The sequence below is a fragment of the Triticum urartu genome, chromosome 3 (assembly GCF_003073215.2).
Source record: "Triticum urartu cultivar G1812 chromosome 3, Tu2.1, whole genome shotgun sequence".
NCBI classification, from domain to species: domain Eukaryota; kingdom Viridiplantae; phylum Streptophyta; class Magnoliopsida; order Poales; family Poaceae; genus Triticum; species Triticum urartu.
Window position 1 is genome coordinate 408652380 of NC_053024.1, and position 144179 is coordinate 408796558.

Below are 144179 nucleotides of genomic sequence, written 5' to 3' on the forward strand. Positions count from 1 at the left end.
CAATTTTGGAGCAAGAAGAACTCAAGGCCCAACTTCAACAAGAACATTTCAAGTGGCACAAAGGGCAAGCAACGAGTGAGGACTTGTTTCAATTGTGGCAATGTAAGTCACTTTGTTGCGGAGTGCCCTTATGAGAAGAGGGAAGACGATGGTGGCAAGCTCATCCGAAAGGACAAGGCCAAGTCATTCCCCAACAAGAGCAATTTCACCAAGAAGACTCCTCTCAAGGCATTGGTGGTACAAGAAGAGTACAATGAGGATGATGACGATGATGAAGATGGTGAGTCGGTTGCCATGGCCTCCGTTGCCATTTCGACAACTCCACGGGTGTCTCTCTTCGACTCACCCAATGAGAGCATCACCGCCAAGTGCCTCATGGCTAAAGCCACCAACAAGGTAACCCCCAACATCAAAACTACCATCATTAATCATCCCTCTTCGACGGATAGCATTGATGAACATGAGGGAAATAATGTGGAGGTGAATGAGTTTGAGGCCTTTATGGGTAAACTCAAGGGTAATTCCAAGAAGCACTTTGTTGCTCTCTTGGAACAACTTGGTGAAGCCAATGACATGATCGAGGCTCATGAAGATACCATCTCTAAGATGGAGGGGCATAGTCGTGACTATGCCGATGAGATTTCGGATATTTCCAATTCTCTTGAGGAAGAGCGTGGTCTTCGTTTGGCTCTTGAGGAGTCTCACAACAATGATCATGCTAAATTAAATAAAAGATCTTAATCATGTTCTTGTTGTTTCTCGTGTGCTAAACTCCGAGAAGGCAAAGCTTGGGGTTGATCTTGCTAGACTCAAAGAGGAGTTTGACATTCTCGACAAGGCTCACAAAGTCTTGAAGGGTGTTCATGCTACCCTCAAGGAGTCTCATGATCAACTCCAAGTGAAGCTAACCAAGGAGAAAGCCACTTTTCCTCGTATGATGTTAATGGATAATGCAAATTCTACTAACCCTTGTTGTGAGCATGTGCATATTATTGAGGAGAATGTTCAGTTGAAGGAGCAACTTGAGAAAGGCCTTGTGTCATGCATACAAGGTGAGAAGAACCTAAACGACCTTTTGAGAAATCAAAAGGGAGTTGTGGCCATGTAGTACCGCACCGCGTCAGATCCGAACCTACTTTTGAATCTGAGAAGACTGGCGAAAGCACGGCGGAACTACAGTTGATCAAATCTACCACGGGACAATATATCAAGTATAATTTCTACGCAACACTACTCTCCTACAACCTTCTCTGCAAAGACTTGGCCTAAAATCTCAAGAACACAAGCTTCTCCCCAAAAACCTAGAGACAAGAGAACCAACAAAAAAGAGAGGTATTTGGGGAAAAACCTTGGTCCATGGCAAGAGGAAGTGGTGGGGAACGATCACCTTAGCTATAAAAGGGGTGTCTTCTTCCGAACCATATCGGTCCTTTCACATGGCAATATAAGCATAACGTAGAAGTAACTCCCAAGGGTTTGATAATAAACAGGGCAATAGGTTCTACCTCATCATCTACTTCCCAGACCCACATGTTAAGAGATCCTACTCATGCAATGTGTGAGGGTTGAAACTAATGCATTAAAACTGGGTATGAAAGAGTATGATCAATGTGTTACTTGCCTTGCTGATGATCTGCAAATCCTAAAGACTCGTAGTAGCACGCTTCGCACTCCGGGAATTCTATCGCAATTAAACAATAGCATACATAAGCAATCAAGTAAACACACAAGGGGAAAACTTCGAATAAGAAGATCTAACCAGACAGTTCAACTAAAGAACTCCGGTTTGCAAAAAGAATCAAATCAAACGGAGCAACGAAACTCAAACTACGAAAGAAACAAGATCTGGTTACTAATCTGGACTAAAGTCAAAGTTTACAGTACCAAAATCTTGTTCAAGTTGGTTAAACAGAAAGAGGGCTTCGAGACGAAGATCTAGGCGCTTGTTTCACCCGATCTGGATAAACGAGCGAAAAGATAAACTAAAACGAAGATTAGGGTAGGAATCGCGATCGAAAATAATCGCGGAAAAAACCCTGGAAAATAAAATGAGACAAAAAGGCTAACGAACGAATGTTCGTTGTCTGCAACTAACTGACGAATAGCGTTTGTTAAAATGAACGTACGGACGAACGTCAGCTATATAACTAAACCGCGAAAAAAACCGAACGAACCGAAACTAAAAAAACAAATCTAGGGTTTCTAAAAAAACCGAACGAACCGAAACTAAAAAATGAATCTAGGGTTTCTAAAAAACCAAACGGTTAACCGAAAAGAGAAAAAAATGAACGGCAGCGGCGGCGGCGGCTACCTCCGGTGAGGCTCCGGCGGGGCGGCGCGGCGTCGAGGGGCTCCGGCGGCGGGGAGGGGCGACGGCGGCGGCGTCGGATGACGGCGATGCGGGACGGGAGGCGGCGGAGGCTTGCGGCGACGACCTGCGGGGCGGCGGCGGGGCGCGCAGGCGGCGGCGGCGCCGGGTGGTGGGTGGCGGCGGCGGGTACTTATAGGGGGGGGTCGGGGCGAGGCCGACTTGGGGAAGGGGCGGCATGGCGGCGTGGCGCAGGCGGACTCCGGCGAGTCCGTCTCGCGCACGGGGGGAGAGGCGGCGGCGCTAGGCGGGCCAGCCTGCTTGGCTGGGCTTCGGCCCAGTCGGGTGGGAAACTTTTTTTTAAACAGATTTCGCCGGAAAAATGCTAGAAAATAAAATAAAAATATAAAAATACCAAAACAAATTTTCACCGTCTAAATAGAATATTTAGAACAAAGTGAACATTTTCTTGGCCCTAAAATGCAATTTTGAAAAATGCAAATTTTTCTAATTCAAATAAAATAGCCACAAAAATCCAAATAAAATTACTTATTTGATTTTAATATTTTACATCTAATATTTCGTTTATTTTGAAGAAGTCATATTATCTCCTCTCATATATTTTAATTAGAATTTTTTTTTGAAGAGGAAAAGTAATTAAAACCAAATGATCCTATTTTCAAAATTTGAGAAAACTCAAATATGAAAATAACGAAATTCCCAACTCTCTCCGTGGGTCCTTGAGTTTCTTAGAATTTCGAGGATTCGCGAAACGAAATGCGGTAAAATATGATATGCATGAATGACCTATGTATAACATTCCAAATTGAAAATTTGGGATGTTACATCTGTCGTCGAGTATTACCCCACTGGCATCTCGAGATTATCACAGAACTGCATAACTTCTTACGAGTTCTTCATCAAGTACTATCTTCTCACCGATTCCAATTTTTCCTGGGTTCTGAGTAGTTAGTCACTCAAGTACACCGATAACTAAATCGCGTCTGTTATGCAATTCAACAATTCTTAGCAATCTTCTTTGCTTACGAGTTTGTACCCAATCACTTCATTCCTAGCCTGATTGACTATATAATTATTGTGCTAATTTTTAAGTGTTCTACCTGGTCCTTCTTCATGGAGCACAATTTTTGACGATGAGCTAACCTTACGTCGATCTTCCTTGTCATATCATTCCGCCTTGAACAACAATCTTGATTTCGAGTATGTGACCTATCCTTGGTTCCAATAACCTTTCGCTTCATCATTCCTTTGACTTGATGTCATCTTCGATCGATTGCATCTTCATGAAACCTCTCGAGAAATGAGTCATGATCATCATCAAAATTTTGACTCCTTCCTGGATATCAATCGTATTCATGATGAGAAATACCATCCTTGCCCCTCGACGAATTGTGTTATCATCGACAACATCCTTACCTTCCTTTCATCACAAACTTGTTCATGTTATGGATGCAACTTGCTATCCAGCTTGTATTATGTTCTACCTTGAAGTGTTACTGTCTCATATGTAAGGATGTTGGAGGATTGCTCCACCTTTTAAGAATTCTTGGAATAGTGACACTTCTCACCATCACCGTTCTTTCTTGGTTCTCGCGTTGATTCTAACCGGGATACCAACAAGTGAATGGTGCTGCTTGGATTCTGTACTTCTAGCAACCCTATTGCTTTGAAGTTAATGGTCAATAGTTCATTCTTACACTATTGGTTATTGAATCACCATTCTAACCTTGATCATGCAAATTAAGCTCATATTTCGGGTGCACCTTTCAACCAATGTTTAATTGTGTATGTTTTCCTCGAGCATACATCATTATACCATTTGAACTGACAAGTATTACCCTCTTGTTCAGATAATTGTGGTAATCCATCTTTTTGGAAATCTCAATGAATTGTCGTTGAGTTCATCAGCCACCTCCTCCTCCTCTCCTTGGCTTAATGATGAACTCTTGTTTTGGAACTCGCTTCCATAGTTCATTTCCCGAGAACCTTGCAATGTCATCTCGTCAATTTATGTCGCACCTTTTTCTTCTTAGGCATCCTGGGCCTGAGGCACCCTGACACCAACCAGAACTGAATCTCGGTCAGATATGATGGTTGGAACATCTTTCCAAGAGTTATAACATTGGTCTTTATACGACCCGGTAAGGTGAAGTCATGCCTAACACACCTGACTGGAGGACCTATTATTATGGTTTCCTTTGTAGCAAGGTTAACCATTCTTCCATGAGGAAATTGTAAGACTTATTCTATAAGTTGTTCCTGATGAATCTTTTGTGTATCCAGAGTCCGACCTTTGATTGAAGACCATGTCAATGCTAGCTAGAAGCATGTCGGTGGTACTTTGATCTTCCATAAGAACAGTTGGAGCAATGCTAAATTTTCTTTATCAATTATCCAAACACCGTTGTATGGGTAATGACATGAAATTCCTCTCCCATTACCTAATTGGTTTTCTAATTTCAATCCGGTCATGGATATCATGCTCTGCTTGTCCTTGGGAAGGATATACCCCTGAAATATGTGATTAAACATATTTTCCTTTCCATCGTTCTGTTTAATCTGATGACCACATTTTCCTTCCCATTGGCTTGTTTAACCTTTCTTGTGATCTATATGATCTAAGCAGTAATAATTCACTGCTTATGTAGACACCTCGGTGTACAACTCCGTCAGTGAGACCCTGTTTCTACTGTTGATGACATTCTGGTAACCGCCGATGGACGAGAACTTTGCCTATTGGTCCGCTTCATTCAACGAGCAGGAAAATGGTTCTCTTCGTCCCTCGCCCTTGGTACCGATGTTGTTGCCGACATAACCGATGGACTATCCTCTAGCATGCCTTGCTTACATGACCGTGCAAGATGTGAGCCCCTTTCTACTTTTAACCCACATGGTGGGCCCATAACCCGCAGTTCCACATGATCGAAACATGACTCTCCTGTACACCCTGTTGCCAAAGTTATTCCTCGCGCTTGGACTCGTATGTAATTCACGAGCCCCCTACCTAGAGATCTATTCTAGTATCAAATGCATTATTATTCCCTATTGCTAAACCCCTGTTACACATTGTTTCAGGCATCGAATAGTTGCCTATCAGCTTGAAACTCCTTATTGTACCTTCTTACTCTGCTCTCGAAATTTTCTAAGTTTCAATTCGAGAGTTACTTTCCCTACCTTCTCTGGTGTTATCTACCAGGTGACCTTGTAGAGGCTAGTTCTATCGAAAATACACCTTATCCTTTTTGGTAAGTATGATGGAACTCCCAAAGAAAGGATGACGACTTCATCATGATGGCCTGAAACAAAGAAATGAAGACATGAACGTAATGGATCGACATCTTCGAAAAGAGCAACCAAGACCGAGGAGATTCGTTAGAATTTCGTAACCAGATCCTTCCCCTTTACTCCACCTCTTAAAATCTCAGGACGAGATTTCTTGTACTGGAAGAGTATTGTGACGCCCGGATAATTAAGCTACAGTGAACCTCTGCTAATGAAGCCATGCCACCTCGGTTACTGTTGATAAACTCGCGTCGATTCGAAACCGATTCAGATTCAATTTAAAAATCAAGTCAAACAATTAAAGTTTTCAAAAGTCAAAACCAAAATGTTCTTAATGTGTCAAATAAATCATGGGTAATATTGCTGGAGAAACCACATTTTTATGAAATATTTAAATGAACTAAAATGATTAAAATAGCAGCAAAAACAATTCATTAGTGCCTTTTATATTTTATAAATTACTAAACTATTTTATTTTGGAGCAAAACTTTTTGAGGCAATGTGTTAAATGATAATGTTAATTTAGGATTTTGTTTTGTATTCATGTTAAACTAAAGTAATTGAAAGTAAAATAAAAACAGAAAAGAAAAGAATAAAAAAACAAAATTCACAAAAGGATAAAAGAACACCCCCACAACTCGGTCCTAGGCCCAACAGGCTACCATGCCGGCCCAAGCCGCCCCTACTTACACCCCACCCGGTCCACACCGAAACCCTAGCCCACCCCCTCTCACCCATTTACCCCTCCCCCGATCCAGATCTGGATCGGGCGCTGCCCCGACGCGTCCCGAGCTCGGCGTCGTCGTTGTGCGCCACCGCCGCCGCCCGAAGGCTTCGCTGTCGTCGGACCTCCCCGCCTCGTCTGCCATGGCCTCGCCGAAGCTGCTCCGCCGTCATCCCCGTCCTTCCCCACGACCCCCGCTGCCCGTACCCCTACGCTCCCATGGTGAGGCCCCGACCTCTCCGCTCTCCCCCTGCCGGACGCCGTCCGCCGTGCCCGACCGCCATTGCACGGGCCACTGCCCCGCTCGTTAGTCTCGCCGCTGCACGCACGCGCTCACGGCAGCGGCCTCCTTCCCACACCGCGCCTGGACCGGCGCCCCGCTCGCGGCCCTGCTGCTTGCCCACACGCGCTGTCCTGACTCACCGACATTGTTGTCGCCTCATCCACCCGCGTGCCCGTGACCCCTCCCCCCCGCTCCGGCTCTGCCCCTCCCTGCCCCGCCATGGCCTGCGCCGCCGCGCACGTCGCCGCCCCGCTGTGTCAGCTCCGCCGTCCCCCTCCTGCTCGGCATGGCTGCGCACTGCCCGTGCCCGTCCCGCCGTCGCCTTCGCCCTGCTTCGCCTGCGCGACCCCGCCACCACCTCCACCGCTGCAGCTCGCACGCGCCGCCGCGCGCCTCCTTCGCCCGCCGGCCCCGCGTCGTTCTGTCACAGCCAGCACCCGCCGCTGCGGTCGCGCCCCTGGCCAGTATCCCCTTCCCGGGTGGACTCGGGCGCGCGCCCGCACGCCCGTAATCGCCTGCCCGCTCACCCGCTAAGGCCCCCTGGCCCTATGATAGGGGGCCCTACCCCCAGAACGTTTTTTAAAAAAGAATTAAAAATAAAAATAATAAAAATAGAAAATAAACATAAAATATTAATTAATTAATTAATTAATTAACTTAATTAATTCTGTTTAGTTTAACCTAATCACTAGTTAAACTAATTAAACATGTTTAGTTAGTCTTAGACAATGACAGTGCGACCCACGTGTCAGTTTGACCAGTCAAAGGTCAGAGTTGACCGATGACGTCATGATGACGTCATAATTGCATTTTCTAATTAATTTAATTATGTTAATTCTAAAAATGAATTAAATTTCTAAAAATTAATATAAAATAATCTGTAACTCGGATGAAAATACTTTGTACATGAAAGTTTCTTAAAACGACGAGACGAATCCGAATACGCAGTCCGTTTGTCAGCCACACATCCCTAGCATAGCGAACATGCAACTTTCCCCCTTCGGCCCGTCTGTCTGAAAACACGAAACACCGGGAATACTTTCCCGGATGTTTCCCCCCTTTGCCTGTATCACCTACTGCCGCATTAGGGCAACCTAGCACCGCTCATTATCATGTCATGCATCGTCATGCATATGTTTGCATTATATTTATTGTTTCTTCCCCCTCCCCTCATTAGACACCGAGACCGACGCCGCTGCTACCCAGTTCGACTACGGTGTTGACGACCCCTCCTCTGCCGAGCTTCCAGGCAAGCCCCCCCCCTTGATCAACCCGATATCGCCTATTCCTTCTATCTACTGCTTGCATTAGAGTAGTGTAGCATGTTACTGCTTTCGATTAATCCTATTATGTTGCATAGCCTGTCTTTGCTACTACTGTAGTTACCTTTACCTGCAATCCTAAATGCTTAGTATAGGATGGTAGTATTCCATCAGTGGCCCTACATTCTGGTCTGTCTGCCATGCTATACAACCGGGCCATGATCACTCAGGAGTTGATCACGAGTATATACTTATATACATAATATATGATACTTATGGTGACTAAAGTCGACTCGGCTCGTAGAGTACCCGCGAGTGATTCACGGATTGGGGGCTAAGGACATTTGTCCCGATGGCCCTATGAGTGGATCTTTGTGGTGGAGCGACATGGCAGGTTGAGACCACCTAGGATGAGAGGTGGGCCTGACCCTGGCCGGCGTCCGCGGTTACTTCAAAATAACACGCTTAACGAGATCTTGGTATTTGATGTGAGTCTGGCCACTGGCCTATACGCACTAAGCAACTACGCGGGAACAGTTATGGGCACTCGACGTCATGGTATCAGCCGAAGCTCTTTTGACATCAGCGACGGAGCGGCACACACCAGATTGTACCGTAAGCCTGTGCTTGTACTAAGGGGGCTAGGTCTGCTTCCGACCACCCTCGCAACGTGCATGAGTGCAATGGGCGATGGACCCAGACCCCTGCGCGCTTAGGATTTAGACCGGCGTGCTGACCTCTCTGTTGAGTCTAGGTGGGGTTGCGACGTGTTGATCTTCTGAGGCCGGGCATGACCCAGGAAAGTGTGTCCAGCCAGAGGGATCGAGCGTGTTGGGTAATATGGTGCACCCTTACAGGGAAGTTTATCTATTCGAATAGTCGTGTCCCTCCGTAAAAGGACGACCCGGAGTTGTACCTTGACCTTATGACAACTAGAACCAGATACTTAATAAAACACATCCTTTCAAGTGCCAGATACAACCCGATGATCGCTCTCTCATAGGGCGACGATGAGAGGATCGTCGGGTAGGATTATGCTATACGATGATACTTGGTAAACTTATCAGCTACTCTCTTCTATATGCTTCAAGATGGAGGCTGCCAGAAGCGTAGTCTTCGATGGGACTAGCTACCCCCTCCTATTCTGGCACTCTGCAGTTCAGTCCATAGATGCTACCCATTTCATTGATACCAATGCATATGTAGTGTAGATCCTTGCTTGCGAGTACTTAGGATGAGTACTCACGGTTGCTTTGCTACTTCTTTTTCCCCTTTTCCCAGTTATTGCGATCATATGATGGAGTCCAGGAGCCAGAGGATCCCGAGGATGTTTCTACATGGAGTTCGGCTTCAAGGAGTAGTTAGGAGGTCCCAGGCAGGAGGCCTTGCCTTTTCGATCGTTGCTACTTTTTGTGCTAGCCTTCTTAAGGCAAACTTGTTTAACTTATGTCTGTACTCAGATATTGTTGCTTCCGCTGACTCGTCTATGATCGAGCACTTGTAATCAAGCCCTCGAGGCGCCTCGCTTGTATTATGATGCTTGTATGACTTATTTATTTTTAGAGTTGTGTTGTGATATCTTCTCGTGAGTCTCTGATCTTGATCGTACACGTTTGCGTGTATGACTAGTGTACGATTGAATCGAGTGCCTCACACCAGACATGTCTGGCTTTGGCGCGGACTTGTCGGATCTGAGCTCCAGGCTTGATCCGGCAAGACATGGCCACCAATGATGGGCCATACTCATTGGATCGATCCGACTTGTCAGATCCGAGCTCTAGGCTTGGTCAGGCGAGCCATGGCCACCAATGATGGGCTATCGTCGTTGGATCGATCTGACTCGTCGGACCTGAGCTCCAGACGAGATTCAGAGAAAAAAATCACATGTGCTTTCACTCGCCTTTGGAGATCCAAGAGCTCTTGAACTATAGAAGGGGAAAGTTCCATGCTAGGGTTTTCATTGCTCTCGGCAATGCTCCCCCGTGGAGGTCGCATCTAAACTGCTCGCAATTGCCTCTACCTTTTAACTTCTTCTAGTTTGCGTCTTTTTGTGGAGTCACAAGCAGTCCACTCCTTGGTGGATCATTCTCAGTATCTTCAAATTAATCAATGATGTTGAAAGTACCTTTCTACACCCGAGCTCAAATGCTTCTGGTGTGAACATTAAAATCAAAAAAATAGAAAGGGAATAATTCAAAAAAAATATGAACTTTTTGTGACATACTTTAAGAGATGTTTGTTGTCCATGCAAAATTTTATTATGAAATCACATTGGTGGAAGTAGTGACAAAAAAACACAAATCAGAGCTTCAAAATGCGTTTGAAAGTAACATTTTTAGAGCATCAATTTTGTTTTTTTACCACTCCTTCCACTAATGTCATTTCGTGATGAAATTTTGCAGGCACAACAAGCATTTCTTAAACTATGCCCAAAAGATTTTCAGAGTTTTTTTTTAATTCTATTTTGTTTATTTTACTATTCAATGTCGCGTATTTCCCACTGGAGTTATAGCTCCACTGTTTTTTTGTGTGTGCGAGGGTATAGCTCCACTGAACTCATTAATGGCACTCTCTGCTACACTAGCTGCAGTTAAGGATCAAGAGTCATTTGTTGATCGCTCACCTAGAACAAGCTGATGCTGTACGTTGCGTTCATTAACAGCACCACCCTCAGGCCCAGTACCGATCCAGGTTCCTGTTCTGAGCATTGCGGCAACTATGCACATCTGTCATTCTAGCATCCTGACTCATCAGCTCACTAGCTGTCCCTACGCCAATAGTACTAACGTCTTCTTAATTTCTGACAGAGTGGCCGGAGAACCTGGACCATTGGTACCACAGAAACAGAACCGCTAATTAAGAGACGGTAGCAAGTTAGCAACCTGCAAACCGACTACAGTTTACATCTATCTACAGTAGAATGCAGAACAGCTCTCGGCTTTTGTGTGGTCCAGGACACGGCGGCCCACTGGCTCACCCGTGATGATGATGATGATGAGTTTGCCTGTGGCCGACAGGCGTCTCGTGGGCCGGTGGCGCCTGCAAGGGCCGAGTTTGAGATGGGTCCTAGGAGACAACGGCACAGTGTTTCAAGGGGTCCATGGAAACAGAGGCGAACAAGTGCAACTGCCGGCTCCGTTGATCTCACTTGCAGCGTGATTGGATTCGTGCGACTGTGCAACCATGCGCCTTTGTTTTCAGTATTTGCATACTACTCCCTCCGTCCTGTAATATAAGATCATTTTGCAAGCTGTTGTAGCTTAAAAACGATTTTATATTATGAGACTGAGGGAGTACATAATTGCCAATGAAATATAAATATTCTAAAACATTACAACATGATTTATTTGGCAATATTAATATAATTGTGTAAATAAATGTTTATCAAATTTTACCCATGATTTATCTATTTAAATAAATTTTAGAATTTTATTTTGCAATCACTTATTTGGTAAAAAAAATTATTGCCTAACCAAAGAAAACATACTCTTATTTGGTAATACACATACAAGCTACACCAACACCAGCACCGAACGAGCTTACCTGTCGAGCGAACCTACAACATAAAACCAACTACTCCCTTTGTTCCAAAATACTTGACTTTCATTTGTTCAAAAATGGATATACCTATATACTAAAACATGTCTAGATTTTGACAAATGAAAGATATGTATTGTGGAACGGAGGGAGTACATACCAACGTATCTGATATTTTGACAAATGGAAGACATGTATTGTGGAACGGAGGGAGTACGTACCAACGTATCTGATATGGCGTAATTTTCTTAGAAAATACCAGTGAGGCAGTAAGCTCATTTTGATGATGTCTTTGATCCATGGGACATGTCCGTAAGTGCCAACATGACATAAATTGTCAACACCGTTTGTGTTGACCGTTACGCTGGACGTGAGGTCTACCCTAGAATGTCCCACTCGACGCTCGACCAACGCTAGGCTACCTCCAAGCCGTAGACATGCTTGTCGTCTGCGGGTGCGCGCATTCCCCTCTCACACGAGGAGCACACTCCACCATTCATCCGTTTTCTTTGTCGTGCCGCTTCCTTTGTCTTCAACTCAGCAGACAAAATTCGACGAGCCTCTCTGCCCCCGTTTTTCTCTTATGTGATCTCTCTATCTCAACCTCCCTCCCCCCTCTATCTCTCTCAAGCATGCATCGCTCTAACTTAATTTTCCTGTCCAGGAACATCACATAACACAAGCACGTCGGCGGCCCCTATATGACCTCGCCTCCTATTGAAAATAGGGAGATTTACATTTCCCCCCTAATTTTGTGCCGACCTCATCTTTACTCTAAATAAAAACAGTGCTCAATTTTGCCCCTCTTCCGTTAAGTGTGCTTATAGAAATGCCCTTCCGTATATTTTCCGTCCAGTCAAAGGCCTTTGACTGTTAGATTTTTATACGGGCACTTAACGGTCAAAGGTCTTTGACTGGACGGAAAATATACGGAAGGGCATTTCTATAAGCGCACTTAACAGAAGAGGGGCAAAGTTGAGCACTGCTTTTATTTAGGGGTAAGGATGAGGTCGGGACAAAATTAGGGGGGGGGGAATGGAATTGGCCCTTGAAAATATGTCGTAGAGTCAACAATAAAGTTGTTATTATTTCTACACTAGAATTGCATTTGTTCTTGAATGTGAGATCCAGAGGAAAATCTAATTGCATGCGTAGAAATATAAATGCCAAACAAGACCCTAGTTAGGCCCTCTAGACTAGCTCTTATTGTTGATGATTCTATTTTACTGACCATGGACATAGTTAATGTAACGCGGATGTCGACAATAATGAGAGCACATTGTTAGGGTAACAATGGTGTTGGATAGAACCAAGTTATGAGATATTGTGGGATCACGTCGTCAATATATTATCAGTATTTCCTCATATGTTGTCGATATTTTCTCATGGATCAGATGGTTTCTTTGGGGTTGCCAAACCTTACTCTGTAAGTAGGTAATTATAAAGGTAACTGCCAGGAACACCGGAAGGTATGCCGTGGGTGCTAAATATGTTAAGACTGGAATTTGCCCCTCCAACGATTGAGAAATACACTCTGGGCCCACTTGGTATGACGGTGTTCAACATCGCCTGACGATGTACTATGACTAAGGAGTTGGTCATTGGGATACCGAATACAGAAATATGAAAAGAGTAGAAACCCGTTATGAGGATAACTAGGTATGATGATCAAGGAGTTGATCACATGGATACCTTCAAAATCTTGCCTCGGGTTGTGTAACATATCACAAGGCAAAGGGAAATTTATTTGATAATACAAATTATTGCTCGATAAATATCTTAGTTCTTTTATGGGAATTATTATGGGTGTCCCCACTAATAATTATTGACGGAGGATGTTTTGGACATGTCCACATAGTCTCGAACCTATAGGGTCACACGCTTAATGTATAACATGTAGGAGTACTATATGAGTTAATGAAGAATGAGAGATGAGGGTTTCGAAAGTGTTCCGAAATCTCAGAAGTGTTCCGGCATACCCCAAAGTGTCTCGGTGATGTCTGTAAGTGTTCCGGAAGGTAACATAATAATTATGGAAGGTGGCCGAAGTTTCTGGAAGGGTCCTTAAGGTTTTGAATACTTCTTAAATATTCTAGAATGTTTCGCTCTCTAGTTATAAAGGGGCATTAGCAGCGTGCCACCACACTGTTGTGACCAAGCTGATGAAAGCCGCATGTTATAAATCAGCAGAGGTTTTTTTGTGCTAGAGGCGGTTCGAAATTTGGAACCGCTTGTACTAGTTTTGAGGCAGTTGTAGTTTGTCATCACTTGTACTTTAGACTTACTTAAGGCAGTTTCATTTGTAGAACCGCCACCGTGCATCCATATCCTATGTATTGAATTATGCTCTATTCTTGTCCACATAGCCCCGCACTAGTTCTGGTGCATCCAAGCCTCTCCATCACCGACGTGCGACCCGTGCGGTTGCCATGGTCCATCGTTGTGCCTCACCATGGTGTGTTGCGGCCTTGTCATGCTATGGTGTCGCTCCTCGTGCCTAAAACTCGCTCTGAAGGACCAAGATTAGGCTTGGGGGAGAGGTTAACCACATGGGGAAGCAGAGGGGGGGGGGGAGAAAGCGCCTGGGGAAGTGGAGCATGCGCGAGGTTGAGGTTTTCTGTGCAACCGACGCCTTGCTTCCCCACTCCTCCCACAACCCGCACATCATTTCCCTCTCTTATCCTCCTATTTTCGACTCCTCTCTTCCCCCCTACATATCTCTCTCCCTCTCTCCCTCTCTCTCTCTCTTTCTCTCTCTTATTCGGAGTAGTTTGTGAGAGAGTTTTCGAGGTATGGTTCTTTGATATTTGATTGATCCTATCATTGTGCATTCATTTTTATTTATAATTGGTAATCAATTTCACCCTATGAATTATGTTTTTTTCCTTATTGTTTTTGTTTTCATTTGAAGTAAACTATGTCCATCAAATCTTTGTGATTCACATTCCCGAAAGCATGGAGCACAACAAGGCCCTCGCTTACACTGCAAAGGCAAGGCAATTCTGTTCATCTTCTGTGCTAGTGTGTACTATATAGGGTCTTTTTGATTCAGTGGAGAAGTAGAGTAAAACCATATTAGTAGGAAATTTTTGTGCTAGTTTATTCATCTTCTGTGCTAGTTGGACTGATGTAAGATCCATACATTAGTTCAACTATCATATGTCTATTGGTCTCGTACGTGTGCTTCCATTCTATATTCAATCTGCCGAGTTCTATTTGACGCTCTCTTCATATTTTGTGCTAGTTTGTACTATATATGTCATTTTTCATTCAGTGAAAAAGTAGAGGATAATCAAATTAGTAGGAATTTTTGTGTGCTAGTTTGTTCATCTTCTGTACTAGTTTGTACTAATGTAAGATTCATACATTAGTTCAAGTATCATCTGTCTTCTAGTCTTCTGCTTGTACTTGCATTTTTGTACTCAATGTGTTGTGTTCTATCTGATGCTCTCTTCATCTTTTGTGATAATTTATATATATATATATATATGTGTGTGTGTGTGTGTGTGTCTATCTCTCTCTCTATATATAATCTACTAGCACAAATGCCCGTGCGTTGCAACGAGTACACAATAAATAAACTTGTTCATAGAAATTTTAAATAAAAACTCAAACAACTTTGCAAGGAGCATAACATTATTAGAAGTACTGAAAAGTGCATTTTCTATGCCATGTTGAAAGATCAATCTCATAATTCACAAAGAAATATTTTCTAATGATTAATTCATAATGAAACGCATAAAAAATCTGTCAATTTTCTACATAAAACAAAAAGGCAGTATGGGTGCAAAGTTGCAGGTTGAGCATCACCAGCATATTCTGAAGTTGTTGCTAGAACATCATGTATCCGGATGTTGCTGAGGAAGAGTATCACTATGTCATCCATCATATTCCTTTGTTTATATGGGAACCAAGGATAAGAGCAGTAGTATGATGAGAGAGGGGAAAGAAAAGGCTTCCATGAAAACGTAATACAATTTACATTCACCAAAAAGCAACAGAATATCACTACATCAGATCATAGTATGTGCCAACACAGTCTTTACCTTCTTGGTGCATCTATTCTGCATTCTATGGATTTCAATTACAATTCATGATCCAAAACTTATGTTAGAAGATGTGCATTAGTTATTTCAGTTTATTGTAGCAAAAAACCAGCAGCTAAAGGCAAAAACAACGTCAAGCCAACATCTTTTTAATCAATAGAAACTTATGAGTGTTTGAACATGATGGAACTACTAAACCTTATAAGATAAGCTTCTAATTTTTTTATGTACGCTTAAGAGTGTAAGGTTAATCAAAACATATCAAATATGTTGATTGGAATAAAAGTATATTGTGAAGAATGAAAACACATCAGATATGTTAATTACTTTGTTAATGTTACCTTAATGATGAAGAGTCTCTATCACGATGGGAAAACCCACAAGCACAGAAATCACATCCATGCACTAAGTGACCACGGGATGACATGAATCATTCCATTTTTAGTGTATATATCAGGCTATATTTTTAGTGAAAATTGTATGTGCAAAGCACATTTGTTGGATAGGAAAGATGCTTGGCTGTTGCCGAAGCTGCTTCCATGATGCATTCTAGTCACCAACAAACAGTAGCCACAAATCCATTGCATTTTCCCATTGCATATGCATGCCTAATCACCAACAGCCAAAAACCCACCGACCTATGCATGCCTTGAAAGTCACAACCTAGGTTCAACCATAGATCCCCCCAGCTGTACGCATGAATGAACATCAAGATGAGAGGAAACTAACGCGTGCAAGTAGGGAAGCCAGTGTGGGTTTGCCTGATCAGGTGTTCTCTGACGTGGCCGCACCTCTCCTACGCTTTAGTCTTCCGACGGTGTGCACTCTTCATCATCTCTAGTGCGAGGGCCACCCATGCTCCTTGAGAGATATGGCCGGGAAAGCGGGGCTGGAGCGTCGGGCACCTTATGCCTCTTGAAGGAATCATAGTAGTTGCTAGATCGCGATTTTGGACGAAGGCTTGGCGCCGCCGCCGGCGCTCAAAGCGTAATCCCTCTCGCGTGCCGCGACCTCTCATTGGTGGGTTTCTTTTTGCTTCGTGTGAAGACTGCATGTAGTGGAGTTTGCGTCCCGGTCACTGTTGGTTTACATGTGTTGGCTGCTGGTTTTTGTGGGTAGGTGGGATGTAGCTGGCCCGCTCGTTCTGCATCGGTAGTTGTTGGAGCACACCATCGCAAGTATTCAAGGAGAACGTGAGACCGCAATAATGTGGTGGTGGGTCAGCAGACGCGTAACCTCACGGCGGTGGCAACGACGGCCATGGTGTCGTTGGTGTTATATCGATTGGCTACTAGAAGTCATCCTGTATTCCATATCATCCAACCTTTCGTTTGCCGGCTTCCATCCTTGTCTACTCCATCCATCCATGGGATCAAGAACAATGGTTGGCCACAGCAGTCGGATCGGCCCAGCTCGGGCCGTCCGCCTCGAGCGCCACCACCACGGAGCACATTGATCCCGAGCGAGCTCTGTGCCACACTTGCCATAGATGTTATGACGACCCCGTCAGAGGAGGAGGATCTTAAGGAAGAAGGGGCGGAGGAGCTGCCATCATATATATGGAGGAGGATTCATGAGTCGTGAAGAAGAGTCCCGACTCAGACTCTTTTTTTCCTTGGCTCGGCTGGGCCGTCCGGGCTGGCCCATAGGATGACACACCCAGCCGCGGACGAAGTGACCTACCGTCGGACAAATCATTCTTTTTTATGTACCAGATATATGTAGTATACGCAGGTAAAATAGTACCACCTCGGATGTAGAAAATAATATAGGTGAAAAAAACTGAAAGCATAAATTCACAGAAAGAAGCGTATTGTGACGGTGAACCCGACAAAGTCAATCTGTGCTATATATACAGCCGGTCTATTATAATAATATTAGCAGAATAACTATTCTGGCAAAACTTCCGCACTACACGCTCAACGCAAGTGCACATCATTGTTTGAACCAAGTGTGCTGCAGTACTCACGCGAGTGAACTTCCCGTCGCAAAAAAACTGCACGTCGTGTTTTTCCGATACTGTTTTCGCTCTAGTTTTTAACTGTTTATCGGAACGAGGCATATAATATACCGTTGGAAAGCTATGGATTAGGCGCAACTTCAACATGTTGAACACTTTTCGAGATTCCACACGGTTTAAGAGCAGTCTTGAAAATGATGCGTCCCATGATGAGTGGCAGCGAGCGTTTTTTCGCGATTTCTTTTAAACCGCTTGTCGGATTGAAGCAAATGATACACCCTTGGAAATATATCGTCGAGGCACATCTTTTTCATATCTATTATTTTCTCTAATTCGTTAGGGTTTAAGAGTAGTTTCAAATTTACTAAATCGCGGAATTCTGTTTTTCAATTTTTTTGAAATTTTTGGTACTGTTTTCGCTCCAGTTTTCTAATCGTTTGTCAAAACGAGACGTATGATACTCCGTTGGAAAGCTACAGACAAGGCGCAACTTTCATATGTTGAATATTTTTGAGATTCCTTATGGTTTTTAGTTAATTTTGAAAATCATGCAGCGCATGACGAGTGGCAGTGGCCATTTTTCGCGAAATTTTTACAAAACGCTGGTCGGAATGATTCAAACGGTACGCCGTTGGAAAGATATCGTCGAGGCGCAACTTTTTCATGTAGAACACTCTCTCTAATTCTTTACGGTTTAAGAGGAATTTCGAATTTACCGAAATGCGGATACTCTGTTTTTCGCAACACCCAAATCGACGTGGGTACTTCATCCGACTGAAAACCGCACTGCATCGGACGAAAAATCGCACTGCATTAGACAGGTAAGAGAACTGCATGGGTTCTTTTATTCAAACGCAATTTTTTCAAGGACGAGAAAGTAGAGTGCACTTCACATCGGGTGGAAATGAACCACAACACTATCAAGAAGTGAACCTCATTACTTTTTTCGCTTCCGTAACAATTTTTTTTGCACTTAGGGGATGAACAACATCATACGGCCTACCGCACTGCATCGGACGGGCAAGCGAGCTGCATAATTTGTTTTGTCGGACATTATTTTTCTCATATGAGTTTTTGTTGCTTTTTTTCAACATTTTTTATGAACGAGGATGAACCGCAGAGACGAGGGCAAGTGAACCGCGACATATATCAAAGTGAACCGCATTACTATCTTGTTGTTCGCTAAATTTTTCGCACTTTTATGTTGAGCGCAAGTGAACAGCATCACTTTTAAAAGTGAACCACATCCGAGGACCAAACGCACTGCAAGTGTTGATGTGTCGACTGAATTTTGAGACACACAAAATAATTCGCACTTCATACAGAGGGGTAATGAGCTGCTGCGAAAATGGAATGAACTAATTTTTTTCATACATACATCCTCTACATAACACAATTAGATCTCGAGCACCACGAGCAACTAACTGAACTGCACAAAACACAACAAAAGTACTGCATTGTTGCCCCCCAGCCAAACTGCACCACATGGCATTCCAAGTTTTTACAATGAAGTGCAGTTTTCAACATTATTTTTTGAGTAACAGGGCATCAGGCATTGAACCGAACACCACCACCTATCTTTAGGAAAATACAAAAACCAATGGGCCTCATTCATCCTATTCTGTTTTTCTAAGATTTGCAGTCCATGCAAAGACATTTTATCTAGCAAAAAATTAACTACAAAAAAACTACTGCACTGTTGTGCACAAACCGAGATGCACTAGAGTGCCACTAGGAACTGAAACGCACCATGCAGAGCACCTCCTCTCTCCCTCCGGCGATCTGCAAAGGGCAGTGTGGCCAACCACATAGAAAGCGGCTGCTGGCACATGCACCGCACCATACCGAGACGAGAGGCAAACTACAGACAAACAAAATCTGAAGAAAAAGAAGGTCCCGATCTGCAATAAAACGCAATCAGGTTTAGAGGCAGTAGAATCAAACTGCACGCACAGGGGTGCCGTATTGTACGCACGGGGGTGCCGTACTGCACGCACGGTCTAGGAGGGAGGGATTAGAAGGGAGGGGTGGCGCGGTGGCCGTGGATGTTGGCGGAGGTCGGAGAAGACTCCTCGTCACCGAGTGAGGAGGGGATGAGCGTGAGGGAGCGACTAATCTCCCAAATCCGTCGGTCTTGCACTGCGGTGAGCCTTGGCCGGTGACGAGGTAGTTGGGGAGGCCGCCGTCAAGCTCGTCGCTGGGTAGGGGAGACGAGGGGAGGGAGGGAAGGGAGGGCGTCGCCGGCCATAGTAGCGCGTGATCCGTCAATCCAGCGCAGCGCCGGCCGGTCAGGAGGGAAGGGAGGGCGTCGCCGGCCATCCAGCATAGCACCGGCCGATCGGGAGGGTGGCCGCCATGGGGGAAGGCTGGAGGGGGCTGCACCGACGGTGGATGCTGGGATGCTGCGAACGCTGATCTAGCGCCAGACAACTCGGGGGGTTGGTGATGCGGGACAACACTGTGGAAGATGGAGGTTCCTGGATCCGTCGACCACCGGGGCGCACTGGCGAGGGGAACCAGGAGGAGGGAGGCGGCGGGGCGGCGCGAGCCCGGTCCAACGGCGGGTCGGGGCGATGAGGCGTGGGGCGTGATGGGGCGGGGATCCGGCGGCGCGGGGTTGGAAGGGGTAGAAGGTCGGGGTGGTGGAGCCATGGCGCGGCGGGGCTCGCCGGGGTGGGCGCGGTGGAGGAAGGTGGGGGTGAGGCGGGGGAAAGATGGAAGAAGGTGAGGTGGTGCTCTGGCGGCGGCACCGGTAGAAGGTGGAGAGAGGTGGGGGCTTGGATCGGGGGAAGAGGGAGGTGGGTGTCGTGCGGGGCTGGGGGTGGGCTTTGTTGCAGTTTGGCTAGTGGTAGTGGGGTGGTTCGGTTCGCGCGGTAGTGGGGAAAGAGGTGTGTGCAGAATAAGAAACTGATGTGTAGAATAAGGGAGTGTTGTTAGAATAGACCCACCTCTCTCTTCCCCCGATCCAAACCCCCACCTCCCTCCACCTTCTACCGGTGCCACCGCCGCCCGAGCACCACCTCACCTTCTTCCACCTTTCCCCTGCCTCGCCCCCACCTTCATCCACCGCGCCCATATATATATATATAATGCGTTCCTACTACCGGGTGTAGCTACACCAATTTCTCATATACTACCATGTGGTAGTATATACTCTACTTTATTATTTTTAGTATATTCATATACTATATCTAAGATATTCTAAAGTGAATTATATTAAAAAATTGTAAGTGAACTCATAGTTTTATTGTATTTATGAAATACGTACATATTTGTACGTAGAATGAAGTATGCATAAAATATGCTACATACTACAAAAAGTAGTATATATACTACATAAACATTCTTATATACTACATACTACGCGTACATACTCTCCGATATGATGGATACTACCTAGAACGTACGAAACAAAAGTGGGAATAGCTACACCCATTTCTCATATACTACTATGTGGTAGTATATATACTAATTTATTATTTTTAGTATGTTCATGTACTATATCTAAGATACTCCTAAACGAGTTATGTGAAAAAATTGCATGTAAGCCCATGTTTTTATCATATTTGTGAAAATATGTACATATTTGTACGTAAAAAGAAATATGCTAAAGATATACTACATACTAAAAAAAAACAGCATATATACTACCTAAATATTCTTACATACTACATACTACGCATACATACACTGCGGTATGATAGATACTACCTAAAACGTACAAAATAAAAATAGGTGTAACTACACCCGGTAATAGGAAAAAATTATCCATACTATATATACGTAGGAGATGGCTTGGACGGTCGCGCCTATAAGGAGCCGCGGAGATGTTCCTGGATCTAGAAAACAGAAAACAAAGCAACCCGACCAGCCCATTATCACGTCCCGAACGGACGCATAATCTATCCCCGACCTTCCTGGTCGGCTCAAACCTCGATTCCCATCTCCCGAACCCCACCGCCGCCGACGGCCTCCTGCGACAAACCCACCACCGCCGCCGACGGCCTCCTGCGACAAACCCACCGCCGCCGCCGGCATCCTCCCACAGACTCGCCGCCTCCGGCGGCATCCTCCCACAGGCACGCCACACCCACCGACCTTCTCCTGCAGACACGCCACCGCAAGCCTCCTCCCGCAACCCCGCCAGCGGCCCCCTCCCAAATCCGGCTCGACTACCCACCGCAGACCGCACTTGTTCCATCCCGCGGCCACCCCCGGATCCTCACAATGCCGCTGGCCTACCGCGCCATTCCTGCGTGACGCCGCCGCCTCCTGGATCTCGAAGCTCCGTGACTCGGCCATTCCTACCATCTCTGCCTTCCTCCAGCTAGCTAGCCTCGCCGGCGCCGGCTGCAGCCCCGGCTCCCCACCACAGGAGCTCGCCAACAGACGCCGCGTTCCCCCACCGCCGCCAGCCGCCGGTGTGGTACCTCATCCCCGGTTCCTCCATTCTAGCCATGTGCGACCGTTCAACGAACTAGCCTGATGCCGTCCAACTCCTCTTTGGCGCAGCATTGGGAACGACAGCGTCCAAGCCATCTCCTCTGTTCAAGTTTGTTTGAATCCGAAACCGCCCTGGCAACCTCCATCACGGTGGCCTCATGCTCCATCCCTATGCCACGCTCGCAGTCCAATGTCTCCAGCTGCAGCCGTTCGTCACTGCCATGCAAGGTGAGCTGGATCCAAACACCCTGCTCATCCCCATCGCGGCCATGGCTCTCGTACAAGCTGCCGCTGTAGCTCAACCCACATGCGCTTGGGTTGATGTGTACGGACACCATGCCGACAGGTTGTCAGATCCCAGTAGGGATCGAACAGGGCAATTGCCAGAATCACTATGAATTACTCTCAGATAAAACTCCCGATAGTGGAGACCCGTCTATGATTGGGGATTTCTACTGTAGCTAGGAGGAACTAGGGTTTACAAGATTTGTTTTTACAAGGATGATATCCTCCCTTCGCGCAGGCAGGCGCTATAAGGAGCTAGGCACAACTGGAAAGCGAGGTAAGAAGGACATGGTAAAAAACAGGGGCGACAATGTAGCTGACAGAGTACAGTAATGTTCTGACGCCCTGTATCCACCGTCCATCCGCAGCGAGTTCGTCTTGTTCGTTGGATCCTCTTGACTGTGGCCCAACCGGTATTGCTACAGTAACTGAATATAAGCGTAGCTGCAGAATACCGAGCTAGGAGCTGACAATGCTTCCCCCCTGAAGAGCATACTTGTCCTCAAGTATGTTTGACTGGAAACCAGCTTCTGATGGTGCTCGCAAAGAAGTCGGGGAAGACCTGTTTCATGAAATTGGTGTCCTCCCAGGTAGCTTCCTCCGGTTTAAGATTTTGCCATTTGACGAGCCATTGGGTAACAAGAACGCCATTTCTGGGCAGAGAGTGTGTCTCCAGTACAGCGAGTGGTTCAGTTCTGATCTTGCCATCTGGGCCAACGAGTGGTTCAGCTCTGATCTTGCCATCTGGGCCAACGAGAGGTAGATCTGCACTTGGAACAGCATGTGTTCCCAGGTGCTTCTTTAGTTGGCTGGCGTGGAAAACTGGGTGAATTCCCACATTGTGAGGCAATTGTAGTTTGTATGCCACATGACCAATCTTCTGCAAAATTCTATAAGGGCCGTAGTATTTGGTGGTGGGCTTGATTGCTTGCTTAAGACCGGAAGCTGCCATCCTGTATGGTTGCATTCTCAGGTACACCATGTCGCCTACCTCAAACTGCCTCTCCAATCTTTTTTATCGGCATATTTCTTCATTCTTCCTTATGCTTGTGCAAGATTTTCCTTGAGTTTGGATAGCATGTCTTGCTTCTCAGCCAGGAAGTTTCTTGCATCAGTATCTTCTGGTCCAGACACTGCCACTTCACTGATCATGGGGGGAGGGTAACTGTAGAGAGCTTGGAATGGTGTGAATTTTGTGGCTGTGTGGTAGGTGGTGTTATACCACCACTCAGCTAGTGGTAGCAAGGCACACCACTTCTTCGGTTCTTGGAACACCATGCATCTGAAGTAGTTTTCCAGGCATTGGTTAACTCGTTCTGTTTGGCCATCACTTTGAGGATGGTAGGCAGTGCTTAGCCTCAGCTTTACTTTCATTGCTTTGAAGATCTCTTGCCACATGTTGCTGGTAAATATCCCGTCCCTGTCTGTGACAATGCTAATGGGTGGGCCATGTAGTTTGAAGACATTGTCAAGAAAAGCTTGTGCCACTGTACGGACTGTGTAGGGGTGGGGGAGAGGGATGAAGTGGGCATATTTGGTAAATCTATCGACTACCACCAATATGACCTCTTTTCCATTTGATTTGGGCAAACCTTCAATGAAATCCATTGTCAAATGTGTCCAGGCCATTTCTAGTAAGGGAAGGGGATCCAGGAGACCAGGGTATTGACAATGTTCAGCCTTGGCCCGTTGACAGACAACGCATTCAGAAATGAACTTTTCCACATCCTTCTTCATGCCAGGCTAGTAGAAGAGTCTTTTAATCCATTGGTAATTGGCGACAATTCCTGAGTGCCCTCCCACAGCCGAGGCATGGAGGGCTTCAATTAATTGGTGTTTCAAGTCAAGTTCATTTCCAATATATATCCTCCCTTTGTACCTCAAAATCCCTGCTTGTAAGGTGTAGTGTTTTTCTGCTTGAGGGTGGAGGAGGAGTTTCTGTAGGAGTTCTTGGTAGTGTGGGTCCTGAATGTAGCTTGCTTCCACGGACTCAATCCAGGTGGGGGTAATGAAGTGGTGGCCATGAGAACATCCGGTTTTCTGCCCAAAGCATCGGCAGCTCTGTTGTCCTTGCCCTGTTTGTACTCTATCTTGTAGTTGAATTCCAATAACTTGAGCAAGAGTTTGTGTTGGATACCTTCAGATACTCTTTGATTGGTGATGAACTTCAGGCTTTTCTGATCTGTTCTTATTAATAGCTCATTTCCCACAAGGTAATGTCCACTTTTTTAGTGCCTCTAAGATTGCAAGGGCTTCCTTTTCATAGGTTGAGAGGGCTGCAGACTTAGGGCCAATAGCTTTGCTGTGATAAGCAAGAGGCCTCCCTTGTTGCATCAGGACAGCTCCAAGTCCCGTGCCACTAGCATCTATTTCTAGGGTGAAGGGAATGCTGAAGTTGGGGAGGGCTAGAACAGGGGCAGTTGTCAGACTGATCTTTAATTTATTAAAAGCTGCAGTTTGCTCTTCAATCCAGTGAAAGGCTTCTTTCTTGAGCATGCCATGAAGAGGTCTGCAAATAATGCCATAAGATTGGACAAACCTCCTATAATAACCGGTAAACCCCAGGAAACTTCTTAATTGAGTAATGTTTTGTGGCATGGGCCAGTTGGCAACCGCTTCTATTTTCTGAGGATCGGTGGCAAGTCCTTTTCCAGAGATTATATGGCCCAAATATTCCACTTCTGGGGCAGCAAAAATGCACTTGTTGAGCTTGGCATAGAGTTTTTGCTCCCTGAGTGTTTGGAGGACAGTGTGTAAGTGTTCCAAGTGTTCACCCAAGCTTTTCCTGAAAATCAATATGTCATCGAAGAAGACTAAAATGAACTTCCTGAGATATTTGGCAAAAACTTTGTTCATAAGAGCTTGGAAGGTGGCTGGGGCATTTGTAAGGCCAAAATGCATTACTAGGTATTCAAAGTGACCAAAGTAGGTAACGAATGCCGTTTTATGTACATCTTCAGCCTTCATTCTCACTTGGTGGTAGCCAGCCCTCAGGTCCAATTTAGTGAAGTATTCTGCTCCTTGCAGCTCATCGAACAAATCCTCAATAACAGGGATGGGGAATTTGTTTTTGATTGTTTGAGCATTTATTTTTCTATAGTCGATGCAGAGCCTCCAAGAGCCATCTTTCTTCTTAACCAAGATTGTAGGAGCTGCATAGGGGCTCTCACTTTGTTTGATGACAGAGGCGTCTAGTAGCTCTTTTATTTGTTTTTCCATCTCAACTTTCTGTTGGTGGGGTACTCTATAGGGTCTCACCCTAGGTGGATCAGTGCCCGCTTTCAATGGTATAACATGGTCACATTCCCTGATAGGTGGCATGCCTTTGGGTTCTTCAAAAACATCCCGGTACTTGTGCAATAAATCTTCTATTTCTTGAAATGTTGGCTTGTTTCCGACTTTACGGAAGAAGTGGGAAATAAGCAGTAGCCAGATGCTCCTGTAGCAGATAACTTTTGCATTCTGTTGACAGAGATGAGAGGTATTTGTTCTTTTCTGTAGTTGTCCTTCAGAGTCACCTTTATGTTGTTCTTCAAGATGACTTGCATTTTCCTTTTTACAAAGTCCATTGTGATTGGACTATGTTTTGCAAGCCAGTCACAACCCAGTATGATGTCATACCCTTTAAGTGGTAAGACCTTGAAGGAGTTGTTAAAGGTGTGACCTTGTATGGTGTATGAGGTATCAGCCACATGAGATCCTGATTTCAGAATTCCTCCACCAGCTACCTGGACTATTTCTAGGGGGTTGTTGATGGTCTGGCAACTAGTTTTCACTGTAAAGTTCATGTCTATGAATGTGTGCGAACTGCCAGAGTCTACTAGAGCTATACCACACTTGCCACCAATATTGATCTTGAGAGAAAAAGTGGAGGCAGCAGGTTTCTTTCCCAGAGCATGTAATGAGATTTGCATGCATTGTTCCCCTTCAGTGGGGGAGGTAGCAGGGTGTGCAGCATCTTCAGGAGTTTCACTACTCTGGAGTGCCTCATCAGGTGAAGTGTGAAGGAAATATGCCCTAGAGGCAATAATAAAATTATTATTTATTTCCTTATATCATGATAAATGTTTAATATTCATGCTAGAATTGTATTAACCGGAAACGTAATACTTGTGTGAATACATAGACAAATAAAGTTTCACTAGTATGCCTCTACTTGACTAGCTCGTTCATCGAAGATGGTTATGTTTCCTAACCATAGACATGAGTTGTCATTTGATTAACGGGATCACATCATTAGGAGAATGATGTGATTGACATGACCCATTCCATTAGCTTAGCACCCGATCGTTTAGTATGTTGCTATTGCTTTCTTCATGACTTATACATGTTTCTATGACTATGAGATTATGCAACTCCCGTTTACCGGAGGAACACTTTGTGTGCTACCAAACATCACAACGTAACTGGGTGATTATAAAGGTGCTCTACAGGTGTCTCCAAAGGTACATGTTGGGTTGGCGTATTTCGAGATTAGGATTTGTCGCTCCGATTGTCAGAGAGGTATCTCTGGGCCCTCTCGGTAATGCACATCACTTAAGCCTTGCAAGCAATATAACTAATAAGTTAGTTACAAGATGATGTATTACGGAACGAGTAAAGAGACTTGCTGGTAATGAGATTGGACTAGGTATTGAGATACCGACGATCGAATCTCGGGCAAGTAACATACCGATGACAAAGGGAACAACGTATATTGTTATGCGGTCTAACCGATAAAGATCTTCGTAGAATATGTAGGAGACAATATGAGCATCCAGGTTCCGCTATTGGTTGTTGACCGGAGACGTGTCTCGATCATGTCTACATTGTTCTCGAACCCGTAGGGTCCACACGCTTAACGTTACGATGACAGTTTCATTATGAGTTTATATATTTTGATGTACTGAAAGTTTTTCGGAGTCCGCGGATGTGATCACGGACTTGACGAGGAGTCTCGAAATGGTCAAGACATAAAGATCGATATATTGGACGACTATATTTGGACACCGGAAAGGTTCCGGGTGAGATTGGGACAATACCGGATCACCGGGAGGTTATCGGAACCCCCCGGGAGGTATATGGGCCTTAGTGGAAAGGAGGGGAAAGGAGCAAGGGAGGGGGCGCCCTCCCCCCCAGCCCAATCCGAATTGGGAGGGGGGCCACCCCCCCTTTCCTTCCTCCCTCCTTCCTCTTCCTTCCCTCTCCTACTCCTAATAGGAAAAAGGGGAGTCCTATTCCCGGTGGGAGTTGGACTCCCCCCCTTGGGCGCGCCACCCTCCTTGGCCGGCCCTCTCCTCCACTCCTTTATATACGGGGGCAGGGGGGAACCCCAAAGACACAACAATTGATCATTGATCTCTTAGCCGTGTGCGGTGCCCCCCTCCACCATAATCCTCGATAATATTGTAGCGGTGCTTAGGCGAAGCCCTGCGACGGTAGAACATCAAGATCGTCACCACGCCGTCGTGCTGACGGAACTCATCCTCGACACTTTGCTGGATCGGAGTCCGGGGATCGTCATCGAGCTGAACGTGTGCTAGAACTCGGAGGTGCCGTAGTTTCGGTGCTTGATCGGTCGGGCCGTGAAGACGTACGACTACATCAACCGCGTTGTGCTAACGCTTCCGCTTCCGGTCTATGAGGGTACGTAGACAACACTCTCCCCTCTCGTTACTATGCAGCACCATGATCTTGCGTGTGCGTAGGAAAATTTTGAAATTACTACGTTCCCCATCAGTGGCATTCGAGCCAGGTTTTATGCGTTGATGTTATATGCACGAGTAGAACACAAGTGAGTTGTGGGCGATATAAGTCATACTGCTTACCAGCATGTCATACTTTGGTTCGGCGGTATTGTTGGATGAAGCGGCCCGGACCGACATTGCGCGTACGCTTACGCGAGACTGGTTCTACCGACGTGCTTTGCACACAGGTGGCTGGCGGGTGTCAGTTTCTCCAACTTTAGTTGAACCGAGTGTGGCTACGCCCGGTCCTTGCGAAGGTTAAAACAGCACCAACTTGACAAACTGTCATTGTGGTTTTGATGCGTAGGTAAGAACGGTTCTTGCTAAGCCCGTAGCAGCCACGTAAAACTTGCAACAACAAAGTAGAGGACGTCTAACTTGTTTTTGCAGGGCATGTTGTGATGTGATATGGTCAAGACATGATGCTAAATTTTATTGTATGAGATGATCATGTTTTGTAACCGAGTTATCGGCAACTGGCAGGAGCCATATGGTTGTCGCTTTATTGTATGCAATGCAATTGCGCTATAATGCTTTACTTTATCACTAAACGGTAGCGATAGTCGTGGAAGCATAAGATTGGCGAGACGACAACGACGCTACGATGGAGATCAAGGTGTCGCGCCGGTGACGATGGTGATCATGACGATGCTTCGGAGATGGAGATCACAAGCACAAGATGATGATGGCCATATCATATCACTTATATTGATTGCATGTGATGTTTATCTTTTAGGCATCTTATCTTGCTTTGATTGACGGTAGCATTATAAGATGATCTCTCACTAAATTTCAAGATAAAAGTGTTCTCCCTGAGTATGCACCGTTGCCAAAGTTCGTCGTGCCGAGACACCACGTGATGATCGGTGTGATAAGCTCTACGTCCATCTACAACGGGTGCAAGCCAGTTTTGCACACGCAGAATACTCAGGTTAAACTTGACGAGCCTAGCATATGCAGATATGGCCTCGGAACACTGAGACCGAAAGGTCGAGCGTGAATCATATAGTAGATATGATCAACATAGTGATGTTCACCATTGAAAACTACTCCATTTCACGTGATGATCGGTTATGGTTTAGTTGATTTGGATCACGTGATCACTTAGAAGATTAGAGGGATGTCTTTCTAAGTGGGAGTTCTTAAGTAATATGATTAATTGAACTTAAATTTATCATGAACTTAGTACCTGATAGTATCTTGCTTGTTTATGTTTGATTGTAGATAGATGGCCGTGCTGTTGTTTCCGTTGAATTTTAATGCGTTCCTTGAGAAAGCAAAGTTGAAAGATGATGGTAGCAATTATACGGACTGGGTTCGTAACTTGAGGATTATCCTCATTGCTGCACAGAAAAATTTCGTCCTGGAAGCACCGCTGGGTGCCAGGCCTGCTGCTGATGCAACTGACGATGTTAAGAACGTCTGACAGAGCAAAGCTGATGACTACTCGATAGTTCAATGTGCCATGCTTTACGGCTTAGAACCGGGTCTTCAACGACGTTTTGAACGTCATGGAGCATATGAGATGTTCCAGGAGTTGAAGCTAATATTTCAAGCAAATGCCCAGATTGAGAGATATGAAGTCTCCAATAAGTTCTATAGCTGCAAGATGGAGGAGAACAGTTCTGTCAGTGAGCATATACTCAAAATGTCTGGGTATAATAACCACTTGATTCAACTAGGAGTTAATCTTTTGGATGATTGCGTCATTGACAGAATTCTCCAATCACTTCCACCTAGCTACAAGAGCTTCGTGATGAACTATAATATGCAAGGGATGAATAAGAAAATTCCCGAGCTCTTCGCAATGCTAAAATCCGCGGAGGTAGAAATCAAGAAGGAGCATCAAGTGTTGATGGTCAACAAGACCACTAGTTTCAAGAAAAAGGGCAAGGGGAAGAAGAAGGGGAACTTCAAGATGAACAGCAAGCAAGTTGCTGCTCAGGAGAAGAAACCCAAGTCTGGACCTAAGCCTGAAACTGAGTGCTTCTACTGCAAGCAGACTGGTCACTGGAAGCGGAACTGCCCCAAGTATTTGGCGGATAAGAAGGATGGCAAGGTGAACAAAGGTATATGTGATATACATGTTATTGATGTGTACCTCACTAGAGCTCGTAGTAGCACCTGGGTATTTGATACTGGTTCTGTTGCTAATATTTGCAACTCGAAACAGGGACTACGGATTAAGCGAACACTGGCGAAGGACGAGGTGACGATGCGCGTGGGAAATGGTTTCAAAGTCGATGTGATTGCGGTCGGCACGCTACCTCTACATCTACCATCGGGATTAGTATTAGACCTAAATAATTATTATTTGGTGCCAGCGTTAAGCATGAACATTATATCTGGATCTTGTTTGATGCGAGACGGTTATTCATTTAAATCAGAGAATAATGGTTGTTCTATTTATATGAGTAATATCTTTTATGGTCATGCACCCTTGAAGAGTGGTCTATTTTTGATGAATCTCGATAGTAGTGATACACATATTCATAATGTTGAAGCCAAAAGATGCAGAGTTGATAATGATAGTGCAACTTATTTGTGGCACTGCCGTTTAGGTCATATCGGTGTAAAGCGCATGAAGAAACTCCATACTGATGGACTTTTGGAACCACTTGATTATGAATCACTTGGTACTTGCGAACCGTGCCTCATGGGCAAGATGACTAAAATGCCGTTCTCCGGTACTATGGAGAGAGCAACAGATTTGTTGGAAATCATACATACATATGTATGTGGTCCAATGAATGTTGAAGCTCGTGGCGGATATCGTTATTTTCTCACCTTCACAGATGATTTAAGCAGATATGGGTATATCTACTTAATGAAACATAAGTCTGAAACATTTGAAAAGTTCAAAGAATTTCAGAGTGAAGTTGAAAATCATCGTAACAAGAAAATAAAGTTTCTATGATCTGATTGTGGAGGAGAATATTTGAGTTACGAGTTTGGTTTACATTTGAAACAATGCGGAATAGTTTCGCAACTCACGCCACCCAGAACACCACGGCGTAATGGTGTGTCCGAACGGCGTAATCATACTTTACTTGATATGGTACGATCTATGATGTCTCTTACAGATTTACCGCTATCGTTTTGGGGTTATGCTTTAGAGACGGCCGCATTCACATTAAATAGGGCACCACCAAAATCCGTTGAGACGACACCTTATGAACTATGGTTTGGCAAGAAACCAAAGTTGTCGTTTCTGAAAGTTTGGGCTGCGATGCTTATGTGAAAAAGCTTCACCCTGATAAGCTCGAACCCAAATCGGAGAAATGTGTCTTCATAGGATACCCGAAGGAGACTGTTGGGTACACCTTCTATCACAGATCCGAAGGCAAGACATTTGTTGCTAAGAATGGATCCTTTCTAGAGAAGGAGTTTCTCTCGAAAGAAGTGAGTGGGAGGAAAGTAGAACTTGATGAGGTAACTGTACCTGCTCCCTTATTGGAAAGTAGTACATCACAGAAACCGGTTTCTGTGACACCTACACCAATTAGTGAGGAAGCTAATGATGATGATCATGAAACTTCAGAACAAGTTACTACTGAACCTCGTAGATCAACCAGAGTAAGATCCGCACCAGAGTGGTACGGTAATCCTGTTCTGGAAGTCATGCTACTGGATCATGATGAACCTACGAACTATGAAGAAGCAATGGTAAGCCCAGATTCCGCAAAATGGCTTGAAGCCATGAAATCTGAGATGGGATCCATGTATGAGAACAAAGTGTGGACTTTGGTTGACTTGCCCAATGATCGGCAAGCAACTGAAAATAAATGGATCTTCAAGAAGAAGACTGACGCTGACGGTAATGTTACTGTCTACAAAGCTCGACTTGTCGCAAAAGGTTTTCGACAAGTTCAAGGGATTGACTACGATGAGACCTTCTCACCCGTAGCGATGCTTAAGTCTATCCGAATCATGTTAGCAATTGCCGCATTTTATGATTATGAAATTTGGCAGATGGATGTCAAAACTGCATTCCTGAATGGATTTCTGGAAGAAGAGTTGTATATGATGCAACCAGAAGGTTTTGTCGATCCAAAGGGAGCTAACAAAGTGTGCAAGCTCCAGCGATCCATTTATGGACTGGTGCAAGCCTCTCGGAGTTGGAATAAACGTTTTGATAGTGTGATCAAAGCATTTGGATTTATACAGACTTTTGGAGAAGCCTGTATTTACAAGAAAGTGAGTGGGAGCTCTGTAGCATTTCTGATATTATATGTGGATGACATATTACTAATTGGAAATGATGTAGAATTTCTGGATAGCATAAAGGGATACTTGAATAAGAGTTTTTCAATGAAAGACCTCGGTGAAGCTGCTTACATATTAGGCACTAAAATCTATAGAGATAGATCAAGACGCTTAATTGGACTTTCACAAACCACATACCTTGACAAAGTTTTGAAAAAGTTCAAAATGGATCAAGCAAAGAAAGGGTTCTTGCCTGTGTTACAAGGTGTGAAGTTGAGTAAGACTCAATGCCCGACCACTGCAGAAGATAGAGAGAATATGAAAGATGTTCCCTATGCTTCAGCCATAGGCTCTATCATGTATGCAATGCTGTGTACCAGACCTGATGTGTGCCTTGCTATAAGTCTAGCAGGGAGGTACCAAAGTAATCCAGGAATGGATCACTGGACAGCGGTCAAGAACATCCTGAAATACCTGAAAAGGACTAAGGATATGTTTTTCATATATGGAGGTGACAAAGAGCTCATCGTAAAAGGTTACGTTGATGCAAGCTTTGACACTGATCCGGACGATTCTAAATCGCAAACCAGATACGTATTTACATTAAATGGTGGAGCTGTCAGTTGGTGCAGTTCTAAACAAAGCGTCGTGGCGGGATCTACATGTGAAGCGGAGTACATAGCTGCTTCGGAAGCAACAAACGAAGGAGTCTGGATGAAGGAGTTCATATCCGATCTAGGTGTCATACCTAGTGCATCGGGTCCAATGAAAATCTTTTGTGACAATACTGATGCAATTGCCTTGGCAAAGGAATCCAGATTTCACAAGAGAACCAAGCATATCAAGAGACGCTTCAATTCCATCCGGGATCTAGTCCAGGTGGGAGACATAGAGATTTGCAAGATACATATGGATCTGAATGTAGCAGACCCATTGGCTAAGCCTCTTCCACGAGCAAAACATGATCAACACCAAGACTCCATGGGTGTTAGAATCATTACTGTGTAATCTAGATTATTGACTCTAGTGCAAGTGGGAGACTGAAGGAAATATGCCATAGAGGCAATAATAAAGTTATTATTTATTTCCTTTTATCATGATAAATGTTTATTATTCATGCTAGAATTGTATTAACCGGAAACATAATACTTGTGTGAATACATAGACAAACAAAGTGTCACTAGTATGCCTCTACTTGACTAGCTCGTTCATCGAAGATGGTTATGTTTCCTAACCATAGACATGAGTTGTCATTTGATTAACGGGATCACATCATTAGGAGAATGATGTGATTGACATGACCCATTCCATTAGCTTAGCACCCGATCGTTTAGTATGTTGCTATTGCTTTCTTCATGACTTATACATGTTCCTATGACTATGAGATTATGCAACTCCCATTTACCGGAGGAACACTTTGTGTGCTACCAAACATCACAACGTAACTGGGTGATTATAAAGGTGCTCTACAGGTGTCTCCAAAGGTACATGTTGGGTTGGCGTATTTCGAGATTAGGATTTGTCGCTCCGATTGTCGGAGAGGTATCTCTGGGCCCTCTCGGTAATGCACATCACTTAAGCCTTGCAAGCAATACAACTAATAAGTTAGTTACAAGATGATGTATTACGGAACGAGTAAAGAGACTTGCCGGTAACGAGATTGAACTAGGTATTGAGATACCGACGATCGAATCTCGGGCAAGTAACATACCGATGACAAAGGGAACAACGTATGTTGTTATGCGGTCTGACCGATAAAGATCTTCGTAGAATATGTAGGAGCCAATATGAGCATCCAGGTTCTGCTATTGGTTATTGACCGGAGACGTGTCTCGGTCATGTCTACATTGTTCTCGAACCCGTAGGGTCCGCACGCTTAACGTTACGATGACAGTTTCATTATGAGTTTATATATTTTGATGTACCGAAGGTTGTTCGGAGTCCCGGATGTGATCACGGACTTGACGAGGAGTCTCGAAATGGTCGAGACATATAGATCGATATATTGGACGACTATATTTGGACACCGGAAAGGTTTCGGGTGAGATTGGGACAATACCTGATCACCGGGAGGTTATCGGACCCCCCCGGGAGGTATGTGGGCCTTATTGGGCCTTAGTGGAAAGGAGGGGAAAGGAGCAAGGGAGGGGGCGCGCCCCCCAAGCCCAATCCAAATTGGGAGGCCCCCCTTTCCTTCCTCCCTCCTTCCTCTTCCTTCCCTCTCCTACTCCTAATAGGAAAAAGGGGAGTCCTACTCCCGGTGGGAGTCGGACTCCCTCCTTGGGCGCGCCACCCTCCTTGGCCGGCCCCCTCCTCCACTCCTTTATATACGGGGGCAGGGGGGCACCCCAGAGACACAACAATTGATCATTGATCTCTTAGCCGTGTGCGGTGCCCCCTCCACCATAATCCTCGATAATATTGTAGCGGTGCTTAGGCGAAGCCCTGCGACGGTAGAACATCAAGATCGTCACCACGCCGTCGTGCTGACGGAACTCATCCCCGACACTTTGCTGGATCGGAGTCCGGGGATCGTCATCGAGCTGAACGTGTGCTAGAACTCGTAGGTGCCGTAGTTTCGGTGCTTGATCGGTCGGGCCGTGAAGACGTACGACTACATCAACCGCGTTATGCTAATGCTTCCGCTTCTGGTCTACGAGGGTACGTAGACAACACTCTCCCCTCTCATTACTATGCATCACCATGATCTTGCGTGTGCGTAGGAAAATTTTGAAATTACTACGTTCCCCATCAAAGTGTCAGTGCTCTCTTCGGTTGCCATTAAATTGAGAGTCTTGTACTATGCACATTTGTGCCCAAAAACCCATTTCCCCCCATAGTACCTGCATGTGCCAGGTTCTCTGTAATTTGGTTCAGGTCTGCTGTTGTTTCTTATCTCTCCCTCTTTCCTTGAACTTGTTTCTGGTTGTTTGAATTTGCTGTGAAATGGGGTAGGCGAGGTGCTTTTCTGATAACCAATATTTGGAGTGTACTTCCTTTGTTGAGTTTGGGCTTGTACCCCCAGTTCCATGTCCCTGGCATTGTCCACAGCGTCATAGAGAGTTGCTGGTTTGAAAGGTTTCAGATAGTGTTTTATTTCAGGTCGTAACCCATTGATGTAACACTTGACGTAGTAGCCTTCAGGTGCTCCTGGGTTTTCCTTTTTGTAAGCAGACATTTTCTCTTCAAATTGATCAGTATACTCAGCCACTGATCCAGTACCTTGCCTAACTGAGTTGAAATTTTCCACTACCTCATAAGAACTGTCCCCAGAGAACCTTTTAACCACAGCCGAACAAAATTGCTCCCAAGTTAATTGCTCTTGTAAAATTCTAGAATTTCTTAGCCAGGTGTCTGCTCTGCCTGTTAGATACATTTGGGCATAGTCCCACTTTGCCTCTTCAGGTACATACACCATAGAGAAAGATTTCTCAGTCATCCGTAGCCATTCCATTGGGTTTGTTCCATCAAACCTAGGAAATTATAGTTTTGGAGCTTTGGCTATGGATCTATAAAACTGGGTATCCATGTCTCGGCCTCTGTAATTATCTGGGTATCTATTTTGTCTGGGTGTCTGTAGGTGCTGCTGCTGTCCTGGGGGACCAGGCCCTTGTCCCTGATGTAGGCCTGGTAAGTAGTGATGTTATTGTGGTGGTGCTGGAAGGTAGTAAGGATGTTGTTGTTGCGATGGTGGGGGCTGAAACTGTCGTGGTGGTACTTGTGGCTGATTTGTGTAGTACTCCTGATGAACATATTCAGGTGGGTAGTACTATTGGTGAACTTGATGTTGGGGAGCCTGGTGATAAGGAGGTGGTTGATGGGGTGGTAGCTGGTCATGGGCATTGTCCTGATTGTCTTGATACTGCACCTGCATGGTGTAGTTGTCCTGGGGGTAGTATACATAAGCCTGCTGATCCAAGTACTGGTATTGTTGCTCAGGTGCCCAGCCAAAATTTTGTGCTTGTTCTTGCCCTCGGCGCCGCCAAACGAGTGTTCCTCTGTTCAACAAAGGTGATGTATTCGCTTGGGTACGGAGGGCCTGTTCAGGCTGTTGCGGCTGTTGTTCTGGAGGGAGTTGCTGCTGTTGTTGTGGAAGGGGTTGTTGTTGTTGTTGTTGTCCTGAAGCCATCGCCAGTGCGGCTGAGACACCCAGCTGTGGTGCTGTGGAGAGCTTTTCGTCCATTCTCAGCATTAGTTCCTCGAGGCACGGGAGCTGCTGCTTGACCTTGGTCACCTCTGTGCGTACACCTTCCATCTCGATTTGAAGGCCGTCGACCTTGCCGTCTAGCTGCTCCATGTCGAGCTTAATTTCAGCGACTTCGGCCGCGTCTGCCTTGTCGTCGCCCTTCGATTTCGCCATGGATCGAGATCAGGCTCCAGAATTTTACCACAAGGACTAGCCTTGGAACCCTTGCCAGATCAGGAATCCCTTCCGCCACCAGCTCTCCACGCCACCGATAGCACACGGGCCGACCTTGGTCACGGGATTTTACTACCGGGAGAGGATCTCGCCGGCAACCGCACCTTGCTATCGACATGTGCTCGAACTGGTCTACCGCCGCCGTGCACCTCCTTGCCTCACGTCGCCGCCGCGCCGCCAAGGACCGATGACATCTGATACCAACTGTCAGATCCCAGTAGGGATCGAACAGGGAAATTGCCAGAATCACTATGAATTACTCTCAGATAAAACTCCCGATAGTGGAGACCCGTCTATGATTGGGGATTTCTACTGTAGCTAGGAGGAACTAGGGTTTACAAGATTTGTTTTTACAAGAATGATATCCTCCCTTCGCGCACGCAGGCGCTATAAGGAGCTAGGCACATTTGGAAAGTGAGGTAAGAAGGACATGGTAAAAAACAGGGGCGACAATGTAGCTGACAGAGTACAGTAATGTTCTGACGCCCTGTATCCACCGTCCATCCGCAGCGAGTTCGTCTTGTTCGTTGGATCCTCTTGACTGTAGCTCAACCTGAAGGAAATATGCCCTAGAGGCAATAATAAAGTTATTATTTATTTCCTTATTTCATGATAAATGTTTATTATTCATGCTAGAATTGTATTAACCGGAAACATAATACATGTGTGAATACATAGACAAACAGAGTGTCACTAGTATGCCTCTACTTGACTAGCTCGTTAATCAAAGATGGTTATGTTTCCTAACCATAGACAAAGAGTTGTTATTTGATTAACGAGGTCACATCATTAGTTGAATGATCTGATTGACATGACCCATTCCATTAGCTTAGCACCCGATCGTTTAGTATGTTGCTATTGCTTTCTTCATGACTTATACATGTTCCTATGACTATGAGATTATGCAACTCCCGTTTGCCGGAGGAACACTTTGGGTGCTATCAAACGTCACAACGTAACTGGGTGATTATAAAGGAGCATTACAGGTGTCTCCAAAGGTAGATGTTGGGTTGGCGTATTTCAAGATTAGGATTTGTCACTCCGATTGTCGGAGAGGTATCTTTGGGCCCTCTCGGTAATGCACATCACATAAGCCTTGCAAGCATTGCAACTAATGAGTTAGTTGCGAGATGATGTATTACGGAACGAGTAAAGAGACTTGCCGGTAACGAGATTGAACTAGGTATTGGATGCCGAAGATCGAATCTCGGGCAAGTAACATACCGATGACAAAGGGAACAACGTATGTTGTTATGCGGTCTGATCGATAAAGATCTTCGTAGAATATGTAGGAGCCAATATGGGCATCCAGGTCCCGCTATTGGTTATTGACCGGAGACGTGTCTCGGTCATGTCTACATTGTTCTCGAACCGTACGGTCCGCACGCTTAAGGTTTCGATGATAGTTATATTATGAGTTTATGAGTTTTGATGTACCGAAGGAGTTCGGAGTCCCAGATGAGATCGGGGACATGACGAGGAGTCTCGAAATGGTCGAGACGTAAAAATCGATATATTGGACGACTATATTCGGACATCGGAAAGGTTCCGAGTGATCCGAGTATTTTTCGGAGTACCAGAGAGTTACGGGAATTCGCCGGGGAGTATACGGGCCTTATTGGGCTTTAGGGGAAAGAGATAGGAGAGGTTGGGCGCCCCCCAAGGCCTAGTCCGAATTGGACTAGGAGGAAGGGCTGCGCCCCCTCCTTCCTTCTCTCCTCTTTTCCCTTGCCTTGACTCCTACTCCTAATACATGGAAGGACTCCTAGTTGGACTAGGAAAGGGGGAATCCTACTCCCGGTGGGAGTAGGACTCCCCTAGGGCGCGCCATAGAGAGGGCCGGCCCTCCCCTCCTCCACTCCTTTATATACGGGGGCAGGGGGCACCCCATAGACACACAAGTTGATCCTCGTGATCGTTCCTTAGCCGTGTGCGGTGCCCCCTCCACCATATTCCACCTCGGTCATATTGTTGCAGTGCTTAGGCGAAGCCCTGCGACGGTAGAACATCAAGATCGTCACCACGCCGTCGTGCTGACGGAACTCCTCCCCGACGCTTTGCTGGATCGGAGCCCGGGGATCGTCATCGAGCTGTACGTGTGCTAAGAACTCGGAGGTGCCGGAGTAACGGTGCTTGGATCGGTCGGATCGGGAAGACATACGACTACTTCCTCTACGTTGCGTCAATGCTTCCGCAGTCGGTCTGCGTGGGTACGTAGACAACACTCTCCCATCTTGTTGCTATACATCACCATGATCTTGCGTGTGCGTAGGAAATTTTTGAAATTACTACGTTCCCCTACAGTGGCATCCGAGCCTAGGTTTTTATGGTTTGATGTTATTTGCACGAGTAGAACACAAGTGAGTTGTGGGCGATATAAGTCATACTGCCTACCAGCATGTCATACTTTGGTTCGGCGGTATTGTTGGATGAAGCGGCCCGGACCGACATTACGCGTACGCTTACGCGAGACCGGTTCTCCCGACGTGCTTTGCACAAAGGTGGCTAGCGGGTGACAGTTTCTCCAACTTTAGTTGAACCGAGTGTGGCTACGCCCGGTCCTTGCGAAGGTTAAAACGGAGTCTATTTGACAAACTATCGTTGTGGTTTTGATGCGTAGGTAAGATTGGTTCTTGCTTAAGCCCGTAGCAGCCACGTAAAACATGCAACAACAAAGTAGAGGACGTCTAACTTGTTTTTGCAGGGCATGTTGTGATGTGATATGGTCAAAACGTGATGAGATATAAGTTGTTGTATGAGATGATCATGTTTTGTTATCGGCAACTGGCAAAAGCCTTATGGTTGTCTCTATATTGCATAAGATGCAAGCGCCAAATAATTGCTTTACTTTATCGCTATGCGATAGCAATAGTTGCAAGAGCAATAGTTGGCGAGACGACCGTGTGACGACACATTGATATAGATCAAGATGATGGAGATCATGGTGTCATGCCGGTGACGATAGAGATCATGACAGTACTTTGGAGATGGAGATCAAAGGCGCAAGATGATGATGACCATATCATGTCACATATTTTGATTGCATATGATGTTTATCTTTTATACATCTTATTTTGCTTAGTTTGACGGCAGCATTTTAAGATGATCTCTCACTAATTATCAAGAAGTGTTCTCCCTGAGTATGCACCGTTGCCAAAGTTCGTCGTGCCCAGACACCACGTGATGATCGGGTGTGATAAGCTCTACGTCCATCTACAACGGGTGCAAGCCAGTTTTGCACACGCGGAATACTCAGGTTAAACTTGACGAGCCTAGCATATGCAGATATGGCCTCGGAACACGGAGACCGAAAGGTCGAGCGTGAATCATATAGTAGATATGATCAACATAACGATGTTCACCATTGAAAACTACTCCATCTCACGTGATGATCGGTTATGGTTTAGTTGATTTGGATCACGTGATCACTTAGAGGATTAGAGGGATGTCTATCTAAGTGGGAGTTCTTAAGTAATCTGATTAATTGAACTTAAATTTATCATGAACTTAGTCCTGGTAGTATTTTGCAAATTATGTTGTAGATCAATAGCTTGCGTTGTTGCTTTCATATGTTTATTTTGATATGTTCCTAGAGAAAAATTGTGTTGAAAGATGTTAGTAGCAATGATGCGGATTGGATCCGTGATCTGAGGTTTATCCTCATTACTGCACAGAAGAATTATGTCCTTGATGCACCGCTAGGTGACAGACCTATTGCAGGAGCAGATACAGACGTTATGAATGTTTGGCTAGCTCAAAATGATGACTACTTGATAGTTTAGTGCACCATGCTTAACGGCTTAGAATCGGGACTTCAAAGACGTTTTGAACGTCATGGACCATATGAGATGTTCCAGGAATTGAAGTTAATATTTCAAGCAAATACCCGAGTTGAGAGATATGAAGTCTCCAACAAGTTCTATAGCTAAAAGATGGAGGAGAATCGCTCAAATAGTGAGCATGTGCCCAGATTGTCTGAGTACTACAATCGCTTGAATCAAGTGGGAGTTAATCTTCCAGATAAGATAGTGATTGACAGAATTCTCTAGTCACCATCACCAAGTTAGTAGAACTTTGTGATGAACTATGATATGCAGGGGATAACGGAAATGATTCCCAAGCTCTTCGTAATGCGGAAATTGACGAAGGTAGAAATCGAGAAAAACATCAAGTGTTGATGGTAGACAAGACCACTAGTTTTAAGAAAAGGGCAGAGGGAAGAAGGGGAACTTCAAGAAGAACAGCAAGCAAGTTGCTGCTCAAGTGAAGAAGCCCAAGTCTGGTCCTAAGCCTGAGACTAAGTGTTTCTACTGCAAAGGGACTGGTCACTGGAAGCGGAACTACCCCAAGTGATTGGCAGATAAGAAGGATGGCAAAGTGAACATAAGTATATTTGATATACATGTTATTGATGTGTACTTTACTAGTGTTTATAGCAACCCCTCGGTATTTGATACTAGTTCAGTTGCTAAGATTAGTAACTCGAAACGGGAGTTGCAGAATAAACAGAGACTAGTTAAGGGTGAAGTGACGATGTGTGTTGGAAGTGGTTCCAAGATTGATATGATGATCATCGCACACTCCCTATACTTTCGGGATTAGTGTTGAACCTGAATAAGTGTTATTTGGTGTTTGCGTTGAGCATGAATATGATTTGATCATGTTTATTGTAATACGGTTATTCATTTAAGTAAGAGAATAAATTGTTGTTCTGTTTACATGAATAAAACCTTATATGGTTACACACCCAATGAAAATAGTTCGTTGGATCTCGATCGTAGTGATACACATAATCATAATATTGAAACCAAAAGATGCAAAGTTAATAATGATAGTGCAACTTATTTGTAGCACTGCCGTTTAGGTCATATTGGTGTAAAGCGCATGAAGAAACTCCATGCTGATGGGATTTTGGAATCACTTGATTATGAATCACTTGATGCTTGCGAACCATGCCTTTTGGGCAAGATGACTAAAACGCCGTTCTCCAGAACAATGAAGCAAGCAACAGATTTGTTGGAGATCATACATACTGATGTATGTGGTCCGATGAATATTAAGGCTTGCAGCAGGTATCATTATTTTCTGACCTTCACAGATGATTTGAGCAGATATGGGATATCTACTTGATGAAACATAAGTCTGAAACATTTGAACAGTTCAAAGAATTTCAGAGTGAAGTGGAAAATCATCGTGACAAGAAAATAAAAATTTCTACGATATGATCGCAGAGGTAAAATATTTGAGTTACGAGTTTGGTCTTCAATTAAAACAATGTGGAATAGTTTCACAAACTCATGCCACATGGAACACCACAGCATAATGGTGTGTCCGAACGTCATAATCGTACTTTATTGGATATAGTGCAATCTATGATGTCTCTTACCGATCTACCACTATCATTTTGGGGTTATGCATTAGAGACAGCTGCATTCACGTTAAATAGGGCACCATCTAAATCCGTTTAGACGACACCGTGTGAACTATGGTTTGGCAAGAAACCTAAGCTGTCGTTTCTTAAAGTTTGGGGTTGCGATGCTTATATGAAAAAGTTTCATCCTGATAAGCTCAAACTCAAATCGGAGAAGTGCGTCTTCATAGGATATCCAAAGGAAACTATTGGATACACCTTCTATCATAGATCCGAAGGCAAGACTTTTGTTGCTAAATTCGGAAACTTTCTGGAGAAGGAGTTTCTCTCGAAAGAAGTGAGTGGGAGGAAAGTAGAACTTGACGAGGTAACTGTACCTGCTCCCTTATTGGAAAGTAGTACATCACAGAAAACTGTTTCTGTGACACCTACACCAGTTAGTGAGGAAGCTAATGAGATGATCATGAAACTTCAGAACAAGATACTACTGAACCTCGTAGATCAACCAGAGTAAGATCCACGCCAGAGTGGTACGGTAATCCTTTTCTGGAAGTCATGCTACTAGATCATGATGAACCTACGAACTATGAGGAAGCGATGATGAGCCCAGATTCCGCAAAATGGTTTGAGGCCATGAAATCTGAGATATGATCCATGTATGAGAACAAAGTATGGACTTTGATGGATTTGCCCGATGATCGGCAAGCCATAGAAAATAAATGGATCTTCAAGAGGAAGACGGACGCTGATAGTAGTGTTACTATCTACAAAGCTAGAATTGTCGCAAAAGGTTTTTGACAAGTTCAAGGTGTTGACTACGATGAGAGTTTCTCACTCGTATCTATGCTTAAGTCTGTCCGAATCATGTTAGCAATTGCCGCGTTTTATGAAATCTGGCAAATGGATAAACAAAACTGCATTCCTTAATGGATTTACTAAAGAAGAGTTGTATACGATGCAACTAGAAGGTTTTGTCGATCCTAAAGGTGTTAACTAAATATGCAAGCTCCAGCGATCCATCTATGGACTGGTGCAAGAATCTCGGAGTTGGAATATACGCTTTGATAAGTTGATCAAAGCATATAGTTTTATACAGACTTGCGGTGAAGCCTGTATTTACAAGAAAGTGAGTGGGAGCACTACAACATTTCTGATAAGTATATGTGAATGACATATTGTTGATCGGAAATAATGTAGAATTATTCTGCAAAGCATAAAGGAGTGTTTGAAAGGAGTTTTTCAAAGAAAGACCTTTAAACATGGAAAAGTATCACATTTTCATAAGCTTTCCAACGCCATATCATTTGCCTCAATTGGATTAGCCGTTTAGAAATGGCATCGAAAATACGAACTCGGTTGTTCGGTTTGCGAAATTTTATGATTTTCCAAATTACTCTTTAACCGTAGGGAATTAGAGAAAACTTTCAACATGTGGAAGGAGCGGTTTTGCAGCAGCTTCCAACGCCATATTATTTGCCTCATTCCGATAAACGATTTTGAAATGCAATCAAAAATACGATTCACGTTTTTTGTATGAAGAAAAAATGATTTTCAAAACTGCTCTTAAACCGCTTACATTTTGCCAAAAAATTAACTTGGGTCATAATACTCGTGTCCATAGCTTTCCAACGGTATATCGCAAGCCCAATTGGGCAATGTTTGCGGAAGTTCAACCTAGCACCAGGGGAAGTTCGGGTCGAACAACTCAGGCAGTAAAATTGCAACAGAGACTCATGACCCAAGAGCAAATCCGCCAATGAGCGAGATTCCTATTTAAAACGGGCATTTAGTTGCTAAAAACCATTTGTAGATTACACTTACATCACATAGAACATGACTGACCAAAAAAATCGCGCGGGGAGACAAGGTTGAGAAGATAGCCCGAAGGTCGAGTTCCTACACAGGGAAGTTCATGCGTGTAACTCAGGAAGTTCATGTTGTGATCAGAATAATATTCTGATCCCATGACCAGAATAATGTTTATGTATATATATATGGCTTTTAATTCAGTAAACTTTTTTTTTGAGGAAAACCATACTAGTAGGAAACTTTTATGCTAGTTTGTTCAACTTGAGGGTATTATATTGCAACCTATCCCCGCAGCAACTTGAGGGGTATCATCTAGTTTATGTAATTTAAACTGTTGTTTACTAGCCTTTTCAGTTGTATGATCGCCCTCTTGAGGTCATAGATATAGCGCATACCACAATTCTGAAGCTAGATGTGCAATAAGGTGATGTTGATAATGTTGTCATATTCAAGGCCAAGCACACCATTCTTTCACCTTGCTGTGTTTTTCTTATGCTCCCCATTACCTTCAAGGTTACCGAACATTATGTAAAAAATATGGTTCTTGTCAAATTCAAGTGTGTATCCTATGTTTCCCATATTCATGGCACCAACATGAAGCAAGGTTTGGTCACTTATCCCCCAACAATTTTAGTGGCGACCAAGGTTTCAGAGCTCAGGCCCCGTGTTCCAGAATTGTATGCCCTAACACCAACTAGGATCGTACCTCCTCCTCATGAAGAAGGTGATGGTTTGTGGGAGGAGGAGGTGCTGGAGCCGCTCGTGCTGTAGGTGTTGGAGATGCGGGTGTCGGCAGTGCCATTGCAACTTCAAACTATGTTTGTATGTTTGAATTTGTGTGGTGTTTAAGACTATATGGCACTTGTTTCATCTTCTAAGTGGTATTGTATGTGAACTCATGTGATGGTCTGTGGAAAAGTATGTCAAGTGTTGAATAGTAGTTCTATGCAAATTTTTGTATCGAGGTTGATTACAAAATATAATGACAACTTCTGAAGATCTAGGAGGCGGTTCCAAATACACAGCCGCATGTGGGCATCCTTGCATTGGAGGTAGTTCACCAACATGAACCGCTTGCGCATGATTATTAGTGCAGGCAATTTCTGCACTATTTTGAGTATTAGTGACACAAGCTTTGAGGCAGAACAAGGAACCTATGTAGGCCCATGTGCGAAAACCTTCTCTAAAGCCCGATCTTGTACTAGTGCATATGGCCGCCCCCGCTTACTTGGGGAGGAGGCAGCCCATAGGGTCCCAAGTCGACCAGCAATTCCCTTTGTCGGAAAGGGGGAGCTGGGAGTCGGGGAAGTGGAGTCCTAGGAGGACACCCCCTGCCTGGAGGGAAAGGTCCCCACCATGTTCAACCACCCCTTTGGTCTTCCATCTATATATAGGTGGGGGCGCAACCAAGGGCACACTACAACCCCCTTCCCCATCCGCTTCTTGATAGTCATTGCTCTCTCTCTCTCTCTCTCTCTCTCTCTCTCCGTTTAGACTTGATCTAGATCGGTATGCCGCTAGGCTGCTTCCTCCCTCTAGTTTCTCCCGCAATTTTCTGTTGCGTTCCACGGAGTGTGTAGTCCTGCTAGTCCTATGCACATGGATACCTTGTAGGTGTTGTCAACTTCAACACTAGATCATGCAGATTGTTCAGGCAAAATTTCTTACGGCTGAGAGTATATAACCTAACTGTGTGAATTGGCAAGCTTCATCAACAATCTTCTGTACATTCGATGCGTGGATTGTTTGTATGATCATAGTTATGGTACCTCCATAGTGATCGTGAGCTTACTCATGCATGGTAATTTTTTATTTTGCGCAATACATTCCTCTACACATCCATCTCATGTGACACTTTTTAGATGACACACATCATTTCAAAACCGTGCACATCTAGTAAGGACATGCGCATTGTTGACATCATCGATCCTTCAATCTCGAGGATGCATTCACTCTCTACGGGTGTGTTCCCCATCGACTTCTTCCATGTCGAGGCAAGCATGTGTCACAATCATCTCAGAGCTCCCACTGTGACGACCGCAACACAGAATGTTGGAAATGTGCCCTAGAGGCAATAATAAAAGTTATTATTTATTTCCATGTTCATAATTAATGTTTATATTCTATGTTATAACTGCTATTGTTCTCGAGTCTGCGAAAACCAAGAGGCTTAGAGGAAAACTCGTCTGCACATGCAGAATTATAAACGATAAAATTAGATTCCTATCCTTGCCTCTATGACTAGCTCAGTGTTGCATGATGGTTATGTTTTCCTGATCATGGGCATAGTTAAGTATAATGATGATGTTGGCAACATTGAGGGTAGGATGTTAGAAGAACACTTGTGTTGTATTGACCCAAGTTGTATGTTTTTCTCATTATACTAGGATATGATTTCGTCCCAAGTCTATAGTCCATAACACGGGAGAGTTAACATATGCATAATTCCTTAGACCATGAGAGTAACTAGTCACTTCATACTGGGCGATGAACTTTGGGGTTGTTCTAATGTCAACTATAACAAGGTGATCATAATGGCAACTTACAGGTTCATTGGAAACGTATGACAAGGGACTAGGTAGCTTGAGATTGGGATTTTCTTCTTCGGCGAGGTTCTATCGGTGTGACAGTATCCATCATCCTCTAGCTAGATACATCGTGAATATCCCATGGGGATGCCGAAACACGAGAATGAGAACTGAGAAGAAAACCGGTATCGAGGAGATTGGTATAGTGATCATGCGTTGATTTATCTCACACGGGTTTTGTAAAGTATCGCAAAGCAAAAGAAATAGCATACAGTAGCTATAGGTTCATTCGATAATCATTTTTGTGGGTATAGGGGTCAATATGTTTGTCCACGGTTCCGCTATTGATCATTGAATGAAAGGTGTTTTCGTCATGTCTATATTTCACCAACCTTGCAGGATTATACGCTTTAGAGTCTATGATCTCTTGAATACTAATTGAATTAGGATCTTAGGAGAATATAACCGAACACATTTTGAAGGTAATAGAAATCTTTTTGAGATAGAACAAGAACTGTTTGGGAGAAAATGGAAGCATTTCGAAGAAAACCGGGTAAACCCCGAAAGGTGGAAAAAGTTTTGCAATGTGTTTAATTACGTAGGAGGGCTTCGGGAAAATATAGAGTTAAAAGAGGCGCCCAGGCTGCCTCTATAGGCTAGGCCTATAAGGGGGTAGCCAGATGGGCCTTAAGACCCAATAGGTTGGCGCCCAAGCTAGGCTTTGGATGGCTAGGGTTTTGGATTGGAGCCACCCCATGGTGCGTCGCCATAAGGGGAGGGAACCCCTTCCCCAAGTCGGACTCCCCTCTCCAACACCTATAAATACCCAAGGGGGCGCCCCTCTTTGCACAAGAAAATCCCACGGATTGAGACAACCCCTCTCTCCCTCTAGTTTTCCAGGTAAGTTGTTCTACTTGAGCTCCTCCTCCCTCCTCTAGTTCCCCGACGATGCCTAGCTCTAGTCAACAAAGTGTTGCTGAATCATCGATCTCGTACGCGCATAATCCTTAGAGTGATCGTGCTTTGAATCTTCGTTCGAGGGAACATTCATGGGACGGTTCGAAGGACATCGAGAATGATCTTCATCAACTCTTCTTACGCTGCAACTCGAAGTTAGTAATGATTAGATCTAATCCTATATGCATGTTCATAGTGAGCCAAGTTCTTGATTCGTATGATAGATTTTGTTTATTTGCTACTACGGTTCCCAACAAGGAGGACGAGGTGGGGGTGTCCACTTTGGGGCAGGCTAGAACCCGTATGCACATGCATGTGTGGACATAATCGGAAGTCTGTACGCTCGTGTCAAATGCACTCACTTGAACAACCACCCTCCCTTCTCCAACCACTTGCACTCGTCTCCCCTCCCCCTTCTCTAACACAAGTGTGATACACCGTTGGGACAATGCAGGCAGGCGTTGAGCTCGTCGCATATGGTACTATGGGTTTCTTGGCCTAGGTGAAGAAGAAGGTGAGGTGGTACGACTTCGAAGATCCTCTCACAAGTGATGTCGTGTAGCTCACCTCCACACTCGTCCTTGCCCTGCTCCACCACAATCGATTTGGACATGAAGGAAATATGCCCTAGAGGCAATAATAAAGTTGTTATTTATATTTCCTTATATCATGATAAATGTTTATTATTCATGCTAGAATTGTATTAACCGGAAACTTAGTACATGTGTGAATACATAGCCAAACAAAGTGTCACTAGTATGCCTCTAGTTGACTAGCTCGTTAATCAAAGATGGTTAAGTTTCCTAGCCATGGACAAGAGTTTTCATTTGATGAATGGGATCACATAATTAGAGAATGATGTGATTGACTTGACCCATCCGTTAGCTTAGCACTATGATAGTTTAGTTTATTGCTATTGCTTTCTTCATAACTTATACATGTTCCTATGACTATGATATTATGAAACTCTTAGTGTGTTATCAAACGTCACAACGTAACTGGGTGATTATAAAGATGCTCTACAGGTGTCTTCGATGGTGTTTGTTGAGTTGGCATATATCAAGATTAGGATTTGTCACTCTGTGTATCGGAGAGGTATCTCTGGGCCCTCTCGGTAATGCACATCACTATAAGCCTTGCAAGCAATGTGACTAATGAGTTAGTTGCGGGATGATGCATTACGGAACGAGTAAAGATATTTGCCGGTAACGAGATTGAACTAGGTATTGAGATACCGACGATCGAATCTCGGGCAAGTAACATACCGATGACAAAGGGAACAACGTATGTTGTTATGCGGTTTGACCGATAAAGATCTTCGTAGAATATGTAGGAACCAATATGAGCATCCAGTTTCCGCTATTGTTTATTGACCGGAGATGAATCTCGGTCATGTCTACATAGTTCTCGAACCCGTAGGGTCCGCACGCTTAACGTTCGATGACGATCGATATTATGAGTTTATGTGTTTTGATGTACCGAAGGTAGTTTGGAGTCCCGGATGTGATCACGGACATGATGAGGAGTCTCAAAATGGTCGAGACATAAATATCGATATATTGGAAGGCTATGTTTGGACATCGGAATGGTTCCGGATGAGTTCGGGCATTGACCGGAGTACCGAGGGGTTACCGGAACCCCCCGGGGAGTTAATGGGCTTTATTGGGCCTTAGTGGGAGAGAGGAGGAGGCGGCCAGGTGGAGGGTGCACCCACCCAAGCCCAATCCGAATTGGGCGAGGGGCCGGCCCTCCCTTTCCTTCCCTCTATCTCCCTCTTCCTTCTTCTCCTACTCCTACTAGGAAGGGGGGAAACCTACTCCAACTGGGAGTAGGACTCCCCCCTTTGGGCTCGCCCTATGAGGACCGGCCCTCCCCTCCTCCACTCCTTTATGTACGGGGGAGGGGGGTATCCCATAGACACAAAAGTTGATTGTTTAGCCGTGTGCGGTGCCCCCCTCCACAGAATTCCACCTCGGTCATATCGTTGTAGTGCTTAGGCGAAGCCCTCCGTCGGTAACTTCATCATCACCGTCATCACGCTGTCGTGCTCAGGAAACTCTCCCTCGGCCTCAGCTGGATCAAGAGTATGAGGGACGTCACCGAGCTGAACGTGTGCAGATCACTAAGGTGTCGTGCGTTTGGTACTTGATCGGTTGGATCGCGAAAACGTTCAACTACATCAACCGCGTTTCATAATGCTTCCACTTTTGGTCTACGAGGGTACGTAGACATACTCTTCCCCTCTCGTTGCTATCCATATCCTAGATAGATCTTGCATGATCGTAGGAATTGTTTTGAAATATTGCGTTCCCCAACAGTGGCATCCAAGCCAGGTCTATGCGTAGATGATATATGCACGAGTAGAACACAAAGGAGTTGTGGGCGTGGGTATATACATATTGCTTGCCGTCACTAGTTGATTCTTGATTCAGCGGTATTGTTGGATGAAGCGGCTCAGAACGACATTACGCGTACGCTTACGTGAGACTGGTTCTACCGACGTGCTTCGCACACAAGTGGCTAGAGGGTGTCTGTTTCTCCAACTTTAGTTGAATCAGTTTCAATGAACATGGTTCTTTTTGAAGATCAAAAGGCAATCACTATACTACGTTGTGGTTTTTCATGCGTAGGTAAGAACGCTTCTTGCTAAGCCCGTAGCAGCCACGTAAAACTTGCAACAATAAAGTAGGGTACGTCTAACTTGTTTTTGCAGGGCATGTTGTGATGTGCTATGGTCAAGACGTGATTATATAAATTGTTGTATGAGATGATCATGTTTTGTAACACAGTTATCGGCAACTGAGGAGCCGTATGGTTGTCGCTTTATTGTATGAAATGCAATCGCCATGTAATTGCTTTACTTTACCACTAAGAGGTAGCGATAGTCGTAGAAGCAATAGTTGGCGAGACGACGACGATGCTACGATGGAGATCAATGTGTCAAGCCGGTGACGATGGTGATCATGACGGTGCTTTGGAGATGGAGATCAAACGCACAAGATGATGATGGCCATATCATATCACTTATATAGATTGCATGTGATGTTTATCCTTTATGCATCTTATTTTGCTTAGTAGGGCGGTAGCACAAGATGATGATGGCCATATCATATCACTTATATAGATTGCACGTGATGATCGGGTGTGATAAGCTCTACGTTCACATACAACGGGTGCAAGCCAATTTTGCACAAGCAGAATACTCGGGTTAAACTTGACGAGCCTAGCATATGCAGATATGGCCTCGGAGCACCGATACCGAAAGGTCGAGCGTGAATCATATAGTAGATATGATCAACATAGTGATGTTCACCATTGAAAACTACTCCATCTCACGTGATGATCGGACATGGTTTAGTTGATATGGATCACGTGATCACTTTGATGATTAGAGGGATGTCTATCTAAGTGGGAGTTCTTAAGTAATATGATTAATTGAACTTTAATTTATCATGAACTTAATACCTGATAGTATTTTGCATGTCTATGTTGTTGTAGATATATGGCCCGTGCTATTGTTTTATTGAATTTTAATGCGTTCCTAGAGAAAGATAAGTTGCAATATGATGGTAGCAATTACACGGACTGGTTCCGTAACTTGAGGATTATCCTCATTGTTGCACAGAAGAATTACGTCCTGGAAGCACCGCTGGGTGACAAGCCTGCTACAGATGCTGCTGACAATGTTAAGAACATCTGGCAGAGCAAAGCTGATGACTACTTGATAGTTCAGTGTGCCATGCTTTACGGCTTAGAACCGAGACTTCAACGACGTTTTGAACGTCATGGAGCATATGAGATGTTCCAGGAGTTGAAGTTAATATTTCAAGCAAATGCCTGGATTGAGAGATATGAAGTCTCCAATAAGTTCTACAGCTACAAAATGGTGGAGAATAGTTCTGTCAGTGAACGTATACTCAGAATGTCTGGGTACCACAACCACTTGACTCAGCTGGGAGTTAATATTCCTGATGATAGTGTCATTGATAGAGTTCTTCAATCACTGTCACCAAGCTACAAGAGATTTGTGATGAACTATAATGTGCAAGGGATGGATAAGACAATTCCCGAGCTCTTCACAATGCTAAAGGCTGCAGAGATAGAAATCAAGAAGGAGCATCAAGTGTTGATGATCAACAAGACCACCAGTTTTAAGAAGAAGGGCAAAGGGCAGAAGGGGAACTTCAAGAAGAACAGCAAGCAAGTTGTTGCTCAAGTGAAGAAGCCCAAGTTTAGACCTAAGCCTAAGACTGAGTGCTTCTACTGCAAAGGGACTGGTCACTGGAAGCGGAACTGCCCCAAGTATTTGGTGGATAAGAAGGATGGCAATGTGAAAGGTATATTTGATATACATGTTATTGATGTGTACCTTACTAATGCTCGCAGTAGTGCCTGTGTATTTGATACTGGTTCTGTTGCTAATATTTGCAACTCGAAACAGGGGCTACGGATTAAGCGAAGACTGGCTAAGGACGAGGTGACGATGCGCGTAGGAAATGGTTCCAAAGTCAATGTGATCGCCATCGGCACGCTACCTCTACATCTACCTTCGGGATTAGTTTTAGACCTGAATAATTGTTATTTGGTGCCAGCGTTAAGCATGAACATTATATCCGGATCTTGTTTGATGCGAGACGGTTATTCATTTAAATCACAGAATAATGGTTGTTCAATTTATATGAGTAATATCTTTTATGGTCATGCACCCTTGATGAGTGGTCTATTTTTACTAAATCTTGACAGTAGTGATACACATATTAATAGTATTGAAGCCAAAAGATATAAGTTTAATAATGATAGTGCAACTTATTTGTGGCATTGTCGTTTAGGTCATATTGGTGTAAAGCGCATGAAGAAACTCCATGCTGATGGGCTTTTGGAATCACTTGATGCTTCCGAACCATGCCTCATGGGCACGATGACTAAGACTCCGTTCTCCAGAACAATGGAACGAGCAACAGACTTATTGGAAATTATACATACTGATGTATGCGGTCCGATGAGTTTTGATGCTCGTGGCGGGTTGATACGTCCATTTTGCATCATGCTTTTATATCGATATTTATTGCATTATGGACTGTTATTTCACTTTATGTCACAATACTTATGGCTATTCTCTCTTATTTTACAAGGTTTACATAAGGAGGGAGTATGCCGGCAGCTGGAATTCTGGGCTGGAAAAGGAGCAAATATTAGAGACCTATTCTGCGAAACTCCAAAAGTCCCGAAAATCCACGGAACATCTTAAAATAAATAAAGAAAAATCCTCGCCAAAGATGAAGGCTAGGGGGGCCACACCCTGCTCACGAGGGTGGGGGCGCCCCCCTAGGGCGCGCCCCCTACCTCGTGGGCCCCCTGGTGGCTCTCCGACGTCCATCTTCTGCTATATGAAGTCTTTCGATGAGAAAAAAATCAAGAGGAACTTTTCGGGACGAGACTCCGCCGCCACGAGGCGGAACCTTGGCGGAACCAATCTAGAGCTTCGACAGAGCTGTTTGTCGGGGATACTTCCCTCCGGGAGGGGGAAATCATCACCATCGTCATCATCAACGCTCCTCTCATCGGGAGAGGGCAATCTCCATCAAAATCTTCACCAGCACCATCTCATCTCCAAACCCTAGTTCATCTCTTGTATCCAATTCTTGTCTCAAAGTCCGGGATTGGTGCTAGTAGGTTGCTAGTAGTGTTGATTACTCCTTGTAGTTGATGCTAGTTGGTTTATTTGGTGGAAGATCATATGTTCAGATCCTATATGCATATTATTACCCCTCTGATTATGAACATGAATATGCTTTGTGAGTAATTACGTTTGTTCCCGAGGACAAGGGAGAAGTCTTGCTATTAGTAGTCATGTGAATTTGGTAGTTTGATATTTTGATAAGATGTATGTTGTCTAGCCTCTAGTGGCGTTATGTGAACGTCGACTACATAACACTTCACCATTATTTGGGCCTAGAGGAAGGCATTGGGAAGTAATAAGTAGATGATGGGTTGCTAGAGTGACAGAAGCTTAAACCCTAGTTTATGCGTTGCTTCGTAAGGGGCTGATTTGGATCCATATGTTTCATGCTATGGTTAGGTTTACCTTAATACTTTTGTTGTAGTTGCGGATGCTTGCAATAGAGGTTAATCATAAGTGGGACGCTTGTTCAAGTAAGAACAGCACCCAAGCACCGGTCCACCCACATATCAAATTATCAAAGTATCAAACGTGAATCATATGAACGTGATGAAAACTAGCTTGACGATATTCCCATGTGTCCTCGGGAGCGCTTTTCCTATTATAAGAGTTTGTTCCGGCTTGTCCTTTGCTACAAAAAGGATTGGTCCACCTTTCTAAACTTTATTTACTTTTGTTACTTGTTGCTCGTTAAAATTTACCTTATCACAAAACTATCTGTTACCACTTATTTCAGTACTTGCAGAGAATACCTTGCTGAAAATCGCTTATCATTTCCTTCTGCTCCTCGTTGGGTTCGACACTCTTACTTATCAAAAGTACTAAGATAGATCCCCTATACTTGTGGGTCATCAAGACTCTTTTCTGGCGCCTTTGCCGGGGAGTGTAGCGCCTTTGGTAGTCGGAATTTGGTAAGGAAAAATTTATATAGTGTGCTGAAATTTACTGTCACTTGTTACTATGGAAAGTAATTCTCTGAGGGGCTTGTTCGAGGTATCTTCACCCCGTCCAGTAGAGCAAAGAGTTGCTCCTCAACCTACTGAACCTATTGAAAATGAAACTCCTTTTGAATTTCCTTCGGGTATGATGGAAAAACTGCTAGCTAACCCTTTTACAGGAGATGGAACAAAGCATGCTGATGAGCACTTAATATATGTGGATGAAGTTTGTGGATTATTTAAGCTTGCAGGTATAGCTGATGATGTTGCTAAGAAGAAGGTCTTTCCTTTATCTTTGAAGGGTTACGCATTGATATGGTATAGGCTATGTGATGATATGAAATCATGGAACTATAAAAGATTGAAATTGGAATTTCATCAAAAGTATTACCCTATGCATCTTGTTCATCGTGATCGCAATTATATATATATATATATATATATAATTTCTGGCCTCGCGAAGGAGAAAGCATCACTCAAGCTTGGGGGAGGCTTAAATCAATGTTATATTCATGCCCCAATCATGAGCTCTCAAGATAAATGATTATGCAAAGTTTTTATGCTCAGCTTTCTCATAATAATCAAACCATGCTCGATACTTCTTGTGCTGGCTCTTTTATGATGAGGACTATTGAATTCAGATGGAATTTATTAGATAGAATTAAAAGCAACTCTGAAGATTGGGACCTCGACGAAGGTAAGGAGTCAGGTATGACACCTAAGTTTGATTGTGTTAAATCTTTTATGGACACCGATATTTTCCGTAAGTTTAGCACTAAATATGGACTTGACTCTGAGATAGTAGCTTATTTCTGTGAATCTTTTGCTACTTATGTTGATCTCCCTAAGGAGAAGTGGTTTAAATATCATCCTCCTATAGAAGTAAAAGTAGATGCACCTATTAAAGTTGAAGAAAAGACTATCACTTATAATGATCCTATTGTTCCTACTTCTTATGTTGAGAAACCACCTTTCCCTGTTAGAATAAAGGATCATGCAAAAGCTTCAACTATTGTTTGTAAAAGCAATATTAGAACTTATACACCTCCTGAGCAAGTTAAAGTAGAACCTAATATTGCTATTGTTAAAGATCTCTTGTCTGATAATATTGATGGGCATGTTATTCAGTTCGAAGGTGAAACTGCTAGAATTGCTAAACCTTGTGCTAAAGATAAACATAGACCTGTGGTAGGCGTGCCTGTTATTTTTGTTAAAATAAGAAATCATTGTTATCATGGCTTATGTGATATGGGTGCTAGTGCTAGTGTTATACCGCATACTTTATACAAAGAAAATAAGAATGAAATTGCACCTGCTGAGTTAGAAGGTATTGATGTCACAATTAAACTTGCCAATAGAGATACTATTTCACCAATTGGAATTGTTAGAGATGTTGAAGTCTTGTGTGGGAAAACTAAATATCCTACTGATTTTCTTGTTCTTACTTCTCCGCAAGATAGCTTTTGTCCCATTATATTTGGTAGACCCTTCTTGAACACTATTAATGCTAGGATAGATTGCAAAAAGAATGTTGTTACTATTGGCTTGGATGATATGGTTCATGAGTTTAATTTCTCTAAATTTAGTAAACAATATCGTGAGGAAGAATTACCTAGTAAGGATGAAATTATTGGTCTTGCTTCTATTGCCATACCTCCTAGTGATCCTTTAGAACACTATTTGCTAGACCATGAAAATGATATGTTCATGAATGAAAGAAGGGAAATAGATGAAGTATTCTTTGAACAGGAACCTATTCTGCATCACAATTTGCCTGTTGAAATTTTAGGGGATCCTCCTCCACCCAAGGGTGATCCCATGTTTGAGCTTAAACCATTGCCTGATAATCTTAAATATGCTTATCTTGATGAAAAGAAGATATATCCTGTTATTATTAGTGCTAACCTTTCAAAGCATGAAGAAGAAAGATTATTGAAAACTCTGAAGAAGCATCGTGCTGCTATTGGATATACTCTTGATGATCTTAAGGGCATTAGTCCCACTCTATGTCAACATAAAATAAATTTGGAAGCAGATGCCAAACCAGTTCGTGATCCTCAACGACGTCTGAATCCTAAAATGAAAGAAGTGGTAAGAAAAGAAATACTCAAGCTTCTGGAGGTAGGTATAATTTACCCCGTTGCTGATAGTCAGTGGGTAAGTCATGTCCATTGTGTCCCTAAGAAGGGAGGTATTACTGTTGTTCCTAATGATAAAGATGAATTGATTCCACAAAGAATTATTACAGGTTATAGGATGGTAATTGATTTCCATAAATTAAATAAGGCTACTAAGAAAGATCATTACCCCTTACCTTTTATTGATCAAATGCTAGAAAGATTATGCAAACATACACATTATTGCTTTCTAGATGGTTACTCTGGTTTCTCTCAAATACCTGTGTCGGCTAGAGATCAATCAAAGACTACTTTTACATGCCCTTTTGGTACTTTTGCTTATAGACGTATGCCTTTTGGTTTATGTAATGCACCTGCTACCTTTCAAAGATGCATGATGGCTATATTCTCTGACTTTTGTGAAAAGATTTGTGAGGTTTTCATGGATGATTTTTCCGTCTATGGTTCCTCTTTTGATGATTGCTTGAGCAATCTTGATCGAGTTTTGCAAAGATGTGAAGAAACTAATCTTGTCTTGAATTGGGAAAAGTCCCACTTTATGGTTAATGAAGGTATTGTCTTGGGGAATAAAGTTTCTGGAAGAGGTATTGAAGTTGATAAAGCCAAGGTCGATGCTATTGAAAAGATGCCATGTCCCAAGGACATCAAAGATATTAACCCTGGAGTGGGAGATTGATGATCTAAGGGATCAAAATGTCGTCCTCAAGCGCAAATTAAGGGAGAAGCCTAATCCATCAACTAAGCCAACATCACCACCACCTTCTTCACCAACAAAGAAGGAGATATAATCACATGGGTATGGGCACTCCCCTTGGCAACTGCCAAGCTTGGGGGAGGTGCCCCGGTATCGTATCACCATCACAACTCCTATCTTTATCATTTTTCTTAGTTTAATCCTATTAAAAGTATCTTGATCTAGTAGAATAAAGTTTATGGCATGATCTAGTTTTGAGTTTTGCTTTACGATCTCTCTTTGTAATCGAGTCCGTGAGCTATATATAATAAAGATTAGTGTTGAGTCAAGGGCTTGATTATTTTGTCATGATCTTGGGTGAATAAAAGAAAAAAGAAAAAGAATAAAAAGAAACAAAAAGTTCATATTGATCTTATTGAGAGTAATGACTTCACATAGAAAGAGTATGATGATTAAAAGTTGTTGGGAGTTGGCAGACATAGCTTTGGTCATTGTTGCAATTAATAGGAAGTAATAAGGAAAGAGAGGTTTTCACATATAGATATATTATCATTGACATCTTTTATGATTGGGAGCACTCATTAAAATATGACATGCTAAAGGGTTGATGTTGGACAAGGAAGACAACGTAATGAGTTATGTCTTTCTTATATCTGAGATAAAGTATGTTGTCATGGATCCTCTAACTTGTTGAGCTTGCCTTTCCCCCTCATGCTAGCCAAATTCTCAGCACCAAGTAGAAATACTACTTGTGCTTCCAAATACCCTTAAACCAGTTTTGCCATGAGAGTCCACCATATCTACCTATGGATTGAGTAAGATCCTTCAAGTAAGTTGTCATCGGTGCAAAGCAATAAAAATTGCCATAAATATGTATGATTGATTGGTGTGGGAGAAGTAAGCTTTATACGATCTTGTGATGTGGAAGTAATAAAAGCGACGGACTGCATAATAAAGTTCATATCACAAGGGGCAATATAAAGTGACGTTCTTTCGCATTGGGATTTTATGCATCCAACCATAAAAGCGCATGACAACCTCTGCTTCCCTCTGCGAAGGGCCTATCCTTTATTATTATCTTCTACCTTATGCAAGAGTCACGGTGATCTTCACCTTTCCCTTTTCATTTTATCCTTTGGCAAGCTCAGCATGTTGGAAAGAACATGATATATATATCTAATTGTATGTAGGGGAGCATGAACCATTATTGTTGACATTACCCTTGAGGTAAAAGGTTGTGGGGCAAAATTATAAGCCCCTATCTTTCTCTGTGTCCGATTAAAACTCTGTAACCACAAGTATTGCGTGAGTGTTAGCAATTATGGAGGACTAAATGATAGTTGAGTATGTGGACTTGCTTTTTAACTCTGACATAGACTCTTTCCGATGTTATGATAAATTGCAATTGCTTCAATGACTGAGATTATAGTTTGTCGGAGCCCAATAAGGTTTATGATTTATACTTTTGCATTGTGAATAGATCATCACTTGAACATAAGTAATCATATGACAAAATCTATATATGTTGCTGTTATGAGAATAATCATGATGCCTTCATGTCCGTATTTTATTTTTTATAGACGCCATCGGCTTTTCGCTTGAGGACAAGCAAGGTCTAAGCTTGGGGGAGTTGATACGTCCATTTTGCATCATGCTTCTATATCGATATTTATTGCATTATGGACTGTTATTTCACTTTATGTCACAATACTTATGGCTATTCTCTCTTATTTTACAAGGTTTACATAAGGAGGGAGTATGCCGGCAGCTCGAATTCTGGGCTAGAAAAGGAGCAAATATTAGAGACCTATTCTGCGCAACTCCAAAAGTCCCGAAACTCCGCGGAACATCTTAAAATAAATAAAGAAAAATCCTCGCCAAAGATGAAGGCTAGGGGGCCCACACCCTGCTCACGAGGGTGGGGGCGCCCCCCTAGGGCACGCCCCCTACCTCGTGGGCCCCCTGGTGGCTCTCCGACGTCCATCTTCTGCTATATGAAGTCTTTCGATGAGAAAAAAATCAAGAGGAACTTTTCGGGACGAGACTCCACCGCCACGAGGCAGAACCTTGGCGGAACCAATCTAGAGCTTCGGCAGAGCTGTTCTGTCGGGGATACTTCCCTCTGGGAGGGGGAAATCATCACCATCATCATCATCAACGCTCCTCTCATCGGGAGAGGGCAATCTCCATCAACATCTTCACCAGCACCATCTCATCTCCAAACCCTAGTTCATCTCTTGTATCCAATTCTTGTCTCAAAGTCCGGGATTGGTGCTAGTAGGTTGCTAGTAGTGTTGATTACTCCTTGTAGTTGATGCTAGTTGGTTTATTTGGTGGAAGATCATATGTTCAGATCCTATATGCATATTATTACCCCTCTGATTATGAACATGAATATGCTTTGTGAGTAATTACGTTTGTTCCCGAGGACAAGGGAGAAGTCTTGCTATTAGTAGTCATGTGAATTTGGTATTCGTTTGATATTTTGATAAGATGTATGTTGTCTAGCCTCTAGTGGCGTTATGTGAACGTCGACTACATAACACTTCACCATTATTTGGGCCTAGAGGAAGGCATTGGGAAGTAATAAGTAGATGATGGGTTGCTAGAGTGACAGAAGCTTAAACCCTAGTTTATGCGTTGCTTCGTAAGGGGCTGATTTGGATCCATATGTTTCATGCTATGGTTAGGTTTACCTTAATACTTTTGTTGTAGTTGCGGATGCTTGCAATAGAGGTTAATCATAAGTGGGACGCTTGTTCAAGTAAGAACAGCACCCAAGCACCGGTCCACCCACATATCAAATTATCAAAGTATCAAACGTGAATCATATGAACGTGATGAAAACTAGCTTGACGATATTCCCATGTGTCCTCGGGAGCGCTTTTCCTATTATAAGAGTTTGTTCCGGCTTGTCCTTTGCTACAAAAAGGATTGGGCCACCTTGCTGCACTTTATTTACTTTTGTTACTTGTTGCTCGTTAAAATTTACCTTATCACAAAACTATCTGTTACCACTTATTTCAGTACTTGCAGAGAATACCTTGCTGAAAACCGCTTATCATTTCCTTCTGCTCCTCGTTGGGTTCGACACTCTTACTTATCGAAAGGACTACGATAGATCCCCTATACTTGTGGTTCATCACGGGTATCATTATTTTCTGACCTTCACAGATGATTTGAGCACATATGGGTATATCTACTTGATGAAACATAAGTCTGAAACATTTGAAAAGTTCAAAGAATTTCAGAGTGAAGTGGAAAATCATCGTAACAAGAAAATTAAGTTTCTAAGATCTGATCGTGGAGGAGAATATTTTAGTTATGAGTTTGGTCTTCATTTGAAACAATGCGGAATAGTTTCGCAACTCACGCCACCTGGAACACCACATCATAATTGTGTGTCTGTACGTCGTAACCGCACTTTATTAGATATGGTGCGATCTATGATGTCTCTTACTGATTTACCATTATCGTTTTGGGGTTATGCTTTAGAGATGGCCGCATTCACGTTAAATAGGGAACCATCAAAATCCGTTGAAACGACACCTTATGAACTGTGGTTTGGCAAGAAACCCAAGTTGTCGTTTCTTAAAGTTTGGGGTTGCGATGGTTATGTGAAAAAACTTCAACCTGATAAGCTCGAACCCAAATCGGAGAAATGTGTCTTCATAGGATACCCAAAAGAGACTGTTGGGTACACATTATATCACAGATCTGAAGGCAAGATATTCGTTGCTAAGAATAAATCCTTTCTAGAGAAGGATTTTCTCTCGAAAGAAGTGAGGGGGAGGAAAGTAGAACTTTATGAGGTAACTGTACCTGCTCCCTTATTGGAAAGTAGTTTATCACAGAAATCAATTCCAGTAATTCCTACACCAGTAAGTGAGGAAGGTAATGATAATGATCATGAAACTTCTGATCAAGTTACTACTGAACCTCGTAGGTCAACCAGAGTAAGATCTGCACCAGAGTGGTACGGTAATCCTGTTCTGGAAGTCATGTTACTTGACCATGACGAACCTACGAACTATGAGGAAGCGATGATGAGCCCAGATTCCGCAAAATGGCTTGAGGCCATGAAATCTGAGATGGTATCCATGTATGAGAACAAAGTGTGGACTTTGGTTGACTTTCCCGATGATCGGCAAGCCACAGAGAATAAATGGATCTTCAAGAAGAAGACTGACGTTGACGGTAATATTACTGTCTACAAAGCTCGACTTGTTACAAAATGTTTTCGACAAGTTCAAGGAGTTGACTACGATGAGACCTTCTCACCCGTAGCGATGCTTAAGTCCGTCGGAATCATGTTAGCAATTTCCACATTTTATGATTATGAAATTTGGCAAATGGATGTCAAAACTGCATTCCTTAATGGATATCTTAAAGAAGAGTTGTATATGATGCAACCAGAAGGTTTTGTCGATCCAAAAGGTGCTAACAAAGTGTGCAAGCTCCAGCGATCCATTTAGGGACTGGTGCAAGCCTCTCGGAGTTGGAATATACGCTTTGATAGTGTGATCAAAGCATATGGTTTTATACAGACATTTGGAGAAGCTTGTATTTACAAGAAAGTGAGTGGGAGCTGTGTATCATTTCTGATATTATATGTGCATGACATATTGCTGATCGGAAATGATACTGAATTTCTAAATAGCATAAAAGGATACTTGAATAAGAATTTTTTAAGGAAAGACCTCGGTGAAGCTGCTTATATATTGGGCATCAAGATCTATAGAGATAGATCAAGACGCTTAATTGGACTTTCACAAAGCACATACCTTGATAAAGTTTTGACGAAGTTCAAAATGGATCAAGCAAAGAAAGGGTTCTTGCCTGTGTTACAAGGTGTGAAGTTGAGACAGACTCAATGCCCGACCACTGCAGAAGATAGAGAGAAAATGAAAGTCATTCCCTATGCTTCAGCCATAGGTTCTATCATGTATGTAATGTTGTGTACCAGACCTGATGTGTGTCTTGCTATTAGTTTAGCAAGGAGGTACCAAAGTAATCTAGGAGTGGATCACTGGACAGGGGTCAAGAACATCCTGAAATACCTGAAAAGGACTAAGGATATTTTTCTCGTTTATGGAGGTGACAAAGAGCTCATCGTAAACGGTTACGTCGATGCAAGATTTTCCACTAATCCAGATGACTCTAAGTCACAAACCGGATATGTATTTTTATTGAATTGTGGAGCTGTCAGTTGTTGCAGTTCCAAGCAGAGCGTCGTGGTGGGATCTACGTGTGAAGCGGAGTACATAGCTGCTTCGGAAGCAGCAAATGAAGGAGTCTGGATGAAGGAGTTCATCTCTGATCTAGGAGTCATACCTAGTGCATTGGGTCCAATGAAAATCTTTGGTGACAATACTAGTGCAATTGCCTTGGCAAAGGAATCTATATTTCACAAGAGAACCAAGCACGTCAAGAGACGCTTCAATTCCATCCGCGATCAAGTCAAGGAGGGAGACATAGATATTTGCAAGATACATACGGATCTAAATGTTGCAGACCCGTTGACTAAGCCTCTCTTACGAGCAAAACATGATCAGCACCAAGACTCCATGGGTGTTAGAATCATTATAATGTAATCTAGATTATTGACTCTAGTGCAACTGGGAGACTGAAGGAAATATGCCCTAGAGGCAATAATAAAGTTGTTATTTATATTTCCTTATACCATGATAAATGTTTATTATTCATGCTAGAATTGTATTAACTGGAAACTTAGTACACGTGTGAATACATAGACAAACAGAGTGTTACTAGCATGCCTCTAGTTGACTAGCTCGTTAGTAAAAGATGGTTAAGCTTCCTAGCCATGGACAAGAGTTGTCATTTGATGAACGGGATCACATCATTAGAAAATGATGTGATTGACTTGACCTATCCGTTAGCTTAGCACTATGATCGTTTAGTTTATTGCTATTGCTTTCTTCATAACTTATACATGTTCCTATGACTTTGAGATTATGCAACTCCCGAATACCGGTGGAACACTTAGTGTGCTATCAAACATCACAACGTAACTGGTGATTATAAAGATGCTCTACAAGTGTTTTCGATGGTGTTTGTTGAGTTGGCATATATCAAGATTAGGATTTGTCACTCCGTGTATCGGAGAGGTATCTCTGGGCCCTCTCGGTAATGTACATCACTATAAGCCTTGCAAGCAATGTGATTAATGATTTAGTTGTGGGATGATGCATTACTGAACGAGTAAAGAGACTTGCCGGTAACGAGATTGAACTAGGTATTGAGTTACCGACGATCGAATCTCGGGCAAGTTACATACGGATGACAAAGGGAACAAAGTATGTTGTTATGCGGTTTGACCGATAAAGATCTTCGTAGAATATGTAGGAACCAATATGAGCATCCAGGTTCTGCTATTGGTTATTAACCGAAGATGAGTCTCGGTCATGTCTACATAGTTCTTGAACCCGTAGGGTCGGCACGCTTAACGTTCAATGACGATCGGTATTATGATCTTATGTGTTTTGATGTACTGAAGGTAGTTCGGAGTCTCGGATGTGATCATGGACATGACGAGGAGTCTCGAAATGGTCGAGACATAAAGATTGATATATTGAAAGGCTATGTTTGGACATTGGAATGGTTCTGGATGAGTTCGGGCATTTACCAGAGTACCGGGGGTTACCGGAACCCCAGGGGAGTCAATGGGCCTTATTGGGCCTTAGTGGGAGAGATGAGGAGGCGGCCAGGTGGAGGGTGCCCCCCAAGCCCAATCCGAAATGGGTGGGGGCCGACTGTCATGGTTCTAAGTCTGACAGTAGAATAGGGGGTACGTAAGAGGAGGCGAGATCCTAGCTATGATGAGGTTGTGCACGCAAGATTTACGAGTTCATGCCCTTCTCGCAGGAAGTAAAAGCCCTACGTCTCGGTGCCCGGAGGCGGTCGAATGGATTATGCATGAAGTTACAGGAGGTGCGAACCCTTGTGCTAGTGAAGGGGGTGGCTTATATAGAGTGCGCCAGGACCCCAGCCAGCCCACGTTACAAGGAGTTCAATGTACATTAACACTACTAGGGAAAAGTCTATACACAGAACTTTAGCAATAGCGCATGTTAAAAAAGGACGCTACTGCTAGACAATAGTAGCGCACGCTAAATAACCGCGTTGCAGATACATATATAGCAGTAGCGCATCCTGTTGTAAAAGCGCTACTACAAAAATTCCCACTACTAAGCCGATCGGCTACACATAGTAGTAGCGCTCTTTTAGCAACAGCGCTGCCGCTAATTATGTTGTAGCAACACGTTTATGTGTAGGGCGCTACTGCTAACAAAAATGAAAAAAAATGAAAAACAAATAGAAAAGTAAATGAAGATGAAAGAAATAGAAAAAGGAGACATGAAAAAAATAAAACATAAAGAACAATAAATGAAAAAAGGGGAAAAAGGAGAAAAGAATAGCAGTAGCGCGTTTTAGGAAACGCGCTGTAGCTAACTTAGCTATAGCGCGTTTTCAAGAACGCGCTACCATTACGTTTCACTTAAACAGCGGTTTCCCTCCCCTCGGCCACCACTTCTCCCCCAAATCCCTCACCCTCGCCGCTGTCTCCCCAATTCACCGTCGCCCCACTTCACCGCCGTCTCCTACCGACGTGGACGCCCGCAACCTCACCGTCTCCCCCTGAGGCCGCCGTCATCCTCACCGCCGCCGCCCGAGGCCGCCCTCAGTCTCACCGCCGCCGCCTGAGGCCGCCCTCAGTCTCACCGCCGCCGCCTGAGGCCGCCCTCGACCTCACCGTCGCCGCCCTTGACTTCACTGCCACCCGAGCCCGCCCAGGACCGCCGCTGCCCGTGCCCGAGCCCTCCCTCTCCGCCCCTGCCTCCGTCGCCGAGCACCTCCCCGCCACCGTCTCTCCCCTCTCTGTAAGTCCCCCACCCCTCCCCCCACTCCTCTCTCTCTGCATTTTAGAGAAAAAATTAGTAGAGCAAAAGTTAGTTTATAGCAAAAAAATTAGTTTAGAGCAAAAGATGTTAAGTAGTAAATGTTAGAGAAAAAAATAGTTTAGAGCAAAAAATTTGGTTTACAGCAAAAGTTAGTTAGGGCAGTAGGGTTTAATTAGGGTAGATGTTGCTTGTATTTCTACTATTAAAGGGCAATCTGCCGTCATCGTGATGGTTCGACCGCAGTCCCCACCCTCGACTGCATCCCGTTGCTAACTCGGCCCATGAACGAGATCCATCGCCAACTCAGCCCACGATCACGCACCAGCCGAAGAAAAACAGTTAGGACTCAATCCACGAACGACGTCCACTCCATGCATTGACCAAAAAACAAACCACGTCCATGCCAAACCAAAAACAAAACGCCCAAGCCAAACCAAACTAAAAAAACAAGTGCGAGAGCTCCATCGAGCCCTGAACGCACGTCGCCACAAACGCCAGTTACTCCTCTTGCTGGACCCATAGTCGCCATCCGGCCACATCCGCCGGAACCAGTCTGGCCACATCGTTCTCATGGCAGGAACCAGTCCGGACACATCGTACTCACGATAGGTGTGCGAGGTGTGCGAGCTGCAGCCTTTGCTGCCACCGGACCAGCAACCTCTGCTCCCGTCTCATCTGCAGCCTCTGCTGCCGCCGCCGGAACCAGCAGCCTCTGCTCCCGTCTTATGGTGTTGCTCGCCAGGGCCGCCGGCACCAGCCACCTCCGCACGCCGGCTGTTGCTGCACCAATCTCCTGACGTCGCAGGTACATCCTCCTGCCACCATCTTCACAGTTCCCTAGGTTAACCATCGTCAGCTGGTTCCTACAAATAAAATGCATAACTCAACCTTAAAGGACTGAACAAAGCATGCAGGATTTTAAGCTATGTACCAGCTACCTGAAAACCATAAATTTCAATGAAGAATAGGCCCATTAAGTTCTGGGAATTAACCTGAAAATCATAAATTTCAATGAAGAATAGGCCCATTAAGTTCTGGGAATTAATATGTTTCATAATCAAGGACGAATAGGCTCAAGTTCTGATGTCTTTCCAGCAAGTACACCCAATGCAAAGAACTTAATGGGCCCATTCTTCATTGAAATTTATGATTTTCAGGTTAATTCCCAGAACTTAATGGGCATATTCTTCATTGAATATCGCAGGGTGATATCTTCAAGTACCATTTGGCTTGGGTGCCAATTATTTTTGTATTATTTTGTGCATACTTATGTCCAAAAGTTCGGAGAACAAAATAATCTTAGGACTCAAGCATGAAGTCTGAAAAAGGCTCACTTGGCATACATTTCATAAAGCTCCACTTTACATATAAAACACCTAACAGTGAGAAAGAAGGACATCTCTAACAAATTATGAATAGTAACATGTATGGTTCAAAAGTTGTTCACCTCTTGAGGGGATGGGATTGTCTTTTGACTACACCATAAAGATTATATTGGTTCACCTCGCTTGCAGCATGTTTTAATTTTCTTCAGATACTTTGTCGGCATGACAAAACAAAGATCTGCACAAACAACATGAGATCGAGTGAGTTAATTTTAGCCCAAATATATTGGTATTACCGCTCAAATCGAAACAAATAGTAATATGAAAGGTAAAAGAATAAGGTTCACATATCCACCTTACTGAAGGTCATCAGATCATTGCTTACCAGGACTATCCTTACAGCCAATCATAGCTAGCAGCTATAAACATCCGGACACTGCAGCCCCTTAAGTACTTTTGAATCTTGTTAATTAGGCTGCTCCTCCCCAGTCCTTCCTAATCTCAAAGTAGTACCTCATGTCCAGGTACACCTTGTCATCATCATCAACAAACTACAAACAAAATTCAGACATATACATAGTTTGGCATAAGATAGATTCACCAGAACATTAACTACACATGATCTCGTACAATTTTTTCATGTTTTGTGGGTGGCCATATTAACTTTAATTTAGAAGAATAGGAACCTATATACCACTTGAGGTGGTATCTTCTTAAGCCTTTTAGGCGTAAGGCACCTGCTGAGGGCTGAATGTCCTGAGAATCGCCTTCTAGATGAAGCGAAAAAGAGGAACATGTTCTAATTATTTTCTAATGCAAAAGAATCAGATAGGTGACAGGACAAAGGGCATCTGTATGATAAAGGGAAAAGAGGTATGTGCATGCCACTCACATGTGTCGACATAAGGTCTTCAATAAGCTTTCAGAACTTAGCCTACCTTCATTTTATCAGTTGTTGATTATGGGAGGAGACCAAGATCACAACCCACCAATACACCCCGGCCACCATCTGGTTTCTTCATACGCGAACAAACGGACACCACTAACTATAGTGTTTCTTCTTCCGATGATGATGACAATGTGCGCACACATGTGGCTATGATGGTTCCCATAGCCGGCAATCTCACAGCCTTTCATCCAGTACAGCATGTGCAAACGTCAATCGGTATCGACCTTACACATGAAATTTTTTCTAGCTTGCATTTATACATTTGTTAACCTAAGTGGTCCACAAAATGGTTCTTCAGGAAATCACTCTCGTGAAGCCACTTACTATGATCACCGTGTATCACTTCAAGGAACACAGAGCAGCATTGAGCATAATATTGGTTCAGATATAGATATAGTGGTTCGACACAACACCTCACACACTGGTCCTGAACACATTGCTTCAAATGCAATCATTACGTCAGACAAAAAACAGAAAAGGCGAGAACAATATATAGCACGGCGGGATAGATTAACACCTGAAGAGAAGGAGAAAATCAATGCACGCCGCAGAGCAGCTAGGAAGAAGAAAACAGACGAGGAGAGGAATGCCCGTCAAAGAGAAGCCAGGCAACGGATGACACCAGAGGAGAAGCAACAAAGCAACACCCTTAGAAGGGCGGACTACCAAAATATGATGGTCGAGGACAAGCAAGAGAGGAACAGCTGCAGAAGGGCATCCTACCAAAATATGCCGGTCGAGAAGAAGCAAGAGACAAACACCTGCCGAAGAGCACGTGCGCAGAACATACCACCCAAGGAGAAACAGAAGATGCTAGCTCAACGCAACGCAATACTCGCGGCTAGGCGCAACATCCCTTGCGCTGAATCCATCGCAATGCCGTGCCCAGATGCAGCTACCTTAGCTACGCCCAACCTGATGTCGACCACTCATGCCAGAGGCCCCGCCGCTTTAGCTCCTTCCCCCCCAGTTAGCGAGTAAGGCTGGTTACAACTTCGAATCCGTCGGTAATCCTCCCATCTTTACTCTACTTGTTATGTCCATGTGCGTTGGACCAGTATTTACCGGCTCCTCAACCATGCAGGCGAGTACCTTAGTCGTACCCTGGACGATAATGAGCCCCCCGGCGAACTCATAAATGCCTCACAGCAAACCAATGATCAGCGAATACACGACAACCAGAATCAAGCCCATGAGCAGAGCCAGGAGACCAGAGCACAACGTAGGGCTCGTGAGCGAGCTCACAAACGAGGTATGGCGGTAAAGAACATTCAAGGGAGTGCCGCAAAACGAAGAGCGCACAAGAAAAGCATAGCAGAAGGTGAGAGGTCAGCATTGCTAGATCGTCGTAATGCAAGCTTTGCAGCTAAGCGGAGGTCTCCACACCCAAGTACCTTACATGTGAACAGAGCAGCAACAAGCTCAGAAACACCGCCCACAGGAGCTGCTTCACCGGCTTCGTCCCCTTCAACGAGCATGCCGTCTTACACCATCGGGACCGATGGTAACCCTCTCATCTTTTACTCCCCTCCCAGTGACCACTCAGACTAAACCATTACTTACCGGCTCAACAATGTTGCAGCTCAAATGGACGCCTTCCTTAATGGCATTATGGACGATAATGGACTTTCTGGTGACCTCATGGATGATGAGTACTACCTATTTGCCGGTCAAGGTACTCCCAAGCGCCTTTCGCTGGTCATCCCTCTATACTATTGATTTATGTTGTGTATCCTATCGTGACATGTTATGTCTCTACAATGCTTGCAGGATCCGACGCTGATAGCACTGACATCGATGAGCCTGTAGACTCCTCCAACACGGGATCTATCGAGCTTGATCCTTTTGACTATGTGTACTCGAACATCCCAGACAGAACGCACATCCTGAAGCACGCGGCGAACTGCGACCATTGCAAGGCCAAGAAGTTCCAGTACGAGACTGACGGCTTCTGTTGTCGGAACGGGGAGATTAAGCTGGCTGAACCGGAGCCTATCTCGGAGCTGATGAGGTTATGGTCTAGCGCGGATGGAGACTCTCGGCATTTCCGGGAGAGCATTCGGTTCTTCAACAGGCACTTCTCCTTCACTACCCTTGGCGTCAACCTAGACAACAACTACACAAACATGAAGTCAGGGGTGTACACGTTCCGGGCACATGGCACTATATACCACAAGGTGCACTCGTTGGGTCCAACATCTCATCCTGAACATCTGCAATTGTACTTCTACGATGACGACCCCAACTTAAGCCATCGCAAGGAGGCGACCAAGCAATTGGACCAGCGCGTTGTCAGCAAGTTAGTGGACATCCTCAGGGAAAACCCCTACTCCCAGCAGTTTAGGAGTTTGGGTGCCCACAAGGAAAACCTCGAGGAGTACCGGATAAACCTCAACATTGACCAGAAGCTAGACCAACGGAGATATAACAGACCGGTGTCATCTTAGGTGGCTGCGATTTGGGTTGAGGGAAGCGATCTAGCAAACAGGTTCAACCGCAGCATTACACTCTATGGGGACAACAACGAGAAGCATAGTATACATGCCACAAAAGGCTGCTATGACCCGTTGTCGTATCCCCTCTTTTCCCCAAGGGGTGGAGCTTGGTTGGCATCCAAATATCCCTAATCACAATGTCCCTTGGGAACTTGCACAACAACCAAGAGGAGACCGCGATAACGATTCAGGTTCGCCTGTTTGGTATGCTTATATGCAAGAAATAACATTGTCTATCCTTCCCATATGGTACTTAACCTTCTTCTTTCACGTCTTTCCACAGAGGGGAATAGCCAGTTGTGTGTCTCTGTTAGGGACTACTACTGTTACCGGCTACAGACGCGCCCTGCGATATTCAACCCCATACTTCACGGAGCACGCCTATTCCAGCAATGGGGTGTCGACATGTTCATCAAGATTGAGGGTTGTAGGCTCAAGTGGATCAGGGACCACCAGCCGCAGATACGTGCCGATCTATACCAAGGCCTTGTGGATAGCATCGCAGTTGGGGAGATGCGAGCGAGCGCTGTTGGCAAGAGGATCGTGCTCCCAGGGACACATCAGGGGTGCAACCGAGACATGAAGCGGAGGCATATGGACGCCATGGCATTGGTGTAGACGTATGGGAAGCCTGACATCTTTTTGACTATGACATGCAACCCTAGCTGGGAGGAGATACTGAATGAGCTGCTTCCTGGCCAGACTCCCCAGGACCGACCAGATCTTGTCGCACGCGTGTTCAGGGCCAAGCTGGAGACCATGAAAGAGATGTTGTTCAAGAAGCACATCCTTGGTGTTGTGGTAGCGCATGTGTATGTCGTCGAGTTCCAGAAGAGGGGCCTCCCCCATGCGCACTTCCTGTTGATCATGAATTCAAATTATAAACTTGTGGTGCCAGAGCAGTATGACCGCCTCATATCTGCAGTGCTCCCGGACAAGCATAAGTATCCAGAGCTCTATGCCATGGTCGTGAAGCATATGATGCACGGCCCATGCGGTAATCTAAATCCCAAAAACGTGTGCATGCAAGACTTGAAGTGCAAGAGCAAGTACCCACGGTCATTCAACCAAAACACCTTACAGGGGAAGGATTCATACCCGGCTTATCAACGATGGGACAATGGTCGTAGTGCTAAGGTCCGCCGTCAACTGCTAGATAACAGATGGGTGGTGCCTTACAACCCTTATTTGTTGCGGATGTTCAACTGCCACATTAATGTTGAGGTGTGCTCGAGCATCAAGGCCGTCAAATACCTTTACAAATACGTATACAAGGGCCATGATCGAGCTTCAATCAGCATCGACCAGCCTGACAGCAATGGGGTTGTAGACGAGATTAAAAGGTACATTGATGCGAGATGGGTTACTCCACCGGAGGTGATGTGGCGGATATTCGGCTTCAACCTTTCTGAGAGTTTCCCATCGGTCCTACAGTTGCCGCTTCATCTCCCTAATATGCATAGTGTCATATTCAAAGCGCAAGAGGACCTGACCGATGTCGTCGCCCGTGATAATGCATCTAAGACAATGCTGACTGAGTATTTCCTCGCTAATCAGAAGCACGAGTGGGCTCAGGATATCCTATACAAGGACTTCCCGGGAAGTTTCACATGGCAAAGACAAAAGTACTGGAGGCGGAGACAAAAGCAGCACCAAGTAGGTCGAATCGTGTCAGCCGATCCAACCGAGGGGGAGCGGTACTTTTTGCGAGTGCTGCTCAACCACGTACCAGGCAAGACATCATCTGAGGACCTGCAGACCGTGCACGGTGTGCTATGTGATAGCTTTGGTCAGGCTGCCGAGAGATTGGGCCTCATTGAGGCTGACAACACGCTTGACGAGTGTCTTACAGAGTCAACAGAGTTCGCGATGCCAGCCTCACTCAGGAGGCTCTTTGCAACAATCTTGGTATTCTGCGAGCCAGGTGACGTGCGTGGTCTATGGCATAGGCACCTAGAGGCGATGTCTGATGACTACCGCCGATCACACACGTGCTCAAAGGCAGTGGAGCAGATGGTGTTGCTTGACATCAGGGGCATGCTACAGTCCATGGGCAAAGACATTGCATTGTTCCCTCTTCCGGACATCGACGAGACCTATGACACTACTGGAGATGAGGCTAGAGAAGTCACCGAGGAGTCCACAATCGAGGTTGACGCGAACGACGCTGCTTTAGCGTCCTCACTGAACCCTGAGCAGAGACTTGCATACGACGAGATACTATCAACAGTCGATGCCGGTGATGGGGGTGTATTCTTTGTCGATGGTCCGGGAGGTACCGGGAAGACCTTCCTATACAAGGCACTTCTTGCAAAGGTTCGAGGCAAGGGCAAGATCGCGGTGGCTACAGCGACATCTAGTGTCGCAGCTTCCATCATGCCTGGAGGAAGGACAGCCCACTCAAGGTTCAAGATCCCACTCAGCATTGAAGATGGGGCATCGTGCAACTTCACCAAGCAAAGTGGGACAGCCAAGCTCATGCGCATGGCTTCACTCATCCTATGGGATGAGGCCATAATGACGAAGCGGCAAGCGGTTGAGGCACTGGACAATAGCATGCGGGACATCATGGGACGACGGGACCGACCTTTCGGGGGAAAACTGTCGTGTTCGGTGGGGACTTCAGGCAGGTGCTTCCGGTCGTCAGGAAGGGGTCACGGGGTCAGATAATCGGTTCAACCCTGCGGAGTTCATACCTTTGGAAGGGCATGCGCCAGCTAAGGCTCATCACCAACATGAGGGCACATAACGACTCGTGGTTCGCAGATTACTTGCTAAGGGTAGGCAATGGCACCGAGGAAACCGACGAGGAAGGCAACATAAGGCTCCCTGAAGATATTTGCGTGACGCCAACAGGAGATGGTGTTGACCTAGAGAAGCTAATCGACCATGTATTTCCAGCTCTAGACGACAACATGGCTGATCCAAATTACATGACATCTCGAGCAATCCTCTCCACCAAGAACGACAACGTTGATAAGATAAACACATGCATGATAGAGCGCTTCCAGGGCGAAGAGAAGATCTACCACAATTTTGATAGTGCAGAGGATGATCCACACGGCTACTATGCCCTCGAGTTCCTCAACAACCTGACTCCCAATGGCCTGCCTCCGCATGCGCTCAAACTAAAGATAAAATTGCCCAGTTATACTGTTGAGAAATATTGATCCAGCTAATGGGTTGTGTAACGGCACAAGGCTTGTGGTCCGGGGTTTCCAGAGGAACGCCATCGACGCAGAAATCATGCTCGGACAACATGCTAGTAGGAGGGTGTTCCTTCCTCGAATATCTCTCTGCCCATCCGATGATCATATATTCCCTTTCAAGTTCAAGAGGAAGCAGTTCACTATTAGGTTCAGCTTTGCCATGACAATCAACAAGGCGCAAGGGCAAACCATCCCCATTGTCGGGGTGTACCTACCGGACCCGATTTTCTCTCACGGTCAGCTCTACGTCGCATTGTCTAGAGCCACCGCGAAGAGGAACATTAAGATTCTTGCCATCAAGGACAACAACAATGGTAAGGGCAAGGGAAAGGACGAAAGCAAGAATTTGAAGAAGCGAAAAAGATCTGAGCCCTTATTAACGACCATGAAGAACATAGTCTACAAGGAAGTCCTTAGCACATGAAGTCGTCAGATCACATTATAGCAAGTCAAGGTAAAGTATGTTCAATTCTGCATTACAACCACATAACTATTGTACATATTAATGCACACTGACCTGAGTTTGTTGCTGCGCAGTACTCGAGGGAGCATAGTCAGTCTTCAGAAACCATGAGTATTCCTTTCGCGACATTTGCCCGCCCAATACATGGTCAAAGATGCACCTGTTTAAGTTGGAAATAACATGAGATAGCATGAAGTTTCCAACATATACAGGACGAAGATGCTTGGACAGTGACTTGGTAAAGAAGAACAAAAATACTAAGGTTTCGTATTTCTTCCTAAGGCATATGCTTTTTAATATGGTAAAAACATGAGGCATGTAATATCATATACCGATAAAAATACTGACTTCAACTTCAGTTGCATAGAATCTCTTGTTAGAAATACATGGATAAGGAACTATGTATCTGATAATTTATGAACAACCCAAATTTGAGCCGAGTTTGCCATCAGTGAGCTCCTGATATCTCTAATATCTCTACTATTAAAGGATGAGTCCTTCAAGATAATAGATACTTCTATATGAACAAAAAGAATATAATTTGTTCATCTGCTTTTTTCGGTAGCTATGTGATAGATTTAGCACGCAGGTGTCCTTAAATTCTAACACTTTCTTAAACATCAATTTCAGGCCTGAAAATTCATTACAGAATGTGTTCAAAGTGCCATGTACAGGATTAGAAACATCAACCCTTAAGCTATTCAGATAGAGCGTTGTCAATGAGTCATATTAGACCCTGAATACAAGCACCGCTCGGAATGGAAGCTTTGGCCAATACCGCTATAGCGTGTTGTACTGAGCTCATTTGCCAAATGAAGCAACTGAAACCATCTTATGATTGGAAGGTAATGTTCTGCCGGTGTCAGATATAGAACAATTTTTTTGAGTTGACTGGAGGGTAGCCGCACTTGCACAAATGTCCTTTTGCTGATCATCGGTTTTTCCTGATTAAATTGTGATCACCGAGGAAATCATCTGCTACGTCAACCAGACCATTGCCATCTGAAAGCTTACCGAGGAATGCTGTCGTTCCATCAGTTGTCTCAGCTTCCCTTTCCATGTTATCTCCCTGGCCATGATGCTGCCTTTGCCTGATTCAGGCGTACGTGATTTGCTTGATCCGATCGATGCTCACGCCATGCCTTTTTAAATAGGAACACTAAAATGGTTTAAAGAAAAACTATTAGAAGACACTTTCCTTGTTCTACTAAAACAAAGTTTTACTAATTCTATCCCTAGAAAAAAACTATACTTTTGTTACGCTAACAAATTTCAGGTGGTTAGCCCTTTAAACGAGTTTATGGGAAACAAAATTGGCAAAAACTCCATATCCAATACAAACAACCCTTATCCTAATATATATAGTGTTACTATTCATCACCCAGGGTGCAGAATAAGTTATTCTTCACCCGAGGTAATTTTACGATCATTTCATAATTAAATTACGTTTGGAATTCAAATAGTTACATTCCTATTGATTCACTACGTAAAATTTGACATAAGAAAATAAAAATATAGGTCATAATACAAGAAAATTTGCAGTTTATGCGTATTTTAGACTATGTTTTTACGTTTATAATTTTACGTAACATAAAATATTTTTTACGGCGATTATATACTTTCTTACGGTCTCTTTTTGCGTCAGAAATAAGACAAAACTTACGAAACGTAAAATAACAGTACATTGATGGTAAAATAAAGGGGGGTGAAGAATAACTATTCCTCACCCAGGGTGACGAATATATATATATATATATATATATATATATATATATATATATATATATATATATATATACACTATTAAAGAGGAATCTGCCGTCGTCGTTGAATCTGCCTTGTCATTTTATATGTTCTCAACCAAAAGAAAATTTTCAAGTGGTTACCGACCGTTAAGTGTCAGAATTGTGTCACTGGAGATTGTTAACTATCAATGTTTAACAGTGAGGAGGGTGGACATTGGGGAGTTGATCCTGATGGCGTACAGGGTCCTAAATAGATGCTTTATCATTTTGAGAAACAAGGTGCTTTATTCATGTAATGGCTTCCGACAGATTGTTCTGCCATTGGTAGTGTCCGCAGCTCCAAGTCATGCAGTTTTATTGTATAATCCTGAACCTGAAGTCATGGAACATGTACCTTTACTGTTGTTTCTTGATTTGATCATGAGAATTGGTAATTGTACAACCTCTGCTGTATTTGTTTGACTTGCCTTGGTTGGTTAACCAGTGAGCTATGGAAATACCCGGTTGTTAAATCTTAAAATTATCATATGATGAATCCATTACATGGTGTTCTATCTGCCCGGAGATATCTGCCAATGAGTGCTTGTTGTTCAAGAGGTGATCTTTACTGATAATTTTTTTTACATTGTTTGTCATCTGGGAATTCTTCATTTAGTAATATGAAATGGCTAATGAATTTGCTAGGGAATCATATGTCCTGTTTCTCGAGCTTAAATGAATAGTTGTGCTTGTTTAATCTGAAAATGTTCAGGTTTTGTTAAATAAATAAATATAATGCAGTAGATTGATCAAACTCATGCAAACATATATATGAAACAAAGGAATTTGATAAAAGGTGCATCAATTATTTGAAGCCTTCACTTGACAATTGATTTTTTTCAAAGTCTGTTTTCTCTAGCTTCACCTTCACTTGATATTCATGTGTACCTTTGGTGAAGACAATTTGGATGACCAGACCTCCACAAGCTAGAATAACCTAAAATGTTTTAGAAAAACGTATGAGCCGCCAACCTATATCCCAGTATGCACAATCTTTATGTAGGTATTTGTACCAACATGGTCATAGGCCACATCTTACACTCATGTTCGTGAATTACAGTAATGTTTTCACATCGTATCTATATATAAATTTGTTGTTTCGTGGCAACGCACGGTTATATAAGAGAGACTCAATCTACCTCGAGATTTTTGCTTACCTCCAAGATCGAACTTCACCCGCGTTGACAATCCAACAAAGCTGCCAGAACGCGGAGGGAGAGAGGGGAGCCGACCGTGACAAGGTAAGATACGTGGTGCACCACGGAATCCACTCCTTCTCGATCTCCGCCCATCCAGGCGAGCAAGGCTTGCTGCAGGGTCTCCTCGCGCTGCACGGCGCGTGCCAGTCGTCGAGCGTTGCCACCAGAAGATTCCAATCGGCATGTCGCCGTCGCAGCGGGGGACGCGAGGCAAGGGGCGCCGGGCGGGGGACGCAGGGCAGGGGGTGCCGCGCGGTCGATGCCGCCGCCCAGACTACGGGCGCGTCCGCGAGAGCGCTGCCCCCGGATCTCTCGGAAAGCAGTGAGTGATGGGGGCGGCTGTGGGAGGCTAGCGACGGCGCAGCCAGGCGGTAGGAATGGTTCAGAGGCGGGGGGATGGGAAGTTGGGCCGGGATGGGTGCCTCGCACCGTCGCATGGTGTGCGGATGCGCCATGACGCGCCGGCGGCTGCACAGGGGAGTTAGGTGGGTGGCTAAGGGAAAATGGGTGAGCGGTGAGGAGAAAGTGAGACTCATCGAGTCACAGCTGTACAGTTGTTTTTTGTGGCAAGGCTCTATATTTTATAAGTATATATTAATGGTGTATATATATATTATAGCATATACTGTACCACCCGAGGTATTTAGACAGTTTGACAGGGCTATCAAATTTTTTAGATGTCTGTCTTTTTAATATTTTATTTTGCATGTTGCATATGAATCATTATACTATTCCTGGGGAAAATATGGCAGTACTATATTTAATTCATATATTTGTATATATATTTCACTTTGCAGAATGTGTCACTGATAGATATGGATATTGTTAACCATGAAAAAGAACCTATCACCCGCAAAAGAAAAAGAAAAAGAAAAAGAACCTATCAACAAGAACGATGAGCAGATAGAAATAGCAAATTCACGTCATAACAAACCAAGAAGAGCAAATACAAAAATTACAGCACAAGGACTTACTTCCACTTTTATAAATGTAGACAAAGTTTAAATACTATTAAATGAAACATTTATAATATATATTTTTGCAGATATTCGCCAAAAAATAATAGGTGGGTTATTGGTATGAAGTTTCTTCAGCAATTTATTGAATGGAGGTGGGCTTTCCTAGTACAGATACAAAGAAAGCTCGGCGCATGTAGTACAGATAGTAGACATTGGTTATGTCTATTACGCATGATTGTGTATTTCAATTTGTAAGTGTAGTTATCACGTACTTGGTTTGTATCTACTATGTACATGACTGTTTCATCACGTTTGTTTGTGTCTATGGTGTTTTAAGGGATGTGCTAATTTCACGGATGGTTTAGTTATTATCTACATTTAAAAACAAGTTTGTCCATGTTCATAGATTTTGAATTACCTTTGACATTGTTCGTTTGTCGAAATATATTCTATAAAAACCACTCATTTAAAGTATCCAAGTTCATGTTATCGCTCTGTCGAGTAATTTTTCACATGATATTTCGTATTCTGTGTGTCCGTGGCAATGCACGGGCATTCAACTAGTAGTATATAGTGATACTAGTAGATGTTAATTAGGTTAGGGCAGTAGTGGTACTAGTAGATGTTGATTAGATGTTTTTTAGTTAGGGCAGTAAAGTTTTGCTAGGTTAATTAGGTTAGTAGTGCTGCTAGTAGTAGTGGTACAGTAGGTTAATTAGGTGAAGTTAAATGAATAACCGAAATGAATGAAATTAGTAGTTAACTGGATTTTTTTCCTTTCATCATTATAGAGCACTAAAGTTAACTGAATTTTGTTCTATTAGTAGTTAAATGAATTTTCTTCTACACTTTTGTTTGAATTAGCTTGTGAAATTTGGACATGTGGTTGCTCGTGTATATTTGGACATGTGTTGCGGTGTCGAAGATGGATATTTGAACACTGTTTCCAGGGAATGAAGCTGAGTGGCCTATGTTTTGCTAGAATGTTGATTCATTTCCGTTACGGCAAATTTCAGGTTCTCGATTTGTCCACTTTTTAGCAAAGGTCATGCCGAAATTTTCCATGAATTTCGGCATGACTTGTGCTACAAACTAGGACATATTGAGTGCCCGGGATTTGCCGCACCGAGAAGGAGTCAACGTTCCTGCAAAACATAGGCCTTTTTATGTCATTATTCAGTTTATTAGGTCTAGAATTAATTGACTAGATTTAATCGTAGGAAACATGGCTAGCAACGATGAAGGACAGGGTTCTAGTGATTGCGACGATGTCTACTTGGCGACAGACGAATTTTTGAGCCTTGCCGATGATCAACCGATGTTGTTGCTGGGCCCACAGGTCGCATCGGGGACTGATACCGACACGCGGACCAGTGCTGAGACTAACACCAGCGCTAAGACTGAGACCGACGCTAAGAATCAGACCGGCATCGAGACTGGCGCTGAGACTGAGACCGGCGCTGCCTCAGGGAGCGGAGCCAGTATAGAACCGAAAGCAAAGAGGTGTCGGCTTCCTAACAAGCTCAGTACTACTAGACTGGTGGTCACGGAGGTGGACGACGGCAATTTTGAGCCAAACGCCTCAGGACTTTGAGCTCAGGACTAACAAGCTCAGGACTTTGTTATTTATGCTTATGATATGTTGCTTCTATTTTTGTGAAGTCTGTCTCTTTTTGTTGCTCAACTATATATGTTGCATATCATCGACTCATGTGACGATGCAGGTGTATAGATCATCGATGGCGAAGAAGTGCTACGCCAGGAGTATATGACGAGGGGCCGGAATGTCAGGCCCAGGTGCACCAGTTTCCGAGCGACAGCCAGTAGTTAGTTTAGGTTCACACAAAGTGATAGCTCTTCTCGCGTATATCATTGTTTAGATGGATGACGATGTAGTTGCAAGTAATCGAGATTTGTATCGCTATTTTCGAGATGATGACGAGAGACCTCTTTGTGTTCGATCATGATTATGATGATGACATGATTTGATGAGACTATTTGTATGTATATGCTATGATTACATTTGTATGTGTATCATATGCTAAAGATTATTGTATAAAGCCTATTCAAATACAAAACAAATATGCAGAAAAAAACAGAAACTAATAAAACTAGCAGTAGCGTGGGGAACAAAGTTAGCAGTAGCCCTACCTTACCAGTAGCGCTTCCTGCTAAAAAGCGTTGCAGATATTAGCAGCAGCGCTCTGCACTAAAACGCGCTATTGCTAGCCATGTATAGCAGTAGCGTGGGACGGCAGGCGCTACTGCTACATGTTAGGTGTAGCACCTTATCGGTACCGCGTTCCCCCACGCTGCTGATAGGGAAAATACCCGCGCTACTGCTAGGGTTTTCCCTAGTAGTGTAAGGTGAGACGTTACTGGTAACGCCAGCAATAAAGACACATAAATGATCATTAAGACTACGGAGTGAACGCATGACCATTGCCATCATGAGTGACTTTAGATCTTCTGTACTCTGGGTGGTTTCTGGTATGGTCGAATGATTATATCCTGGTCGAATGGAATTGGGTTATCCGAGTGGAATTGTTGGTCGAGTGGGTTGCACTCTGAGGTGATTTCAGTCGGTAGATGTTGTTGTCCTTTGAATGTCTTTGACTGTAGGGCAGTGTCCTTGGGAAGGGTGTCTAGGTCAAGCCTATTACCCTACCCTAGGTACATGTCATCGTCATTAGCCCCCGAATGGATTGAGGTCCGAGTGGAGAAGAAGTTGGAGATGGTTCCGACCCGATTTTTATGCTCCAGAGGCATTTTACTTGGGTCGGCAGACCATGCTAAACCTTTAACTTCATTTTCAGTCGCCTTGGTCCATTCAGAGTTTGTCGAGTGAACTTATACTGATGTGCTTCGACTATTGGAATGGTACGAAATCTTTGGCGTGGATGGTTGCACTGTCGTTCCCGGATCTTACGGGATTCGAAATTTGGAGAAGTGCGTGGGACGGAGGGCACCACAGTAAATGGAACGGATTAGGCAGGGGCGCCTCAATTCTCGCGCCGCCTTTTTTTCCACGTACCGAGCGCGCGATTGTTGCGGGATTTGACAGGATTGCTTGGGCCCACGCGTCAGGCACTTGGAAGTGAGCCCATAAAAGGCGTTGAGGCCGATGCGTTTGCACATTGTCCCTTGTTCCTCTTCTTCCTCCTCTACTTCTCCATCGTGCCCTTCTCCGCTCTCGACGCCGCTGCTCTGCCCGTGAGAAACCCGCGATGACGGGGAAGGACAAGACGGTGGCCATGGAGCGCGCCAGGAAGGCGATGGCGACGACGAAGTCGAAGGGCAAGAAGACGAGTCGGGGGTCATCATCAAGGTCCGGATTGCCGCCCGGCTGGATTCAGGGGGAGTGGATCCGGTATGCAGTCCAGCAAGAAGATCTGGATGATCTAGAAGCAGGGGGCTTGATTGCCCTTGGATCTGGAAGGCTACCGGGGAACGAACTCGAGCCGTAGCCGCAAGAGGGTGAGTGTGTCCTCCTCGCCACTCATGTCGACCGCGGCTTCTCTTTGCCTCCTCATCGTTTTTTTCCGAGGTTTCTTGAACTTTTTCGGAGCCCAACTTCACCATTTTTCTCCCAACACAATCACATATCTTGCCGCGTATGTCTCTTTGTGCAAAAACTTCTTGGGTTATCGACCGCACTGGGGTCTTTTCAAGCACATTTTTACCTGCCGCTCGCAGTCTGTGAAGAAGGCCAGTCCGACTGATGATAAGACCCGAGTGATCCAAATGTGTGGGGGGTTAGGGATCCAGACAAGAGGTAGGAGTGCTTTTCCAGCAATGACTCTTCCTGATTCGGTTAGGGGATGACAGTCGAGTTGGTTTTACTGCAAGGATGTTCCGACTCCTGGTCAGTCGACCGGTCTTCCTCCCTTCACCATGGATTGAGTCCACCAACCTCCTCCGTTGCTCAAGACCCCGGAGGAGAAAGTGAAGTGTTGATGCTAGTCGACCGGGTAGCTCAGCTGGTCCGTGACGGCGTGACTGGTATGGACTTGTTGGAGGTGTTCCTCAGTCGACACATCTAACCTCTCCAGGCACGCGATCATCCGATGTGGATGTACTCGGGCTCAAACGACACCGCTCGGATCCACCCGGAGGAGGTTGACGAGAAGACAGTGGCACAGTGGCTGCAGAGCATCACCAGAAATAAGGACAACCCCAGGGGGTCTAGAAGAGTTGCACCATTCGACTCCGAACATGAACCGGACAAGGTCTGACATTTGATACCAAGTGTCTTCTAATTGTGACTTTCAATTATCCTTGAATTTAATTGACGTCTGTTTGACTCTTTGTCTTGTAGATATACACTAAAATATACTCAATGCCGAACGGGGATCTGGCCCAGGAAGGAGAAGCGAGTGCAGACGAAAGAGCTCAGTGGCAATCAGGGGACTCGGACGAAGAGGAGAGTGGCGACTCAAGCAGCAACGAAGAGGTCGAATCACCGCCCCGCTCTAAAAGACGTTCCAAGCACACACATGATCCAATAGGTGGACGGGGCAAAGCAATTGTGTCGAGTATGCAAGCCCCGAAGCGCACTCGGACATCTACTCCTGACCCGACCAAGAAGGCTCCAAAGCAGCCCAAGGTTGCACCTACAAAGCCTCGGAAGGCTCTTCCTAAATTCAAGGTGGATGTTCTCGTTGCCTCTGCGTAAGTATTTTACTTTATTGCTTTGCTCTTGTGTTGTTCAGAAAACTTCTGTATTCCGGTCGACTCATTCTCCAACTTGACCGAGTGAGTCCTGAAAACTTGCAGTGCTACTACTTTTGGGACTTCCATTTGCAAGGACGAGGATGATGAGGAGTTGGAAGATGCGGTCACTTCCAAAGCAGGTATGACTCCTGCCATCTTTCCTTCATTTTGTCAATTGATTTATCGATCGACTGAATTCTTGTGGTCAAGTCTTTTGTAGTGCCGCAGAATTTTATTGAACTTCCAGACAACAATGAAAATATGCCCCAGAAGCCTACGGGAAGGAGGGGCAGGTGTAGGATCGAAAGTATGTCTAGAGGGGGGGTGATTAGACTACTTGACCAAATAAAAATCTAGGCTTTTCCCAATTTTAGTTCTTGGCAGATTTTAGCAACTTTGCACAAGTCAAGCAATCAACCTACACATGTAATTCTAAGAGTATAGCAGCAGGAAGTAAAACAATTGCATATGAAGGTAAAGGGAGGAGTTTGGAGGGAGCAAACGCAATGTAGACACAGAGATTTTTGGCGTGGTTCCGATAGGTGGTGTCGTACATCCACGTTGATGGAGACTTCAACCCACGAAGGGTAACGGTTGCGCAAGTCCACGGAGGGCTCCACCCACGAAGGGTCCACGAAGAAGCAACCTTGTCTATCCCACCATGGTCGCCGCCCACGAAGGACTTGCCTCACTAGGGTAGATCTTCACGAAGTAGGCGATCTCCTTGCCCTTACAAACTCCTTGGTTCAACTCCACAATCTTGACGGAGGCTCCCAAGTGACACCTAACCAATCTAGGAGACACCACTCTCCAAGAGGTAACAAATGGTGTGTTGATGATGAACTCCTTGCTCTTGTGCTTCAAATGATAGTCTCACCAACACTCAACTCTCTCTCATAGGATATGATTTGGTGGAAAGATGATTTGAGTGGAAAGCAACTTGGGGAAGGCTAGAGATCGAGATTTATGTGGTTGGAATGGAATATCTTGACCTCAACACAAGTGTAGGTGGTTCTCTCTCAGAAAATGTATGTTGGAAGTGTAGGCATGTTCTGATGGCTCTCTCTGCGAATGAAGAGTGGGTGGAGGGGTATATATAGCCTCCACACAAAATCTAACCATCACACACAATTTACCAAACTCGGTGGGACCGAATCGTGAAACTCGGTCAGACCGATTTAGTTCATAATGTGACCGTTAGGATTTTCGGTGGGACCGACATGTCAACTCGGTGAGACCGATTTCGTTAGGGTTAGGGCATAACGTAATCTCAGTGAGACCGATTACACAAACTCGGTGGGGCCGATTTTGGTAATAGACAAACAAAGAGTTGGTCAGGCAAACTCGGTGGGACCGATTCGCTCATCTCGGTTGAACCGAAACGTTACAAAAGGGAAACAGAGAGTTTGCATTGCAATCTCGGTGGGATCGATCGCTCATCTCAGTTTGACCGAAACGTTATGAAGGGAAACAGAAATATTACAATCCCATCTCGGTGAGACCGAGATCCCTATCGGTAAGACCGAAAAGACTAGGGTTTCTGGCAGTGGCTATGTCAACTGAACTCGGTGGCTCCGGATAGACAATTTTGGTGGGGCCGAGTTTGACTTTTGGTTTGTTACATATGTGGATGTGACAAAGTAGTTGAGGGTTTTTGTAGCATATCACTAAGCACTTTGAGCAAGAAACTCATTAAGAAACACCTCACCCCCTCTTGATAGTATTGGCTTTTCCTATGGACTCAATGTGATCTTGGATCACTTAAAATGAAAAAATGTAGAGTCCTGAGCTTTGATCTTGAGCCAATCCTTTGTCCTTAGCATTTTGAGGGGTCCACATTTCTCATCCATGCCATGCCAATCATTGAGCTTTCCTGAAATGTTTATCTTGAAGTAGCATTAGCTCAATGAGCTATATGTTGTTTGGAATTACCAAAACCACCCAGGGATAGTTGCACTTTCAATCTCCCCCTTTTTGGTAATTGATGACAACATATAGATCAAATCTTCGACAAAAGATAATAAGATTGAAAAATATCGTCGATTTGAGAAGTATGTGATAAGCAAGAGCTCCCCCTAAATTTGTGCATTACCTAAAATTTGCTTTTGAATGCAAATGCACAATCCATTAGGATCATGGGTTACTCTTCCATGTCACATACATCTTGGTGGAGCGCTCAAAATGATAGAAGTTAAAAACATGCACTCATCACCAAGCAAGTGAATGATCATATAGGGATATAAGAGATAATATCATCCAACAAGCATTAAGGGTAGCATATGATCAAACACATGATCAAACAAGTACACACTAAAGTAGTTCAACCAAAATAGCAAGAGAGATAAAAAGCAACACTCTCTCTCGAAGCCTATGATCTATACATTTTCTCCCCCTTTGGCAACAAGTTACCAAAAAGTTCAAAAATGCATAGTGCTAAACGACTCTCAGGCTTGATCTTTGGTAGGAGGTGTAGAGATGACTCCAAGGACGAAAGCTTCTGTTGATGTAGCTAGAGCAGGTGGAGTGGCTGCTGGAGGTGGCACTGGAGCTGTAGCTGCTAGAGCTGACACTGTAGCTCTAGTATCTGTGACTGGTACTGCAGCAGACCTCTGGCTTCGGGGCACTCTAGCAAAAGCATCTGCAGTTGACTTGCCCTTCTTCTCCTCCACTTCCTCCTGAAGCTACTCAACTGCTGACTGAATCTCAGTTACTTTGACATCAAGATCATAGAATTTCTGCTCAACGATCCTCTCCAAGCTCTCCTGGTTTTGAGTCAGGGTGGCCAAGCCCTTCTCAATCCTCAAGGTGGATTGGATCAGGTATCCAAGCTGATCTTGCTTGGTCTTCAAGAATACTTGAGATGCCTCTTCAACAGTTGGCATCTTTGCAGCTTTCTCTGCCCTTGCCTTCTCTCTCTTCTCATGTGCTTGCACACATGTGGGGTCTTCCTCATTCATCACAACAGTGTTGTCTTCAAATTCAGGGTAGATGGACAGGTGCTCCTTATCAAATAGATATTTGCCTGTTCCCATCTTGGAGTTGATGAGCTCCTGAATTTGTGGGGCATACCCACAACTTCTCTTCTGATCAGCTGTTGTCCTTTTGATTGTCTCTATAATCAGACTCATGACTTTGAACTTTTGAGGCACATCAAACAAATGTAGCAAATTGATATCATGTCCTCTGATCATCTTGTGATCACCTGACTTGGGTAGCAATGTGTGCCTTAGGATCCAGTTGATGGTAGGCAGACCAAACAACAAGAAGTGGACAGATCCAAACTTATGAGTCTCTAAAGCATCATCCGGGATCTCTCTGTACATGTTGGCCATAGAGTTATGGTCTTTCTTCTTTTCAGCATAAACATCCAAGTCATCCTCACTTTCTTCTGGGGCATTGATCAACTGAGCCCATTATTCAATAGTAGATTGGTACCTCGTACCTTCAGACATCCAAATGATCTTCCCATCTGGGTAGAAGTGGGCAGTGGAGTAAAACTACATGATCAGCTCATCATTCCACTTGGTGAGCTTCTGGGCAACAAATGTATCGACTCCACATGCTTTAAGCTACCATATACACCTGGATAGTGATCTTCATTCTCCTTGATGTACTCCTAGTCAACCCATCTCATGTCACACACTATGGGCTTCTTGTCAAGCAGAATTGTCTCATAGAAGTCTTGTTGTTCCTTAGTGTGAAACCTGTAATCCACATCAGTTCTCCTCCTGACAGCATATGGATCAGACTGTCTCCATAATCTCAGTTCTGAATCCTTCCTGATTTTCATGTTTTCTGCAACAAGATGTGCATCATTGTGGTCAGGGATCTTGGGCTTGAGCTTCCTTAGCACTTGGGCTTCATCATCTTCTTCATCTACAGTCTCAGGCACTGGGGCCTTGTTCTTTTTTGCAGCTGAAATGTTTCTAGTGCTTCTATTTGGAGCAGACTTCTGAGCTGGAGCTTTGGGAGCAGACTTAGGCTTTGATGGAGCAGACCCTGATCTGATTGCATCTCCCATAAGCTTCTGAGTTTTGGGTGCTGGTGCAGCATCCTCTTCTTCTTCATCATCATCTCTCATCATGGATGATCTACCAAGCACTCTGGCAGTGGTCTTCTTGACCCTTTCCTTCCTTTTCTTCCCTTCTCCAACTGCCTCTTCAGTTGGCTTGGAGGTTTCAGCAGTGGATGCTCTGGCCTTAGACATAGGAACTCTCTTTGCTGGTGCCTTCTTATGCATCCCTGGCTTAACTGTAGCAGTTGTGCCATACTCCTTTTTCAGCACCTTTTTCTTTGAAGTGGCCTCATCCTCAATGGCCACATAATCCTCATCCTCGTATTTTTGAGGTTTCCTTCTTCTTGGATCTGGTTGCTGCCTTAGGTAAGTTGCTTGGAGTGCTCCTGCTTCCATCATCAGAAGAGCTGGAGGGACTAGTGCCCTCACTCATCTGAACCTGCTCTTCAGACTTGTTCTGGCTGTCACTTTGATCAGGCATCTTGCAGGCAAACTGTCAGCAGACCCTGTGAATAGGTTGTAGATGAGGTAGAGTAGATGAGCATCACAAAGTACAGAGGTTTTGCAAAATAACTGAGTCAAAAAGCTTAGTTTTAGTTCTCTACAGAAGTGATCTCGGAGCTACTGAATTGACAAACTCGGTGATACCGAAGCAACACTTGGAACCTAAACTAGAGAACTCGGCAGGGCCGAGTCACCGTTCGGTGGCACCGAGATTGCTAGGGTTTCAAAGAATCTTTAACTCGGTCACACCGATTTGCACGTTTCGGTCAGACCGAAAAGCGCATGTGCAATGGCCAAGGCCGAATCGGTGAGACCGATTTCTATAGTTCGGTCGGTCCGAGATGAGTTCTGCGGAGAGCTAACCCTAAAATTTTCGAATCAATCTAGACCTAAGAGGGTTTTAGCTGGATGGATCAATCTCAATCGTGGCAAGAAACATGGCATTGTCCTTGTGCTAGGAATCGGAGTGAAAAAGACAGCACAAGGGGCCGAACACTTACCCTAGAGCAGCGAGTGTTCGCTATGGCGGCAACGGCGGAGCAGATTGCCGTTGACGGCGGCGGGGACCAGTGGCGGGAGGTCGCTGGCGGCGAGAGGACGATCCTGAGACCCGAAGAGGCAGAGCAGGTTACACGCGGGTGAAGGGTTTCGGAAAATTTTCCAAAATTTGACCCGTCATTATATATAACCTAACCCTGTCGGTGTGACCGAGTGGAACAACTCGGTGGCACTGAGATGCAGAACTGCAAGCGGATACTGCAACTCGGTGTGACCGAAATGTTCTAATCGGTTGCACCGAGATTGAAAACATAGATCAACTTAGTGATCTTGGTGTGACCGAAATGGATGACTCGGTCATACTGAAATGCACAAAGAGGTTTTGGAAGTTTAAGTCTATGACGAATCGGGGACTCCGGGTGCTCCTCACACAGAGTGGTTCGAATTTGACTTGATCAAACTTTGTGATGTAGCATGAATAGAGTTTGAGACGAGGAAAGCATAGATAGCTAGAGGGAGTTCTTAGGCATTCTTGTCCATCCATTTGGCAAAAGAGAAAAAACCAAATAATCAAAGCAACAAATGGATGTCCTCGAATGAGTAAAATATGCATCCAACATGCTCACACAATAAGAGGGCAAATGAAATATGTGACAAAGCATGCATAATCACTCTAGCATCTATCAAGCAATTTGGCGATGACTAGGTCATCTATATATGAGTATATTGACTTAGGAGTCAAATGAGAACATTTGATCATAGGTCATACTCATCGTTTAAGCACAAGTGGGGTTGCCACTTTTACATAAAGCATTGCTGTGTTCACACCATTAGAGTTGCTTTAGCTCAATTGATTGGAGTAAAACTCCCCTAGATGTGATATTCCCCCTAAGAGGGATGAACTAACCTTGGGTTTTGTCGATGATGACTTCATGTAGGTGTTGAATATGTAGATGCTCCATGTTGATGTAGATCTTTTGGAGCAATCCTTTGGAGTGAGTTGCACTTTCAATACCTACACGGGTTAGTCCCACAAGGAACAAACAAGGATATCCATAGACATAGAGTGATGTTCACATAGGATGATGTCCATGAAAGCATCAGGTTACCTTGTCCCTTGTCTTACCAACAAGAGGGTTTGTGACTCCTTGAACTAGTGCAAGATATGGAAGTTGTTTGCACTTGTCCTCGCCAAAATGATATGAGTGAAGTATGTTGGCGGAGTCACCCTCAAGAACTCTCTAGTTCTTCTTCTTCGGGATCCACACCATCTTGATGGGAATCCTTGGAGTTGTAGTCGTACTTGATGAAGTAGAACTTGATGTAGTCTTGGGACCCACTTGACCAAGGCCTTAGGTGCTTCTTCAAATGCATCAATCTCCTCTTGAAGCATGTCCTTGCCTTTTAGCTTGTGGTCTTGTGGTGGAAGATCATCTTGAGCTTGTCTTCCTTGGAAAGAAGTAGGATCATACTTCTCTTATTGAGGAACAAACTTCGTCTTGGGGTATTGGTCTTCTTCCCACTCAACTCCATTGGCATTGAACTTTCGTTCAAAACCTACACCTTGATTATTCCGGTGTCTTCCTTGCTTTCGTACAATTTCCTCGAATTGCTTACTCCCAGCATGGCTCTTGTAAACACCTTTCTCTATAATTCCCTTCAATAAGCTGTTTTCTTGCTCAAGTGTAACTTGGCTAAGAGAATCATTAGTGGAATCAAGAGAACTACTAGAAGCAACAATATTGGATTTAGCATGATTGTTGTTACTACTAGAAGAAGAATCTTTCTTACTCTTGTTGCTAGTTTTAACTTGTGGCATGTAAGTAGACAAGAGTAAACGCTTGGCAATGTAAGAAGAACTTTTCTTGCAAACATCATCATTGATTGCTTTTAAGAACTCATGCTCTTGCTCAAGGTTGAGTTTTTCAAAGTGTAGCTTCTCATGAGTCTTTAAAAGTTCTCGATGATCTTCCAAGGTAGTTTCATGAGCTAACTTAAGAGTGTTTAGTTCTTTAGTTAGACGCTCAATCTTCTTCTTATCATCGTCATTCGTTTTATCTTGATTATTATTATCAATAGCAAGTTCATCATAGTTTTCATAACTAGAGTTGTCAACAAGTAAATCATCATTACCTAGCAAATCATCTTCATCACTATTGAAATCAACATACTCGGGGTGTGTTACCTTTGGACCTTTAGCCATGAAGCATCTTCCAATTCCTTCATTTGGTGAGTCAAATATGTCGTAGGAGTTGGTTGACACAAGTGCTAGACTGGCAACACCTTCATCTTGAGTATATTTGGAGTCGGAGTAATAGCTTCTTTCGGAGTGATTGTCGGAGTTTGAGCCGGATACCCATTCACCAACATGAGCTTGATGTCTTCTTTTTGTGTAGATCTTTGATGATTTGTCCTTCCTCTCCGAATCCTTGCTTCTCCGAGAGGGTCTTCGTTCATAACGATCATCTCTACTCCTTCTCTCTCTTGGCGGTGATTCTTCCCTCCTACTTCTTCTTTTGGGAGAATCTTATCTTCTTTTTTAAGGAGACGTACACTCATTTGAATAGTGTCCAGGTCTTCCACAATTGTAGCAATGACGCTCACGACTAGAAGATCCTTTGTCATTGTTGGACCTTGACTTGGAACTTCTTTCCTTGCTTCTACTCTTGTAGAACTTGTTGAAGTTCTTCACCATTAGGCTCAATTCTTCATTGAAGGTTTGTTTCTCACTTGATGATGTGGGAGCATCACATGAGGCTTTGTAGGCACCACTTGACTTGTTGTGGGTCTCTTCCTTATCCTTGAGTGACATCTCATGAGCAACAATTCTTCCAATTCCTTCATTTGGTGAGTCAAATATGTGTCAGAACCATCAGGAACAACATGGCGCCTCCTCCCCCCACCCACCCCTAAACCCTAGCTCCCCGGTAATCTCCACTTCTCCCCACTAATTTGGTGATCTAATCCACTCACATTGTTCGGCGTTCCAAGATCTCTCTCCTCATGTCTTTGGAGAGGGATTCCTCAACTGGATCTACCCTTGGCTTGGATTTCTCCAAGGGTAGAGTTTTTGCAGATGAGATCTGTAACGCCCCGAGACCATTGCGCCAGGTGTCTTCCAGTTATTCGCTGTTGTTGCCATGTCATTTGCCTGTGTGTTGTACTTGTAACGCCCTCTATGCGGCTATATCTCCCACGTGTCGAAGCACGACTTAGAGGCATAACCGCATTGAGGGCGTTACAAGTTGGTAATCAGAGCCTTCCCCGACCTTAGGAGTCCCCACTGCTTGATCAATAGCGGAAGAGTTGAGTCTAGAAAATGTTTTGAGTCATTTAGGAATTATATATCGGAGAGTTTAGGAATTCTTTTTACTCCCCAGTCTCCTCATCGCTCTGGTAAGGCATCCTGACGTAGAGTTTTGACTCTTCTCTTCTCAAATTTCACTAAAAAAAATTTAGGATCACGCGGGTATCTTGGAATCATTCCGATGGTTTTGTGACGAGAACATTGTTCTTGGTGCCTCCTGTCATTTAGGGGTTGTGGCAGTGTCCCAGGGAGTTGAGCTCCGAGGTGTTGTCGTCACAATTTTATCGTTGGAGTTCTGGAATACCTGAGTTTAGTTCGCCGACATCGGAAATCTCTTTTATGCAGTTGTTGGTGAGATAACCTCGACGCCACCCCGTACTGGGGCGGGAGTTCGGGAGTATTGCCATAACTCGTATGACAGATGCTTTTCGAAGGTTGAGGTAGACTATTTCCGAAGGTTTCTTGGTTATGTGTTGAAGGATGGATACAGCTGGATGTAGGATTTGTTTACTTTGGGTGAGATATTATGCTTCCCCTGTATCCCCAACATCTAATTGCATAACCGGAAAGTTTCGGGAGTTTATAAGTGGGAATTCAAGTAGCTCTTAGGATATCTTTCCGATAGATGTATGATATGAAATTGGGGTTCGACGTCTAGTGGTCCGCCTATCCACGGTTGGTTTTACAGTGGTCTCGTTGTGTCTTAAAGAGTCCTTGGCTATGCCGACTCGGGGACGCTTCGTATGTCATGTGCACTGCCTTGTACATGATGGTGCTGTACGATCGAGCCCGTGTAGGCCCCACCACGAAAACTTCGGACGAAATCTCTATCATATGTTTGTTCTGGCTTATTCTGCAAGCCAATCCTTTGTTTTATTTTGAGTGGTGGTGTTCTCATGTTCTTATGTGAATACTAATCCTTCTTGATCATCGAGATTGTGTTGTCAATTCTTGTCAACCGGCGTTTTTTTCTCTTCAAGTGGATCCGATCATTTCAACATCCTCAAGATCAAGTATCAATTCTTCTCAATGGTGTTTGTTTCATCCGTCCCCAAGTTGCCTTTGTTTTTCCCGCCCTCCCACCCTTTTTCTTCTAGGATTCAGATTTCTTAATCAAGTATCATCTTATTGATGAGAAGTCTTCCCATTCTGTCCCGTCAATATTCTTACCCGGTGGTTCTCGTGAAGATGCTCTACGCGCTCATCATTCTTCATTCTTTTCTTCTCCGGTGGATTCAAATCAAGATCTGGTGTTGATCATATCCTTTTTCCTCGTTTCAAATGCTTTATCATGCCGGTGCACCTCTTAATAATTCACTTCTCACTATTCATTTGTTCCGGCGTGCTCAAGCTTTCTCAAAAGGCTCGCCTTGTCTTTCAAGATCAGTTCAAACCTATTCCGAGGTTGTTATCTCATTCAAGCCATTTTATTTAACTGGTGCAACCTCTCTTTTCAATCAATCGTTTCAAAGGTGTTTCTTTTGAGTGGGCCCTAACCCACAGGTCTTTTCCCAGGATCTTACCTGACTCTTCTAATTATCCCGGAGATATCCGTAAATTCTTTTCGAAGTTTGACGTAAGAATGAATTGTCATCAGTCAAATGCCTTTCTCCAAGATCTTATAATTCTTTTCATCGTTGGTTCAACCTTTCCAATTTTAATCCCAAAGATCTCAATGATTTTTTGGTGATGTTGTTCTCGTCATTCTCGGATTTGAAGACCGAAGAAGAGTTTTCCTCCATATCTTGCCCCATTTTCGGCCATCATCTCATAATTGTTTTTGATTGTGAGAATCCTTTTCACCTATCCGGAGCATTTCAAGAGTTTTTCAGTTTGTTTATCCGAAGGCCATCATTTCAGGATTATCCATTCCAGCCTTCAGGCTCTCATACTCTAAATCTTACCGGTGCATTATTCAAATTTCTCTAATCACCTCGGGATCTCTTCGTTCACTTGAATCTAAATTCTCTCAAGTATCTTCGTTTATTTCATAATTCTTCCCGGTGTTCCTTTATCTTTCCTTCGGTCATTTTAATTCTTACGGTGATTCGTGCAAGAGTTCTCGTCATTCGTTTATCATATCAATTCATTCGTTGTTTCAATTCTACCGGCGGTTCATAGGAGACCTTCTCATGTTTGCGCTATATCTATCTTAATCCTTTCTACGAGAATAAGTAGTATGCCAAATCCGTTGCTTGTCATCAATTAAATTGGTGAAGGTTAAGCATAATGTAATTCTTATTCTTGTTTCATCCATATGTTAATCTTTTCTTCCGGAGTTTGTTCATGATGATTAAATTCTTGGTTTCAAGTGCTCGTATTTCTTTCCCGGATTTCCAAGATCTAATTATCACGGAGATCCATCTAAATCATTACAAGGTTTCACCTTGTGTTTTAATTTTCTCTTTCTTTTCATTATCCTTTTGTTTACCGGAGTTCTTCATGAAGGCTCTACATGGTGGTTCATCAAGGAATAAATTCCTTCTCCAAGTGTTCATTGAGATTCTTTTCAAAGGAGCTCAAGCGTTCTTCATCTTGCAATCCGGAGTGCAATTCTTTCTTCTGTATCATTGGAGGTGGTATAAAGTCATTCTTGATAATTTGAGTTCATGCTTCATGATTCACATATTGTTAAGAATGAGATATTTTAAATCCATCAATCTCGTCATTTGAGTTATCTTGGGTTATATTTCACCTAAATCTTTCCCTAAGGATTTCTCTATTAATGGTGATAATATATGATCCAAGTTCTTCATCTATCCTCCCAGTGAAATAATTCTCTCGTCTCATCGGTCATACCAATCCAATTCTTTTCTCGTGAGTGGCAGTTTGTCACCTCATAATTTGACATGTATTCCATAAGACCATATCAAGCTTATTCTTTTCGTTGTTGGTTTTCCAACAACTCCGTTCGACCCTTCTCCTAAGGATGCCTTCTCAAGCTCTTTTGGCAGAAGTTGGCATTTTCTCCTCATTTCTCCTATTTCAATTATCTATCTTATATTCCTCCGTTCCGAAGGCATTGTGATGTTGCTCTCCTCAACCCATCTTCTCTCTTTGTTGGGACCATGTTTTGATCGTGCTTATCCTTTTAACCGGAGTATTGTGTCCCTTTGCTCAAGCTCTTTCATTTTATCATGTTTTTCATCTCTTTTAAACCGGAGTGCTGTCCGAGATCTTTCTTACCCCTTGTTCCATTCATTCAATAGTTCCGGAGGCAGAGTATTGTTGTTTTCATCAAGTATCCCCTCATCTTGTCAAATTCATGTTCAATTCCTTCCATTTACAGTCGGAGTGCTATCCAAATTATATCATTCTTAATCCTTCTCTATCTTGTTTTAACCGGAGTGGTTTCAATATATATCTTGCCCTTCAACCTCAAGGTTTTTCACAATGTTCCTTGTTCTTTTTTTCTAACGGAGGTTTTCAACTTTGTTCATCTCCGTTGCATTCTTTCTTTCCATTTAACCAACCTCTCAAGGTTCGTGATTTCACTCGTTTGTCCAAGAAGCAACTTAGTTGTACCTCTCCTCTTTTCTCTTCTGTTTGTTCCTCCGGTGCCATTCTAGATCTCGGGACGAGATCCTCTCGTAGTGGTGGAGTGTTGTAACGCCCCAAGACCATTGTGCCAGGTGTCTTCCAGTTATTCGCTGTTGTTTCCATGTCATTTGCCTGCGTGTTGTATTTCATCATGTCATCATGTGCATTGCATCATCATGTTTTCAAAACTTGCATTCGTCTCGGTCTCCTCGTTTCGTCCGTTGTCCGTTCTGAGCCCAGACAAACTTGCACGCGCCCACGGCATGTTCGGTTTATTATTTTATAAGTCGCCGTAAAATGTTCTCGGAATGGGATGAGAGTTGACGTGTGGTCTTATTATAGTGTAGATAGACCGCCTGTCAAGTTTCATCGCATTCGGAGTTCGTTTGATAGCCCAACCGTTAAACTATAGCGACATTATAGTCGGTCTAACATTGGACGTTTTCGGTCTCCGGAAACAGATGCCGGGCCCTCTCTCTCTTCTCCCCCTCGCAGTCTCTCCACAGCCCACCTAGTCCATCCTCCTTCCCCTCTTCACTTCCGGAGTTGTCCGTTGCGACCGCACGGTCCGAAACCCTCTCTACACAGTGCATCGAACCCCTCACGTGCGCGCCCGAAATTGTCCCGGACCCGACCCGGGCAGTCGTCACCGTTGGATCCGGATCATCCCCAAACGTCTACAAAACGTCACCCTTTTCTTATTCGGGCTTCCTAGCTATTTTATTCGCGATCGTTCGATTGCGATCGGACGGACGATATACCCCTAAGTCAACCCACCTACTATATATATCAGTCTAACCCTAGCCTACCCTATCCAATCCTCCCTTTCCCACCACGCCGCCGCCAGCCAACCACTCACTCGCCTCCCACCTCGGGATCTTCCCAGATCCAAACCCGCAGCCGACCACCTTCCTGGTTTTCAGCGCCGAGCCAACCTGGTTCCGCTGTGATCCATCCCGGTCCAACCAGCGAGCGCCCCTCCTCCTGCTTTGATCCCCGAAGGGATCGAGAGAGCTGCCTCCTTCCCTCGTCTTCTTCCTCCCATGACTCTCTCTCACAGCGTGCTCCCTCTCTCTCCCATGTCTCTGCAGGAATCAAGTCCCGTCGCTGCCTCAAGTCCACCCGAGGCCTTTCCCCCTCGTCGACGCTGCTCCGGTGAGCAGTACCAGGACGCCGCCGCCGTGGACCAAGACGCCGTCAGCGTCCTTCCCCGCCTCTTCCTCCAGGCACGGTCCTTCCTGGCCGGATCCCGCCGCCTGCTGCGTCCTGAACCTCCCGTCGACGTCAACAGCAACTGTTGCTGCTGTTGCTTCCCTTGTCGAACGTACGAGCATGACCCCAGCCGCAAGTTCCTGCTCCGCCTCCATTCGTGTCCGTCGCCGGAGAACCTCGTCGTCGCCTGGAACGGATTCCTCGAGGCCAGATCCACCCAGATCCGTTCCTCTCCGGTCCTCCCCGCCGCCCTCACCTGCCGGAGTCGCAGCTGGCCTGTCATTGACTTCGGGCACCGCCGTCCCCGTCTCTGCTCCTGCGCCTGCGCCAGGCACGAGGAGGACGAGCGCCTCAACCGCCATGCATCGCTGGCACCCTTGGTCCGGCCCAGATGGTCCAAGGCCCCGCAATCAGCCTGCCCGGCCTCCTCCCACCGAACTGGGCTTGGCCCAGCTAGGTGAGCGCCAGCCCCTCCTCTCTGCTGGGCTGCCAAACAGATCCGGCCCGTATCCTGTTTTTTTACATAGAACGTTTTTGTATTTTCCAGAGTCGGCAGTTTTTACAGAAAAACCCTCCTATTTCATGCATATAATAACTCATCATCTATGCACCGGAATAAAATGATTTATATATGAAAGTTGCTTAGAATTTTGTGTAGTTTCATAATATGTCATTTCCATCCATGTTTAAAATGTTTAAAATGTTGTTTGTTTTAATTTGCTTAAATAACATGCTAAAATGCTTTAATTCATAACTAAATAACCGTAGCTCCAAACCTAACAAACTTTATATGTAAATGGGGTGGAAAAATGCCTAGTTTAACATGGTGTACTTGTTTTGCATGTTTAATAACTATAAAATATGGTTTAGGGCAGAACAGTACCAAACCTAATATATGCATATGAGGATTCTTCCGGACTTGTTGCTTGTTGTTCCGGCCTCATTTAAACTTGCCTAGGTAGATAGTTTCAGTATGCTTCACCTCTTGCCATGCTAACAACATTTAATATTGTTGGGTACATAAACGAGAGAGAACTAAATAATTGATGTGATGTTCTGTCAATATGCAACCCATTGCATATTGAGTTCCACTCAACTTGTAGTGTTGTTTGTGCCCTTTGCCATGCCATGCATATTTAAACCGGACATGCATCATACTTGGTTGTGCATCATGCCATGATTATGTGGTGGTTGTTTACTATGTTGTTTGCTCTTTTCCGGTGTTGCTTCTTCGGGTTGGTTCCGATTACGTCGCGTCTGTGAGGACCCGTTTGACTACGTCCGTTTTGTCTTCTTCGTGGACTCGTTCTTCTTCCTTGCGGGATTTCAGGCAAGATGATCATACCCTCGAAATCACTTCTATCTTTGCTTTGCTAGATGCTCGCTCTTTTGCCATGCCTATGCTGCAATACCTACCACTTGCTTATCATGCCTCCCATATTGTTGAACCAAGCCTCTAACCCACCTTGTCCTAGCAAACCGTTGTTTGGCTATGTTACTGCTTTGCTCAGCCCCTCTTATAGCATTGTTAGTTGCAGGTGAAGATTGAAGTTTGTTCCTTGTTGGAACATGGAGATGTTGTTCCTTGTTGGAACATGTTTACTTGTTGGGATAACACAATATATCTTATTTAATTAATGCATCTATATACTTGGTAAAGGGTGGAAGGCTCGGCCTTATGCCTGGTGTTTTGTTCCACTCTTGTCGCCCTAGTTTCCGTCATATCGGTGTTATGTTCCCGGATTTTGCGTTCCTTACGCGGTTGGGTAATAATGGGAACCCCTTGACAGTTCGCCTTGAGTAAAACTCTTCCAGCAATGCCCAACATTGGTTTTACCATTCGCCACCTAGCCTTTTCTTTCCCTTGGGTTCTGCAGACTCAAGGGTCATCATTATTTTAACCCCCCCGGGCCAGTGCTCCTCTGAGTGTTGGTCCAACCAGTCAGCTGCCGGTGGCCACCAGGGGCAACTCTGGGCTAGCCTACCCGTACCTAAGACAATCTGAGTGTGCCCTGAGAAAGAGATATGTGCAGCTCCTATCGGGATTTGTCGGCACATTCGGGCGGTGTTGCTGGTTTAGTTTTACCTTGTCGAAATGTCTTGTAACCGGGATTCCGAGTCTGATCGGGTCTTCCCGCTAGAAGGAATATCCTTCATTGACCGTGAGAGCTTGTCATGGGCTAAGTTGGGACACCCCTGCAGGGATTTGAACTTTCGAAAGCCGTGCCCGTGGTTATGGGCAGATGGGAATTTGTTAACGTCCGGTTGTAGAAAACCTGAAGTTGATCTTAATTAAAATACATCAACCACATGTGTAACCGTGATGGTCTCTTTCCGGCAGAGTCCGGAAAGTGAACACAGTGTTGGAGTTATGCTTGACGTAGGTTGTTCTAGGATCACTTCTTGATCATAGATTCTCGACCGTGCTTTTCCTTCTCTTCTCGCTCTCTTTTGCGTATGTTAGCCACCATATATGCTAGTCGCTTGCTGCAGCTCCACCTCATACCTTTTACCTTACCCATAAGCTTAAATAGTCTTGATCGCGAGGGTGCGAGATTGCTGAGTCCCCGTGACTCACAGATACTTCCAAAACCAGTTTGCAGGTGCCGTTGAACCGTGCAGGTGACGCAACCAAGCTCAAGGAGGAGCTCGATGAAGATCTTGTCCTTTGTGTTGTTTCGTTCTAGTTGATCAGTAGTGGAGCCCAGTCGGGACGATCGGGGATCTGTGTAGCATTTGGGGTAGTCTTCTTTTATTTTGGTTCCGTAGTCGGACCTTGATTGTATTTGTATGATGTAATGCTTTATTCATGTAATTGTGTGAAGTGGCGATTGTAAGCCAACTATGTATCTTTTTCCTTATGTATTACATGGGTTGTGTGAAGATTACCTCACTTGCGACATTGCTTTCAATGCGGTTATGCCTCTAAGTCGTGCTTCGACATGTGGGAGATATAGCCGCATCGAGGGCGTTACAAGATCTACAAGGCTTCTAGCCTCACCGTTCATCCTGAGGTTGATCGAGGGGCTTTTACCCTCGTGGTTTCGTTCAGCAAGCATGATTTCAGGCTCGATGAGGATTCTATGGCCGCAGCTCTTGAATCTGCGTTGGGAGGTTCGGCTATTGATCTATGGGTTTCATACATTGCTGACAAGGTATTTAGCTTTAGTGTTTCATGCAAGGAAGTTGGTTTTCACATTGTTGATACTAGATCCTATTCCTGCCCCTAATTCAAATGCTATTTTCATTTGTGGGGTAATGGGGGCCCGAATTGGTATCGTGAGTTCAAAATTTAGAAAAAAGAGTGTGATGCAGAATGGGTTTTAGTTAGCCCCTCCAAACGTAGGGCGGCCTTGGGACTTCTTGCAATGCATCATCCTCCTGTTAAGCCAGCCATTAAGTCTGGATCCACTGTTCGGAAGCGTTTATCTTTTGCTATGTTTCAAAATTATGATGTGTGCAAAGGGTATAGATAGCATGCGTCTGCTGATTGTATTGCTGCCACGGAAAGTGCTGGTTATGAGCTTCCTGCTAGAGAGCGTGTTGTTATTCATCCGCCACCGCCAGAAAAATTAAATTGGACCTTGGCTTCACCGCCGATCGTTTTTGGCACGGTGAGTTCGTCGGTGATCCAACAGCGTTCATTGTTGGAGGATACTGTCTCGGATATTGCGCCGGCTGGTACGGGCGGGAATTCAGGTGCTTCAAATCAACCTAGTTTGGGCCCAACTTTGCCAGGCCCATCTCTGCCAAGTTCTTCTCAAGCTGAAGCCTCTTTTGAGCAAATGATTAATGATATGGTTGATAAAATTGTCACGTGTCAGATTTTCTTTAAGCAAGGGCATTTTTCTTCTTCATGCACGTCAACTTTAAAGTGCCTGGGTTGTTCTCGGGTCAGTCATAGGAGGCGTGATTGCGCCCGTTTTGCGTAGCGTCTTGGGTTAGTTTGGAAACCCAAACCCGTTGTTGTTCCAGTTTCCGAGGTTCAAGCTACAGAAGCCGGGAATATCTCTCTGACAGGATATCTACCAAACTTGGACTCCTCTGCTTCCATTGCACCGTCCACTTCGCCCAATTTCATCCATCTTGGCCCCTCGACTCCTCTGGGCTCACCACCGGCGACACCACCTCCTCCCCCTGAGCCGCCATCGCCGCCGCCTGCCATGGCAAACTTCCCTCTTGATCCAATGTAGTATGTCCCAGCTGGTCACCATATCATTGAGGCTGGAGATGCGCGCTGGCCGCGTACGTTTGTCACGCCGCACGTTCCGATTGTGCGTCGCCACGAGGATTACATGCTGGCAGAGGTGATGCCCGTACCATAGGCCAACGACATTGGAGCTGCTCGCAAGGAAGTTGCAGACTGGCTGGAGGCTCATGGATATCAGGTTCGCTCTGTCCAGCCCTGGATTAATGCGGTTGGTATTTTCAGAGTTAGAGATCCGGCAGTGCGGTTTTCGCTTCTCCAACTGCCCCCTCAGCCTTTGGGCAACGATCGTTTTGTTCGTTTTATGAAGCATGATGAGGGTGAGAGATTCCGTGGAGCTCAGGGTTTTCGCCAAGGGTTAATTATGCTGCTGGGTATCCCTTTGGATCTGCGCAACACGGAGAATATCAGAGCTGCAGTCAATACCTTTGGCAAGTTTCATCATTGGAATAGTCATGATCCTTATTTGGTCGGAACACTTGTGTTTGCATCCTTTCCTGAAGATGTGCTTGTTTCGCGGGATGTGGTTTTCAACGACTATGCTGCGTGGGGTGGGGCTCGAGTGTCATGGACTGCACCAATTTACATACTTGGTGCCAACTTTGCTGAGAAAATGCCCCATGACGAGGATTGGATGCCTATAAATGGAAACCCGCACCCTCTGCCTGGTGTGCCTTTTCCAGAGCTCCCTCCTTTTGTATTGCCCCCTTACCCAGCTATGGGCTGGAATGATATACCCCCTCCTCCTCCGGAGCAGCCACACATGGCATATAACAACGGGGGCAATGATGTTTGGGGAGATGAAGATGAGGTTGTTCAAGAGAATGTGCAACCTGAGCAGCAGTCCATGGTCTTAGATCTTTCTGATGATCTCTCTGGCTCTGTTGAGCAAAACATTCAGCCTAATTTTGTTCTGGTTTTTGATGTTGAGCACAATGTTGAGCAACCTGTTGTGGAGATGCAGCCTGTGGTGGAGGAGCTGTTGGGGAACGTAGTAATTTCAAAATTTTCTACGCACACGCAAGATCATGGTGATGCATAGCAACGAGAGGGGAGAGTGTGATCTACGTACCCTTGTAGATCGACAACGGAAGCGTTTGGTTGATGTAGTCGTACGTCTCCATGGTCCGACCGATCAAGCACCGAAACTACGGCACCTCCGAGTTCTAGCACACGTTCAGCTCGATGACGATCCCCGGACTCCGATCCAGCAAAGTGTCGGGGAAGAGTTCCGTCAGCACGACGGCGTGGTGACGATCTTGATGTACTACCGTCGCAGGGCTTCGCCTAAGCACCGCTACAATATTATCGAGGACTATGGTGGAAGGGGGCGCCGCACACGGCTAAGAATATGATCACGTGGATCAACTTGTGTGTCTATGGGGTGCCCCCTGCCCCCGTATATAAAGGAGTGGAGGAGGGGAGGGCCGGCCCTCTCTATGGCGCGCCTAGGGGAGTCCTACTCCCACCGGGAGTAGGATTCCCCTTTCCTAGTCCAACTAGGAGTCCTTCCATGTAGTAGGAGTAGGAAACAAGGAAGGGGCGCAGCCCCTCCCCCTAGTCCAATTCGCACTAGGCCTTGGGGGAGCGCGCGGCCTACCCAGGCAGCCCCTCTATCTCTTCCTATGGCCCAATAAGGCCCATACTTCTCCCGGCGATTCCCGTAACTCTCGGTACTCCGAAAAATACTCGAATCACTCGGAACCTTTCCGATGTCCGAATATAGTCGTCCAATATATTGATTTTTATGTCTCGACCATTTCGAGACTCCTCGTCATGTCCCCGATCTCATCCGGGACTCCGAACTCCTTCGGTACATCAAAACTCATAAAACTCATAATATAACTGTCATCGAAACCTTAAGCGTGCGGACCCTACGGGTTCGAGAACAATGTAGACATGACCGAGACACGTCTCCGGTCAATAACCAATAGCGGGACCTGGATGCCCATATTGGCTCCTACATATTCTACGAAGATCTTTATCGGTCAGACCGCATAACAACATACGTTGTTCCCTTTGTCATCGGTATGTTACTTGCCCGAGATTCGATCGTCGGTATCCAATACCTAGTTCAATCTCGTTACCGGCAAGTCTCTTTACTCGTTCCGTAATACATCATCTTGCAACTAACTCATTAGTTGCAATTCTTGCAAGGCTTATGTGATGTGCATTACCGAGAGGGCCCAGAGATACCTCTCCGACAATCGGAGTGACAAATCCTAATCTCGAAATACGCCAACCCAACATCTACCTTTGGAGACACCTGTAATGCTCCTTTATAATCACCCAGTTACGTTGTGACGTTTGGTAGCACCCAAAGTGTTCCTCCGGCAAACGGGAGTTGCATAATCTCATAGTCATAGGAACATGTATAAGTCATGAAGAAAGCAATAGCAACATACTAAACGATCGGGTGCTAAGCTAATGGAATGGGTCATGTCAATCAGATCATTCAACTAATGATGTGACCTCGTTAATCAAATGACAACTCATGTCAATGGTTAGGCAACATAACCATCTTTGATCAACGAGCTAGTCAAGTAGAGGCATACTAGTGATACTCTGTTTGTCTATGTATTCACACATGTATTATGTTTCCGGTTAATACAATTCTAGCGTGAATAATAAACATTTATCATGATATAAGGAAATAAATAATAACTTTATTATTGCCTCTAGGGCATATTTCCTTCAGTCTCCCACTTGCACTAGAGTCAATAATCTAGTTCACATCGCCATGTGATTTAACAACAATAGTTCACATCACCATGTGATTAACACCCATAGTTCACATCGATATGTGATCAACACCCAAAGGGTTTACTAGAGTGAGTAATCTAGTTCACATTGCTATGTGATGAACACCCAAAGGGTACTAAGGTGTGATCATGTTTTGCTTGTGAGATAATTTTAGTCAACGGGTGTGTCACATTCAGATCCGTAAGTATTTTGCGAATTTCTATGTCAACAATGCTCTGCACGGAGCTACTCTAGCTTATTGCTCCCACTTTCAATATGTATCTAGATCAAGACTTAGAGTCATCCAGATCTGTGTCAAAACTTGCATCGACGTAACCCTTTTACGATGAACCTTTTGTCACCTCCATAATCGAGAAACATATCCTTGTTCCACTAATGATAACTTTGACCGCTGTCCAGTGATCTACTTCTAGATCACTATTGTTCTCCCTTGACAAAATCAGTGTAGGGTATACAATAGGTCTGGTACACAGCATGGCATACTTTATAGAACCTATGGCCAAGGCATAGGGAATGACTTTCATTCTCATTCTATTTTCTGCCGTGGTCGGGCTTTGAGTCTTACTCAACTTCACACCTTGTAACACAGGCAAGAAACTTTTCTTTGACTGTTCCATTTTGAACTACTTCAAAATCTTGTCAAGGTATGTACTCATTGAAAAACTTATCAAGCGTCTTGATCTATCTCTATAGATCTTGATACCCAATATGTAAGCAGCTTTACCGAGGTCTTTCTTTGAAAAACTCCTTTCAAACACTCCTTTATGCTTTGCAGAATAATTCTACATTATTTCCGATCAACAATATGTCATACACATATACTTATCAGAAATGATGTAGTGCTCCCACTCACTTTCTTGTAAATACAGGCTTCACCGCAAGTCTGTATAAAACTATATGCTTTGATCAACTTATCAAAGCGTATATTCCAACTCCGAGATTCTTGCACCAGTCCATAGATGGATCGCTGAAGCTTGCATATTTTGTTAACACCTTCATGATCGACAAAACCTTCTAGTTGCATCGTATACAACTCTTCTTTAGTAAATCCATTAAGGAATGCAGTTTTGTTTATCCATTTGCCAGATTTCATAAAATGCGGCAATTGCTAACATGATTCGGACAGACTTAAGCATAGATACGAGTAAGAAAATCTCATCGTAGTCAACACCTTGAACTTGTCGAAAACCTTTTGCGACAATTCTAGCTTTGTAGATAGTAACACTACTATCAGCGTCCGTCTTCCTCTTGAAGATCCATTTATTTTCTATGGCTTGCCGATCATCAGGCAAATCCATCAAAGTCCATACTTTGTTCTCATACATGGATCATATCTCAGATTTCATGGCCTCAAACCATTTCGCGGAATCTGGGCTCATCATCGCTTCCTCATAGTTCGCAAGTTCGTCATGGTCTAGTAACATGACTTCCAGAACAGGATTACCGTACCACTCTGGTGCGGATCTCACTCTGGTTTACCTACGAGATTTGGTAGTAACTTGATCTGAAGTTACATGATCATCATCATTAGCTTCCTCACTAATTGGTGTAGTAGTCACAGGAACAGATTTCTGTGATGAACTACTTTCCAATAAGGGAGCAGGTACAGTTACCTCATCAAGTTCTACTTTCCTCCCACTCACTTCTTTCGAGAGAAACTCCTTCTCTAGGAAAACTCCGAATTTAGCAACAAAAGTCTTGCCTTCAGATTTGTGATAGAAGGTGTACCCAACAGTCTCCTTTGGGTATCCTATGAAGACATATTTCTCCGATTTGGGTTTGAGCTTATTAGGATGAAACCTTTTCATATAAGCATCACAACCCCAAACTTTAAGAACCGACAAGTTTGGTTTCTTGCCAAACCACAGTTCAGATTGTGTCGTCTCAACGAACTTAGATGGTGCCCTATTTAACGTGAATGCAGCTGTCTCTAATGCATAACCCCAAAACGATAGTGGTAAATCGGCAAGAGACATCATAGATTGCACCATATCTAATAAAGTACGGTTACGATGTTCGGACACACCATTACACTGTGGTGTTCCAGGTGGCGTGAGTAGTGAAACTATTTCACATTGTTTTAACTGAAGGCCAAACTCGTAACTCAAATATTTTACCTCTGCGATCATATCGTAGAAACTTTTATTTTCTTATTACGATGATTCTCCACTTCACTCTGAAATTCTTTGAACTTTTCAAATGTTTCAGACTTGTGTTTCATCAAGTAGATATACTCATATCTGCTCAAATCATCTGTGAAGATCAGAAAATAATGATACCTGTCGCGAGCCTCAATATTCATCGGACCACATACATCAGTATGTATGATTTCCAAAAAATCTGTTGCTCGCTCCATTGTTCCGAAGAACAGAGTTTTAATCATCTTGCCCATGAGGCATGGTTCGCAAGCATCAACTGATTCATAATCAAGTGATTCCAAAAACCCATCAGCATGGAGTTTCTTCATGCGCTTTACACCAAATGACCTAAATGGCAGTGCCACAAATAAGTTGCACTATCATTATTAACTTTGCATCTTTTGGTTTCAATATTATGATTATGTGTATCACTACGATCGAGATCCAACGAACTATTTTCATTGGGTGTGTAACCATATAAGGTTTTATTCATGTAAACAGAACAACAATTTATTCTCTTACTTAAATGAATAACCGTATTACAATAAACATGATCAAATCATATTCATGCTCAACGCAAACACCAAATAACTCTTATTCAGGTTCAACACTAATCCTGAAAGTATAGGGAGTGTGCGATGATGATCATATCAATCTTGGAACCACTTCCAACACACATCGTCACTTCACCCTTAACTAGTCTCTGTTTATTCTGCAACTCCCGTTTCGAGTTACTAATCTTAGCAACCGATCCAGTATCAAATACTGAGGGGTTGCTATAAACACTAGTAAAGTACACATCAATAACATGTATATCAAATATACTTATGTTCACTTTGCCATCCTTCTTATCCGCCAATCACTTGGGGTAGTTCCGCTTCTAGTGACCAGTCCCTTTGCAGTAGAAGCACTTAGTCTCAGGCTTAGGACCAGACTTGGGCTTCTTCACTTGAGCAGCAACTTGCTTGTTGTTCTTCTTGAAGTTCCCCTTTTTCCCTCTGCCCTTTTCTTGAAACTAGTGGTCTTGTCTACCATCAACACTTGATGCTCTTTCTTGATTTCTACCTTCATCGATTTCATCATGAAGAGCTTGGGAATCGTTTTCATCATCCCTTTCATACTATAGTTCATCACGAAGTTCTACTAACTTGGTGATGGTGACTAGAGAATTCTGTCAATCACTATTTTATCTGGAAGATTAACTCCCACTTGATTCAAGCGATTGTAGTACTCAGACAATCTGGGCACATGCTCACTAGTTGAGCGATTCTCCTCCATCTTTTAGCTATAGAACTTGTTGGAGACTTCATATCTCTCAACTCGGGTATTTGCTTGAAATATTAACTTCAACTCCTGGAACATCTCATATGCTCCATGACGTTCAAAACGTCTTTGAAGTCCCGATTCTAAGTCATTAAGCATGGTGCACTAAACTATCAAGTAGTCATCATATTGAGCTAGCCAAACGTTCATAACGTCTGCATCTGCTTCTGCAATAGGTCCGTCACCTAGCGGTGCATCAAGGACATAATTCTTCTGTGCAGCAATGAGGATAAACCTCAGATCACGGATCCAATCCGCATCATTGCTACTAACATCTTTCAACACAATTTTCTCTAGGAACATATCAAAATAAACACAGGGAAGCAACAACGCGAGCTATTGATCTACAACATGATTTGCAAAATACTACCAGGACTAAGTTCATGATAAATTTAAGTTCAATTAATCATATTACTTAAGAACTCCCACTTAGATAGACATCCCTCTAATCCTCTAAGTGATTACGTGATCCAAATCAACTAAACCATGTCCAATCATCACGTGAGATGGAGTAGTTTCATTGGTGAACATCACTATGTTGATCATATCTACTATATGATTCACGCTCGACCTTTCGGTCTCCGTGTTCCGAGGCCATATCTGTATATGCTTGGCTCGTCGAGTATAACCTGAGTATTCCGCGTGTGCAACTGTTTTGCACCCGTTGTATTTGAACGTAGAGCCTATCACACCCGATCATCACGTGGTGTCTCAGCACGAAGAACTTTCGCAACGGTGCATACTCAGGGAGAACACTTCTTGATAATTAGTGAGAGATCATCTTAAAATGCTACCGTCAAACTAAGCAAAATAAGATGTATAAAAGATAAACATCATATGCAATCAAAATATGTGACATGATATGGCCATCATCATCTTGCGCCTTTGATCTCCATATCCAAAGTACTGTCATGATCTCTATCGTCACCGGCATGACACCATGATCTCCATCATCTTGATCTATATCAATGTGTCGTCACACGACCGTCTCGCCAACTATTGCTCTTGCAACTATTGCTATCGCATAGCGATAAAGTAAAGCAATTATTTGGCGCTTGCATCTTATGCAATAAAGAGACAACCATAAGGCTTTTGCCAGTTGCCGATAACTTTAACAAAACATGATCATCTCATACAACAACTTATATCTCATCACGTTTTGACCGTATCACATCACAACATGCCCTGCAAAAACAAGTTAGACGTCCTCTACTTTGTTGTTGCAAGTTTTACGTGGCTGCTACGGGCTTAAGTAAGAACCAATCTCACCTACGCATCAAAACCACAACGATAGTTTGTCAATTTGACTCCGTTTTAACCTTCGCAAGGACCGGGCGTAGCCACACTTGGTTCAACTTAAGTTGGAGAGACTGTCGCCCGCAAGCCACCTATGTGCAAAGCACGTCGGGAGAACCGGTCTCGCGTAAGCGTACGCGTAATGTCGGTCCGGGTCGTCTCGTCCAACAATACCGCCGAACCAAAGTATGACATGCTGGTAGGAAGTATGACTTATATCGCCCACAACTCACTTGTGTTCTACTCATGCATATAACATCAAACCATAAAACCTAGGCTCTGATACTGTTGGGGAACGTAGTTAATTTCAAAATTTTTCTACGCACACGCAAGATCAATGGTGATGCATTAGCAACGAGAGGGGAGAGTGTGATCTAACGTACCCTTGTAGATCTGACAACGGAAGCGTTTGGTGATGTAGTCGTACGTCTCCACGTGCCGACGATCAAGCACCGAAACTACGGCACCTCCGAGTTCTAGCACACGTTCAGCTCGATGACGATCCCCGACTCCGATCCAGCAAAGTGTCGGGGAAGAGTTCCGTCAGCACGATGCGGCGTTGGTGACGATCTTGATGTACTACGTCGCAGGGCTTCGCCTAAGCACCGCTACAATATATCGAGGGACTAATGTGGAGGGGGCGCGCACACGGCTAAGAATATGATCACGGTGGATCAACTTGTGTGTCTATGGGGTGCCCCTGCCCCGTATATAAAGGAGGTGAGGAGGGAGGGCCGGCCCTCTCTATGGCGCGCCTAGGGGAGTCCTACTCCCACCGGGAGTAGGATTCCCCTTTCCTAGTCCAACTAGGAGTCCTTCCATGTAGTAGGAGTAGGAAACAAGGAAGGGGCGCAGCCCCTCCCCCTAGTCCAATTCGCACTAGGCCTTGGGGGGGGCGCGCGGCCTACCCTAGGCAGCCCCTCTCTCTTTCCCGTATGGCCCAATAAGGCCCAATACTTCTCCCGGCGAATTCCCGTAACTCTCCGGTACTCCGAAAAATACTCGAATCACTCGGAACCTTTCCGATGTCCGAATATAGTCGTCCAATATATCGATTTTTATGTCTCGACCATTTCGAGACTCCTCGTCATGTCCCCGATCTCATCCGGGACTCCGAACTCCTTCGGTACATCAAAACTCATAAACTCATAATATAACTGTCATCGAAACCTTAAGCGTGCGGACCCTACGGGTTCGAGAACAATGTATACATGACCGAGACACGTCTCCGGTCAATAACCAATAGCGGGACCTGGATGCCCATATTGGCTCCTACATATTCTACGAAGATCTTTATCGGTCAGACCGCATAACAACATATGTTGTTCCCTTTGTCATCGGTATGTTACTTGCCCGAGATTCGATCGTCGATATCCAATACCTAGTTCAATCTCGTTACCGGCAAGTCTCTTTACTCGTTCCGTAATACATCATCTCGCAACTAACTCATTAGTTGCAATGCTTGCAAGGCTTATGTGATGTGCATTACCGAGAGGGCCCAGAGATACCTCTCCGACAATCGGAGTGACAAATCCTAATCTCAAAATACGCAACCCCAACATCTACCTTTGGAGACACCTGTAATGCTCCTTTATAATCACCCAGTTACGTTGTGACGTTTGGTAGCACCCAAAGTGTTCGTCCGGCAAACGGGAGTTGCATAATCTCATAGTCATAGGAACATGTATAAGTCATGAAGAAAGCAATAGCAACATACTAAACGATCGGGTGCTAAGCTAATGGAATGGGTCACGTCAATAAGATCATTCAACTAATGATGTGACCTCGTTAATCAAATAACAACTCTTTGTCTATGGTTAGGAAATATAACCATCTTTGATTAACGAGCTAGTCAAGTAGAGGCATACTAGTGACATTCTGTTTGTCTATGTATTCACACATGTATTATGTTTCCGGTTAATACAATTCTAGCATGAATAATAAACATTTATCATGATATAAGGAAATAAATAATAACTTTATTATTGCCTCTAGGGCATATTTCCTTCAGGAGCAACCTGTGGTGGAGGAGCCCGTCTATAACCCTGAAGATTGGGCCATAGTTGGTTATAGACCTCCAGATCCTGTCCAGAACACGGATGAAGTTGATACTGCGCCTACTGTTGCCACCTTTGATGTGCCCAAAGTGCTCTTTGGGCCCGAGCTGCCTCCAGAGTTGGTTCTTAGAAGGATTTTTGAAGCTTTTCTGCAAACTGAGACTAGTTTTCAGCTAATCAGGTCTATTGACATGCTGCCTATGCAGTCTATTGTGCTTTCCAAGAGGAGTTGGGATTTGGCTTTTGATGTCCCAAGGTTGACCTATCAGCCACCTGAACAGGAGCATAGACCTGTGGCGAGGGCCCTCTTTCCATCCATTGAAGGCTCCTCTGACAGAGAGGTAATGCTATCTGACCATCCTAAAGTGTCTGATGCTACACCAACTCAGGAACAGAGAAAGAGCCGAAGGCCAAGGAAGACCTTGCCGCCTACTCCAATTGTGGAGACGTCTGTTAGGAGGTGTACCAGAGGATCTCTACAAAGGGATGGTTTCAAGCCAATTTTTCAGGAGCTGCCTATGCAGCCCAAGAGGAGGAAGCCCAAGTCCAAGCCTTTTTCTGCAAGTCTGTCAGATAACCTGCAGGATGAACAACTCGAAGATCTCCCACCTCCAACTCCGATCAGCAAGCTACAACAGATTGGGAATGAGCTTGGCATAGCAGATGATCTGCTTACTGTGGAGAAGCTTATGGCTGATCCCTCTGCTACTCCTAATAATAATGCAAATGTGTAATGGTCTTCTAGTGAGTGGGGGATGGTAGCTACTTTATTTTGGTCTTTATATGTCAGGGTTGTGTTCTTTTGTTGAGCCCTGTAATGGTTTATTTATGTTATGTTGGACCTATGCTACTTTTATTATTGCTGGCATTATGTGCCATCAAACTTCTCTGTCTACTCATATATGTTTTAATGAGTAATGCATGTAAGAATTGGAGTGTGTTATGCTGGAATGTTAGAGGCTTGAACTCAGATGCAAGACAAAGAGCTGTCAGGCAGAAGTTGGATGAGAGTAACTGTGCAATTGCTTGCTTTCAAGAAACTAAATGTGACTCATTTGATTTTCGATCAGTTAGATCCTTCTGCCCTAAAAGATTTGATAGTTTTGCCTTCTCCCCTTCTGTTGGAGCTTCTGGGGGAATTTTGGTTGTTTGGAACTCATCTATTTTTTGGGGCACTGTGATTGAGATACAGCCATTTGCAGTCCTAGTCTAGTTCATTTCCAAACAGAATAATGAGAAATGGTTTTTAGTATCTGTGTATGGCCCCTGTCAAGGGGAAGCCAGGGACAACTTTGTCAGCTGGCTGTATAATTTGCAAATATATTTGGGGGAAAATTGGCTCCTGGTGGGTGATTTCAATTTCATAAGGTCACTTGATAATAGGAACCTGCCTGGGGGAGATCTGAATGATATTTTTATTTTCAATGAAATCATTGCACACTTAGGGCTGCTGGAACTGCCTCTTAAGGGAAGATCTTACACATGGTCTAATATGCAAGATAACCCTTTATTAGAGCAGTTGGACTGGTTCTTCACATCTGTTGATTGGATCTCTACATATCCTATGACTGAAGTTTTGCCCATGGCCAGAACTGCTTCTGACCATGTGCCATGTGTGGTCACAATTAAAACCTCTATCCCCAAATCTAAAATATTTCGTTTTGAAAATTATTGGGTAGATCTTGAGGGGTTTATGGAATGTGTGCAGAATTCATGGTAGAAACCCTCTAATAAACCTCACATCACTGCCAGGATAGCTGACAAATTTAAGTGTTTGAGAGGTGATCTGAAAAAGTGGCAAATGAATATTTCTAAGCTGAAAGTCTTGATTTTTCCAAATGCAATGAGGTCATACTATGTCTTGATGGCCTTGAGGAGTTAATGCCTTTATTTAGACCTGAATTCAACTTCAGAAAAGTGGTTAAACTGCATGTGGAACACCTATTACATCTTCAGTTTCTTTATTGGAAAAAAGGTGTACAATCAGGTATATTAAACTGGCAGAAGAGAACACTAAATTCTTTCATGCAATGGCCACTGAGAGGCATAGAAGAAACTCTATTGCTTCTTTGAAAGACATTGATGGGTCAGTGATCTCCCAACATTCTCAGATGGAGGCAATTATCTGGAATTGTTTCAAGAACAGAATGTGAGTTTCTTCTGGTATAATCATGGGTTTTGACCTCAGTACTTTGCTAAAACCTGTTGATGGGTTGGATTTTCTTACTGAGCCTTTCACAAAGGAGGAAATGGATGACACGGTCAATCATATGCCCATTGATAAATCCCCTGGACCTGATGGTTTTAATGGATTGTTCTTTAAAAAGTGTTGGCACATTATCTGTCAGGATTTTTATGAGTTGGTTGAGTCTTTTCATTCTGGAAATACTAATCTGGAGAATATTAATGGCAGTTACATTACCTTGATCCCTAAAAAGCTGGCTCCTGAAGAAGTTGGAGATTACAGGCCAATTTCTTTGACAGGGATGGGGCTCAAGTTTTTATCAAAAATGGCTGCTAATAGGTTCCAGAAGATCATCATGGCATGTATCCATAAGAATCAGTATGGTTTTATTAAGAGCAGGACTATTCAGGATTGTATTGGTTGGTCTCTAGAGTATTTGCATCAGTGTCATCAATCCATGAGGCCTATCATAATTCTTAAACTGGACTTTGAAAAGGCTTTTAACTCAATTGAACATGATGCTATTTTGCAGATCCTTAAGTTCAAAGGTTTCAATCAGAAATGGATATCCTGGGTCAAGCAGTTGCTCTCCATTGGGACATCATCTGTTCTACTAAATGGTGTGCCTGGTCGGCAGTTTCTTTGTAAGAAAGGGGTGAGGCAAGGGGATTGTCTCTCACCTTTACTCTTTGTTATTGCTGCTGATCTGTTGCAGTCAGTAGTTAATGATATGTTTAGGAGGGGAATTCTACAACTGCCTATACCATGCCATGATCAGGATTATCCAATAGTGCAATATGCAGATGATACTTTAATCATCTTACCTACAGACAAAATTCAGCTTCTGGCTCTGAAAGACATGTTACAGGTGTTTTCCACATCAACTGGTCTAGTGGTTAATTATCACAAGTCTTCTATGGTGCCTATTAATGTTGATGAGGACTCTATCAATGGTTTGGCTGCTGTTTTTGGATGTCAAGTGGGTACAATGCCCTTCACTTACCTGGGCCTGCATGTTGGTACTACCAGGCCTAAAATGGTGGATTTTATGACACTTGTGGACTGTATGGAAAGGAGGATGACAGCCAGTTCTTCATTTCTGAATCAAGGGGAAAGACTTCAATTCCTCAATTCTGCTCTGTCTTCCTTGCCCATATTTTATCTTGGTAGTTTGCTTGCCCCTGCAGGAATTTTAAAGCAATTAGAGAGAATTCAGAGGCAGTGTCTATGGAGAAAGCACAGGGATGAGCCTTCACCATCTTTGGCAGCTTGGGACCTCATTTGTAGGCCTAAAAATAAAGGAGGGCTGGGGATTTTGAATTTAGGTGTACAGAACATGGCTCTGTTGCTAAAACATTTGCACAAATTTTTAAATAGAGTTGAACTACCATGGGTTTCTCTTATTTGGGACACCTATTATCACTCTTCTGTTCCTCAGGGGACTGAGCTTTGTGGTTCCTTTTGGTGGAAGGATATCTGCAAGTTGCTGGATCATTACAGAAACACTACTTGGATTCAAGTAAACTCTGGGAACTCTACTCTGTTTTGGTCTGATAATGGGAAGATTGGGGATTCAGTTGCACCTTTGCAATCAAGGTTCTCTAGGCTCTTTTCTTATGTGAAAGATCCATGGGTCACGGTTTATGAGGTCTTCCAGTCGCAGGATATGATTAACATGTTCCATCTACCTCTATCTGCTCAAGCATATCAGGAGCTTTTAACTGTGCAAGATCTTATGGCTTCCTGCAGTAGAGAAGTGGTGCAAAAGGACACTTGGTTCTGGTAGGGGACATGTAATGCTTTCAAGCCCAAGCTTTTCTACTCATTCATGCATTCTAACATGTCCTTCAATCCTCTTCTTCTTTGGATTTGGAAATCTTCATGCACAATGAAAATCAAAGTGTTTGCCTGGATGTTGATCATGGACAGGCTTAATACTAAGGACATGGTTGAAAGAAGACATTGGCATCTTGATGATGGGGTTAACCGCCTTCTTTGTCCCTTGAGAGCTAGGGAAACCAGAAACCACCTGTTCTTTGAATGTAATTTCAGTGTCAGAATATGGAGCTATCTGCAAATTACATGGTCACCAGGGGATGACATGTCTGCCATTGTTTTGCAAGCCAATCAGGATTTTGCTCAGCCTTTTTTTTACTGAAGTTGTTTTTGTTGCTTGCTGGAACATCTGGATAATAAGGAATGCAAAAGTGTTCAGGCATGAGAGACAAAGTTTTAATAAATGGAGAAGTGCATTCATCCATGATATTACACTAATGCAGGACAGAGTGAAGGCTAGATACAAGGAGGACTTGCTCAAATGGATTTCATTATTACCCCCTTGAGGTTCTTTTGATGTTTCAGTAGATTAGTTCTCTTCCATTTTTTTCTTTTTCTCCTGATTACCCCTTGTAATCCTTGTACATTGTTTCTTCTGCTTTTAATAAAAGTTAAATGCTATGGGGGGTTCCCCTACAGTTCCCAGTCAAAAAAAATTCTTCCAATGACTTCCGTTGGCTTGAGATCTTTGTAGTTGTGCATCATTTGGATCAATGTGCACACGGTATCATATTTTCCATCCAAGGCTCTTAGGATCTTCTTGATGATGAATCTATCGGTCATCTCTTCACTTCCTAAGCCAGCAATCTCATTTGTAATGAGAGCAAGCCTAGAGTACATTTCAGCGACACCTTCACCATCCTTCATTTTGAACTTGTCAAGTTGACTTTGAAGCACATCCAATTTGGATTCCTTGACGGAGTCGGTACCTTCGTGCATATCAATCAAAGTATCCCAAGTTTCCTTTGCATTCTCAAGACGGCTGATTTTGTTGAATTCTTCGGGGCACAATCCGTTGAAGAGAATATCACAAGCTTGAGCATTGTATTGCAGATCTTCAACTCTTCCGCGGTAGCTTCACGGTTCGGTTCTCTCCCATAAAAGAATTCACCTTGCAAGCCAATACACACAATAGCCCAAACGGCTAGGTTATGTCCAAGAATATGCATTTTCATCTTATGCTTCCAACTAGCAAAATTAGTACCATCAAAGTAAGGACCTCTATGGTGGTAATTTCCCTTGCTAGACGTCATACTCTCCTAGGTTGTGAAACCAAGGCTATGACCACCAAAAGCTATGGAAATCAAAGCAAATGGAGACCAAAGCTCTGATACCACTTGTAGTATTGAAAGTATGTCTAGAGGGGGGGGTGATTAGACTACTTGACCAAATAAAAATCTAGCCTTTTCCCAATTTTAGTTCTTGGCAGATTTTAGCAACTTTGCACAAGTCAAGCAATCAACCTACACATGCAATTCTAAGAGTATAGCAGCGGAAAGTAAAACAATTGCATATGAAGGTAAAGGGAGGAGTATGGAGGGAGCAAACGCAATGTAGACACGGAGATTTTTGGCGTGGTTCCGTAGGTGGTGCTATCGTACATCCACGTTGATGGAGACTTCAACCCACGAAGGGTAACAGTTGCTGAAAGGATCGAGAAGAGGTGTCTAGAAGGGGGGTTGATTAGACACTAGGTGCTAAAAGTTGCAGTTTTTAAATTCTTTAGGTTGAAGTGGGTTTTTGGCACAAGTTTAACAAACACAATACATATCAAGCAAGCATGCAAAGAGTATATGAGCAGCGTAAAGTAAAGCATGCAACTTGCAACAATGTAAAGGGAAGGGTTTGGAAGATTCAAACGCAATTGGAGACACAGATGTTTTTGTCGTGGTTCCGATAGGTGGTGCTATCGTACATCCACGTTGATGGAGACTTCAACCCACGAAGGGTAATGGTTGCGCGAGTCCACGAAGGGCTCCACCCACGAAGAGTCCATGAAGAAGCAACCTTGTCTATCCCTCCATGGACATTGCCCACGAAGGACTTGCCTCACTAGCAGTAGATCTTCATGAAGTAGGCGATCCCCTTGCCTTTACAAACTCCTTGGTTCAACTCAACAATCTTGTCGGAGGCTCCCAAGTGACACCTAGCCAATCTAGGAGACACCACTCTCTAAGAAGTAACAAATGGTGTGTTGATGATGAACTCCTTGCTCTTGTGCTTCAAATGATAGTCTCCCCAACACTCAACTCTCTCACACAGGATTTGGATTTGGTGGAAAGAAGATTTGAGTGGAAAGCAACTTGGGGAAGGCTAGAGATCAAGATTCATATGGTAGGAATGGAATATCTTGGTCTCAACACAAGTGTAGGTGGTTCTCTCTCAGAAAAAATAGGTTGGAAGTGTAGGTTTGTTCTGATGGCTCTCTCCATGAATGAAGAGGTGGTGGAGGGGTATTTATAGCCTCCACACAAAATCTAACCGTTACACATAACTTTCCAAACTCGGTGGGACCGAATGATTAAACTCGGTCGGACCGATTTAGCAAAGCTAGTGACCGTTAGGGTTTTCGATGGGATCGACGTGCAACTCGGTAGGACCGATATGATTAGGGTTAGTGCATAACGTAATCTCGGTGAGACCGATTACACAAACTCGGTGAGACCGATTTTGGTAATAAGCTAACCAGAGAGTTGGTCAGGTAAACTCGGTGGGACCAATCACTCATTTCGGTGAGACCGAAATGTTACAAAAGGGAACCAGAGAGTTTACATTGCAGTTTCGGTGGGACCGATCGCAAGTTTCGGTGAGACCGAAAGTATTGCAATAGGCAACAGAGAGTTTGCAATCCCATCTCGATGAGACCGAGATCCCTATCGGTGAGACCGATTTGCCTAGGGTTTGTGGCAGTGGCTATGACATTTGAAACTCGGTGGCGCCGGATAGAAAGAATCGGTGGGGCCGAGTTTGACTTTTGGTTTAGGTCATATGTGGATGTGAGAAAGTAGTTGAGGGTTTTGGAGCATATCACTAAGCATTTTGAGCAAGAACCTCATTAAGAAACACCTCATCCCTCCTTGATAGTATTGGATTTTCCTATAGACTCAATGTGATCTTGGATCACTAAAATGGAAAATGTAGAGTCTTAAGCTTTGAGCTTGAGCCAATCCTTTGTCCTTATCATCTTGAAGGGGTTTCACACCCTCTAGTCCATGCCACTTCACTATTGAACTTATCTGAAACATACTAGATAAAAATGTTAGTCCAACAAGAGATATGTTGACATTAATTACCAAAACCACCTAGGGAGCACTTATGCTTTCAATCTCCCCCTTTTTGGTAATTGATGACAACATACATCAGAGCTTTAGATCAAGATATTAAGAGTAGTAAGTAAAGCTTTGGAAAGACATGTAACTTGCATAGGCTCCCCCTACATGTATGCAATCATGTGATTATGGAATATAGGAGCATGTGAATGCATAAACATGACAGAGTAAGCAATGTGTTACATGTATCTTGGCTATATGCATCAGAGCAAATGATGAAAATATGAGAAATGTACCTTCATGCTTATGAGTCCTTCTTGCAAACAGTATGTACATCAGCAAGAATTTCTCATTCACATGACTATGATGCATATACTTACCTTGTGGTCTTGAGTTGGCTTAGGATGGGATGAACCTGCATAAACAAGGTTAGATAACACAGATACAGCTACTAGCCAGAGCAAACAAGAGAAACCACAAGAGTACCAAGACTGGGATGACATGTAGAGTGAGCACTAAGTACCATATTGGATAAAGACATGTCCCCAAAGGTAAAGATGTGCAATAAATTCAAGGATTTCCTTCCCTTAGATGTCTTGCTCCCCCTGAATCTAACATGGGATATTGGGAGAAGATAGGGAATAGAAAATCAGAGCTCAAAGGAAATAAACAGAGCTAATGCAATCGAGCAAACATGAACATGTCTTTCCTTTCTTGAAGACATGTGACATCTCTCTTCTTGAACACCAAGAATCTGGGGTCTCTTTCTTCCCTAGAGTATTCACTCCCCCTATAGATAAGATTAAGATTTGATGTGATGGTCTCTCTCTCCCCCTTTGACATCAATTCCCAAGAAGGGCTCTTCTGGATTTTTGTCATGATGGATTTGGTCCTTGAGTCACAGAACAAAGCAGCAAGTTGAGTAGGATGCTGGTCGAGGACAAGATTCATTGAGTGAAGCTGGATTAAAAAGAATTCAGAAAGAAGTGGCAAGATGTTTGTCCTGCAGTGAGATCGGTAGCACCGAGTTTGGTGCTTCGGTGGCACCGAAAGGGTTCGGTTGGACCGAAGTAAAAGTCCTGGTGTGACCGAGTTCATCGCGGAGAAAACACTTGTCACCTCAGCTCACTAGACAAGTAAGACTTTACAAGGATTTGCAAGGAATTTTATGCAGAAGATGTAGAACAGAAAATAAAAGAGAAGAAACTAAAAGTAATCTAGATGAAGTTTTACTTGAAAAAAAGAGGGAAACAAACATGCATGAGACAAGTGCAAGAGCACAGAAAAGAACACAAGAGAACTTCATCTAGAATTGGGCGGTGACGAAGTCACCTATGCTAGAGTATATTGACTTAGGAGTCAAGTGAGATCACTTGATCTTTGGTCATACTCATCGTTTAAGCTCAAAATGGGGTTACCATTTTTAGTCAAAGCATCTTGATGTATTCACATCTTGTTGAGTTGCTTTATCCCATGACTTGGAGTAAAGCTTCTCTAAGATGGAATAACATACCTTGGGTGGTGGTGTTGATCATGATCATGTAGTTGAACTTGTGTGGGTTGCTCAAGGTTGATGTAGCTCATCAAGAGTTGGGAGCATCACTTGAAGTTTGAGTTCATATACCTACATGGGTTAGTTTTTGCAAGGAAGATCACTTGTGTGTCCAAAGTGACAATCATGATAGAATTTGTCAAAGGATATGTTTGAATGGTTGCGTGCTTCCTTGTCTTCATCCACCATTGTGTAGCGACTTGGTGATATAGAAATTGCTCAAGATGTGAGTTAGTTGCAATCTCATAGATTTCGATTCATCCAAGTACCTACACGGGTTAGATAGCATGCAAGGTGCAAATATATCCAAGACATAAGATAGTCAACATAAGAGAAATATCAAGGATTAGTCATAAGCTCATGCCTTGCATGTATTAAATGGAGTTCCTACTCCAAGTTTGAAGCATCAATGATGTTCAATTCACCTCTTAACCTGCAAAACACTTTCTCATCAAGTGGTTTGGTAAATATATCCGCCAATTGCTTATCGGTGCGAACATGCTTAAGATTAATGTCCCCTTTGGCAACATGATCTCGAATGAAATGATGACGAACTTCAATATGCTTAGTTCGAGAATGTTGCACGGGATTGTGAGCAATCTTAATAGCACTTTCATTGTCACAAAGCAATGGAACATGTTTCACATTGATCCCATAATCTTTAAGAGTTTGGGTCATCCAAAGTAATTGAGCACAACATAATCCAGCGGTAATGTATTCCGCTTCGGCGGTGGATAAGGATACCGAGTTTTGTTTCTTGGAGGACCAAGAGACAAGAGATCTACCAAGAAATTGACAAGTACCCGAAGTTGACTTTCTATCAACCTTGTCACCTGCATAGTCCGAATTGGAGTAGCCAACAAGATCAAAGGAAGCCCTCTTTGGATACCAAATGCCAAAATTTGGTGTATGGATTAAGTATCTCACTATCCTTTTCACGGCCTTAAGATGACATTTTTTAGGAGCAGCTTGATATCGTGCACACATGCACACACTTAGCATAATATCAGGATGTGAAGCACATAGATATAACAATGAATCAATCATAGAGCGATAAACCTTTTGATCAACCGGTTCACCATCTTTGGTTAAATTAAGATGTCCACTAGTAGGCATGGGTGTAGTCATACCTTTGCATTCTTGCATATTGAACTTCTTGAATAAGTCCTTGGTGTACTTTGTTTGAGATACAAAGGTTCCTTCCTTAGTTTGCTTGCTTTGCAAACCGAGAAAGAATTTGAGTTCACTCATCATCGACATCTCAAATTTCTCCGACATTAGCTTTCCAAACTTTTCACTAAAATGAGGGTTAGTTGATCCAAATATAATATCATCGACATAAATTTGGCATACAAATAGTTCTCCATTAACCCTTTTAGTGAAAAGAGTAGAATCTATTTTTCCAATTTCAAAGCCTTTTTCAATAAGAAACTTGGTCAAGCATTTATACCATGCTCTAGGAGTTTGTTTAAGACCATAAAGAGCTTTGTGAAGTTTGTAAACATGATTAGGTTTCTTAGGATTGACAAATCCGGGAGGTTGCTTAACATAAACTTCCTCCTCAATTTCACCATTCAGAAAAGCACTTTTAATGTCCATTTGGTATAAGGTGATATCATGATGGTTAGCATAGGCAAGTAAGATGCGAATGGACTCAAGTCTAGCAACGGGGGCATATGTCTCACCATAGTCCATACCTTCGACTTGAGTGTAGCCTTGGGCGACTAGGCGTGCTTTGTTGCGGACAACTTAACCATCTTCATCTTGCTTGTTGTGAAACACCCATTTGGTACCAATGATGTTGTGGTTGTTGTCGGGCTTTTCAACCAATGTCCACACTTGATTTCTCTCCAAGTTGTGTAGCTCTTCATGCATAGCATTTATCCAATCTGGATCTTCCAATGCTTCTTCAACCTTCATAGGTTCAACGCGAGATTTGAATGAGTAATGTTCACAAAAGTTAGCTAAATGAGTTTTTGAGCGAGTGATTCTCCCGGTTTGGATATCATTGTAGATTTGCTCGACGGGATGATCTTTAGCAATTCTTGCTCGAACTCGTGAAAGCTTTTGCTTGGATCTTGGTTGAACATCTTCTTCATCTTGTTCTTCTTTTTGGCCTTCTTCATTGTTGACATTGTCATTCTCTTGTCATGGTGGAGAAGGAGATTGTTGGTGTTCCTCTTGATGCACTTCCTCGTTTTCTTCATCTTGATGTGTCCCACTTGTGGATGCTTTCGTATCAATTCTTGGTTCACCTTGTTGTGATGTAGAAGCTTCCACTTGGACGGACAAGGTACTCTCCTTCACCTCCGTTGGACGAATCTTGCCAATAGACAAGTCTTGGATTGCTTCCGAAGGGTCTTTGTCTCCTACATAAATTGGCAATTGCTCTACTTATGAGCCGTTAGATTCATCAAACTTCACATCTACCGTCTCTTCAACCTTTCGGGTGAAATTATTGTAGACACGGTATGTGTGAGAGTTTGAGCCATAACCAAGTAGGAAACCTTCATGAGACTTAGGAGAAAATTTAGAACGACGATGCTTATCAAGAATGTAGCACTTTGAGCCAAATACTCGAAAGTATCCAACTTGTGGTTTGTTACCGGTGAGGAGCTCGTATGCCGTCTTGCCAAGTAGCTTGTGAAGATACAAGCGATTTGTTGCATGACAAGCTGTCTCAACCGCTTCCGTCCAAAAGTGTTTTGGCATCTTGTACTCATCAAGCATCGTTCTTGCCATCTCAATAAGAGTCTGGTTCTTCCTCTCAACGACTCCATTTTGTTGAGGTGTGTATGTAGCCGAGAACTCATGTGAAATTCCTTCTTCGTCAATAAAGGTATCCACATTTGTGTTCTGGAACTCCGTTCCGTTGTTGCTTCGAACCTTCTTAATCTTCACGTCAAATTGATTTTGGGCCTTCCTAGTGAAGTTTTTGAAGATCTTTTGGACCTGCGATTTGTCATCAAGAAAGAACACCCACGTAAATCTTGAAAAATCATCAACTATGACTAGTCCAAATGAGTTACCACCGAGACTATTGTAGGCATTTGGACCAAAGAGATCCATGTGAAGTAGCTAGAGTGGTCTTCTCGTGATCATGATGTTCTTTGCGCGATGACTTCCTCCAACTTGTTTCCCTGCCTGAAAAGCACTACAACGTCTATCCTTGACAAATATAACATCTTTTACTCCAAGGATATGATCACCTTTAATAAGCTTGTCAAGGTTTCGCATACCAACATGACCTAATAGTCTATGCCATAACCAACCTTTAGAAGATTTAGCAATTAAGCAAGTTCTAGGTTGAGCCTTTTTAGTGAAATCAACAATGTAAAGATCACCTCTACGTATTCCGGTAAAGACCATTTTATGATTGTCTCTACGAAACACTTGGCAATCTACTTCAGTGAATAGGATATTGAAACCGAAATCAACAAGTCTAGATACTGAAAGTAAGTTGTACCCAAGAGATTCAACGAGCATGACATTTTTTATGGAGATATCATGTGAGATGGCCACCTTACCGAGGCCAACCACCTTACCCTTTGCGTTATCACCAAAGGTGACATATTTTCGAGAGCCATCGTTTTCAACAAGCTCATGGAACATATCTTTATCTCCGGTCATATGATCAGTACATCCATTATCGAGAACCCACTCCTTTCCTCCGGCCATGTAGCCGCGAAGATTTGCCATAAGACCAAAGTGTCTCATCGCATCATCAAGGTCATAGTCACTATCATCATCATCCTCATCAGAGTATCCATGTTCAACATTATCTTGTGATTGATCAATTCCTAGAGAGGGTAATTCAATAGATAAATGATCATTTCTATAGTTATCTTTATGAATTCTAATAGCTCTGGAAATGATATTGCTTATGATTCCAACATCTCCTTTGGCACTCGTAAGATTAGTGAGCTCAAATAAGCAGTCACCAAAATTGGTATAATTGGAATTCATCTTAATCAAGGCAATGGATTTATGGAGAATTTCATCTAGATCTTTCAAGGAATAATTTGGAAAGAGTTCCTCAAGAAATTTCCATATGGTGTAGGCACACTTAAGAGTAGGAAAACATCCAATCAAGTTTCTAGGCAAGCCTCTAGTTATAAGATTAACAATTCTAAGGTTTCGGATCATGTCAATAGACTCATTAAGGGTAGGATGCAAGGGATCAACATGAGGTGCACAAGGGCTAGCAATGTACTTGTCCAAGTGACATTCATTGAAAATCTCAAGCATTTCTTTTTTCCACTCATGAAAATATTCTCCATCAAGAATAGGCACTCTACGTCTAAGACTCCCAAAGTAGACTCATCCATCTTCCTCCAATGGTGTTTAAACCAAAGCAATGGAGACCAATGCTCTGATACCAATTGAAAGGATCGAGAAGAGGTGTCTAGAGGTGGGGTGATTAGACACTAGGTACTAAAAGTTGCAGTTTCTAAATTCTTTAGGTTGAAGTGGGTTTTTGGCACAAGTTTAACAAACACAATACATATCAAGCAAGCATGAAAAGGGTATATGAGCAGCAGAAAGTAAAGCATGCAACTTGCAAGAATGTAAAGGGAAGGGTTTGGAAGATTGAAACGTAATTGGAGACATGGATGTTTTTGTCGTGGTTCCGATAGGTGGTGCTATCGTACATCCACGTTGATGGAGACTTCAACCCACGAAGGGTAACGGTTGCGCGAGTCCACGGAGGGCTCCACCCACGAAGGGTCCACGAAGAAGCAACCTTGTCTATCCCACCATGGCCATCGCCCACGAAGGACTTGCCTCACTAGCGGTAGATCTTCATGAAGTAGGCGATCCCCTTGCCCTTACAAACTCCTTGGTTCAACTCCACAATCTTGTGGGAGGCTCCCAAGCGACTCCTAGACAATCTACGAGACACCACTCTCCAAGAAGTAACACATGGTGTGTTGATGATGAACTCCTTGCTCTTGTGCTTCAAATGATAGTCTTCCCAACACTCAACTCTCTCTCACAGGATTTGGATTTGGTGGAAAGAATATTTGAGTGGAAAGCAACTTGGGGAAGGCTAGAGATCAAGATTCATATGGTAGGAATGGAATATTTTGGTCTCAACACAAGTGTAGGTGTTTCTCTCTCAGAAAAAATAGGTTGGAAGTGTAGGTTTGTTCTGATGGCTCTCTCCACGAATGAAGAGGTGGTGGAGGGGTATTTATAGCCTCCACACAAAATCTAACCATTACACATAACTTTCCAAACTCGGTGGGACCGAATGATTAAACTCGGTCGAACAGATTTAGCAAAGCTAGTGACCGTTAGGGTTTTCGGTGGGACCGACGTGCAACTCGGTAGGACCGATATGATTAGGGTTAGGGCATAACGTTATATTGGTGAGACCGATTACACAAACTCGGTGAGACCGATTTTGGTAATAAGCTAACCAGAGAGTTGGTCAGGTAAACTCGGTGGGACCGATCGCTCATTTCGGTGAGACCGAAATGTTACAAAAGGGAACCAGAGAGTTTACATTGCAGTTTCGGTGGGACCGATCGCAAGTTTCGGTGAGACCAAAAGTATTGCAATAGGCAACAGAGAGTTTGCAATCCCATCTCGGTGAGACCGAGATCCCTATCGATGAGACCGATTTGCATAGGGTTTGTGGCAGTGACTATGAAATTTGAAACTCGGTGGCGCCGGATAGAAAGAATCGGTGGGGCCGAGTTTGACTTTTGGTTTAGGTCATATGTGGATGTGAGAAAGTAGTTGAGGGTTTTGGAGCATATCACTAAGTATTTTGAGCAAGAACCTCATTAAGCAACACCTCATCCCTCCTTGATAGTATTGGATTTTCCTATAGACTCAATGTGATCTTGGATCACTAAAATGGAAAATGTAGAGTCTTAAGATTTGAGCTTGAGCCAATCCTTTGTCCTTATCATCTTGAAGGGGTTTCACATCCTCTAGTCCATGCCACTTCACTGTTGAACTTATCTGAAACATACTAGATAAAAATGTTAGTCCAACAAGAGATATGTTGACATTAATTACCAAAACCACCTAGGGAGCACTTGTGCTTTTAGTTGCGCGAGTCCACGGAGGGCTCCACCCACGAAGGGTCCTCAAAGAAGCAACCTTGTCTATCCCACCATGGCTGTCACTCACGAAGGACTTGCCTCACTAGGGTAGATCTTCACGAAGTAGGCGATCTCCTTGCCCTTAAAAACTCCTTGGTTCAACTCCACAATCTTTACGGAGGCTCCCAAGTGACACCTAACCAATCTAGGAAACACCACTCTCCAAGAGGTAACAAATGGTGTGTTGATGATTAACTCCTTGCTCTTGTGCTTCAAATGATAGTCTGCCCAACACTCAACTCTCTCTCATAGGATAGGATTTGGTGGAAAGATGATTTGAGTGGAAAGCAACTTGGGGAAGGCTAGAGATCGAGATTTATGTGGTTAGAATGGAATATCTTGACCTCAACACAAGTGTATGTGGTTCTATCTCAGAAAATGTATGTTGGAAGTGTAGGCATGTTCTGATGGCTCTCTGTGTGAATGAAGAGTGGGTGGAGGGGTATATAGAGCCTCCACACAAAATCTAGCCGTTACACACAATTTACCAAACTCGGTGGGACCGAATTGTGAAACTCGGTCAGACCGATTTAGTTCACAATGTGACCGTTAGGATTTTTGGTGGGACCGACATGTCAACTCGGTGAGACCGATTTCTTTAGGGTTAGGGCATAATGTAATCTCGGTGAGACCGATTACACAAACTTGGTGGGATTGATTTTGGTAATAGACAAACAAAGAGTTGGTCAGGCAAACTCAATGGGACCGATTCGCTCATCTCGGTTGTACCGAAACGTTACGAAAGGGAAACAGAGAGTTTACATTGCAATCTCGGTGGGACCAATTGCTCATCTCGGTTTGACCAAAACATTATGAAGGGAAACAGAGAGATTACAATCGCATCTCGGTGAGACCGAGATCCCTATTGGTAAGACCCGAAAGACTAGCGTTTCTGGTAGTAGCTATGTCAACTGAACTCGGTGGCTCCGAATAGACAGTTTCGGTGGGGCCGAGTTTGACTTTTGGTTTGGGACATATGTGGATGTGAGAAAGTAGTTGAGGGTTTTTGTAGAATATCACTAAGCACTTTGAGCAAGAAACTCATTAAGTAACACCTCACCCCCTCTTGATAGTATTGGCTTTTCCTATGGCTTTGAACTTTGAGCTTGAGCCAATCCTTTGTCCTTAGCATTTTGAGGGGTCCACATTTCTCATCCATGCCATGCCAATCATTGAGCTTTCCTGAAATGTTTATCTTGAAGTAGCATTAGCTCAAGGAGCTATATGTTGTTAGGAATTACCAAAACCACCCAGGGATAGTTGCACTTTCAGCAGGACCTCAGGCAGGAGGGTGCCAGCCAACAAGGCGCCCTTGACGACTCCAGCATCAGAACCGGTGACCCAGCAGTCCGGAGACCTTAACCGGGCCTCTTTTACTTTTGCTAAACCTGTGTTGACTGTGCACCCATCAGCATCCCCAAGTCCCTGCTTCATCTGTACAACTCCATGCCTCGGATCCTCAGGTTGCTGTGACTGCCGCATCAAGTCCACTTTTCGTTACCCATCATGTCCTGGAGGATCCAGTGAGCGCTGCCAAGGAAGCTATACGCCAAGCAGGCATTATGATGGAACGGATGAGTGCATGAGTCCAGTCAAGCTGCTTATGATGCCAGCTCAGCTCTCCAAACCAACGTCCAGGTTAGTTGATTTCCGACTGACCTTTATCTTGATGCTTGTTCTGTTAGGATAGGCTATCCGAAAACCTTTAACGTGCATCTAGTGTCAATCTGCACCTTGCATCTGTACACCCACTGGGTGTTTCAATTTTTGCTGAGTAGTTTTTTCACTTGAGTCGACTAGGTTGCGTCGATTATATCTTTGAACTAGTGGGGGCACGCAGATTGCACCCACTGGGTGTAGTCCCCGAGCCCACCGTCAAATGTTTGATTCGGCAAGGGTCTTTGAACAAAATACTTCTTGACGGTTCTTCCACTCTGTCTGGGCGGACCATGTCGAGTGGAATCGGGACCGGTGGGGGCACGCTGAGTGCACCCACTCGGTGTAGTCCCCGAGACCGCAGTCGACTGTTGGCAGTCGGCTATGGTCTGAGAATAACTATTGTTTCCTCTTTTTTTTGTCGACTGGACGGACCAAGTCAATTGAAGAATTGAACCAGAGGGGGCACGCTAAGTGCACCCACTGGGTGTAGTCCCCGAGACTACTATTAAATGTTTGATTCAGCAGTAGTCTTAGAACTCTTTTTGTCGTAACGAATCGAACTTGTACTCTATTGCCCGGAAGCGATCAATGTTTGACTTTGTCGACTGACTGCAGAGATCTTGTGAGCTTGGGGCTCGGTTTGCTGATTTGGAGAAGAAACAGATCCAACTCAACCTTGACCTGGAGTTAGCCAAGAACTTGCAGAAGGCTCGGGATGAAACTGCTGGTATGGGAGGTAAAAAAACTTGTCGACTGTCTCTCTTGATATCTTTTTCTTTCTTCTTTCTGACCAGAGTGTTATTTCCTTTAGAAAAAATGAGGCAGGCTCTGGAGAAGAAGGATCTTGACCTTGCGGCCGCAAAAAAAATTGCGCAAGATAAATTAGAACTCGCCGACGAGAAGCTGGCTTCAGTCGGCAAGTTAGAAGAAAATAATGCCAAGCTGAAGGCTGCCCTTGACGAAGCCAATAAGGAAGTGACGCGGCTGAAGAAGGACAAGAGGGCTCTTACTGACAAAGTTGAAGACCTCACTCGAAAGAGGGATGAGCTAGAAGCTTATCTAGGAGGACTCACCAAGAGACTGTTCCTTATGCTTGAAGGTACTTTCCCTTGTCCGACTGATTTGTCGTTGCCGACTTGTCATACGGCGTCGACGCATCATTTCACTGTGTGCGCAGAATTCTGCCAAAACATCAAGTAAGAGACTGCGAATTGAGACGAGCTTGGACCCCATCAACTCTCCTGTTAAGGATGAAGCTGCTACGAACGTGCTCTGACTAGAATCTCGACTTGCCAGCGCCATAGACTACCTCGCGCGACTGAAGGTGGCAGTGTCGCGGATTGAAGCGGCGCTCTAGCCAAGGGTGACATTCCAAAATGATCTCGAGTCTCTGATGACTCGACTCAATGAAATCCCTGGTCGAGTGCAGGAATGGAAGAAGTCGTCCGCCCGGTGCGGTGCTGATGTGGCTCTGACTCTGGTTCGCGTCCATTGCAAAGAGGCCAAGGAAGAGAAGCTAGCAGCGCTCAAGGTTGCCAATACAAAGAAGCTTCACTTCAAGTCTTACATGGAGATCTTCCTCGAAGCAGCCACTCGCATTGCAGATGGAATCGACCAGGATGAGTTCGTCGAGCCTGCCAGCCCTCCCCATGCGGAGTAAACAAACTTTATGCCTCAATTAAATTTGCCTCGGAATGCCGAGTGATTTTGTAACCGTTGAACTTCTTCAGGCCTAATGCCCGAGCACTTTTATCTGCGGTTCTGAAATCTGCAAGACTTATCTGAACTTGGTTTTTCTTTGAATATGTTTGTCTTCATCTTTAGTGCTTTTGAATCTCTTGACTCCAAGTGAAACTTGATTCTTCACTCGGAACTGCCATTCAATTTGTGATGCAGCTCTGACGAGTGGGTCATGGACAAGAGCATTAGGTGTTGTGCACGACCTGCACTTCGTCTTCCTTGCGGATCGGGATGGAGCGCACATTGTACTTGTGACGCAGCTCTGTCGAGTGGGTCATGGACAAGAGCACTAGGTGCTGTGCACGACCTGCACTTCGTCGTCCTTGCGGATTGAGATGGAGCGCACACTATACTTGTAACGCAGCTCCGTCGAGTGGGTCATGGACAAGAGCACTAGGTGTTGTGCACGACCTGCACTTCGTCGTCCTTGCGGATCGGGATGGAGCGCACGTTGTACTTGTGATTCGGCCACTAGGAGTGGTTTTTAAATTAGGCAAGTACGAGACTGCAGCTAAGCCTCCGAGTGAGAGGGTTGCTCTTCACTCGGTAGGATTTTTAAAACTTAGGCGAGTACGGGACTGCAACTAAGCCCCCAAGTGAGAGGGTTGCTCTTCACTCGGTAGGATTTTTAAAAACTTAGGCGAGTACGGGACTGCAGCTAAGCCCCCAAGTGAGAGGGTTTCTCTTCACTCGGTAGGGTTTTTAAAACTTAGGCGAGTACGAGACTACGGCTAAGCCCCTGAGTAGGAGGATTGCTCTCCACTCGGTAGGACTTTAGAAACTTAGGCGAGTACGGGACTGCAGCTAAGCCCCCGAGTGGGAGGATTGCTCCCACTCAGTAGGATTTTAAAAACTTAGGCAAATCAGGTTCGCGGCTAAGCCCCCGAGTGAGAGAATTGCTCTTCACTCAGTAGGATTTTAGAAACTTAGGCGAATCAGGTTCGCGGCTAAGCCCCCGAGTGAGAGGATTGCTCTCCACTCGGAGTAATAATTTTTTTTGAAACTTAGGCGAATCAGGTTCGCAGCTAAGCCACCCGCTATTTTTTTTTGAACATATGCGTATGTAACAGCAATCATTTAGGAGATGGTAAAACTGTGTCTTTGATAAACAAACTGGACGGTAGTTCTTATTACATTTCATCAGTCTGAATGCTTAAGTATAAAAATGGCGGAGCAGCTCTGCATTCCAAGCGTGTGGCTCGTCTTTCTTTTGTTCCACATTGTAGAGGTACGCTCCATTGTGGAGCACCTTGGTGATGATGAAGGGACCTTCCCAAGCAGGAGCAAGCTTGTGAGGCCGTTGTTGATCCACTCGGAGCACAAGGTCTCCTTCCTGAAATGCTCGACCTCTCATGTTTCTGGCATGGAATCGACGAAGGTCTTGCTGATAAATGGTCGACCAGATCAAGGACATCTCTCTTTCTCTTCCAGAAGGTCAACAACATCTTGCCGAGCCTGCTCTACTTCAGCTTCTAAGAAAAGTTCCACTCAGGGCGTGTTGTGAAGCAAATCGCTTGGCAGCACGGCTTCAGCCCCATAGACCATGAAGAAGGGAGTCCGACCAGTCGACCGATTGGGTGTTGTTATCAATCCCCAAATGACTGATGGTAACTCGTCTACCCAAGCACCTGCCGCATGCTTGAGGTCACGCATCAACCAAGGTTTCGGCCCTTGGAGGATCAAACCATTTGCTCTCTCTGCCTGCCCATTCGACTGTGGATGCGCGACAGACGTGTAGTCAACCTGAGTTCCTTGGGAGGCGCAGAATGCTCTGAACTCATCAGAATCAAAGTTGGAGCCATTATCTGTGATAATACTGTGAGGGACTCCGTATCTGAATGTCAGCTCTCTGATGAAACTGATGGCAGTGCTTGAATCGAGATTCTTGATAGGCTTGGCTTCGATCCATTTAGTGAACTTGTCGACTGCTACAAGCAAATGAGTGAAACCACTTCTGCCGGTCCTCAAGGGTCCAACCATATCCAATCCCTAAACAACAAACGGCCAAATGAGTGGAATGGTCTTCAGGGCCGATGCAGGCTTGTGAGACATGTTGGAGTAGAACTAACAGCCCTCACTCTTGTTGACTATTTCTTTTGCCAATTCATTTGCTCGCGGCCAGTAGAAACCCACTCGGTATGCTTTGGCCACGATGGTCCGAGATGACGCATGGTGACCACAGGTCCCCGAGTGGATATCATTGAGAATCATTCGACCTTCTTCCGGCATGATGCATCACCGAGCAACTGCAGTAACACTCTATCTGTAAAGTTGACCACCTATCACGGTAAAGGCTTTGGATCGATGGACAATCTGACGGGCCTCATCTTCATCCTCCAGAAGTTCCTTCCTGAGCATATATGCAATATATGGCACTGTCCAGTCGAGAGTGACAACCAAAATCTCCATGATCAAGTCGACCATGGCTGGGACTTCGACTTCAGTCGGATCAGTAGAACTTTTTGGTTGTGGGGGCTCTTCTGTGAAAGGATCCTCTTGAACTGACGGAGTGTGGGGATGCTCCAAGAACACATTGCTGGGAATAGGCTCGCGCATGGAGCCTATCTTCGCCAGATCATCAGCTGCTTGATTGTTGACTCGGGGTATGTGGTGGAGCTCTAACCCCTCAAACTTCTTTTCCAACTTCCTTACTACATTGCAATAGCCAGTCATAGCTGGGCTCCTAGTGTCCCATTCCTTCATCACTTGATTGACCACTAAATCTGAGTCGCCGTAAACCATTAGGCGACGAACGCCGAGTGAAATGGCCATATGCAACCCATACGGAAGTGCCTCATATTCAGCTTCATTGTTGGAGGAATCAAAGTGAATCTGGAGAACATAAATGAGTTTGTCGCCTCGCGGGGATACTAGGACTACCCCAGCACGAGCACCATTCAGCATCTTGGACCCATCAAAGAACATAGTCCAATGTTCCGAGTGAATTTGAGTCGGTTGTTGCTGCTCACTCCACTCGGCGAGGAAATCTGCTATTGCTTGGGACTTGATTGCTTTCTTTGCCTCAAACTTGATATCCAACGGAAGGAGGTCAATCGTCCACTTCGCTACTTGACCAGTTGCATCTCTGTTTTTCAAAATTTCTGATAATGGAGCATCACTGACGACTGAGACCGAGTGATCTGAGAAGTGGTGTGCAACTTTCTTTGTCGTCAAATAAATTCCATAAGCAAGCTTCTGATAATGCGGATATCTCTGCTTGGACGGAGTCAAGACTTCAAAAATATAGTACACTGGGCGTTGAACTTTGTAGGCTTTGCCTTCTTCTTCCCGCTCAACCGTGAGCACTATACCGACAACTTGTCTAGTGGCTACAATATAAAGCAATAAAGTCTCTTTGCTGACTGGGGCAGCAAGCACCAGCTAGGTGGAAAGCAGAGCTTTGAGCTCTACAAACGTTGCGTCAGCTTCAGGAGTCCACTCGAACTTGTTAGATTTCTTCATCAATCAGTAAAGAGGTAATGCCTTTTCACCGAGGTGAGACAGGAATCGGCTCAATGCAGCCAAACAACTAGTAAGCTTCTGAACATCATGCACACGCACGGGGTGTTTCATTCAGAGAATGGCACCAACTTTCTCTGGGTTTGCATCAATCCCTCGTTCGGAAATGAGAAAACCGAGTAACTTTCCACCTGGGACTCCGAATGTGCACTTCGACGGATTAAGCTTGATATCATATCTTCCCAGATTGGCAAAGGTTTCGGCGAGGTCAGTCAGTAGGTTGGAACCTTTACGTGACTTGACCATGATGTCATCCATGTATGCTTCCACATTCCGACTGGTTTGAGTGAGCAAGCACTTCTGAATCATGCACATGAATGTGGCACCAGCATTCTTGAGACCAAAGGGCATGGTAACATAGAAAAAGCACCTGAAAGGGGTGATGAAAGCTGTTTTTATTTCGTCGGGTCCATATAGTCGGATCTGATGGTACCCAGAATAAGCATCCAAAAAGGACAAACACTCGCATCCCGTAGTCGAGTAAACAATTTGATCGATGTGGGGCAGAGGGAAGTGATCTTTTGGGCAGGCCCGATTGATATGCTTGAAGTCGATGCACATGCGAAGTGAATCGTCTTTCTTGGGAACCATGACAACATTGGCGAGCCACTCGGAGTGGTATATCTCGCAGATGAACTCAGCTGCCAGAAGCCGAGCCACCTCTTCACCAATTGCCTTCCTCTTCTCCACGACGGACCAACGGAGATGCTCTTTGACAGGTTTTGCTTTCGGGTCAACTTGCAAATGGTGCTCAGCCAGTCCTCTGGGTACACCTGGCATGTCAGAAGGCTTCCATGCAAAGATGACCCAGTTCTCACGGAGGAACTGGATGAGCGCTTCTACCTATTTGCTGTCGAGTGTTGTTGAGATATGAGTCGGAGCAGCATCAGGATTGGTCGGGTGAATGTGAACTTGCTTTGTTTCACCAGACGACTGAAATGCAGATTCTGAAGCAAGCTTCTTGGCATGTAACAAATCACTCGGATCTGTGTTCTTCTGGTACTCTTGCATTTCCACTGCTTCCATATGTTCATCGGCAATCTTCGAGCCCTTCTGGAAACACTCTTCCGCTCTCTGCCGATTACCAGTGATCGTGATCACACCCTTGGGACCAGGCATCTTTAGCTTGAGGTATACGTAACATGGTCGAGCCATGAAGCGGGCATATGCAGGTCTGCCCAAAATAGCATGATAAGCACTATGAAAATCCACAACTTCAAATGTCAAGTTTTCTTTGCGGTAATTCTTTGAATCACCGAAAACCACGTCAAGAGTGATCTGGCCGAGTGAATCAGCTTTCTTCCCAGGGATGACACCGTGTGGGGATGCCCATCTCTCGGAGAGTCTTAGCATACAAAATGTTCAGGCCACTGCCACCATCCATCAGAACTTTGGTCAACCGAGTGCCCCCAACAACTGGGTCGACCACCAATGCTTGCCGCCCTGGGGTAGCAACGCGTGCCAGATGGTCAGATTGGTCAAATGTAATGGGAGTATTAGACCACTTCAAATATGTTGTCGTTGTCGGGGCAACCATGTTTACTTCTCTGTTGATGACTTTCAGTCGACTTTTGCTCTCAACGTCAGCAAAAATCACCAAAGTGGCATTGATATTGGGGAAACCATCCTCCTCCTCTCTGTCTTCATCCTTATCAGATTTCTTCTCTTTCTCACTGGGCTGGCCCTCTTAGAATTGCTGGATAAGGAGTCAACACTGTCGAGTGCTATGCTTGGGATAAATCACGTTCCCCTCTTCATCCTTCTTGGTGTGTATATGACACGGCAAATCTAGCACATCATTTCCTGCTTGATCTTTCACTTTCTTGGGGATCCATGGCCCCTTAGGCTTTCCCTTGAATTTTCCTATGTTACAACTGCTGCTTCACCCGGACCTACGGGCTCGGCTTTGCACTTCTGTTTCTGACTGGAATTCCCTCCTCCGGTGTCTTGGGCGACTGATTTGTTCTTGCCACTATGGAGTAGGTCTTCTTCTTCTCCGCTAGCATACCGACTGGCTATTTCCATCATCCGAGCCAGGGTCATATCTCTTGTCCGACCGGATTTCAGGTTAAGCTCTCTGTACCGAACACCCTCCTTGAAGGTGCAAACTGCCTGGTGCTGCGACACATTTTCCACTATATGCTGCAAAGTGGTCCATCTTTGGATATAATCCCTCAAAGTTTCATTCGGTTTCTGAACACAATGCTGCAATTCTGTCAGCCCCGCGGGCCGCTTGCAGGTGCCCTCAAACGTCCTAACAAACACTCGGGCCAACTCTTCCCAACTGAATATACTGCTAGGAGCCAACTAATTCAACCAAGCCCTGGCTGACCCTTCCAACATCATAGGAAGATGTTTCATGGCTACATCATCATTACCACCATCAATCTGTACATCCACTTGGTAGTCCTCCAGCCAATTGTCAGGTTTGGATTCACTGGTAAACTTACTTACCCCGGTCGCCAACCTGAAGTTGGGAGGAATTTCCGCGGCCCTGATGGCTCTGCTCAAACATTCAAGTCCAGATACATGCACTCGGCTGCTTGTTGGACGATCTCTATCATGTCCTTCCCTGTGAGCTCTATTCCGGTCGACCAAACCCTGTACCAAAATTGACCTTGCATCAAATCCGGGTTCTCTAGGGTTGACTGGAAGTCTTTGCTCGTCACCATATGGACGCATGTCGTCGTGTTGCTGGGGTGCATAGGATCCGCCCCTCGGAGGGGGCGTGGGCACTCGAGGGCGGTCTTCATGGCCGAACCGATGATCATATTACTCGTGGTTCCGACCCAGGTACTGCCCTTGCCGGTACTCACGTCCCTCAGGTCACAGAGGCGATCTTGGGCTATGGGCCGACTGGACTATATCCGCCACTAGAGACCTGTTGTGGATCTTGTTGCGAGACTGAGATACGGCTGTGTTCTGCTCTCCTGCTGCCTGGAGCAACGCTCGGCAAACCCCTTCCAGCCTGTGATTGGGACGGCTGGATCGACTCTGCTATATGGGCAACAACTGTAAGATTCTGAATCGGAGTGTGGCATACCCGAGGTTCAGGCGGGAACAATTATCGCTGTCGTTGACTGGACTTAGGGATATGTCATCGAGCACGTTCATTGAGTGAATACTGAAGGTTGTCCAGCCGTGTGCGCTCAGCCAAAGTGGCAAGGCGCGCAGCCTCCAAAGCCTGAGCCTCGGAGGTCTCCCCGGTGATGGGAGTGTGGAGTGCCTCCATGTTGTGACCGTGCAGTTCATCCCTCTATTGCGAAGTGAGGGCTTCGAGATGGTATTCCTCGTGAACACGCGACAGATCACCGCCGCCATTGCCGTCGTCGCTGCGACGGAAACCAGGCGGGCTGCACGGCTTGTCGACCATCAGGACTTCTGCCCGAGGGTCGCTGCTGTCGCACTCGGATAGGGTCTCGACGGAGCCAGTCGACAGGTCGAAAAGCCCGTACAGAGATTCATCAGGCTCGATTGCCACGACTTGAGGGGTGGACGACTAACGGGCCACCGCATGCTTTACCCACCGCTGAAGCCGCGATCGACTAGATCGCTTGCGGCGACGAGCAGCGGGGAGTGAAGACGTTGCGGGAGCCGGCCGATACTGGGTCAATGATTGCCGCAGAAGGGCGCCGTGGACGCACGCCCGGAAGTGTGTCGCCCCGCGGACGGGGAGCGTCTCGACGTCAAGGGGGGCCTCTTGGAGCCAGGCGGAGTTGTCGGCGATGAAAACGAGTGCGCCGAGACGGATCTCGCGGCCCTCAGCCAGACCACCGCCAAAAACCATGATGATGGGGATCGGAAAAAAATTGTAACCTCACTGGAAGTCGCTAATACACTCGCCCCAAGGTGGGAATCAACTGTCGTGGTTCTAAGTCTGACAGTAGAATAGGGGGTACATAAGAGGAGGCGAGATCCTAGCTACGATGAGGTTGTGCACGCAAGATTTACGAGTTCAGGCCTTTATCGGAGGAAGTAAAAGCCCTACGTCTCGGTGCCCGGACGCGGTCGACTAGATTATGCGTGAAGTTACAAGGGATGTGAACCTTTGTGCCAGTGGAGGGGTGGCTTATATAGAGCGCGCCAGGACCCCAGCCAGCCCACGTTACAAGGAGTTCAATGTACATTAAGGTGAGACGTTACTGGTAACGCCAGCAATAAAGACATATAAATGATCATTAAGACTACGGAGTGAACGCCTGACCGTTGCCATCCTGACTGACTTTAGATCTTCTGTACTCCGAGTGGTTTCTGGTATGGTCGAATGATTATATCCTGGTCGAATGGAATTGGGTTATCCGAGTGGAATTGTTGGTCGAGTGGGTTGCACTCTGAGGTGATTTCAGTCGGTAGATGTTGTTGTCCTTTGAATGTCGTTGACTGTAGGGCAGTGTCCTTGGGAAGGGTGTCTAGGTCAGGTCTATTACCCTACCCTAGGTACATGTCATCATCACCGGCCGCCATTTCCTTCCCTCTCTCTCCCTCTTCCTTCTTCTCCTACTCCTACTAGGAAGGGGGGAAACCTACTCCTACTGGGAGTAGGAGTCCCCCCTTGGGCGTGCCCTATGAGGGCCGGCCTTCCCCTCCTCCACTCCTTTATATACGGGGGAGGGGGCACCCCATAGACACACAAGTTGATTGTTTAGCCGTGTGTGGTGCCCCCTCCACAGAATTCCACCTCGGTCATATCGTTGTAGTGCTTAGGCGAAGCCCTGCATTGGTAACTTCATCATCACCGTCATCACGCCGTCGTGCTGACGAAACTCTCCCTCGGCCTCAGCTGGATCAAGATACGAGGGACGTCACCGAGCTAAATGTGTGCAGATTGCGGAGGTGTCGTGCATTCGATACTGGATATGTTGGATCGCGAAGACATTCGACTACATCAACCATGTTTCAAAACGCTTCCGCTTTCGGTCTACGAGGGTACGTAGACATACTCTTCCCCTCTCGTTGCTATGCATCTCCTAGATAGATCTTGCGTGATCGTAGGAATTTTTTTGAAATACTGCGTTCCCCAACAGGACGTGCAATCGGATTCCATGGAGGAGGATATGCTCGAGGTTGTCTATCCCATAGGTGTACTACACTACAACTGCACGCAACCTGGTCGAAGAAATGCTACATAGAGAAAGTTCATAAGAGACAAGTGTTCACTCTAATGAGTGGACCCACATCCACCTTAATGACGAACATAAAGGATCTTAAAATTTTGTGCCACCTCAATGCTTACAGGGAGGCCCAACCGGTCAGAACCGCGTTTAAAATGAGCTAACTGCCTCATTAGTGTTTTCTGAGAAAATTTGCATCTAGATCAGTTGTATTCTGTAATTAACCACAAATGTGGTTGTATTTAAATCCTAACCATGGATGTGGAGGTATTTAAATACCGTAATCATAAATATGATAATTTATACTAGTTAGTTAACTAAGAGTTTTGAAATGTGGAAGGGTAGAAGGAACAATCATGTGGGTTATGTGTAAGATCTACACTCTAGCTAGCTTAATCGGTTTTTGTGTGTTGGGCTAAACTCGTCAGTGTAGGTGTGGTGCTCCAAGAGTGATAGAGTTGGGGTCATATTCATTGGTCTCAACTAAAGGTATGACAAATTTACATCCTGATCCACTTTGCTCGTTATGCGGATGACTTGTAGCTATGAAGAGCCCCATCATTACTACTATCACGGTTTGTCGGCAAAGCATTGGAAATGTCGAGTCCATTTGGTAATTACATTCTGACAAAAAAATCAAACAAATCCAAATATAATTGATCTATCACATTTGATGACTCGTTGGGGGTTAATTGAGCAATTGCCCCATGTTTGCTCTGCCTGGGCAAATATGCCCCACCTTATATTGCAATTGATAAAATGTATCATCTTTGCTTTGCCTTGAGACAAAATACCACGCACACTTAACTTGATGGTGTATCTTTACCATATGACAATAATGTGAGGGTGGAAAATACAAAAATACCCCTAAACATAAAACAAAATTTCATTAGCTCATGCAATTGTATGAATGCTGCAAGAAATTTAAATTTTGTCCAAAAACTAGCATGTCCAAGAAACTCTATTTTTTCACGTAAAAAGAAGTATAATCCTAGTAGTGTAGTGTCTAACTTATTGATGGAGAATGAGCAAAGAGAAAACGAGATTTCAGACTTCTGTACAAATTTGTTCAAGTTTTGGAAAATTTGAACTGGCCAGAAAAAACTCAAACAATTACAAAAAAACAATTATATTCATATTACCGCTGTTCAAATTCCAGCCAGCTCTCTGGACAGCGTTGTAAAGTATGCCATGCTGTATACCAGACCTGTTGTGTGCCTTACCATGAGTTTGGCAAGAGGGTACAATAGTGATCCAGGAGTAGATCACTGGACAACGGTCAAAATTATCCTTAGGTACCTAAAGAGGACTAAGGAAATGTTTCTCGGTTATGGAGGTGATAAAGAGTTCATCATAAAGAGTTACGACGCTGCATGCTTTGACACCGATCTGGATGACTCTGAGTCTCCATCTGGATACATATTGAAAATGGGAGCAATTAGCTAGAGTAGCTCCATGAAGAGCATTGTAGACATAGAAATTTGCAAAATACATACGGATCTGAATGTGGCAGACTCGTTGACTAAACCTCTCTCACAAGAAAAACATGATCACACCTTAGTACTCTTTGGGTATTAATCACATGGCGATGTGAACTAGATTCTTGACTCTAGTAAACCCTTTGGGTGTTGGTCACATGGCGATGTGAACTATGTGTGTTAATCACATGGAGATGTGAACTATTAGTGTTAATCACATGGCGATGTGAACTAGATTATTGACTCTAGTGCAAGTGGGAGACTGAAGAAAATATGCCCTAGAGACAATAATAAAGTTGTTATTTTATATTTCCTTATTCATGATAAAGGTTTATTATTCATGCTAGAATTGTATTGATCGGAAACCTTGATACATGTGTGAATACATAAACAAACATCGTGTCCCTAGTGAGCTTCTACTAGACTAGCTCGTTGATCAAAGATGGTTAAGGTTTCCTAACCATAGACATGAGTTGTCATTTGATAACGGGATCACATCGTTAGGAGAATGATGTGATGGACAAGACCCATCCGTTAGCTTAGCATAATGATCATTCAGTTTTATTACTATTGCTTTCTTCATGTCAAATACATATTCCTTCGACTATGATATTATGCAACTCCCTGATACCGGAGGAATGCCTTTTGTGCTATCAAACGTCACAACGTAACTAGATGATCATAAAGATGCTCTAAGGGAACCTCTTAAGGTGTTTGTTGAGTTGGCATAGATCGAGATTAGGATTTGTCACTCCGAGTATCAGAGAGGTATCTCTGGGCCCTCTCAGTAATACACATCATAAGCTTGCAAGCAAACTACTAAGGAGTTAGTCATGAGGTGATGTATAACGGAACGAGTAAAGAGACTAGCTGGTAACGAGATTGAACTAGGTATAAAGATACCGACGATCGAATCTCGAGCAAGTAACATACCGACGAACAAAGGGAATTACATATGTTGTCATAACGGTTCGACCGATAAAGATCTTCGTAGAATATGTAGGAGCCAATATGGGCATCCAGGTTCCGTTGTTGGTTATTGACCGGAGAGGTGTCTCGGTCATGTCTACATAGTTCTCGAACCCGTAGGGTCCGCACGCTTAACGTTCGATGATGATATTGTATTATATGAGTTATGTGATTTGGTGAGCGAATCTTGTTCAGAGTCCCGAATGAGATCACCGATATGAAGAGGAGTCTTGAAATGGTCGAGAGGTAAAGATTGATATATAGGACGATAGTATACGGACACCGGAAGTGTTCCGGAGTGTATCGGGTATTTATCGAAGTACTGGAGGGGTTACCGAAACCCCCGGGGGGGATATATGGGCCATATGGGCCATGAGAGGGGAGCACACCAGCCCACAAGGGGTGGCGTCCCCCCCCTATGGCAGGAGACCGAATTGGGAGAAGGAAAAAAGGTGTTTTTATGGAAGGGGGGCACTTGGGGAAACCCCATGTAGGATTCGGATCCTACTTGGGGTGCCCCTGGCTGCCTCCCCTCTCCCTCCCACCTATATATATAAGTGGGGGTGCCCCTAGTATACACCAGACAATTGCCTACCCATGTGCGGCGCCCCCCTCCACCGTTTACTCCCACGGTCATATCTTCATAGTGCTTAGGCGAAGCCCTGCGCGGATCACTTCAACATCACCGTCACCACACCATCGTGCTGACGGAACTCATCTACTACCTCGACAACTTGCTGGATCAAGAAGGTGAGGGACATCACCGAGCTGAACGTGTGCAGAACTCGGAGGTGCCGTGCGTTCAATACTCGATCGGTCGGAACTAGAAGAAGTTCGACTACATCAACCGCGTTGTAAACGCTTCCGCTTACGTCTACGATGGTACATAGACACACTCTCCCCCTCGTTGCTATGCATCTCCATGGATAGATCATTGCGTGTGCATAGAAATTTTTTGTTTTCCATGCAACGATTTCCATCAGGCGGCTCACGTGTTGTGCAAGCGAACGAGCGAACAGGAGCTAGCCAACCCGATGCGTCTGTGTGCATATTCTTATTGATTTTGGTCAGGCGCATTTATGTCCCTTTTCATCCCTAATTTTAGCAATTAACTAAAGATATGAACTCAAATTTTGATGTGTGACATTTTATCTAGAAGCGGAGTAAATAAGGTGGGGGCATATTAACCCATGTAGAGCAAAGATGGGGCAAATAATCAATTGGCCCTCACTTGTTAAGAGCATGTGCAATAGACGGTTCATATGTAAAAATAAATTACATCACCGTCTCTTGGAGATGTAAAATTGAAAACTGCATGATGCAAATTTACATCACGAGATACAAGTGATGTAAAACCGCAGCCGCCCGTGAAACAACCAACCGCCAGTTCATTTGCCTTCCCGCTCGCGACTGCCCGCCCGTCTGCCGCCCCCTTCCCCTGCCTTCCGCCGCCGCCATGGCCGAAGCTGGCGACCCCGCTGCCTCCGCCGTCGCCATGGCCAAAGCCGGCGACCTCGCCGCCGGTGGGCTGGCCCATGTCGTAGCCTCCGCTGCCGCCGTGGTGTGACGCCCCCGATTTGACCGTATATTAATCGTACACGCAAACGTATACGATCAAGATCAGGGACTCACGGGAAGATATCACAACACAACTCTAGACACAAATTAAAATAATACAAGCTTTATATTACAAGCCAGGGTCTCGAGGGCTCGAATACATAAGCTCGAATACACAAGAGTCAGCGGAAGAAACAATATCTGAGTACATACATAAGTTAAACAAGTCTGCCTTAAGAAGGCTAGCACAAAAGCAACAACGATCAAAAAGGCAAGGCCTCCTGCCCAGGACCTCCTAACTACTCCTCGAAGTCGAACTCCATGTAGAATCATCTTCGGGATCCTCTGGCTCCTGGACTCCATCATATGACCGTAGTAACCGGGAAAAGGGGGAAAAGAAGTAGGAAAGCAACCGTGAGTACTCATCCAAACTACTCACAAGCAAGGATCTACACTACATATGCATTGGTATCAATGGAATGGGTAGTATGCGTGGAATGAACTGCAGAATGCCAGAATAAGAGGGGGATAGCTAGTCCTATCGAAGACTACGCTTCTGGCAGCCTCCATCTTGAAGCATATAGAAGAGAGTAGATGGTAAGTTCACCAAGTATCATCATATAGCATAATCCTACCCGGTGATCCTCTCCTTGTCGCCCTGTGAGAGAGCGATCACTGTGTTGTATCTGGCACTTGAAAGGGTGTATTTTATTAAGTATCCGGTTCTAGTTGTCATAAGGTCAAGGTACAACTCTGGGTCCTCCTTTTACCGAGGGACACGACTATTCGAATAGGTAAACTTCCCTGCAGGGGTGCACCACATAACCCAACATGCTCGATCCCTCTGGCCGGACACACTTTTCTGGGTCATGTCCGGCCTCGGAAGATCAACACGTCGCAACCCTACCTAGGCACAACAGAGAGGTCAGCACGCCGGTCTAAATCCTATGACGCAGGGGTCTGGGCCCATCGCCCATTGTACACCTGCATGTTGCGTGGGCGACCGGTGAGCATACGTAGCAACCTCCATTACAAAGGAAGTTGCGTTACACGGTCCAACCCGTCTTGCGCCGCTCAGTACCTGACGTTAAGAAGGCTTCGGCTAATACCGTGATGTTGAGTGTCCATAACTGTTCCCGCATAGTTGGTTAGTGCGTATAGGCCAGTGGCCAGACTCAGATCAAATACCAAGATCTCGTTAAGAGTGTTATTTAGAAGTAACCGCGGACGCCGGCCAGGGCCAGGCCCACCTCTCACCTAGGTGGTCTCAACCTGCCCTATCGCTCCGCCACAAAGTAACAGTCGGGGGCCGTTGGGAACTCAGGCCCACCACTACCTGGATGGAGCCACCTGTCCTTTCAGCCCCCACATCGAAATCACATGCGGGAACTCTATGAGCTGACCCGACTTTAGTCACCACATGTATAGTATGTATGTATATATGTATATACACGTGATCACTCCTGATAGTATATGTCGGCGTTCTGGGAACAGGGGTCCCTAGACTTGCCTGCCTGCGGCCCATGGCGTGGTTGTGCTGGCAGGTCTGTACGGCCCATCATCATCAACAAGGCATTCAAGACCCTCGCGAGGGGCCAAGCCTCGCGAGGCGGACGACGCAAGACCTCCTCAGGAGTGGCCTCACCAGGCTGCCTCGCGAGGAGCGGAGATATCAAGGCGGGGCGAACCTAGCAAGGCTCTCGTGACGTGAGCCATGATGATCAACACCAGGCGGGCGCCAGTGCGCGCAGCGTCCTTGTTTCCTCTTTGGTGCCAAGGGGGCCAGCACAGGCGCGGAGTACCGAGGCATCAGGCAAAGGTTTCCATACCAGTGCAACGAGACCAAGACCAGAAGGACGGCAGGACGGAGGTCACCATGGAGCCCAGGACGGCGTCACCACCAGAACCTTTGGCAGGCGAAGACCACCTTTTCTTAGGATAGCTTGTACTAGCTGTCCCCTTTCAAATTGGTCGCCGTTGTTGGCTCCCTTCCCGCTCAATATTTGGGGAGAGGACCAGGGCCTATATAAGTAGGACTAGCCACCACCAAAGGAGGGGGATCTCATCTCATCTAATCAGAGGCCAACCCTTAGCCACACCAAACACAAGAACACCTCAACCTAAGGAGGCTATTCTTCCCCTTGTACTGTTCTTCATCAGCCCAAGAGGCAATCCACCACCACCACATTGGAGTAGGGTATTACACCACAACGGTGGCCCGAACCAGTATAGACCTTGTGTCTTTGTGTTGCGAGTGCGTCGAGTTTGTCCGCGAGGCCGTAGCGAGCTAGGGCGTAGATCGGTAGGAGGGAAAGAACTTCGCGCGCACCCCAGAGTTCGAACCTTAAGGGTTTGCCGGAACCCGTGATCCAACATTTGGCGCGCCAGGTAGGGGTGCGCCGTAGCTTCCCTTCCGTCGATCGGCGCTCCATCACTCCATCGTCTCCATGGCGGACGCTTGCCGTGCTCGAGCTGAATGCCGGGCTACCCTCACTGCCCACGTTGCTCAGACAGCTCCGGTGGGCGAGCCACCTCGTCGTTCCCCGTCGCCTGCCGCCAACGCCGCCACCGGCCCGACAGGGAACGAGCAGCAAGCGTCCTCGCTGCACCCATCGGGGCGGCAGGACGGCCGAACCGCCACCCCATCACTGACCCCGGCCGGCTCCTCGTCCCATGCACGTCGCGCTCCCATGGATGCGCAGGCCGCGCTCCTCATGGCGAACGAGCTCCTGCGCTACCGCCTGATCGACGACCTCTACGAGGACTGGCTTCACCGCGTCGTCGAGCTCGTCCGCGCCGCAGGGGGCTCCCCGGCGCCATCCCCCTCTCTGCCTCGCCCTCCTCCAGCCACAGGTGACGTGGATCGAGGAGCGCCTCCACGACCTCTCCCCCAAGACAGTGCCTTGGCGCCAAGGCGCGCGGCCCCACAGCGCGATCCACCACGCCCGGTGCCCGGGCGTGAAGAGAGAAGCTGCCAAGAGATTCCTCGGCCGTGAGAAGCTGCACCTGCACTCCCCGTGCCACCACGCCAAGCCCGCGCGCTACCCGCGGTGGGGGCACGCGGGCCTCATCAAGTCCAAGCTCCACCTCTGAGGCGGGCCCCGGCGACCACGGCCGGCTACCGCGCCTTCACCCCCGAGCTGCGTAGCATCGTTTGGCCGGGCAAGTTCAAGCCGGATCTGCCTCCTCGCTACGACGGCACCCCCGACCCCGTGGAGTTCCTGCAGCTCTACAAGCTGAGCATCGAAGTGGCCAATGGCGACAAGAAAGTCATGGCGAACTGGTTTCCTATGGCTTTCAAGGATGGTGCCCGCTCCTGGCTCCTGAACCTGCTGCAAGGCTCGATCTCCTCCTGGGATGAGATGCGCGACCGCTTCGTCGCCAACTTCCAGGGCACTCGTGACCGCCCGCCGGCCGCGGGTGACCTGCGCCGTATCAAGCAACAACCAGGAGAGACCCTCCAGAAGTACATCCAGTGCTTCTACAACACTCGCCTCAAGATCCCCAAGGTTACGAATGAGGACATCATCTCCGCGTTCTCTGACGGCGTCCACGACATGAAGATGAAGGGGGAGCTCGCTATCCACGAGGAGCTATGCACATCTCAGGAGTTGTTTAACCTGGAAACCAAGTGCGAAGAGCCAAGGAGGGGCGCCTCTCCCTCCTCGAGCTGCCAACTGCGGGCGCAGAGGAGAAGAAGGCCAAGGCCAAGGACATGAAACGCAAGGAAGCAGTCGTGCTCGCAGCGGAGCCGGACACCAAGCGAGGCAGGGACCATCCCGAGTCATCCAAGGGCAGCCGACCATTCTGCGCCTTCCACAACCTGAACACCCACAACACCAGTGACTGTCAAGAACTCAGAGCCATTCGCGAGGGACGCTTCAGTTGACGCCCCGAGCGCAGTGACCGGGGCTACGGCCGAGGAGGAGGACGTGGAGGCGGACGCTGGGACGACCGTGGCCCGCGCCAGGAGTGGCGCGACAGACCTCATGAGGACCGCTGGCAGGATCATCCTCGCGAGGGCGCCTGGAGGGACTAGCCTCGCGAGGATCGTCCCCAGGGCAACGCCGGTCTTCCCCCGCTGCCGCCACCACCAAGAAGGAATGACGACCACCATCAATACGAGGGGGCTGGGGGCTTCCAGGAGCTGCACGCAATTGCCTGCATCTTGGGCGGCGCACAGGCCCCAGCCTCGCAGCGTAGCTTCAAACAGTTCACTCATGAAGTGAATGCAGTCCTCCCCAAGCTCGAGGCCATGCGCCCGCTCAGGTGGTCCCAGTGCGCCATCACCTTCAGCTCGGCAGATCAGCTCAAATGCGCAGCCACCGCTGGCGCCCTCCCGATGCTTTGTTCGCCGGTCATCAGCAACGTGCAAGTTACCAAGACCCTCATCGATGATGGCGCAGGGCTCAACGTCCTGTCCGTCGACGCGTTCGATATCCTCCAAGTGCCATAGGAGCAGCTTCAGCCTACCAAGCCTTTCTCAGGAGTGACCGACGGTTCCACCACACCGATAGGGCAGGTTAGCCTCCGTGTCACCTATGGGGAACGCAAGAACTACCACACCGAGCTCATCGACTTTGACGTCGCGCACATCCGTCTGCCATACAATGCCATCCTCGGGTATCCAGCCCTGGCCAAGTTCATGGCGGTGACACACCACGTTTACAATGTCCTCAAGATGCCAGGAAG